Source organism: Vigna unguiculata, chromosome 2 (assembly GCF_037176805.1).
Source record: "Vigna unguiculata cultivar grain cowpea cultivar isolate G323 ecotype 2 chromosome 2, ASM3717680v1, whole genome shotgun sequence".
In the NCBI taxonomy this organism is placed as follows: Eukaryota; Viridiplantae; Streptophyta; class Magnoliopsida; order Fabales; family Fabaceae; genus Vigna; species Vigna unguiculata.
In genome coordinates this window covers 31131486-31268060 of record NC_140793.1, presented here as the reverse complement: position 1 = coordinate 31268060, position 136575 = coordinate 31131486, and the positions used below count along the sequence as shown (strand labels likewise).

The window sequence follows — 136575 nt, the reverse complement described above, 5'->3', positions numbered from 1 at the left end:
GTGTGAAACTATTTAGTGTACTGAAGTAAGTCCTCCAGTTGAGGACAAGGAGAGTTGTCGTCCTCGTATAAATACACCAATGTTCCAGTCATAAGTCCTACAACATTGTTAGGACAAGAGAAGATGTATTAGACCTTTCATAAAAAAATAGGGAAGACATTTTTGAAACAATTTTATCTTTAGTTAAGATATACTGGGACCATCTTGTGGAGATGTGCAAGTCCTGTACATTAAATTATTAGCCTTCAGACTCGCAATAAATGAAATGCATCAAGAGTCTTGTATCTAATTCATAATAAAAATTATTTTAGTTAACAATTTAGAATCCAAACTATATTTTTCTATTCATAATAAAAATAATTTTAATTATCAATAATTTTTAATTTATAAATTAATATGTAAATTAATTATTATAATAACTAATAAATTTTACTCACTAAAATTTTATATTAATTTTTTTATAATGTATGTTCAATTTCATATAATAGTGATATTGAAGAAAAATTTGACAAGGTAAAGAAAAAAAACCCCTCAAAAAGGTAACCTCGAAGTGGCAGATTGGTGGAGAAAGTCACTTATCAGTTCGATGCTGAATCATAGCAAAACACGTACATATAAAACGACTTTGGCTCTGTGGGTCAGCTGAAAACAACTTAAGAGTGGAAACCTAAATAATTCAATTTTTTATTTTTAAAAGTGTTTTTTTCTTTTAGATAACTAATGAAAAAATGTATTGTCAATTTTTACATTTTTTTCTTTTTTACTTTTCACCTAAACTTTAGTTCCTTTGATTTTAGTTATGCCTGTGTTTCTGTTTTATTAGTGTTATTTAAAGTAATTGTATTTTCTTTATTTTTTTATGAATACAATCATGATAATCAAGTTAGACTGTAGATCTTTACGTCAATTATGTTAGTGCTTTCAAATATTTGATCACATATATAATAATAATAATAATAATAATAATATATCATTAAATTATAATAAATGCATTCTAACCAAATTCATGAAATTAAATAAACAACTATAGAGGCTTTAATAAATCAAGTTACTCAAAATTTGACTTTAGTATTGCGTTAGGATGAAAATTTTTAATTTCAATTTTTTATGGTTTAGAATATTTTATGAAAAAAATATGTGGTTTGAATATAAAATTTAAGAATACAGTCAAATTTAGGAAAAATATTTTACTAGAGTGTTTAGAATATTAACAAAATCTGGAATTTCAGATTTAAAAAAAAAACTTTAAAATTCTTTATATTATGTTGTGACTCTTAATCCTTCTTTTTGTTTTCTCACTTTTTTTTCTTCTTTCTCTTTTATTATTTTTAACCTCTTTATATTATTTTAGATTTTTCTGTCTCTTTTTCACTCTTTACCTGTCCTCTAACATTTTTTCCTTCCTTTTTTTTTTCCTCTCTCTTCTTTCTGGTCCATCGGTCTCCTCTATGTTAATACTAATACAAAAATGTCAACACTGTGATGTTAATTATTATAATATTGAATTTAATTATGTAGAAATTGAATTTAATTCAAACGCGTATTTTTTTTTATAAAATTCTGACAGATGATATTAATAATATAATAAATTATAATAAATGAAGGTGTGATTGTGGGCGCGTCTATTTGGACGTAGTTCGTTAAATATTTATAGTCACGAAATGACTGAAGAGCATTAATTTATCAAATCACGTCAGACTAATATTAATTTTTTTAATTTAATTTAGTTATAAAATCACAAATGATAAAAAATAATAATAACGTTACAAGAAACGTTCAACATAATTTTAATTAAGGAAAAATATTAATTATATTCTTTTAAAGTACAGATAAAAGATAAAAGAAGTAGACAAAATGTTGAGTGGTTTTGAGAGGAATTTTAATTAGTTTGTGTGGAAGGGATTTATTGGATGTTTTAATTAGTAAACCTAATTGAGGGTAATTAAAATATTTAATGATGGTGAATGAATGAATATTTAGGCATGAGAGTGTGGTTATTATGGATTAAATTAGGAAGGAGGTGAGGAATAATGTCAGTGGTGTTACTGAGAGACAAAAGCTGATCTGGTGTCATTGCTGGGTTCACTTTTTTTCACTCACTTTGCTTCTAAGTCATGCCATCTCCCCAATCCAAGCCCAAACTCTATCATCACCATCAAGGCTACACTGGGAATTTCAACCACCTCACTTTTACCTAATTTCTCATACACATTAAAATAAATACCTCAAATTTTCAAATACTATCTTCCTTTTATCTCTTATTAAAACCTTTTTCACATATACTAAAAAATTCAATGACTACTAAATTTTTCATAAAAAAAATTCTTGCACTCTTCTCTATATATTCTCTATAATTATTTTAACATTAAGGAATACTCTCTCATCTAGTTGGTTTTCAGTTTCAATTGTGTTTTCTTTCTTCTGGTAATAGGAAAAAGCAATAAGACGGTACTTCCTTCATCTGATTGTATGTGTTTTTTTTTTTTATATAATTTTTAAAAATGTTTCTCATTTGCTTTCTTTCAAATAGTTTGCAATTTTATTTCAACGTTACTTTAAATATATATATATATATATATATATATATATATATATATATATATATATATATATATAAAGTGAGAGAGAAAGAGAAAGAGAAAGAGGAGAGAGAGGGAAGTTATTTAAAAAATATCTTCGGTTAAAAGAAAGGAAAAAAGATGCAAACTAGCGTAAGGCCAAAGGATGTGATTTTAAAATCAATTTTGTTTTTCAAAATTTTATTTATTAAATATTGAATTAAAATAATGTTATCTTTCTAATTAATTTGTAAATATTTCAGAACGGGGAATTAAATAGAATAATACATTCGATTTGGAATAAGTAAAAACAATTTAATTTTCATGATTTATTGTCACATTAATTTGTAAATATTTCAGAACGGGAAATTAAAGAAAATAAAACACATTCAATTTGAAATATGTAAAAGCAATTTAATTTTCATCATTTATTGTGACTATTTTTAATATAAAAGAATGACACGTTATAAAAAATATCAGATATAATAATAATAATAATAATAATAATAATAATAATAATAATAAAAGGAAGATACACTGATAATCCTAATCCTCCTAACCTAGAAATAAGAATTTCATTGTTTTATCCAATACTCATGTGAAGTAAATACAGTCATTGTCGGAACATTTATATGTTTGTTGACACAATTATTCTACCCTCCAATTCAAATTTCAAACCTTAAACTCTTTTATCGCAAGCGGGTTAATTTTAAAGCAAAAAACGGTGTGGTTTAATTGGTGAAAGAATATATACGTATTAGTGTATAGATATTTGACGGGCAACACGAAATTTGTATTAAGAGTATAGGTCCATAACTCTGACATGCTTTCAATTAACCTCAGCCTTGACATAATAGATTTTCATTATTATCGAGAACCCTACGAAAAATTATCCAAAAGCTTAAGGAAAAGTTCACGTGTGTTTTAAAATAAGATTAGGGTGTGAATCTGCTTTGGCCTTTAGCCTTTTATAGAGTTATTTTTGCCAACCGATAATTAGAAAACATAGAGCGGGAAAAGCAACGTTAGATGGAAACACAGCCAAATGCAAAATGAGCGGCGATAAGCAATCGAACCACTTAAGGCAGGTATTTAGGTTAATTTATATTCACGTTTTCTACCACAGAGGAAAAGAAAAAGTTAAAAAGAGAAGGATCATTTTTTTATTTTTTAAGATTGTGGTTTCCTAGGTCTTCACGAATTTTGGCTTCCCGTGGGAAAACACTTGTATTACATGGTATACACCAAACCTGTCTCAGTTCTTTCATTGGTGTTACATAGTGAGTGGTAGTTACTGTGGGAATGGTTCTACCCTAGAAAACGCAAGTGAGTTTTGTGGGTTGGAAAATTATTTCCCTCATTTACGTACGTTATGCGTATACAAAATACAAACGTATTTAAAACGTATAAATACTTTAAAGAAGGAAAAAGTAAATATGAGAGACTGTGGAGAGTGAGAAAGAAACGGGCGCTTTTAGTAATAATCCAGGGACGCTTTTATCCCTCATTCAATGCTTTACCAAACTCCCTATCCTCAACCTTTTCAATTTCATCCTTTGCCTTCTTCTTCCACCTCTCTTCTCCTCCCAACCTCATTTTACATCTCTCCTATCTCTCTTCTTCCTCAGGTATTCATTATTTAATATATCTTTCTTCCATTTCATTTTCTTTCCTCAATTTTTCAAAACAGCTAATGTTCAGGTGTTTGTTAAAGTCTATGTTCTTTTTCTTATATTAGGCTATGCTTTTTGTTTTGCTCTTAAACTTGTTAAACTGAAACAGACATGGAGTGCATGGAGGCAGCTTTGAAAAGCAATTTGAGGAAAGAAATGATGGTACAGCTCAGTCCAGAAACCTTCATGGAGGAGTTAAGTGTGCAGAACGGAACCACTTGCGACGACTTTTTCGTCGACGACCTCCTTGACTTCTCGCACGTGGAGGAAGAACCAGAACAGCAGCAGCAGAAGGAACAAGACTTGGTTTGTGTATCCCTTCAGAAAGAAAACCCATGCCAAGAGCCCTATGCTTTCAAACCCGATTATTCCTCTCTGCCCACCACCGAGCTTAGCGTTCTGGTATTTTTTTTCTTCTCCTCAATTTTATTTCTTACAGGGTCTGCTTGTTTTGTGTTGGTGGTTGACGAAAGTTGGAATTTTTACAGGCGGATGACGTGGCGGACTTCGAGTGGTTGTCTCATTTCGTCGAGGATTCCTTCTCGGAATTCTCTGCGGCGCTCCCCACCGTAACGGAGGGCAACCCGACCGCGACGGGCCATGCTGCGAAAGAGCCGAAGCCAGAACCGGAAAACCCGGTTTTCACCTTCAAAACCCCGGTTCAGACCAAGGCGAGAAGCAAGCGAAGCAGGAACGGTGTTCGTGTCTGGCCACTGGGTTCCCCTTCCTTCACCGAATCCTCCTCGAGCTCCACCACCACCACTTCATCATCTTCCTCCTCCTCCCCCTCCAGCCCCTTGCTAATTTACACCAACTTCTCTCGTAGCCTCGACCACGTTTGCTCCGAGCCCAAACCCAATAAACCGAAGAAAAAACACTCTTCCGACAGTGCGGGCACCCTGGCGCCGCGACGGTGTAGCCACTGCGGCGTGCAGAAAACCCCTCAGTGGCGAACTGGGCCGCTCGGCCCAAAAACACTCTGTAACGCATGCGGGGTGCGGTTCAAGTCGGGAAGGCTCTTACCCGAATATAGGCCCGCTTGCAGCCCAACATTCTCCAGCGAATTGCATTCAAACCACCATCGTAAAGTGCTCGAGATGCGGCAGAAGAAGGAGATGACGACTGGGATTGAAAATGGTTTTACCCCCGCTCCTGTTCCCAAATTTTGATTTAACTTTATTAATTTTAAAAAAGAAAAAAAAAAGAGAGAGAGAGAAAAAAGAACTAGGTAGAGAGAGATTAGAGAAGGTAGGGCAAAGTTTAGTGTAAATTTTTTTTCCTTGTATTGAGTGCTGTAGGTGTTAGGCTTTGTAACTGATTAGGTGACTTTGATATTGAAGTTTTAATTTACTTTTGATTTGATTTTAATTTACATTTGTATTCTGACCCGTACCATAATTAATGTAATGGGTGTGGGTATGGGGTGTTGGGTCAGTGGGTTGTTTGGAATGAAAATGTTTGAGGTTTGTTCGGGAATGGTGGTTGAGAGGCATGAAGATTGTGAAGGAAAAAGAAGGAAAGAACGCAGATAAGTGGTTAAACTGGTTTTAATGTGGTAAGGTGAACGTAGTTTGAAAAGCTAAAGCAGTGCAGAAAGAAAGATAGTGGCGAAATAGAACTATTAGATTTGAAGTTGATTTGGATTTTTATGGGACACTAGATTTTGGAGTGGCCTGTTCGTGGGGCACAACCATCTATTTATCACTCAAACTAGTTTTCTTCCCGTGCAATCACTGTACTTCTGAACTTCATTCATCCTTCAAACACGGACTCTATTCCATTCCTTAGCATTTTTCTGTTGTTAGAAAATGAGTCGTTGGGAATGAACAATGGAAAGCAAAACCAGATTTTGAAGTATCACCCGCCATGTCTGTGGACCTACAGAAACAATGAGAACAAGATGGCAAATTCGAATCTCAATAATGTAAAAATGTTCCACCAAACAATGACATCTGAGTTTTTTTTTTTTTCTTTTCTTTATCGAGTATAATTATGGAGGAGTAAGAAGGGAAAGTTACACACAGAAACACCTCCATCTGCCACTGATGCCACACACACGAACACGTTATCTTTGCTACCCAATATAGCATGCTAATCAACATCCACTCCTCTGTATATATGGAAAACAAACAAACTTTTTTTTGTGTATTAATCAAATTTATTTCCATCCTATAGTAGTCAATAATATCAATTTTTATAATTTGGTAAATGAGAATTGAGTATTTATGTTGCACCATCTCTTTATACCATTTTTTTAATTATTAAAATAATTTTTATTTTTCATTTATTTCATTTCATTTGAAAAATATTTCTTTAAAATGAAATTTTTAATTTTATCAAATTAAATCGTTTATAAGATTGATTATTTCGTTGTCTTTTAAAAAGGCTTAACTTAACTATCACTTATGAGTATTCAATACTGTCCATTATTAGGTTTATTAGGTAACTCTTTTTAAGGTTTGACTTATTTTATGTCTATTAAATTTACTCAAATTCTTGAGATATTTTTATTTTTAATCTTCTGCAAAAATAATTAAATGATACATACCGTGGTTATAACAAAAATTTAATTATATATAATAATTATTTAATATCATTTTTTTCTGTGATGTTTTTTATAAAGAAATCATAATTAATATTTGAGATAAAGAATAAACAATTATGGACTTCATTACATATGCACTGGTTACTTGCTGCAAAGAAGACTACAAATTCTAAATGTTAATATTTTTATGAAATTTAAATATTTTAATTTGTAGTTTAATTAAATTTAAAAAAAAATCAAAATTTTCAATCAAATAACATAGTATATTATAAAAAATATTTTAAATTCTATCTGTAACATACTCTTTCTTTTTCTTTTTAAATAAGTGTATATAGTTGCATTTGTTAGCATTGTAGTGGGTGCAACCTTGTGATAAAACACTATAACTCTACTAACCTATGACTATGATGGATTATGTATGAGGTTATTTCCATTCACTTCAGCTTATGATGTTACAGAAAGTCAATCACACGAGTAATGATAGCACTCCACAATCTGTGTGTAGCATTTCCGTCACAACTTTAACTGAATCATAGCATAAATAAAATGGTGATAATAAAATATTGTTTTCTTTCAATTTAGAGAAATATGTGTGAATAATATTATATCTATTTAAAGTCTGAAGTGAGTGGTAAAGAATTAATGATGAGATTGTGAGGAAAGAAAATAAAAGGTGTGGAAAAAAAGATGGAGGTTTGCACATTGTTTTCGAACTTACTCAAGCTTTCTTAATTAAGTTTAACTTTAGAGTCTCATAAGAGAATTTATTATTTGGAAGGGTATCTGTATTTGGTAGCCTTGGTTTTAGTAGGTAATCTTTCAAATTTTAGTAATCAATGCAACCAATAATCTGGTGCTCATCAAAAAGGTTATAAAAATGGAATAAAGTAAGAAGAGTGTGATTTTTTTTTAATTAATACAGTTAATATTTAACTAGTTAAATAGTAAATAGTATATGAAAAAATTATAGAACAAATTAGGATATAATTTATAATCTGCATTCGAAAAAAATTATAAAATTATTATATATTCTTTCATGATCATTGTTATTAATATCTACAGTATAAGAAAATATTAATACTAAACTAGATTAGAACAATTTGAAATACAATTTAAACTCCTTCTAAAAATTACAGCAAATTTTATTTTTTAAATCCTGAAACATGTCTACATGAACCACGTATCTTGTTGATCATTAAACATAATTAAATAATCAAATAATTACCCGGTAAAGATATATTCAAATAAATCAAATAACCCGATCTGACTTTTAAAATGTAATTAGATTATATTAACTTGTGCAAGTTTATGAATTGATTGTTAGTTATTTATTTACAATAATTATTGAAATTATATTTATTGATTGATTACATATTATTTCACGAGTATTTATTTTCTGCCGTTTTTATTTTATTTTCACACTTAAATTAATTATATGATGTAAACGCTCGTGTAGAAAATAAATACAACACTTCTTTATTTTATTTGATAATTCCATATATTTAATAGTATAAATCTGTTTTTAAAGTTATTTTTACGGTAGGTAATTACTTTATAACAACATTTATAAATTTATGTTATAAGCTATTTAAGTTGCAGACAAAGAAAATTATTTAAAAACCATTGTGCACTGTTATTATGTTTGTAAAATATAAAATAAATATTAAAAGTACTAGTTTTCTTAGTTTATTTTGTAGTATAATCAACGGATTTTTATTTTTTTTAACTTATCATGCTATAGTAACTAATTTGGAATACATGTTTTAGAAAGTTTATTCTGAAAATCTCAATTTGAAAAACTTCTTGGAAAAGTTTTACATGTGCGGTGAAAACTTTACTCAAAAATTTCATTTAACAAAACTTATTCTAAAATATATTTAATGTGTTTCATAAATCTTGTGGTTCTAGAAATCCTATATTTAAAAATCATGTTCTGAAAATTGTGCTCCAAAACTTCTGTTCTTGAAAGATATTCAGAAAAGATAATCCGATATACAAAGGTCAAAATGGTCATTTTAAAATTATGCGAGTGCAGTTAGAAAATATAGAGTTGCTTCATAACAAACTGTTTGTATCCTTATTGTTACTTCTAAAAACAACGGACCATTTCTTCTTGGACCATCATAATTTTTATCTGAATTCTAGTAAATTTTTTATATTTGAATGGTATGGAATGTAAAATAAAAATATATTTCAGATGGTATAATCTAAAATTTAAATATATTTAGATTGTATAATCTAAAATATATTTTTTATATTTTGAATTTTTTATTTTGAAATATAAATAATTATATTTTCAATTGTAAATTTTAAAATATAAAATAAAAGTTATATTTAAATTATATATTTCAAAATATAAATTTTTTATTTTATGTTGTATAATCCAAAATATAAAAAATTGTGAGTGCTGGAAGAAATAAATGTGGGTGTAGGAAGAAACTGCCCTAATGGGTGTATCTTCTATGTGTAGCTTGGCCCAAAGAAATTGAAATAGTTGGCAATGATTTTTTATTATTAAACTCAGATCTCTTTCTTAAAATTGAAAACAAAGATGCAATTTTCAAACTCTTATTGTATGGTGAAGTTAATTAAATTAGTTTCATAATCTAATGAGCATCAATTTAGTTTAGAACATAAACCTTAAGAACATAGAAGAAAACCCTTAAAATCTGAAACATAACTTTTGTTAATAATAGACCTTTGTTTTACTCTATTTTTTTAATATTTATTGTCAAACGAAATAACTTTTTGAATGTTCCTTTCCCCAGTTGGTCATGTGATTCTAATGTGTTATTGGTTTTTTTTTTTTTTTTGTTTTACATGAGTTTGAGCACATACGCGAAATTAAGTATTATATCTAGGAGAATTGATTGACTATAAAGTAATTCAGCTAAAAAATTGAGTTAATTTTTCTTTATAATTGTATCGAACATGACCCAATTAAATATACTTTAATTTCCTAAGGTTAGATGACAACTTTATATATTCAATTAAATAAAATTATTAAATAATAATAATAACATAACTGTAATTCCATTTATTCATTTATCCTATTAATTAAATATGCATTTTTAAATATTACTTATTCAATTATTAAAATAATAACATTTAGTCAATTCTTTTAATAAATATATTTTAAAATTATAAATTTTATTAAAAAAATAATAATAAAAAAAAACGTAAATCAATTGACCTAACTTAATCTAAACGGATAAAAAGTGAGTTGACACGCTATTAAAGAAAATATAAATAAGCCCAATCTAATTTTTTTAGTTAGTTGTCCAAAACTCAACCAGACTTATGTACATTCTTACATTTGTCATAAATTTTTATTAAATAATTTTTTATAGTTTTCTTTGAATATTTTTCTTTATTTTTTTTCAAAAAGTTAAATTTACAAAAATAAAAAATTGATATGATGCAAGAAGAAACAACATATAAAATTAGTTAGTAGGCCTCTCAAGCCATTATCCATTTTATGTTGGACAATTATTTCTTGCACCTTTCTTCCTGCACCCTATCAGTTTTCAAATTTATTTTCGGAAACACAAAAACAATTTTGGAAATCTTCTTCTGAAAAACAAATGTACTCCCCTTTTACGAAAAACACTTTCAGGAATGTTTTTGATGGGGTGAGAGAAAAATTAATGCGGTGCAGGAAGTAATTGACATGATGTTGTTGAATATGAACCCAACCCATAATCAAATAGTGCTATTTGGTGTCAAAATGACAATTTTGTATATCTGTGTCCTTAACACTTTATTTTTTTTTTAATTTGCTTGCGGAAAATGTTAATAGATTTAATTTGATAGATAGTTCATATTTAATTTTTAGATTTTCTAATATACTCTAATAAGAAAATAATAATAACATATTTGAAAGATAATTCAACTTGTCATGACGTCGACAAATACGATTTTAATAGTATTAAAATTGTTGGTTACACGGGTGATCACATAGTTAAAGCAACATATTATAATAATAGTAATAATAATAATAATAAAGACATAGTTTAAATATAATGAAGTAGATTTTATCAGTTGGGATTTAAGGGAAATTATCGTGTATTATATGGAACCGAGAGTATACTTAGTTAAGAGAATAAATACAATAATAACATCTCATTCTGTCTTAAAAGTTATTACATTAATAATTATAAATAATTAAATTAATATCTAAATTTTATCTTAGGACAAGTTCACCATATTTGTGATATTAATTGTTTTTGTGATGAAGTAATCCGTATCTCAGACTAAAAAACCTAGCTAGTTGTATGAATTTTATATAGAAGCATATTTCGCTCTTGATTTCTTAAATTGAGCAATGCTCAATTTATAATTTTCATTTATATGCAAAGTGAAGAGAAGCTTTAAAAGGAAATTTAGGAAGAGGTAGGTACATGGTAGTGATTTAAGTTACGTGACAATATGATTATGGAGTTAGTGTTTCTGTTTTTTCATGTTAATATGTGTTTATTGGTCATCGTACCCGAACACCCAACATCTATGTTCTACCGAACATTACTTCTTCGTTACCATGTGACAAACATAGATTCTTCTAGAAATTTAGTGGACCCAACTTCAGTATCCATCTCTCTTCACTCATAATCCAAATTACCATCCACTTCAATATCCTAACAAGGTTTGATGTGTTAATCAATTAAAAATACATATTTCTAAAAAATGAGTGTTTTAAATATATAAAAGATATTGGATATTTGGTTCCCTTCCTATGTGGAGAAAATACCCAAAACTTGAAATCCAGGTCTCATTTAACTTAGTGGGGGAGGCTGCAAAATAAATAGAGAGACAGAACAATAAAGTTAGAATACACTAAAAATCCTAACACATAGAGGGAGAGGAGATGAAAAATTTTGTTTACGTTTTTCACATAGCTGCCACAGTAAAATCGGCACTGCGAACATTTTACAGTAGGTTTAGAACACATTGTTCTTCATTCTGACCGTCAGATCGTTGATACGAGTTTTGAGTTGGGAGATATTAATTTTGCATTGCAGCAATGATTTTATAGGTTTTTCTTCTCTTGTTCTTGTCTATTTGAAAACTTTGTTGCTTTGCTATTTGGTTGGGTGTTAGCACTAATTTGTGCTGTTGATTGAGACTCTTTTGTATTCTTGTTGATCATAATGAAATTATTTCTTTGGTCCGGACAACTTGTGATTTTTACCCTTGATTTGAGGAGGTTTTCACGTTAAACATCTTGATGTCTTTATTTATGACTGTGGTGATTTATTATTGTTGTTCTTTGATTGTTGTTCCTTATAGATTATTGCAAATTAAAGAAAATTATATCCGTTACATTTTCTAGTATATTGTTTGTGTTGTTGTTTTCCACATCAAAAGATAAGATCAATAAGAAAAATATAATAGATAAAAATAAGTTAATATATATAATTGAGAGATAATATTTTTCTTACAAATGAACTTAGCTTTAAAAGGTTAATGAATTAGGATAATATCCTCGTCATGTGAAGCGTTACACCTAATATTGTTATTGATTACAATTCTGAAAACAAATATGCAGAATTATTTTAATTAGTCCTGGAATTTTTATTCTGCAGATTATGCTTTTAACACGAAATTGTGTGATTGGAGGGTGAAGTTAAGTGTAGTTGGTCTCAATATACAAATGATGGTTACAAAACACACAGGTGGATCCCTACTTTAATATTCCTGAATGAGCATAAAAAGACAATTCAAAAGATACCAATTTATTAATTTGGTGCATTCCAAGTATATACTGCTAATGCCTTTTGTAGCCTACTAGTACGGAAATATAATACTTTTTTCATAACTTAAAAATAATTATTTCATAATTGTACCATAATAATATAAATGAGTAATCGATTATAAATTCGATGTTTTCCACTCAATAATATTTTCTTTAAAAATATTCTTGTATTGTCATATCTTCTTAACACAAACAAAAAAGTGTATTATATATTCAAATGGGCCTAATTGTCTTGAAGGTTTGAGTTCAGAAAGTTGTGTTTTTTAATGAGCAAAGAATGAAATTAAATCAAAGAGAATATTTAAGAAATATTTTAACTCTTATATAAAATAGCCATGAATAAAATGATGTTTTTACTTAGTTTCACGATCCAACAAACAAAATTTTAGGAAGTTGTGTATCGTCGTGTTTTTTCCCATATTGCACTTGTAAAAATGTTTAATTTTAAGGAAGATTTATTAATGAAGGTTATGATAATCGTTAGGGAAACAAAAACATATAAGAGGTTATATAAGACACCAAATATTTATTTTTTTCCTTTTTCTACATTATATTGAAGTATTATCCTAAAAAAACTTATCCTACCAACCTAGTCAATTATAGAGTGTGGACAGAAAGAAAATGGGACCTCCTAATTTTCTGATAAGAGCACTATCGAAGGAGCAAAATGATTGACATTCATGTTAATATGGATGTCTAATTCTAAACTCATAATTCATCACATAACATTATAGCCACAGTATCATCCATTTTATTGTCCCAACTCTGAGGTCACACTGACCAATGCATGAAGTAAGAACCCTTTATATGTTTTTTTGTTTTTTTCAGCCCCACCATAGCCCTCATAGTTAATTAAATCATTTAGCTTAAACCCCTTTTAAGTTTTGGTTAATTTATCTTATCATGCTTATTAACCAAGGTTATTTTTTGTCACCGTTTCAGTAGTAAGAAGATTATGTGATTTTAACTCATCAATAATGTCGCTGGAGATATAGGTTGGTGTTTCATGGGTCGCTCTCATTCCAATTGTTATGATGAATTCGTTGTTCATTTCTACCAAAATTAATGGCGCAGATTAAGACTCTTTTATCAAGTAAGTCAAATTAAAACCAGGGATTAATTTATATAATTGCAGAATTAAAACCAGTTATTTATTTGCTTGAGAGATAGATCTCATCGCAGACGCAAGCTTTGCAGCCAATTTGACCAGCATGCTTGAAGAATTGAAATTTACAGTGAGAAGAGAAGAGTTAATTATCTTAATAAACCACTCCTTAATTAGTTGAAAGAAAAGTATTTTAATTGCGATCGAGATACATACCAAAACATTAACTTTCGTTGAAGTTATTGCATTTTAAACAGAAACGAGTACATGTTATATCGTAAAGGACAATTATACCATAACTTCCATTTTTTAATTCTTATTCTTTATTTTTTGATACAAAATATAATTTAGCGTGAATTATGGATTAACATATCACTATTTTTTTTATTATAAAAGAATCTATAATTCATATCAAGACAAAATACGTAAATGAATAAATAAAAAAGTCAAAACATGAAAGTCAAATTATAATTTTTATATTATCGATAGCTAGAGGCCTATATTATTTTTTTCAAACTCATTGAACTATGCTAAATAGAAAGAGATAAATATCTTCCTCTTGCTTGAGATACAATAAAACAAAAAAAGAAATCCACTTTGATTTCATAGTTATCTTAATTCTTATTGAAGCATGGGGAATTTGGGTTTTGGTAGAAAAGAAAACATGCAACAAAAATTTTGGGTTTTTAGATCATCCAGAAACAGTTTTTGCATAGCAAGTTTTGTTTCTTTATTGTGACAAAATTCATAAACAGATAAAGAAGTATGCGATGATGATAATAATGTGATAAAAAGATAACCTGCAAAGTAAGAAAGGTGGTAAAACGACAGCAAATCTTTTCCGTGAGAGCATGAATTAATAAGAAATAAAACAAAGGTTTGAGGATGGCTTATTTAACTCACCAAACACGACAGCGACATCTTCTTCCTCATCGAATATGATGCTTAGGTAAAAGTTTCTTTGACCTCAATGCATCACATAAACGAAACTGGTATAGCCATTTTAAGTGGAGTTTGATTCTTTGTACATATGTTGATAAATGCAAGATTTTATTTTAGTCATATAAATTCGCGAAAGCAACATCACCCATATTGTCAAAAGCAGGATGAAGTAAGATTTAATTATATATATGTGAACTCTTAGCGACTAACATGGAAAAATGTCTGTTGAAATGATTTCATGCAAGGAAATTATGGTGTAAAAAAGAAAAAGAAAATAATTATTCAGACAGGTTTAGATTAACATGGATGAATCTTATGTCAGAATCTAAACACAGATCAGGATGAACCGATGAAAACAATAAATAAAAGGTACGTAATGCTTATCTCACCTAAAACCTAATCTAATTCATCGCATTAATTTAAACATAGCGACACAAACATGTTACTTGAAATTCTATGCTGGTGGCATATATATATATATATATATATATATTTGAAAAGTTGTGAAATTACTAAAAGGATTTGCACGACAATCACAAAAAAAAAATCTAATATGTCTTGATTACATATAAATTAACCATTATATTACTAATAAAGTTTTAAGTTGCATATATATTATATATTATATATTATTCAATTACTATACTTTTTTTTATTTGAATATTAATGGAGGGCTCTTTTTACAAGTACATATAATTATAAACTGTTTTTTTATCAATAATAAAAAATAGATATAATATAACAGTGATTTCAGACAGTAAAAGAAGGACACATCTTAACAAAGAAAAAAATAACAATTTTGTAGATGTCATCTTAATACTTACTAAAAAATATGTTTTTTTTTACATTTATATATCATCATAAATTACTTTTTCTCTTTTCTTTCTTTTCTCTCCCAGTAAAAAAACATTGTAAAATAATTTCATTTGTTAGAAAATTAAAACATGATCTTAATATTATGTTATTATCACATCTAGGAGATTAATTATGTTAGATTATCCTTTAGTGTTCTTAAAATCTAATAGATGGATGACTCCAATCCTTGTTCTTTAATAGTCTAAGATCCAATCTATATCACTCTTTTTAACTCATTATTCTACAACCTCTCGCACTTGATAAATTTAGAATACAGAAACATAAGTACTTGTCAGAGGACCTTGTTTATGCATTAGTTGTTTATGTAAATATAAATCCTATTATTTTACTATGTCTATCAAATAATTGTCATTATCATAATATTAGTCATTATTAGCCTAATTATTATTTTATCCTTTATTACTAATTTAGATAACTATTGATATTTTTAATTAACAAATCACAAATCACGAGACATAAAACTTTACATTTTCCATATACTAGATACTGACACTTTTTTTTTTCTCTTAAATTGTGCTTGAGTTAAATGAGATAAGATGAACTTGACACAATAATTAAGTAAATCCAATTGTTCCATTTTATTTTATTTCTTATTTCCTAATTTTTATTGAACAAATAATATATGCGTGGATAATTATTCAACGCAATATCTAATAAATTGTTAATTTTTATCATAAATTTATTTTAAAAGCCATATTAAAAAAAAGTCTGATTAGGGTGTGGGAATATTTTTTCAGCTAGCTTCCTGTTATTTATTTTTTCTTGTTAAATGTGGGAGAATGTTGCTTATTTAGAAGTTGTTGAAAATGTTATAAAAATGTATTATAATTAAGAATAGGATAACTCTAAAACCTAATGCAGAAGAAAATGAGTTTGACTGGCGTTAGATAGAAGTTGGATTTACACCAAATGACCAAACTCTCTGAATATCTATACATCTTATAAAAGATTTGGGTTGGAGAAATGTTTTCTCATATAACCCTTGTTTTTTTTATCTGCGTGAATGTTAATTGTTAGTATTTAGTTAATGATAAAATTGAACTCATAATTTCTCTCATTAAACTCATCAAATTTTTTATACTATATTCAAATGGTAGTGAGAGAAGTTAAACTGACAACAATTTCTACTCTTAAGGTTTTGTGTGTAGTTTGATTTGATGTGCTTTCCATAAAGATGTACCTTAAAGCACTTGTGCTCTCCATTCATGGTGGGAATGGAATATATATATATATATATATATATATATATATATATATATATATATATATATATATATATATATATAACCTAAAATAAGTGAAACGATGAGCTGGAAGTGCGATTTCTGCATAATCATGCAGCATTTTGATGGCTACGTAAGCTCACTTTTAGACAAATATGGTCTTAAGTTGGACATCAGTTTGTTAGTGATACAATCTAGTTCCCAGTTATAAAACAGACACGTACAATAACTTGTAAATAAATTCTCTATTTGCACTAACTTTTTATTTAATTATTTCGTAAAAATACAATCATATCATAATATTTGTAAATATTAAAATATTAAAATTACATTTTTATTTTTAAATATTAAAAATATAAGGTTCAAATTTCCACAAACAAAATAGGTTCCAAAATTTTTAAGAAAGCCTTGTCTCTTGTAGAAAAGAATTAATAGAACTTTTCCACGTGTGATGATATGGAGACATATTCCAAACCATAATAAATGTCCTTATGTTGGCTTTTACGTTTTAAAAATACTTTTCAGAACAACAAGAGATTAAAAAAAGTAAGAATATTTCATCCCTAAATATTATCCAATATCTTTCTTTAAATGTAATTAACATTTTAAAAATTGAAACATGAAAAAAGAACCTCTTAAAATTAACTTGTTCAATTTTAAATTACGGATATTTATATATCTATAATTGCAAAACAGCTTTAAGAATATTATCAAACCTTCATGGTGGAGCATTTTTGTGTAATAGATTGTACAGGTAGAGAAATTCCTATAAGGAAACGCACAGCATCATGGTAGATATAGATCCTAATCACAAAAGTGCAAAACAGGCAAAAATTAATGAAAGTTACAAATTTGTTACGTCTGTATATTAAGTTCTAAGTATCAACGTCATATTTCAAAAATGCAAAATACGATTTCTCAAACGAGGAGAGCGAAAAGATGGAAACCATTTTTTTCTTAATTATAAGCTTTCCCCATTGACAAGATATTGAAAAGAGGAGGCTTTTGAAATTTACTTTTATTTTTAACCAATATATTAAAACCTAATTTTTTGAAGCTGTATTCCTCATCAAATTGTAATAAATGTTCAAAGTGACGTATTGAGCAAAATAATTTGGGAGAGGCACGATCATATCTACCATTTCAAAAATCCGGCGGTGTTTGTTCACACTCATCTCTATTTGTTAGCGTAAATGGTTTAAAACAGAATCTTTGATAGTTCATACTAGCCATGTTTTTTTTAACACTATTCAAATTTATCTTTATTTCTATATATCATTGGTTATTTGACTTGTGTTTTTGGAACATATTCAAATTTTCGAGTTTCAGTTTTAGTAATTGTTTTGGTTCAAATTACAAGTAGCCTCAAGCTATAGTATTGTCGTTTCTAGATGTGTGAATATCTTGGATTGTTGATCCAAAAATAATTATAGTTTTAATGGTCATGACTCTCAATGAGACCAATTATTATGCTCGTACCATACTTAGTTGGAGATTTTCATATCATTGACTAATATAATGAATCGCAACCACAATTTTGAACCGTGTGAATCGAACAAGACGAAGCTTAACCAATGTCTTTCGAAATTTTCTTCCGGTACATGAAACTCAAAATTTTCGAATTTGAGTTTTATTGATGAAAAAACATAATTAAAAAGAGATATGATTAAAAGTGACCAACATAGTCCTATATTAGGATTCAAATTAAACCATCCTATCTAATTTAAAAATATAGAGTTAATCCACGTATTTAAGCTCAAACCTGTAAGGTATTAGAAATTAAACAAATGATAAAGTTCATCGATGGATGAAAAGGAACTAAAATGCTTACATGGTTAGAAATTAATATCAAGTCACTCATTAATGTCTAATTTCATGTTTAAAATATATATGTTTTGGTGTGAGGAGGTATGTTGAAAGTTTTACATTGATTAAAGATATATGACCAAGTTACATTATATAAGTGGAACTGATCAACAAAATTATATAAGTAGGTGTCTCACCTTACAAGTTAATTTGTGAGGTTTAATTAAATTTAAAGTTAATTTCTTAACCTAATATAAGAATTACGATTTAGAATTCATCCTAATAAGCTTTGTTATTTATTCGGCCTATTGTGTCACCTATTATCAGAAGATTTGTTATTTGTTAAATTTATCGTGCAATCCGTTATAAATTGTTATCATACTATCTATTAATATCTAATTTCACGTTCAAAATACATATATCTTAATGTGAAAAAGGTGTATATTGAAAATCACACATTATCTAAAGATAAAATTATTTCATAATAATATATATTGCAAAAATAATCTTGAATTAGTTCTCCTTCAATCAAAATAAATTATGCAACTCACAAATACATATTGATTAAAGATCAACAAAGGTTCAACAACGATTCAACTTTAAGTCAAATCAATGCAATAATAAACAAAATCAAATAATTAAGATAAATAAAAGAAGAAGATAAAGCTAGGAGTTGCAGCTGGATCAAAGCAACTTACCACTTACTACCTAAAAGAGATGCAATTATAAAACAAAGGATACATAACTATAAGAGTAATGTTCAAGCACAGTAACTCCTACTCTCTTCTGAAGCAAATTACATATTCAACTAATAATTTGAAACTTAACGTTGTTTTTTTCGTAATTCTTTATCCGTAAGATTACATTCACCAAACTCTCCATAAAAACCCAATAAACAGAGCATAAAAAATTGTAGAAACCTCACCGCATCACCAACCCACGCATCCTACTTTCTGTTCTGTGTTTCGCTGGCAATGCAAATTAAGTTTGCATGATTATATGTATTGAGTGCGACAGTGAAGTTTAAAGGCAACTCGGTTCCTGGTAAGAGGGTGCTCCACAGTTGGTAAGTGGTGCAGCAAAGGTATACAATCTGATTCAAGTGTGACAACGAAGACTTGCAACAGCAATATGCGCAATAGTGGCTAGATATGCGTTCATGGTTGGTTGGTTCGTAGACAGAAACCACCACTGTGGGGTAGATGCTAAAAGAGTGTTGCTTATAAGAAATTTTAACCACGCTTGATTTCTGGATCTTGTTCGATGATGGTTGTTGCTCTACTATGAGAGAAAACACCAAGCTTTTCTTTTCTTCTTTTTTGGAGAGTTGCTAAAAGACATTGTTTTTATTGGTTGTAGTTATGGAGTTTAAGCATTTTGGTTAAGTGGTGAATTCTACAATATTTTCGGTGAAGTTTGGAACTGTTGTTCAAGGACGAAGATGTTTTCTGGATTTGAAGAACTTGGTTTCATGGTATATGCTTGCTAATTTATTCTCTTTAACCGATTTTGCGTGTGTGATTCCTTTTAACTAATGTAATGTTTTTGACATTTAAATAATTCTAAGTAGTTTTTGAAGATAATATAGTTAATAAAAAAATATTTATTTGTAAAATAAAATAACGTAATTCAATGTTAATTGATTGTATAAATTTACGTAATGAGAGAGATATAGTAATGATATGCTACAATTGGACAGTTACGAGTATGGGGCGAAGACAGAGAGAGACCCAGAGAAAGAAAGATAGAAATGATCAAAGGTTGAATAGGTAGCATACGAAAGTGATTGATGCAAAAATTATTTTTAAATCACGATTCAGTAAAAGAGTAAAACTTTAAAGCATGGACGTACTAATTTCCTTCCTACTGGTGTTTAAGACTGAAAGAATTAAAAATAATAAAATAAAACAGATTAAAAATGGATCAAAATTGAATTTTATTTAAAATTTGAATTTATTATTTTTCTTTACTGAAAAGTTTAATTCAAATTTTAAATTAAAAATAGAAAAGCATAACTAGACTATTATATTTGAATATAATTTGTATATTTAATATTAATTAGTATGTCTTTTGGAGATTATTTTATAATTTAATTATAATATACTTACCATAAAATAAAAATAAAAATTGTGCACACAAGAAAACTATCTCTTTATATATATGGAAATTGTTTTAAGTTATTATATAAGAGAAGAAAAATGAGATTAATAAGAAGTATCTAATATTAGAAATTACAAATATAATAAAGAAAGGAAAAAAAATCAGTTCTATACATAATATTTTAAAATAGTGGTTACTTCTATAATTCTACAAGATCAGTTAACAGTTATATTGTTTAAAAAATTAGTTAACTATTATATTTCTTAAAAATTAAGTTAACAAGTATATTATAATGAATATATCAAAATTAATGAAAGAGTATATAAATGAGTTATTTGTCTTAATTTTATGAGTCTTATAATACTGCATACATTTGAAGACTACAAAAATTCATTGCATGGATAATACATATATCGTATATTTAATATATTTTACACAATATGTGGAGAATTGTAGAACAGAAAGTAAACATGAGATTACCGTTTAAATTGTTGAAAAATACAAGTGAGAATTATCAAATAAAATAACTTTGTTTTAATAAGTTTCATCTAAATAAAAAAAATTGAAAAGGTGCATTATAACATATACTAAGTTGTGAGTATTATTCAGCCATCCATCATGCTAAAGTTGGTGCCATATATATGATCATGAAGGAAAAGACGAGGTGATATAATATGGACCAACTTTCTTTTTCATGGATCATATTCCACTGCTAATCCCTTATCTACCCTCATTCCAAACAATATATCTATTATCCAAATTTACCTGCCAACCAGACGCCACCAAAGTTACATTTTTAGTTTAATTTTAAAGTCTATGGTAAATATGTGTATCTTTTATTGAGTTTTTATGAAGATTATTTTGTATTTAAAAGTTTTAAAATTTTTAATTGTGCTCTTATTTAATTGTTCTATTAAATTGTGACATGACTAATATTTTGTTCGAACATATTCTTTATATGTCTTCATTAAAAAAAATTTGTAATTAATAGAAAGATAATATTGTGATAATGTAAAATAATAATGATTTTGTAATTAATAAAAATAATATTGATATATAATTTATCGGAAGTGTGCACCTCTCTAGACATCTCCTATATCAAAACATACATTAATAATACTATAATAAGGAATTTTCCTTGAAACTCTTTAAATATCATAACCTCACATGCTCATACATCATTCCAAACCAATTGTCATTTTATATATCTGTAACAACATTTTCACCTTAAATCATAACAATAAAAGCCATTAAATATGCTTAGTACCAACTATATATCTTTTTAACATAACTAAACATGCAAATAGGAAAAACAAGGCATCTAGCGCTAATTTCCTCCCCTCAGCGCTCTGGAGTTGAAATGCTCCCAAACCTGCAGTGGTCACCAGCACTCAACGCTACATGGCCAACGCTCAGTGTCAATAATCTCATAAAAGTTGACATTCAATGGCACCATTATGGGGTTCAACGCTATATCAACAAACATAAAATTTTGTGATGAGATTAAGGGAATTTTGACCTGTCCAATTGCTCAGATAGAGCTTGTACCAAATTGCTCAGATTTCAGATTATCCCATTCACATACCAAATCAATCACAAATTTGCAATTATCATCCAAACCATACCAAATCGCAACAATCATACAATGAAACCAAATTCATCAAAATCATCCACATTTCATCTCCAAACTCAAGAGAGCAGCAACATGCAAAACTTTAAATTTATAAAAACTCACACAACATAGATCAAGACTAGCTTCCTTTACTAGTTATTCAGCTTAAACAACTCTAAAAAACACAAAAACATTTCAAACTCCACATGATACTCTATCTAAACATAGAAACATTACAAAAATGATTAGGACATTTTGTTTTGATCACTAATTAACAAAGACTCATATAGAAGACTAAAAAGACACATGCAAGCTAAAAAAGCCTCACATGCAACATAAAATAGAAGAAGACCAAGAAAAAGGGTTTGAATCTTAACTTACACAAACGAAAAAAACTTATCGAAAGAAGTCAAAGAACTCTAGAAAAGTGTTTTTTAGAGAGACAGTGTATTTTAAAATAATGAAACTCGTTTATAACAATTATATTTATATTAAAACCTTTTAATATTAAAATAATCGAGTTTCACTATGTTTAAATCACAATCACTTCTAAAATGTCATTTTCTAAGATTTGACAAATACCATGACAAGAGAATGTAATAATCATGTCACACAATCAATCAAAAAATTAAACAGAATAAATTCAATTAAAAATATAAAAGTATATATGACAAAAAAAAATTAATAAAAACTTGATTGAAAATATTCAAACTTTCTATAGACTTAAAATTTAATTAAACCTACATTTATTTTTATTCTTAGTTAAACACTCAATTACACTTAGAATCATGTAGGAACTTGGCTAACAAAAATATAAATAATGGTTGGTTAATAAAGGTAATAAAATTCCTCAAATAAATAATATAAAAGTTTTTTTTTTTATCGTTGAAATGATGGTTTGTTGTTCAATTATATGATGTATATGAAAGCTTGATGGATATTTACAGGAGGGACTTTAGATTGATAAGTAATGCAGTTTGTTTAGTGCGGTCGTGATTGAAGTCTACAATTAGCGTACTTTCCTTGTTTATACTTTGCCGACTATTTATCTGTTTTACCAGGATTGAATGTTGGCTGAGTTGCAGCTTGGAAGCATCACGTGACAGGCACATGATAATATGTTTTGTTGATAGATTCATATTCTATGATGAATTAGGTGCACTACGCGAAAGGATGTTGATTTGTTTTGGACGGGTGAACTGTTTATGATCTTTGTTGGAAAAACACAAATAGATTAAATACTTAATTTATGTTTATAATATAAAAGATTCATATAATATATTAACTTTAATGGTTTGTTTAAAGTATCGGTGGGGTTGATTTGTTTTTGTGGAATTTTGTTGAAAGAAGCAAACCCTAAGTTCTCTTTACAGATAAAGTTTGTTTGTATATAAATAGAATACCATTCATTCAGAAATTTAAAAGCCATTATGCAGTTGGTTTATAACTGATTTTATGTAGTCAAAATCTCATTTTCGTCCTCAATAATTCCTAGATAGACTTCTCAACAGATGATATCCTAATTATCGCACTTCGATTGCTGCTTCTCACAACTCATCAATAATTTGGCTGTCAGTTAACTCATTTTCTCAATCGATCATTTCATCACCTCCATTATTTATGTTTGTCTATGATTCTTTATTCTTTTAAGGTCTTCTAAAACTTTGCAAGAAGTCAAATTTAAGTTAAGTTGAAAATCTTATGTGGACTAAAAATAAGATTGTTTTATATTATATAAATGAGTGTAAATCTTATAAATCGGTTTTATAAAATTAAGTTAAGTTTCAAGTCGACAAAACGGCTGAGATACTACCGGGGTGTCTGCTTTACTTGCACTCGAAAAATGCGATATTTGGGGTCCCGTGGGTGTGGGAGGATTGATACGTCCATGTCCGTGTGTGCAAATCCAAACTACATTTCATAATTTGACGTCGTGAATTTCATGGTGGGTCCATGGAACTATCCTAAGCAGTTTTCAGAATCTGGTAGTGAAAAACACACTCTGATCAATCTCCAATCATTTACTTCAAGCTGTGTGTTCATCAAATTCGTAGTTATTTTGACACATTCGTGACAGGCCACTTTAACAAGTGGTTAATTATCACTCCCCTTAATGCTTTGAGGGACATCACCACACCGAAAGTTTACAAATACTTGTTGCTTTCGTAAAAGAAATGCTAAAACACGCAATATATGTATAGAGTGCAGGAATTCAGGGTGTGCTGATCATAGATTTCAACGTTCAGATTATCAGGGAAGAAATGTGTTAGTGGCTTTAATGCTAAGGGAGAAAAAATCTGCCAACAAAAATAGAAAATAAGATAGCTAAATTTAAAGAAATATTGGACTAAATGGTAAAACGAAACCGTCAATGGTTTTGATGTCTAACAAGTGAGAGCGACGTCATGAGTATAGAATTTTAGCTAAAAATAAGGTCCCATATCAAATCTATCACCTTTCACTGCCGCTGCTTGATCACAAGGTTCAACCTTTCTTTATGCTTCATCAACTACATTTACATTTGCATGTATAAAACACCAAGAATCATAACATATAAGACACTTCAACACCACACCCATTTTATTTTATGTAAATATTTTTTCTTCCAAGGAATTAAATAAAACAAAAATGTCCAGGATAAGAACAAACTCTACTTGGCCAATAATTCACAAAAAATAGTGGAATAATCGGTCCAAGACTTTTTTATAGTCACGGATAAGTAGTTTTCTGGAAAAATTCAACTAGTTATTTTCAGTTCTTTTCCACTTTTTTTTATTTATAAAGTTCAAACTAGATACTTTACTTTGTAAAATCAATTTCAATTCCACTCATATTAAACTTCAATTGACACTGATGTGAGTTTAACAAAAAGTTACCAAGCGGCCTCATTTATTGCGTTTGAACCAATGTTTGCAAGCAAGCAAGTTTGACTCTAAAAATTATGTTAAACAACGCAATAAATGCAGAAATTACTATTTGTAGCTCCCAAAGGAACATATAGGTAAAAAGTGTAGAAAAATATGATTCCAAACCAAAGTCGTGGATATATAATGTGTGTTTATTTGTTACTTGAACAAGATAAAAAAAAAAAAACTCTGAGGCATACCATTTATAAATTTGTTAGAAAACATTCAAAAACAAAAAAGTTTCTTATCAAAGTGTGACACTTGCAGGGACATGGTCAAACGTAAGTTATTTCAGCAGAGAAAATGTTATTTGAGTTGATGTGGCGTATGATTTATGATTTATAGTTGCAGATTGAAAATGGTGAATTTGATTGGAAGTGAAATAATGAAGTAAGTTGCATGAAATACGATACGCACCTAAACCCAATAAGCGTGTATTTCAAATTGAGTGAGTTTGCGGCGTTTAGCCGCTGCTGCTAAATTAATTCATCAACCGTCAGTTGCCGACGCAACTCCCTTCTACCAAGTTAGGTGGCCCAATCATTTTCTTCAGATCTTTTTTTCCTTTTTTTATTCTTCTTCATTACAGGATATATTAGCAATTTAGGAAATAAAATCGTATAAAGTAATTTTTAAGAATTAAACATTTGTCAATGTATTCCACTAATTCTTGGAAACTAATTTAATAGATTTCTTCATGCTTAACAAAATATTTATTACACTTCAATAAAGAATTAAACATAAGTCAATTGATCAAGTTGGCTTAACACGGGATGAGACAAAAGTTTCTGTATCGGGCATATCTCTGCAAGAAAAATTAATGGTAGATAATTATAGATCGTAATTAATTGAGTAATTTGAACAAATAATTTAATTTATTAACGATACTGGAGCAATTATGATGATTTTTGTCCTCAGTTTTCATTATGATGATTGCCTTTTTAGTAAAAGCAGCATGCATGTTAGTCAATTTAGGGTAATTTAGTGAAGAAAAAAATAACGCATCATTCAATTATAAACGGGCCTTGTAATAAATATTAAAGATTTTTTTTTTCATAATAGTGTTAAACATAGGGATGGAGGGAGTATATGTCGTTTATAAATATAAAGACAGAAATTAATTTGAGGATGAAGTGGGAAAAAAATTATTTTATCATTGAAAGGTGAAAACAATAATCAATTTATTTATTTTTAGATGACTAAAATAGCAACCATTATTGGACCAAGAGAGTAAACTAAAAGTAAAAGGTAAACTACTACCGTTATACAATCTTTAAATTAATATATATATCTATATATCTCTATATATATTTCCCTTTTATTTTTATGTTTTTAACTTTCAATGTACTTAAATGTAATCAAAGTCTCTATGCTAATTTTTGTTAAGATCTGAAGAAGAAAGAATAGTTGAAGATATAAAAATGCTCACAAGAAGAAAGATCTACCCAAGAAGTTGATTGGAAAAGCAAAAGTAACTGAATAAATGAAGGTTTTTGCTTGACAAAAGTGTTGAAAAATTAATGATTTCTTTGAAATTAAATTTCTTGTGCAAGAAACTTTTCTTAGAATGTTTGGTAATAAATAACAATTTTTTTATGGAGTATTTCGTTTGAGAAGCTTCGTTTAACGTGAAAACGCTCTTTCTCAACAATCCTTTTCATAAATATCCCGATTTGGTCGAAACGGAAAAAAATAAAAGAATTTATTTGGAAAATATATAAACTGTTTGGATATAAAAGTGATTAAAAAATATCTTTATATTCTTGAATTAAGATAAAATCATGAATAACTTTTATCTTGAGTTGGAAACAAGGTTGTTCAACATCTTAGCTATAATCCTTGAGCTCAATGCAATTCTTTTTGTTAAAATTACAAAAAGATTGATACGAAATATTAGGATTTGAAAAACATCTTAGCATTGGTGAATGTTGAAGAAAAATATTATTTTATGAGTATAAGTGAAAAAGAGAGAGAGGACAGATCTATTCCTAACAAAATGTATTACGTTTCATCAAAACTCATTCACCTTTTTCTTAATTTATTAAAATAAAAAATATTATATTTGTAAGATGGCAGTATATGTTCCTAAAGTAGCATGTTTTTTCTTCCTAACATTCTATAAAAAAAAAAATGAGACACTATTTACTACTGAATTAACAATTTGAAGTAGTTGTGCCGAACCTGATCATAAATCATGCAACTATGAATAAATCAAAGTAGCATATGATAATAACATTTAAAATATGACTTGAAAAAAAAAACTATAAACATCAGAAAGCATTACTTGTACAAATATTACGTGTAAGGGTCAAATGTATACTCTCTAGTCATGATTTTTTTTTTTATGACATGTATATTGACGATGTTATTATTGTTTTTATCAATCATTTACGTAAATGAAAAAGTGTGGTCAAGATAATTATATAATAAGAAAATTTTTAAATAGTAACTAATTTTAGAGATAACCAAATAATTAGTTATTATAGTGATTAATTTATAAATTAAAGATTTTTATTATCTAAAATATCTTCTATTATCAATAAAAAATTATAATTGCCTTTTTTAATTTAAACACTAAATTGAACCCTAAAATTAACTAAAAAAGTTTTAGTTAGTAAATTGAATTCCTTCAAATCAAACCCTTTAAACTTTTTACAAAGTATAACTTATGAAGGTACAATATCAATTAAATTTAAAAAATTAGTCCGACAAAAAGTGCAAAGTGCAAGAGAACCTAATTAGATGAAAACAAGTAAATTAAAGCATCGGAGGTGACACAAAACAAAAGAGAGACACTTATAGTAATAAAATAAACCAAACAAAAAATACAAGTGGATAGAAATTAAAGGAAAAAGTAAGTGTCACATGAAAATTATTTTTAGAACCTCTTCGATATATTCAAATTATGTCATATATTTATAATTTTCTATTTCTTGAAAGAAATTAGTTCCCCTTTTAGGTATGATTTTAGTTATAGTGAGCCAATTGAATCCATTTTGTAGAACCAATGTATGATTTTAGCCTTATAAGTTCTTCTATTAATAATTTATTAACGTGATATTCATTGGAGGGAGGCACATGTAACATTTATATGTTGATTATCATATTAACCTAACAATTTTGGCATGTCATCGTGGTCTTTAGTAAGACATGTGTAATGTTTTTTATAAGTTTCATAATTATGTAATTTTAGTTTTCCAAATTTTATAATTATAGGGTTTCATTCTCCTAAATACGAATTTGGCACGGTGATATGGTAAATTTTCACAAAGTAAGTATTACATATCACAAATATTTTTTAAATTTAAGAACTATTTAAAAAAAATTAAATATATAAATTGAAATAAAGTTATTTCTTATAAATATTAAATATAAGAAACACCAAATATACTTTTTACAAGTATTTCTCATAAACATCTAGTATATAACATTAAATATTTATTATTATTAAATGTACTAATTAAAATTATAAATAACACTAGAAATATCTCATTTAATATCCTCAATATTAATATATGTATGGTATGAACATGTTGGTCAAATGAGTTCATTGAGTTGATCGATAGAGAGATCCATGATATAACATACAAATCTCGATTAGTCAAAGAACTTCTGTGATTATGCATGATTAACTAATTTAAATATGATTTAGTGAAGATAAATCTTGAATCAACCAAATAAAGCATTAAGGTACCAATAGTAAGTAAAAACCCATAATGAGTACTATAAATAAAATATCCAGGTAAGATAATTATTTATATTTGTTACATCATTTTAGATGTCATGTTTCTCTATCTCTCTCAACTAATTGTGTATTTTTTATAAAAAGGTTAGAGCACCTCTTACATGTTCTTTTATAATTTATTTATTCTTTGTTGATATAAAAAACATTGTTACATTATTTAACACACTATATATTTAGATCATTATTGACTTAGATATCAGAGTGACTTTATAGATACTTCGAACATTCTAAACACGTAGAATATTGTGTACACAAAAGAATAAAAGCTAAAGTTGTTGGAAGACTGAAATGCGTCTGACCAGACTTGTAAAAATAATATTATATATAATTAAGGTAATTAAAATAAGAATGAATAAGAAGATACATTTGAAATAGTTAGAAAAAAAATGCAATTAAGTAAAAAGAAAGAAAAGAATCAAAATTTTAATGTAGCTATGAAACATGATTAATGGGGGAGATTTTTGGTTTAAGAAAGAGCTGGTGGGGGAGCAGGATTCCCGTCCTAATCATCTATCTCTTCTTATGCCCATATTTTAAAAAATAATTACACCAAAAACTCCACGTTTTTTGTAAATATCTTGCAAGCCCTATACTTCCAACAAAGTGTATATATAAGTCCCCATAACGCTCCCTCAACTCAGCAACAACAATTGCTGTAACATAAAACTTAGATTTCAGTCACTGAAAACATAAAAAAACCCACATGAATTGGTTCCTAAAATCATCGGAAGCCATGTCCAACCTAAATCCATTCAACGCCATCATACTCATCCTCCCACTAACAACACTTCTCTTTGTTTTGCTACATCGTACTCGTCGAAGAGCACCGTATCCGCCGGGACCAAAGGGGTTACCCATCATAGGAAACATGTTCATGATGGACCAGTTAACCCACCGCGGTCTCGCCACCCTCGCCAAGCAATACGGCGGCGTTTTCCACCTCCGCATGGGCTTCCTCCACATGATCGCCATCTCCGACCCGGAGGCGGCGCGTCAGGTTCTCCAAGTCCATGACAACATCTTCTCCAACCGCCCCGCCACCATCGCAATCAGCTACCTCACCTACGACCGCGCCGACATGGCCTTCGCACACTACGGCCCCTTCTGGCGCCAGATGCGCAAGCTCTGCGTCATGAAACTCTTCAGCCGCAAGCGCGCCGAGTCCTGGCAATCCGTGCGCGACGAGGTCGACGTTGCAGTCCGCTCCGTCGCGGCTTCCGCCGGAAAAGCCATCAACGTCGGCGAACTCGTGTTCAACCTGACGAAAAACATCATCTACCGCGCGGCCTTTGGGTCGAACTCGCAGGAGGGGCAGGACGAGTTCATTGGGATTCTGCAGGAGTTTTCGAAACTCTTTGGCGCTTTCAACATCGCAGATTTTATACCCTACCTCGGGCGCGTGGACCCGCAGGGGCTCAACGCGCGCCTTGCTAGGGCTCGCAGCGCGTTGGATAACTTCATCGATAAGATCATCGATGAGCACGTAGAGAAGAAGAAGAAGAATGAGAACGGTGTCTGTGATGGAGAAACGGACATGGTGGATGAGTTACTCGCGTTCTACACCGAAGAGGCCAAGTTGAACAATGAACCTGAGGATTTGCAGAACTCTATCAGACTCACTAAGGATAACATCAAAGCTATCATTATGGTATCTATGGATCCCTTTTATTTATTTTTTTATATAAGTTTATTATTTTTAACACATCAATATTTACGATATCCTAATCTTTATCAAAGAAATATATTTTTAAGAACCATTTGATATTTTTTTAAGGTGTAGGTATCATTTTCCATTTCATAATCCATGCTATCAAATATTTTCGCATGTCACTATTTTGTCTTTAGTGTAACTTAGACATTATTTATTTATTCTCTTTTTCTTATAAGTATTTTTAGAAAAAGTTTATACGAACAAATTGTCACCCTGTTTGGATTGCTTTCTAGTTTAGTGGAATTTTCTGATTGTGAAATATAAAATTGTTAAAGGTGTTTTTTATGCAAGATTAAGAGCATTGGTTATGATAGAAAAACTGGATGAAGAATTGGACTTTTAAAAGACAGTGTTTGTTGGGTTGGGAAATTAACCCGGAATATATTAAGAATTTTCTTATTATATTCATTCTCATCCTTGTCGATTTACACCGCCTTAAAGAAAGTGCCTCTGCTAGAGTTTATAGCCAATATGTGTAAAAATATCCACTTTCTTAATTATAATATATTATTTTTGGAGTTAAATTTCTAAATTCTTTAAAGGATGTTTCATGTCTTTTTCTAAAAAGTATATTAAAATTGTAATTTTTTTTTTTGCAATAAATGAATAAATTTGTACTTTTTAGACTTTAGTTAAATTTTGAATATGTGTACATATTACATGAAAATACATGCTAACTGTTAAAGTATATGCATCTCTGTCTGTCATGTTGAAAATATATACATAGGTATTTGTTAGGGAGGCTTCGATTTGTCAAAAGTTGGTTTATTAGTATATTTGCTGAATTGTCAAAAGTTGATTTACGTGTCTTAAGTTAGAATTTTTACATACAAGAATTTCTCCATTTATATGAGCACGTAGCCAACACTATAAATTAAAGTATTTTCTGGAACATGCGCGATTCGTTTTTACTTATTAAAGTAGGTTAAGTTTATTTAGAAAAATTGCAAATTGTATAAGAAATAATGTATATTATCACAGAAGAAGATGTCTCCAAATCAATAATGATTATTGTTGCTGAAATTGAAAAAGTAAATGCAAGTTTACTATAGTTATTGTGATAATTATAACTGGAGATGAAGAAATAAAGTAGATAAGATTGAGAAGATACAGAGAAACAGCATCTGGAAACATAAGCCACCACCAAACATAGTGGGTTTAATTTGGGTTGGTAGCATTTCCCCCTCCATCATATAACACCTTTTCCCTTTTCTTATTTATTTTTAATTAAAGTTTGGTTTCGAAAGCAAAATTCAATGGTAAATTTTTATTTTAGCGTATGATGGTGGTAAGTAAATGAAAAATTGATATTCATGAATGGGCTGTGGGTACCAAATCACTTTTGGCATTTATTTATCTAAAGTTATGTTCATCAATAAATAATTGAGATGTGACTTTAAAATAATTATTTATTTTATTATTTTTATTCTCTTTAAAAAATATGAAAATTTGAATTTCTTTGGTGACTGTGTTGTGCTTCTTCAATACAGGATGTGATGTTTGGAGGGACGGAAACCGTGGCATCGGCGATTGAGTGGGCCATGGCGGAGCTAATGAGAAGCCCAGAAGACCAAAAGAGGGTCCAACAGGAGCTGGCGGATGTAGTGGGCCTGGACCGTCGGGTCGAAGAGTCCGATTTTGAGAAACTCACATTCCTAAAATGTGCCCTTAAAGAGACCCTACGCCTCCACCCTCCGATCCCGCTCCTCCTCCACGAGACGGCGGAGGAAGCGACGGTCAGCGGCTACTTCATCCCCAAGAAGGCGCGCGTGATGATCAACGCGTGGGCAATTGGGAGAGACAAAAACTCCTGGGAGGAACCCGAAACATTCAAACCCGCCCGGTTTTTGGAACCGGGCGTGCCCGACTTCAAGGGTAGCAACTTCGAGTTCATTCCTTTCGGGTCGGGTCGAAGGTCCTGCCCCGGGATGCAGTTGGGGCTGTACGCGCTTGAATTGGCGGTGGCTCACCTCCTTCACTGCTTCACGTGGGAATTGCCAGATGGAATGAAACCCAGTGAGTTGGACATGGGTGACATTTTCGGACTCACCGCTCCAAAAGCCACGCGACTCGTCGCTGTGCCAACCAAGCGCGTGGTGTGCCCTCTCTTTTAGAAAATAAAAAATAAAAACAACAATTTGATCCTTTTTTTTTTTTTATATATTTTCTTTTCATCCCAATTATACATAATCATGATAAATAATATGAAGTGAGAGAAACAATAAGAATGTGGTACATGTGATTGTTCTCTCTATTTCTAAAACAAAAAATTGAAAAACTCTTCATGATGCGATATGTATTGTGTTTCTTTTTGTCCCACTTCCCTTTCTATTGTTATCTGTATAATACAGCGAAATATAAGTGAAGCAGGCACTAAAAAGAGTGAGTGGCCATGGTGGCAATGCCAATAATCGGTGCGACTAATTAAACTGCGTAATTGTGATAATTTAGTTTCATTATTGGATGCGTAATGTGAGGATTTGACATGAAATCGCGCATTTAACAGTGGTGGTAGTGTTTTGTAAGCAAGTGGATTCTAGAGGCGAAAAAACAATGATTGTTGAGAATGAGGGAAAGTGCAGATGAAGTTGAAGACTTTGGGTGTGAAATGAAAATGTAGCTATGAAAAATTCAACAAAACATTGTCTTCCAAATCAACATCGCTCAGGTTGACAACTCCTAAAAGCCTCATAGATTGCTTTCCCCAGTTGAGTTTGAATGTGTAAATGGGAATGTTGATCACGATGTTAACAAATTGTCTTTTAAATTTAATTTAATTCTATACAATTAGTTTGTAAGTAAAATTTGTACTTAGTTCTAATCGATATCGATATGAATCTCCAACAATCAATGAAAATGTGTCCTTTTTTTTACTTGCATGTTTTGTATAAGGAAAACCTATGTGTACAAACATTTAAAACTTGCATTGATTTTATTTGGTTAGATTTGGCGGTGCAGAAAAATGGATTGATTTGTTTGTTGGTATACGGAAGTGTAGGATATTATATTATAAGTGAAACCGATGAAAGTTGTATTTCAAAGCCCTAGCGTATATATTAGAAACAGGAAAAAGATGAGTAGAAGATGGAGTGTTTAGGTGAGTGTAGAAAGGAACGTGAAATTCAAAATCACTTGTTCAAACGCGAAAGTGACGTGACACTCCTAGAAACCAAGTCAAAGTGAAGGCTTATTCCGGGTTTGCAAAGTTTTAACACCTTTAACTACTTGTGACCAAACACAGACTAATCTTAATTTCAGTTCGACTATTTTGCTTCTGACAGAAAAATCTATGGTCAGCGTGAACATTAGTGTTGTTTTCACACGTTAGAATCTTTAATGAGTTAAACATTAGATTTTCATTTGCCGGCATGGGTCTTGTTAGGGTGTGAAGTTATTATTATTATTATTATTTTTATTAGACTTTTCATATGGTATGAATATTTTGAATTTGGTAGCATAAACAATCAAATTTGATCACCTCTAACCTAAACCACTAGAATGCCTTTGCGAATGATTTTGTTGTTGTTTAATTTGGAGTAGGTTTAGAGTGAGGGAAAAAGAGAGACAACTGAATCTTTAAGTGAGAGCATGTAAAACAAAACGGCTTTATTTTTTTATTCTTTAAAATTGTAGTACAAGATTTTGCATATAGGGTCGACCCGACAAATTTTAAGGATAAGCATAATTATATATATTTTTAATTGTCACTTAAATTTGACATGGATTTATCGATGAGAATTGAGCTATTAATATAAAATGTAGAATTAAATATTTTTTTAGTCATTGTGAAATTGAATTTTGTTTTTGTTTTAAATATTGCTATATTTATGTTTTTTATCTTTAAAAATAAATAGATATAGTCATTTTAACTTAATATTATTAATTTTTTTGGACTTGTTAAATGAGTTTCCGACTGATATTGAAGTGGAGATATATGTTAAACAGTGTTGATGTAAACAATTCAAATATTAGTTTGGTACATATTTGACACGTAAAAAAAATTATGTAATTAAATTATACATTCACTTTTATTTTTTTAAATTTGGAGATCAAAATATATTAAAATTTGGGACATAAATAAATTTTAATTTTGTGTCAAAATTAATGAACTAAAAACAATTAAAATGTATTTAATTGAAAATAGTGTCTTAGAGACAATTCACTTTCAAGAAGAAAAAATATGCATTCATTGTCTTCGTCCCAGGTTAAATAATAGTGATAAATTTAGAAATACCAATAGTTAATAGATTTTTTTATCTTACCTTTAAAATTTGAGCCATATTATATTTAATATAGACTATCTTCTAATATCATATTAGAGATGTAGAATACTAAGATTATTTTTGGACTTAAGTATAAGCACAAATAATTGATTTTATTAGGAACTTGGTTAATATCATTAAGTTTACTAATCTATATTTAATTGATTTTTATGCATTGAAACTTATGATAAATAAAAAATTAGTAAAAGTAGAATCTCTATTAAGAAAAAAGTGTTTCAGTAACAATATCATCAAATAGGATAAAATTGGTCAGATTTTCTTATGTCTAAACTCAAAAAGTATCCACTAATATAGGTAAAGAAACATTTTATTTCCTAAGTAGATTCAAAACTGTGGTTTAGACCATGTGAAGTTATTTTTGTTCATATGAAGTAAACTAGCATTGATTTCTTTTATTTATTAGCTGCAAGGCTTGCCGTGTAGGTGCACTTATCCAATAGCATATAATTATACCTTTAAAATTTTATATTTTATTTAATTTTTTTCTTGAAATACTTATTAATCTATATCAATATATAAAAGGAATTGATTTTTATAACTACCTAATAACTCACATTTTTATTTTAAATTTTGCTCTTAATTAATATAAATAATTTTATTATTTCACCTTTTAGATTTTTTAATTATTTTTTAACCTAAATAATCTATTTTCAATGAATAACGTTGTCTATACTGAAGTTATAAAAACTGATTATTTTATGATTAAATTTTGTGAATATATTTTTATAAATTTAATAATATAGTTTTATTATTAATAATAATATAAAAATAAACGCACATATCTAGTTTTTTCTTTTAAGTATTTGATGTGTCCCGATAGTTAACTCCTTTTACTAATTTCAACATTATTAACCCAACCCATGTATTACATAAAAGGAAAAGGAGGTGAATATAGTAGTTTGGGAATTCCATATTTTATGGGGTGCAGGAAGAAAAAAGTGAGATGCAAGAAGAAACGCCCTTAGATGAGTAGTTTTTTTCTTTTTTCTAAATCATGCAACATGACAATAAGTTACAAAATATCAGGATACAAATTACAAAGAATAAAAGATATACACACACAAAAAACTAATGACATAACCTAATCCGTTAATCCAACAGAGGGAAATTTTCGACCCTTACCCTTGTAACCTGGATGTTGCCCTTTTACTATTATCTTAACATTAAATAAACTTTTACATTCATTTTACAACTGCTATTTTTCTCTTCAATTTCTCTTCTTCTTTTTTTAAATACAAAAATTAACGTTTTTTAATAACCAAAATACTCCTATATGGTGGTTGTCAATTAGTGTTAAGAAAACATTTTCCTTTTCCATCCAGAAGGTACTATTATTTTGGTACCTGACAAAATTTTACATACATTTTACATTAATTATTTTACATTTCAAAAGTGTACTATTATATAGATGATTTTAAAATGTACAATTTTTTTTTTCATTATGATATAACACGTAGAATGAAAAGTTTTGGTTTATTAATAGATGTTGTTCCTATGGCTAGCTGGCTATATATCCATATACAAGGCAGTGACAGAGACGCTATGAAACAAAGAAGAATCGGAAGAATCACTGCTGAAAATTATGTGAAAACAGGATAATACGAATCTAATTGAAGTTCATCTATAACCTGTTGTGTAGCCCACAAATATGAAGAATGTCCCTCTATGTGATCTGTCACGTTAACCTGCAAATCCGAGTAACCATTTTAGCAAACATCCAAATCAAACCCATTATTAATAGTAGCACTAGTTTAAAAGTTAAAATTTCAACTTCAAATGGTAACCCAAAATGAATAAAAAACAGCAATAGGAAATAACTAACGTTTTGGATCCCAGGAATGTCGACAGGTTGGATTCCAGCTAATCCTTGAGAAAGTAGACTGCACAAAATCAATATCTATGTTAGTTTCTGTTGTCCACTAAAAAGTCTCAGGTAATTGAAACACAGTCAATAAAAATAAGGGATCATATTCTGTGCTATTGCAGGATCAGAATGCTATAACTCATGACTTCCATGGAAAAACTGCATAATAAACATTTGGTCCAAGAACCACGAATACAACAACTTCATGCCATTATTTCTTTTTTCAATTGATTGTGACGTTAATCTTCTGAAGAATTGATCCATTCATATAGGCTATGTACTGTGGATGAACTAAAATACTAACACTACATTTTTGTGTACCTGGCACGGAAAGCAATTCCAAGCATCCAGTCATTGCTTGAGTAAGCATTTATAAATCTTCCAGCTACCATCTACAGAATACCAGGATGTCACAGTAATTAATAAAAGCAATACATAGTAATTAAGAGTAAAATTAATTCCCTTTCCACCTTTCGAACAGTTTCCCAATTTTCATCCCTGATTGCAATGGGTGCTCCAAGAAGAACAACTCTTTCTACCAGTTCAGCTGCCAATAAACAAAAGCAGAACTTCAGAATCAATAAGGGAACAAACATCTTATTAACAAATAAACTTATCATTCGAGAGACGGTCAATAAGAATAAAAAATACCAAAAAGAAAGAGCGATATTGTATCACATCCAATCGAATACAAAAAATGTGGAAATATACACACCACTGTTTTTTGTTTCAGCCAAACACTCCAGACATTTGAAAATAACTCTTGCCCCCAGCGAGTAACCTACAAGTGTAACAGGCCTGAAATTCATAGATTAAACATATTTCATATACCACTATTTTAAAAGAGCTAAATTTTCAAAAGAAACTCAGAAATAAGAAAAATACCTATTTCCCTGCAGTCCTCCCAATAATACTTCGGCAAGCAACTTCCCTGCCTTGTCAGATCTGAAAAGGGGATAATTGCAATCCATTAAAAACAATTGAAACACTACTCCGTAATGAACAGAAATGTTGTATATACAGTATGAACAGATAAAAGTAACCTGTCAATAGCAATTGTCCATGTGCTGTCTATGAACTCAGTTGCTGCAAGTAATGTAACCGGCCAAGCTAATGCAGTTAAAAGACTATGCAAGACCGTCAACATTGCCCCTCGCTTCATCAGTGCCCCCGCAATTCCTAAAGCAAAGCACAGCACAGCACACCAATATTGGCACCAACCATAGACATATCTACTCATATACTACACAAAAGTATGAGCAGCCTGGAACCCAAACCAATTACTTGAAGTAAGCCAATCCCGAATTGCAGTGCTCAGGGCATATAGATTCTTGGACTCCCACTGCAGAGCATACCTAACTTTTGGCCAGGCCATATCAAATGCATTTGTTTAGCAAACCCATTTATGTCCCTTGGAAAATGCTAATACAAAAATAGTCACCAATTTTTCAAAATTATAAAGGAAACTAGTCAAAATCTGGTTATTTTCCTGATTAACCAACCAAACAAATCATTTAGGAAGGGGAAAATGGTAATTATGTGTACCTCTCCAAGTTGTCATTCACTCCCTCCCAAGGCCTTATAAAATCTTCATCCTCAAAGACGAATCCAGAGATCATGATCTCAACCGCAAGCAGCTGCGACCAGAAGCCAAATAAAATCAATAAACTAAGATGAAAAATAGTGCTACATAATTTTAGAAAGTTTAAAGTTTGGATCTGCTCTCCTCTGCACACAAATCATAACTCAAGAAAGAAACAGTCGCCACCACAAAGTAGGAATATGAAATGAGTATAAACTTACACCTTGGTTATGATTTTCTCCAATAACTTTGAATTCAAACTCATCAACACCCCCAACTCTTCTAGCCATTTTGGTTCCAGAGAGTCCAGCTCCAGCAGCTAGTAAAACAAAGTGGTACATAAAATAGTTCATCATCTATAAAAGGAGCATCATCAACAGTAACACACAAAAAAAGAAAATAAAAATGGAGAGAGTTGTTTATTTGTCCTATACGTCATAAATACATCCCAATAACATGTAACCAACATGTACTGCAATTTGAAAAGGAACATTGTAAATTAATGGCCAAAAATAGACTTTATTTGTTTTACATTAGGAATCAACTGCCATTTTCCAACGAAAATTACATATTACCAAGCAATTTGTCTCTAGTTTTTTCAAAATCAATTATTCTTCAACACTATACCAAGTAGTCACATACGGTCTTCAAGATAAATAGCTTATTATTGAAGGATATAATAAACTCCTCCTCCAGACTATTTAAAAATAAATAAAAAGTCCCATATAACCTCTACAACTCCTCTTAGAAAGGCAACAGCTGTAACATATTTCACTGAACGATTACTGTAAACAACCAAGCTTTTTTTCTACAAGGCGTATTGATTACATTATCTAATTGACGCCATAAAGCAATTGTAAACCTTCTAATCAATAAATTGAAGTAACAAAAATACAAGTTGACTAGTAATGTAGCAATAGAAGATATTACACCACTAAGACGCATAAAAGTATGATAGTGACTTGGTAGTGGGTGCTCCGATAGTATCCTTAGACTACACTGGAAATTCACAAAAAGGCTATTTCTATATAAAAAGACATGATAGCAGAGAATGAGAATATTACAGTAAAATCCAATCACATATAAGGAAATATGTACCTCCAAATGACGCAGCAACAGCAACAGAACCAGCAACATGTCCAGCAGCAGTAGCAGCTGCAGCAAATCCACTTGCTCCAATTACAGGGATCAGAGTACCCAAAGTTGGAGCCAAAGCACCAAGTCCAGCAGCAATAGCTGGGGCAGCTAATCCTGTTTAATGAGTAAAAACAAAAACAATCAAACGAACAAGGAAATTTATTCAATTCGTTTTCGTATATTCCAGAACACACAAAAGATGTCAAGGTACTCATACCCCCAGTAATAGCCATCAAAGTTCCACCGGTCAAGGCAGCGGCACCAATGATACAACCCTTCTTCCATCTATCCCCCTTGTTTTCTTTTGATAGAGTTTCTTCTTTACTTGACTCTTGCTCTTTAATGAAAGCCATTGCAGAACTGGCAACTATTGTCTCAATGCCCTCCTGAAAAGTGAAGATTCATCTTTATTACTAGAAAATATGGAAACGATAGTAGTGAATCTTTTTAACAAGGGAAACTTTATAGCTTATAAAGCACATCACCATATAGAGTAGGCTGAATGAGTAACTTAATATCAAGGGCAAATGTATAGGCAATGTTAACCAAAGTGAAGATTAGTTCTTGCAATCACATGTTAATTTCTAATTAAATGATTCATTAACCAACCATTTTTGACCACTTGATATCGAGCCAAGTTGCCAGCAGCCGCAGAGAGACACGATGTCGAGCATCATAGCCCTTTCTCCTCCGGCCATGTTTCTTGTTATTTTCACCTAAATCTGATAGACAAGCACAGAGAAGTTCATAAAGCACTGCCACTTTCCTTGGATAGCTGAGCATCATTACCTCTTCAATTGGACTCTCATCAATATTACTATGAATAGATCCCTGATCTGGTTCTTCACAATCATGGAAAGGAGTACCGGCCTCCTCCTTGGTGTCTAATTGCATATCTATCTTCTCAGAATTTGATTCAGCATCAGAAGTTGAAAACTTTTCACGACATTGATGTTCGTATTCACGTAGCTTCTCCCTTCTAGACGTGAGAGACTCTGAATTGCTTTCCATGCTAAGTACCATGGCATCAACAGCTCCGGACAAAGCAAGTTCTTTATCTGACCTTTCGGAATAATCATCACCAGATTCTTCTGATAATAGTCTCAATAACTGTGAGATTCACACACATTATACTTGAGTGGTGCATTTGGGGAAAAGCGTATTATTAAAAAACTATACTAATACCGAAAAAATGATGACAAAAAGAGTTATGCCACACAGCATCAAACTTTAGAGACAAAAATATAACGTGGCAGTTATTAGAGAAAGCAAAACTAGACATAAAAAGTGAAGTCTGTAACTTGCCACACATAGTTTTGAAAATTATTATCCAATGTTTGTTGCACTGTTTAGCTCCCTACCCCACCCAAAAAAAGGAAAACTACATCTGGAAAGCAACAGAAATTTTTCGTTGAATATGGTAATCCACTTTTGGAATATGGGAACATACCGGAAGCAACAAAACATTGAAAATCAATACCACAGATGCATCATTACTGTTTTTTAAAGTGGCAAATGTTCGTTTGTTAATGTTAGCAGGAAGACTCAACTCACCACCTATGCCTTTTTTTTTCCTTCCACTTTATCGACCAAGTCAACCTTATATCCCAACATATTCATTATTACTGTATAAGGCCATATCTGGTTTTCAGTAAGTAAGTTCCCAACTTGTGTTCAAATAATAAAACTGAAAATATCCCTAATTTATAAAGAAAAAGTAGAACGACGTACGGGTCCGACGTGACGTGAAACTGAAGTAGAGACAGCAGTTTCCTCGAGTCCAGACCATGCAGCGGGATCAATATCTAAGTACCTGCTCAAACTCAACACACATTCATCAATAACACTGAAATATGATGCCACAATAATCGGATGAAACGAAGTATAACATTGGCATGAGTACATGCAGTATAGAAACAAACATGATTAGTTATGCTTTGGAGAGGAGATACTTGAAAACAGGGCGAAGCAATGCGTGATGTTCATGGACCCAAAGGCTGGGATCGTCGGAAACTTCGAGCTTGGAGGGAGTACGTTCAGAGTCAGAAGGGAAGTCGTCGGTTGATAGGCCCAACGGGTGGGTCTGGTGAAAATGGGCCTGGTTCAGCGCCAACCCGAACAATGCTCCCGCCACGTACCTCTGCGTCGGCGTCAGATACGACGTTGCCGCCATTATTCCCAAATGCACACCAGATCCTCGTTTCGATCACGCCAAATTCTGATTTTGATCCTTTTACTCCGTTGACCGGCGCGTGAAGAAGGGACTTTTCCTATTTCTCACGCGCTTCGCTTTGGTTGCTTTTGGATTTCTCTCATTATGTATGCTTCCCTCCGGCATTCATTTCTCTGGTAATTTTTTGGGTTTTTAAATCTTGTAATTTTCATTTATACATCAACTATGTTAATAATTTTGTTTAATTTTAATTATAATATTTTATTCGTATTATAAGTTCTGATATTCAATATATTTAAATACTTTCAACCAGATTTATAAAAAAAAATGACACACACATTGGTTTCACTTTGAAAATCTCTATAATCAATTTTCAAAATCAATTCATGCCTAAATTGTTTGGAGCATCCAAAATAAATTTTTATAATTAATTAAAGATAGCAAATTCACATCAATCAAAATAGAAGTAACCTTTTTCAACTTCTTCATCTATCAAAATCAAATTCTTTTCATAAAGTAGAATCAATTTTTTCAAAATGTTCCTAATCATATCCATAATTTTATTATTTTATTATGATGGTTGGTGCTATAGTTAAAAATCTGAAAATATAATAAAAATAAAAACTACTTAAATTAAAAGGTTAGACACTAAACTTAATAAATATTATAAGAATAAATGACATTATATTAAGTGAAATTTTTATATCCTTACATTTTCAGATAAGGAAAGTATTAGTTATTAAAAAAAGTGTAATTTTTAATATGGATTTTTCTTAACATCTTTAACTTTACATATTTTTATCTATCTTCCACTTACAACCATCCAGGAAGAAGGATTTGTATAAAATTTTATAGTGCTTTAAATAAATTTTAACAATAACTATATACAGTCATAGCAAATAAAAATAAACTATTTCAAGTTGTTTATCCATAAAATATGCATCTACACAATTATAATATATCACCATATATAAAAGGATAAGTATATTAAATTAAATATATGTTAACATAACAAAACCAATCCAAGTAAATTCATCACAACATCCACAGTTTATAATCATGTTATTCCATCACTTACTCAATAAATATACACATATTTAGAATCTACATGTTAATTTATATAATAAAGATATTTATTGAGAAATAGTTATGAATGTCTTTTAGAAGATTCTTCAAATCGTTCATGTCTATATTGTGGTCTTGGTCAATTAAAGTAAGTTTAAGACATGTAATATTCAAAATTGATGGTGTTTTAGATTTTAATAAACTCCATTTAGTTTATCGAGTTATCAAATATTCAATAAAGTCATGATATCTCTACATAGGTTATATTATTTAATACACATATTCAAATAGTTTACATATTATCCAAATTTATGACTTCCACTCCAAACATTTCATACAAGCATATTATTCATAAACATTATCATAGTCATATACATTTTATATTCTTAACAAAATTCAATTATGCATTGAATATATTTGTCAAATATTTCTTTTAATTGAAAACATGTCACTTTACATAAAGAAGTACTCTTGTTTAGTAAAAATATGTTATTTTTTGTCATGAGTGAAACATTTACCACTTGAGTAAGGCAATTATATTTTGTAAGAAAAAATACAATAAATTTCAACCTAAAAAGTCCTTTTAATCTTGCTAATATTACTCCACATTCATGTCATTCCAATCAATATTGACTATACAAATTATAATGAACAATTTAAAGTAGATTTGTATCATCATACATTAATCAACCTCGTCAAACTTTAATTTCTCAACAAGTTAATTCAACACCAACTATTTCCTCCATAAAGTTCATAAGTAATCGTCTTATATAATTTGGTCATACATAATTCAAAATGTCATTTTATGAAATGAAAAATTATTATAAAAAACAATGTCAAACAAGCGACAAATGTAACACATCAACATTCTCATTCAATAAGTTTTAGCTATACTACGCAACTCTCATAAGCCAAAATTTAAAATCTTATAAACTTTTTTAAATCACTAGTCTAACTATTTATATTTTCAAACTAATTTTCAAATCCTATAAATGACTTTTCAAGAAAAAAATAAGAAAGTGTTAAATAGATTAAAAAATATACGATGATATAATCAATATAATATTGATAGATATTAAATCCAGGTAAAAGAAGAATCAAATTATTTTCAGAGTAAAAAAGACACTTGAAAAAAATATTTAATTCTGAAAAGATGAAAAATAAAATAGAATATTAGAAAAAGAGGAAAAAAAAGAGAGGAAAACTTAGAAAGAGAAAACTTCTGCATGTAAAAAAGAGAGTGAATGAATATTGCATTTATATATATACATATAATTGAAAGAGGAAATATAAAGAATAGTAAAAAAGTTATCGACTAATTTTGTCAAACTTTATTGAGAGCACACCTTGAAAAACGTAGGAAAGGATTCTCTTTTAAAACTTTTCACAAAAATAAAAAACATTTTTGAGACAAGTGGTACTTTTTATTTTATTTTTTTAGATTTCTAAAAAAAAATTCAAAAGAAACACAATTCAAATCAATTAAGAGATAAACAAAAATACTTTAGAGTTAAGACCAACATCCTAAAGATTAGATCATGTATAATTAAGTATATGTATAATCAATCTTCGTTACAATGAATTATGATTCAAATTAATTATTTGTTGTGTATAGAGTTGTGATTTATAAAGTAATAGGATGTGTTATTTGATATAAGATAATTTGAGTAAATTGGAATAATTATATAAGTTAACACAAGATGGTGGATTAGGAGTTAAAATTATTCAATAAGGTTTTACTTGGAAAATGGAAGTGGAGAATGGGTACAGATAAAGATGGTCTATGGAAGAAAAGTTTTGAATCAAAGTATGGATCTTGAAAAATCTTAAATCATTTAACTAAAAATAAATGAGTTCTAGTGGTCGAGAGATCTAAGAAAGATATGCACTAAAGGACAAAAAGAGAACTAGTTTGACAGTAATATCTGTTGGAATAGAGAAATGGAAAATAAAATCATGTTTTGAGAAGAGATTTGGATCGGGAAGGCCCCTCTTTTAGAAACATACCCAAGGATGTATGTCAACTCTGTAAAAAAAAAAAAGAGGCTAAAGTAGGAGAGTTAGGAAATTGGAATAATGGGGTTTGGAAATGGGAATTACATTGACAAAGGGAATGGTTTGAAAGTCTCTTGTAAATAAACTATTGTGTGATTTGTCTAACTATGTTTTGGATATGGGTAAGGAAGATGGTTGGGTGTGGAAGGATAGATACAAATATATATATACAGTAAAATCAACCTATACCAAAATTAGAAGAGGAACTGCAAGTGTAAATGAAGACCTATTTGAACAACTTTGGGATATTAAAGTGCCTTACACTTTTCATGGAAAGTAATCATAAATAGGGTTGCAAAATGTGGTAATCTCGTCATAAGAAGGATGAATGTGAATAGCAATGTGTGAATCATGTGTGGGAGATGTGAAGAGTCAGTAAGCAATTTATTTTTTAACTACCTAATGATTGTGAGCATTTGGAAATGGTGTGATAATCGGGTGGGCATTGCTACGGTACACCACAATGTTGCAAAGTATCACTTCCATCAATTTTCTCTACCAAGGCTTAGTAAAAAAAAGTAATACTATTTGGAGATGTATGTGGTTTGCTATTATGTGGACCATTTGGATGCATAAAAATAAGATCATTTTTAGAAGTATGGTGAAGGATGGCGAAGAAGTGTTTAACCTAGCTCAAGTTAAGCCTTCGATTTGGATCGAGAAAGCTCTAAATGCAATATTTTCTTATTCAAATTGGTGACTGTGTCCAACTTTATACATTAAATCATTAGGATGTTAGTTCCTGCTCTCAATTATATATGGGTTGGAGTTAAATTCACATTAAATACACTTAATACTTAGTAGTTGGTTTGTAAAGCGTGATGTCTCAATTATAAGAAGTTTTAATCATTATACTCTCTTGCTCTATCGTGGTATAAGTTGTAGAGTAATAACAAGATTGGCGTATGGTACCCTAAATGTAATACTTTAAATCTAAGCTTTCTAATGTTTTTCAAGACTCAAGCTATATAGCCTATAGATTTTTCTTGGTAGGTATTCAATTTTAGCAATCAATGATAGGTGAGTCTTTTTTATAAGGAAAGGAATCTTCACAAAGAAGATGAAAGGGATGCTTGTTATTATGTATAGATTATGATGGTCACATCCAACATCCAACCTTGCTGCTAGGTTTTTTTTTTCCTTTCTTTATTTGTTGGTTTTTGTTCTTTCTTTCTAGAATCTATATTAGGCTATTGTGCTTTGTATTTTTTTTTTAGGAAGGTCATAGATATTTCCTACCCATTTTCCTTTTTGTTTATATGTCTTGTTTTTTTTATAAAGGTTGGAGTACCTCGAGTGTTCCTCTATTTTATATATTTTTTATTGTTGATGCAAAAAATAAAATAAAAGGGAAAAGATATCTTTGACACCTTTTAGTTAGAAGTTGCAAAATGTAGGTCATGTCTTGCATATATTATGCTTGAAAATATTGGATTAAAGTATTAAGTTAAACAAGTTTAGTTTTGAATTCAATAGTTCCACATTTTGTTCTAGAAAAAAAGAAAATGATGTAGAGAAAAGAGAGAATGAAAACAAGTTAGAAAACAAGAAAGTATAGAAAAAAGAAAGTTCCATAATAAACAAATTGTGGTTCGAAAAATCACATAAAACAAGAAAAAAGACAATAGATAATCATTGATCATCAAACTGATGGTTACCAAATGCTTGTCAAATTTTATTCAATCAAATATGATTATGTATTCATTGCATGCATGTTCCCATACATTTAATGAATTGGCAAAACAAATTGATCAAGAGTTTTGTAATTATTGGAGTCATTGCTGCGTATTAATGAATAACAAAATATATATATATATATATATATATATATATATATATATATATATATATATATATATATATATATATATATATATATATCGATGAAATTTGTACCACTTGGGAAAAAAATAGCCTTAGCAGTTTAGCCTATTCTAACAACTCAAGTGATCCTTTATAAACATTATCTTTATTCTCTCAATTAAACTTATAATAGTTTTTTTGTCAAAATTATTCATGAAAACATTATCATTCGATTAATAAAGCATATTTATATATATATATATATATATATATATATATGAAAATATCGCATATTACAATTTTATTGGATACTTTTGGAGGATTTAACGATGTAGATAATCAAGAAAATAAAGAGTAAGACCTCCAATAATATGTACTAAATATAATTGAAAATAGTCATATGATGGCAAACATGTGTATGTCATAATGAATTCAATGTCGGAAATGTTTTGAAGAAATGTGATATGATTTTGTTATAAGGACATATATGACATAACTTTGTTTTTCAATATAGATATATAGTGAAAAAAACTATTGAATTATGTACATATTTTATATATAGGTAGTAGTGAGAAAACTTTAGTTTTGTTATAATTTTACTGGATATGGAATATGGAATGGATAATAATTTTTAATGATTATTATAGCTATGACAGAGTATGATTTTTTATATGTACTGTCATGTAATTAGAATAATTAATTATGACAGTTTGTGCACGGTTGGATTGATTAATGTTAAATTTTGTTGCACTATAAAAAGACATCATGAAGACAAACACAATCAAATTTTTTTCCTAATACTAATAGTTTTAAAATTAGACTGGTTACTGAACCAATTAAAATTATAATACAAGATTCACTAATTAAATAATAGTGGACTTGGCCTAACAGTAATAACTTATAAATGTATCATATAAAGTCATATCAAATTTCATAATAATGAGCTTATTTAAAAATATCAGTAATTTAAAAACATCAGTGGTCAGTTAAAAACAATTTCTTATTACACTATCCACAAATTTTGATTACATTTGTACTATAAATAAATAATTTTTAAGAATATTGTTATGTATAAGTAAAAATACCTACAGTAGATTTTTTTTTCTTCCTTTTTGTTTCAATTTTTTGTATAACAATGTAATTCGGAAACCTACATTCAGCAATTAAAAAAAAACATATCAATGCAACACATTCACGAACAAATTGACCAAGTCGGAACTTTTTTTCTCAAAACAGCTAAGCTTTTGGGTATACAAGCAAATGTATTTGAAGACTATAACAAGAGTTATTGCAATCACAATGAATGTTAAATTCTTCATAATTTGGAATTGGCAGCCTAATACTAACAATGTTGAACCCAGCTTCTCCACATATGTACAACCTATATTACAAACAACTTGATTCCGAGTTTCCTGATCGAATAGCAGAGTCCAATGTAAGGGTTTTGAAAAACATACCTAAGCTGTTAATTATTAATTTCTTTGAAATTTTGAAGGAAAGTCGAATACCAATCTGTCCGAGAATGAAACCTAAGAAAGTTCTTCACATTTAAAATTCAATGAGATTACATAGCAGAATAGACAACACTAACAAGAACCCTAACGGTCTTTCTTTTCTTCATCAACAAGCAAACAACAGGCGAGAGGTTATGTTTGCAAAGAATGCTGTTATGAACATGATAATATGTATCCAGTTTAAGTTGTTTCTAAGATCTGTGTAGCCTAAAGATAAGAAAAATGGCCTTCAACATAATCTGTCATGTCAACCTGCAAATCCAAATAACCATTTTAGCAAAATGTCAAAATCCAGTCAATAATAAATGGCTAGCAAAGTATTCAATTCATACGAAATATGATAGCAAACTTGTTAAAATAGTTGTGCAAAGCTGAGAAAGTGGAGAAAAAACTTACAATTAGGAGGATCCCAGGAAAATTGAATGGTTGGATTCCAGCTAATTTTAGAGAAAGTAGACTGCATAAAAAATAACAGGTTAAATCTTACTTTTCAGTCGACCAAAGTAACCCTCCTAAACTAATATGTTAAAAAAAATGAGACTAAATAATTTTCTTCGCCTAAAACACACCTCAACTTCTGAACTCTTCGATTTATGCTCCCCAAATATCTTTTGATGTTGATGGCACACATCGGGTTGCTTAGTTGGTTCATCTGGTGTTGTGGTTTGAGATGGAAAGTGTAAATCACCTGAGGAACTCAGTGCATCACCTTTACCTGCTGCATCAAGCATTGGGCTAAGCCCATCTGCAAAACTAAGACAATCAGTTATAGAACCGTCAGTCAACTCCTCACCACATTTCATGATTGAAGTGGGAGATTCCAGGCCACCACCAAGTGACTCCATTGCCTCCACTTCAGCCAACAGATCTGAAACTGACTCATCCAAATCATTTGGTTCGCCAAAGATTGAAAGCCATGTAGATAGGTTACAAACTGGATTAGTTACACTAGGGCAACTCCAGTTCTGACCAGAAGATTGCCCAGAATTATCCTCACTGTCTGATTGTTTCTGATAATTTTGTCCACTATTACTTTGACCATCAAAAATTCTGTTCAAGTCAAAATTTCCATTATCTTCAGACTTCACCTCCATCTTATGAACTTCCTCTAATTTATCAGAAGGATTCTCTTCGTGTTTTTCACAAAATGCAGTTGAAGGTAGTGAAGGGTGTAAGTGAGGACCGTCTTCACATTTGGGTGAATCCTCTGTCCTTTCAAAATTTCCACTTTGCCCCTCATTATTATTCCCATCTGCTTGTATAGTCCAACCCGGAGACTGAGAGTGCCAACCATTGCTCTTAACAGATTCATCTTTACCATTGGATTGTGTACAGGTATCAACCAATTTTTGCTCCCCACACTGCTCAACAATTTGGTGGTTCGCAGAATTTCCATTTGTTGTCACATTGTGCTCACCACCACCATCATGACTACTTTCTTTATTTTCCAATGTACTATTGGTCTCCAAAGACAGCTTCTGGCTGTCGTATGTCAATGACACAAATTTTGAGCACTTCCCACTAAGCACATCAATTAACAATGCAGCGTTATCTTGTGTCTCATCTATCCTCCATATTCTGAGATCTGCAGGAAAGTATCCGCTTACACTCCACTTATAAAGCTGCAATAAAGAGAAAGGTCCTTGAACCTTCCCGGTTGGATCCTGATAATGCCACAGTTTATCATTCGCAACATTGCCAATTGGCAGCTCAATCTTTGGAGAGAGTAGTAATGATGAAACACCTGCCGCAACACCAGATACTTCTAATCTCGCAACCCCTGCATTAGTGATATCATTATCTTCTGTTTTATTGGGTTTAATTTGGTTCTGTATTATACATATATTCACGTTGGCTCACAGGTAGTGAGCAGGTTTGCCGTACTGCATTTATCATTACTGGGGAAACCATTCCAATTATGTCTGGTTATCATCTCTAATACAATTGTTTTTCAATTAATTAAGTGATTATATTTCTATGTCAACCTAAAATGATAAAGTTCGTGGAAAGTTTGAACCTTAAAACTTATGGAACATTCCGGAAGAAGTACCTTTACATGGATTTTTAGCTTCAAGGATCTCATCAATGGTCAAAGATAGCTTCTCCTTCAAATATGTCCAATACACCTTGAAAAGATACTCCCAGCTGCTCTTGTCATCAAAATCCACTTCACACTATAAAAATAACACAAGGAACAAAAAAATTATAACAAGTAGCTTAAACAAACTGCTTCCCCATCCCTGACTCAGAGGAGGGACTGTGCATGCATATATATTATGAAAGATTAACATACCACCAATACCTTATCGCCCTGGGCACAATTCTCTACCAGCATTATAGTCCTCTTGCATATTCCACATAAACCTTTATTTTCTCTGACAGAGACAAAATCTGCCCTTTTTGTACACCCCTTGCACAAAGAATATGTACAAGTATAGCACATATAATGCGACCCCTTCCCACAAATGCTACATATATGCCAACCTAAGTAGTGGAAAAAATTAATGTTTATTATAAGAAAGAATTTAATACATGCTAAAAGGCAATTAATACATGCTAAAATATTAAAACTCAACAAATAAAGAGGATTGACTTCTAAAAATGATAACTGAATGTGCACTAATTGTAAAATGTAATAATTGTGAAACTCTTTTATAAGTGATAATAAGTAGATATCTTTGAATAACATTGAGCTGGTTCTCTATAATCGAGGAAATTTATCCAAATCTTCCAAACAAAAATACAGAGAAAGAAGAGACACAGGAAATATATATATATATGCTACTACATTAAGCCTTCTATGCAGGAGAAGCCAATGTCACTTGTACATGCATTCTCCCCTCCAAAGTAACGTTCCCCTGACACAACTGTGTCTTTAAGAAACCAACCCTATAACTATTATTTAATTGTCAATAGTTCAAATTTAGATTTCATTCATTTACAACAATCAGATCGCATTTAAGCATGAAACGTAAACAAAAGTTAATAAAACTTTCGGTTTCAAAAGTTTGAATTAATTGAAATATCCCTATCTCATACAATAAAAATGCACAAGATTCTGCAACTCTAAATTTTAATTAAAACTCCTCAGCTTACATTAATTACTAAGCATGGAAAACACAACATATACATGTACAACCAACCATGGATATTATGTATCCAGTTTCAGCAGCATACAAGTATCCGCTTGCATGCCAGGTAGGGTACTCAAGCAAAATAACACACACATGCACGAAAAGAATGAATAAAGTCTTTAGAACAAAATACCGCAATTCCATTTGGCCTTTGAGCGAAAAAACGCCTCGTCCCGCTTAATACACGACGGATGATACGCCTTAGGGCATCCCCTGGGGGAGAGAAGGAGAGAGAGAGAGAGAGAGAGAGAGAGAGAGAGAGAGAGAGTGAGTGAGATAGCATGAATCCTCCAATGATTACAACTGAGTAAAAACCCCTAACTCACAGTATTAAACCCAAACTGAAACTGAATTTTCACAGCGAATATCAATTATCGCAAAATCCAGAAATCAATCACAAACAGAAAGAAGCGGTGACGACTCACCGGCGATCGCAGAGAACGAGGCTTCCACCGTCGAAGCATATGAAGCAAACATCCTCCTCATCCTTTTTTTGCTTCGTCGGCGGTGCCGTGGTTTTCGGAACACGGTTTCCCTTGGCCGGACGACCACGCTTTCGCTTCAAAACAGTGACGCAACAACCTTCGTTTGCCTCAGCCATGTCAACGGTGCGAACCTCCGTGACATACGACTTCTCCGAATCCCCACCATCAACCTCCACCGCGGGTAGCGCCTTGGGCTGTAGCTGCAGTTCCATAGACGAATCGAATCAAAGAGAGAATCTCCGAGAAGCGAATCAATCAAGGATATGAAAACATGAATCGGTGCGAGCGAACTTCGAGAGAGAGAAACCCTAAACGGAGAAATTGGGAATTGAGATTTAGGCCTGGTCGGTCTGATATAGTGAGTGGGCACACGGAATTGGAGTTGAAATATGGACTTGGTGCAGATGTAAGGGGACTTGTTTGTTTCCTCCTTCTTTCTTCTTTCCTTTCTTTTTTATTTTTTTTTTCCTATAGAAAAGAAATCAATTTTTTGCCTTTTCGCTTTTACCTTTCATGACTACGCATTAAACTAATATTTTTTTATGGTTTAGTTGATATTATTTATTGTTATTAATTAATTAGTAATAAGTGTTTAAATTTGATTGCTGATAATCCATGAAGATTGTGAATGAATGGACAAAAGCGACTCTTACGTCTGTCCGATTCTGCGTTTCTCGAACAGCACGTGGTTAGTTGTTACCGAGGAAACGCCACTCATTGTGGGTGGGCCCTACTTCGCTATTATGTTCAACGCTAAAAACATGATCCAAATGGACCAACTCCTATTCTTCTTTCGCCATATATCACTAGCTTACACATGGATCAATATATTATTATATTATTCATTAACTTTCTCATTATAATAATATAATAACAGCATTTAGATGCTCAGTCACTGATTACCATTTATAAACAGACTACATTTTATGGTTTTCTATATTTCGTTTTAAGAAATATTTTACTCAAATTCTTCATTCTATTATTCAAAATTTATTGCTGGTTATAAAATTTAAATATATTATTCTATTTAATCGTAACTTCCAATCATATTAATTCTTTTTTATTTTAAGTATAAATTAATTGAGACAATAACTAGATAAATGAATGTGTTAATTGATGCCTTACTTTTTCAGTGTGCAATTTATTTTTGAACTCTTAACTTTGAACAGGAATTTAATTTTTTTAAATTTTACTAGTTTTGGACCCGTGAGCACGGGTCGTTGTTGTTGTTTTGTTTTTTTTTTTTAATATTTGTATTAAAAAGTTAATATAATAATAATTATTTTAAAATAAATGTGTTTGAAAAAAATTGTCATAATCTATTTTTCATCTTATTGACTCAATCTATTTAAAGTAGAATTATTTTAGACAATAACTAGTAATTAAATTTGTTAATGTTATTTAATGGACAATGGCTAATGTAGGATTTATAATTGATCAATTTTATTTACCACATCACAATATTTATTATTTTCATCTATAATTCAATGTATCATTTATACTGAAATTTTTTTCCCTTCCTCTTTAATTAATTATCTCACTAGACCGATTCATTTTGGTAACTCCTTTGAGTCTCGATGCCATTCGAGAATTTCGACGATGACTAGATCGAAGGAGAAATGAGAATGACAATCATTCTCGGTCTAGTTCAGGGATCAAACCGATTTTAATATAAGAATGAGAAATTGAAATGCAACACACCATTCTATTATGTAGATAAGATGAGTGTTACGATATACAAAAGTGATTCATGATTAACCCCTGATATATAACTGGTTCACCCTAATCTACAATCTATCCATCTATATATATAGAGGCAAAGATAGAAAAAGAAAAACCTGGTAATTCTCTTGTATAAATAAATGTGTTAATTGATGCATTATTTTTTCTTTATAGAATATAGTTTATTTGAAACTTATGACTTTCAAAAAATTCATTGTCGTGTGATTTTATAGAGTTATATATATATATATATATATATATATATATATATATATATATATATATATATATATATATATATATATATATATATATATATATATATATATATATATATATATATATATATATATAGAGAGAGAGAGAGAGAGAGAGAGAGAGAGAGAGAGTTAAATAAGTTATCAGATATTGTTTGAATTTGAATTGGAATGGGTGAAAAAAAAAAGAAAAAAAATACAAAAAAAATACAACAGTTAAAGACGTAAGACACTACACAACCGCCTTATATAAGTGACTAACCAACCCTTCATACAAAAACAATAACATTCAAAATTATACTATATACATATATAATTATTAAAAAAATGGAATGATAAGCAAAGGGTGGAAATAGATTTGATTGATGAAAAACAAATGGTGTGTGCTTAATAAAATAAGTTAGTCGTAGTTGAAATTCAAATAAAAAAGTGAATGTTCTTTAACTTTTGTGTAAAATTGAGTTGTTGGTTAACGTCAATCATTATATCTATTTTATGGGTTAAGTATGTTTTTAGTCCTTGAACTTTAGTCTAAAATTGGAATTCATCTCTGGTCGAAACTTTGATAAATTTTGTTCCTTAAACTTTAAAAATGAATGAATATAGTCCTTTTAATCCAATTTTGTTAACTCTTTTTTAAGTTTTGAATACATTTCTCAGTAAATACTGGAGTTGTTTACGCCGTTTGACACATTCTCGACTTAATATTTACTGAGAAATGCGTTCAAAACATAAAAGAAAGTTAACAAAATTGGGTTAAAAGGACTATATTCATTCATTTTTAAAGTTTAGGGATCAAAATTTATCAAAGTTTTGACCGGGGACGAATTCCAATTTTGAGTCAAAATTCAGGGACTAAAAACATACTTAACCCCTATTTTATTGTCTACTTTCAAATTTAATAACTTGGGTTTGTTCCTAAAAAAAATGTTTTATGTATTAAAATAATAAGGTATATATAAAGTTCATTTATGGCATATGAGTTTATGTTAAAGTTATTTTATGTATATTCTCATCTCTTGATTTATATATTTGTTGTTAAAAACAAGTTAAATTAGTATTTTGGTCCCATAAGTATATTTTCATCTCTTAATTTAAATATTTTGGCATTAGTCTCGGCGATACATTTTGATCTTTAAACTTTAAAGATAGTTGTATATAATCCTTTTAACTATAATTTTATTGATAATGTTTCAAACAGTGTAAACAACTCAAATGTTAACATGAAACTTGTTTGACACGTCAACAAAATTTAACATAATTAGATTAAAAATAAGCACTTTAAAATTTCAAAGGTCGTTGCTGAAAGTTTAGATATTACTAGTTTTATGTATTTATAATTAATAATTTCAGATATTAAAATATTGTCAATTTCTTGATATTTGGTTAAGCTAACATAAATGTTACAAAAAGTTATTAAGAAGTCAGAGAAAGAAATTCAATGAAGTCTCAAATTAATTCTTTAATTGTCTTTTTTTTTTTAAACTTTGTAGACGTTTAACACCATTATTTGTTGATTTTTCTATTAATTTAAACTTTTTTATGTTTCATTATATTTTAATTTTTAACAATATTAAAATATAATTATTTTATCATTTAATTATTTTTAACTTTTATTTTTAAACATTAAATAAAATATTAAATACAACTGTAATATTTATGAATATTTTTATCATTTAAATAAATTAAAACTGAATTAATAGTTATCATATCAGATTTTGTTTAATATTATAATTAATATTATAATTAATTAACAATAAATTTTTACATGATTTAATGCATATCAATTATTCCTAACTAATAATCTTAGAATACTAATTGGCAATACTCTTCTCTTTTCTCTTTTTGACAAAAATACTAATAAATAAAGTATTTTGAAAGTCGTTCTAACATTTAAAATTTACCCCTTAAAGTTGTCATGATACTATTGCTCCATTAAATGTCTTATTAATAATTTACCCCTTAAAGTCGTTAATTCATTTAATAATTTATTTTTAGTCTTATTAATTCATTTAATTCTAAATATAAGAAACTGTTATTTCTAATTAGAAAAAAACTCATTAAGCCAATAACTAGTAAATAAAAATTAACAGTTTATTTTATACATAATATATGCATTGACCAAAAAAATGTCTAATTTTCTCTTCAAACAACGTTTACTTATTTTCAAATATAATGACATCATTGTATCATTGTGTTATTAAAAAGGAAACATAAAAACTAATTAGACAAAAATAATTGTTTTATTATTAAAGTTTGCTATTAAAAGTAAATAACTTATTGAATTACGGAAATAAAATTATTAACTAAAAATTAACATAATAACACATTGTGTTATTCATTTTTAAAATGATTTTATCTCTTTTAACAAAACTACATTATGGTTTGGTTGAGTATCCTTTTATGGCGCACCAGGATTGCATGGTCAAAAAGGTTGACTTCCTGGTTTGCTTTCATACAAACTTTTTATTCTCTTTCCGTTATTTTATTTTGTCTCCATTTACGCACATTTTCACATTTTTACTTATATATACTAAAAAATATTTTCACCTACGCATATTCAGTATAGGTATAAAATTATATATATATATATATATATATATATATATATAATAAGAGTTATTTTTTTATTTGATCATTATTTTACTACTAATGTTAGAGCATGTTAAATTAAAGGTTTCCACAAGTACTTTATAATTCACTAGGATTTTCCATAGGTGTTAGAAGTCTCACATCGACTAGAGATAACAATTTTATAGTCTAACAAATTGGTTTTGTGGAATTGAGTTAGACTTAAAGTCCACTTCTAACATAGTATCAGAGTCATTGTTTAAGAGAAATGCTATCCTAGCAAGATTTTTGTTCCACCCGCTATCAAGCCGCTTCTAGTCCTATACACGATATGTATATACCTCGACGTGAGAGAGAGTGTTGAAAGTCTCACATCAACTAGAGATAAAACAATTTCATAATATATATATATATATATATATATATATATATATATATATATATATATATATATATATATATATATATATATATATATATATTCTGTTGTGTGATGTTAAGTCCAAGTAATGTATTTATATAGAATAGGTATTGATGCTCTTCAATAAAAAAATCGTAAAGTTATGAATTGTTTCTTCCGCTATGGATTATTTATTGTGTCTGCTAAATATAATAAAACCACAACTTTTAGCCTTAAGAACCCCACATCTTGCTCATATGGTTTACAAATTCTGTTGCTATTTTTCGAGACAAAACAATTTTTTTGATTAAGTTTGTATATTAAATGATTTGATTATTTTACCTTAAATGGGTTCATCTATGATGAATTAAAAAAGCACATGATACGCGTTAAGAGTTCTCAAACCACACATCATTGTAGAAATACGAAGAATGGTATCTGTTCAAAATGAAGGGCCTGGAAAACATAAAATAAAAGAGAGTGTGTGTTGTCTTCACAAACTTCAACGAACTAAATATTCAAATTTTTCATCTCAAAGTTTTATAGGATAACATATAATTTAGAAATTAGCAAAACAAAATAAAAATACTTGGATATATTTTATCTTTTCTTCATACATGATTTTCAGGAGATCAGAAGATTAATGATATAGATGTAGATTTAAGAAGTAAAAATTGTAACAAATGCATGTAATCATTTATATATATATATATATAACACTAACGTGATATGTTATAAAGATATAGTTAGTTTTAAGTCGTGATTATTTGTTTAGTTGCTCCAAGATAAACTTTTTATTGTGATTTTGTACGGATCAAATGATGTGAATTTTAAAGGATACTATTCGTAAATGTTTAACCATAATAATAATTTGACATTTACTTTTAGTATTTCCGACATAAGACATTAAATACTCATGCAATAAACTTGATTTTTTTTTTCAATTTAAAACATGTGGATTTTATTCATAAATGTTTAACCATAACAATAATTAGACATTTATTTTTAGTATTTCTAACATAAAAAGACATTATAAATACCCATGCAATAAACTTTATTTTTTCCAATTTAAACCATGTGACTATTTTCCCGTGAGTTACCATGAATTAGAATTCTTGTAATATATGAAGTGAATTTTTTAAAAGTTGCATTTAAGATTTACACAGATGCAATAATAATAATAATAATAAATATGTATTCATATCTTATAATGATACACAGTGTAAGCTATATATAATGATAAATCAAGTACACAATCAGGTGTTTTAAATAAATGTTATAGTGACATTATCAACATTTTATTAACATCCAACAATTGTAAACAAATATTAATTTATAAATTTATTCTCATAGTTAAAAAAAAATATAATATGTATTATTAAATCTTATTTAAAATTTGCAATAATATTATATTAGATCTATATATATTGATATGTTTATATGTCATTAAAGGTCCTATTGTAGTGAATGTAAAATGATAGTAAAGTTTAGGAAATAACGAATGAAACGTGCGATGAATTATGTGCACCAACTATAATTCAGAATACAACAGAATATTAAAATTAAAAAAAAAGGAAAAAAAAAGTCCTTGCAAACTGAAAAAGTGATTATGATGAAACGTTAGATAAAAAAGCACGTCGCTTATGTGATGTGTGTTGGCAGTAAGTAAGTTGCAGCATTATTTATGATGTTGGCCATAGTTTACCTAAAAGACATAATGTCGTCCATCATAAATGTTTGGTTTGACTCGTAGTTTCTTCATAGCCTCATCTTCCCAAGCTTTTCTGGTAGATACAAGATGTGATTCACGTGTACGGTCTACTTCCATTTTTTATTATTATTATAAATAATTATATGCAAATGCAACCCAATTTTTAGTTACTTTTTTCCAAATTTATTATAAAATTACTCTTCCATGCGCTCAAATCGAATTATTATTATTATTAAATGGAATTAATTAAATCCAAAAGTAAAAACTCAAAATTGGAATATATGAATTTTTAAATAATTTTTTTTGTTAAGCTCATACAGTCACACCAAAACCATCCAAACGTGTTTACGTAAACAGACATTAAAGATAAAATTTAGGGTTGGTTTCATATACTGCGAAATTGACTACTAAATATCAAAATCACAACAGTGAGAGAGGTATTTATTAAATGATCTTGATGTGGATATTTTGTTCTAAGTTTTCATACTCTAAATGGTAAAATTTGTCTCTTTGTCATTAGAAACTTAAATCGCACACATGTTACTTGTATAGAAGTGATATGGGTATCACTTCACTTGTTTAATTTAATGATCACAAAGTGTTGGATTTTTGGAGAAAGTATTATTAGGAGATAAAATTTCAATGAACATGAGTCTAACCCACACATAAGATATTAACACTACTCTCAACCTAAAATCTTAAGACAATAGGTTTATAAATTTTGAAAATTATATACTGTTAAATTTTTTCATTTTTACTTAATGTGATACTTAGACTAACACTTGAATTTTTAACACAAAGGTGATACTAAAAAAGCATTAGATAATAATTAGAGACTAAAATAATTAGTTATTATTTTAATTAAGGTATTTATCATTTTCTAAATTAAAAATTATTAATATTTAATATAGTCTATTATAAATAATATTTATAATTGATTTGTGAATTAAATTTATTTATTTATAGTTAAAAATAGTGATTGAAAGAAATAAATATTTAAAAAAAAAGTAAAGATATTAATAAACAAACCTATGGTGCAATTCTCACTTTTTACAGTTGTTATTATACATAACCATTGTGAAAAGTAAATGTTGAAGGTAATAGAAAAGCAAAATCATAAATAATGATATAAAGTAATTTTCTCGCTATTGTGCAATATTATTCTTTCTTTGTAGATTTAGAAGATATGTATAAGTTTATTATTTTACAATTTACTATTGATACAAACATTCTTAAATCCGCGTTCGTAATTTCTCTCAAATCTTTTCATACAAACGTGAAATTCACTTTTTTTTTTCTATTTTCGTCAACAATATTTTAGTAGAAACAACCAAAGACTTGGATACTTAATAAGTTTTTAGTGAAATGAAAAACGTGTAATAAAATGAATGTGGAGAATATGATGATTACAAAAATTCTTGTTTTAGTGAAAAGAAAAACATGCCATAAAATAAATCTTGGAAATACGATCACAACAAAACTTGCAAAAGAACAATTTAATTTAATTATGTAGTTTACATACATAACATATAGATAATGTTGTTTTCTTATGTTAGAAAAGATGTATGATTTATATATGTAATTTAACTTTGTATATATACTTTAATGAATTGTTTAAAATATAAGTTACGTCATAAAGTACAATTTTATCTTAATATAACTTAATAACTTAATACTAAGTAAATTGAATTATTTGTTAAATAATGCTAAATGAATATATTAAAACAAATTTTAATATGTAAAGGAGTGAAAAAAAAAAAAGAGGATTGAATATTAGGGGAATGAAAAAAACATATGACTTAATTCATAGATGAAAAAACATGTTTTCTACTACCAATTTTTTTAAGAGATTTTCATTTTCATTTTTTTACACAAAAATTTGACTAGTTTTACTCATTACTTTTTTGTTTGCTACTTTTTTAAGTTCTTGATATTTAAAATGAAGAAAAAGGCAGTTTAACAGTTTAAATATATAAACTGTTCTTACTTAAGAATTTGTTTTTATATATTAAAATAATAAAATTATTAATTAAAGAAATTAAAATATTGTATTGTATTTTTTAAAATAAATATATAATAATATTATAATGTAACAACTAATTAAAAAATAAATTTTAATTATCTATCCTATATTTATAAATGGGATTCCTCATTATTTACATTTTTATTCTCAATTTTACCTTTTAATAAATAACTGTCTTTTTAAATTAAACAATTATTTTACTATTTTTATTTTAATAATAGTTTTATTTGATTTAACTATTTTTTTATTTTAATTTTTGTTTTAAATTAATCATTTTTAAATTATAATAAATATTTTCAATAAAAAATTATCGAAAAAGTTATTTATATTTATTTTTAATATTAAAAAAATTAAAAACATGTGTTTTCACTCGTTTAAATTAAATAGTTTAACAATTTGTTTTGTCTAATTCTAGTTTAACCTTTTTAGAGCAAGACATGTTTTTAATTTTTCAACTTTTAGAAATTTTCATTTTATTTTTAAATAAATATTTGAGTAATTTTACCTTCTAAACTTTCTCCATTTATATTTTTAATTCCTCTCATTATGGATGGCCTTTAAGTAATGACATGAAAAAAAAAATTGTTTTAAAATCTCAATCCGTTCATTAATCTCCTCGACTTTAAATTCTAGCTCTGAGTATAAAGCAATTAGGCATTATCCTAATTGTGATAATTTCTGTTATTGAAAAGACAAATAGTTGATGTTCAATGGCAAAGACCTTGATGATACCCTTTTTCAATTCAAACATTAAGTGCAATTTGTTATCCGTTGGAATCAAGAGTTAGGTAAACATTTACTTAGTATTTAGAATGGTCCCAAGTCATTTCAATTCTTACTGTGAACAAAGTCACAAAGTCCTTCTTTTCTCTCTCCACTTTTCCCTTTTGCTTCCTTCTTTTTCTAAAATTCAACTCTCATATCAGAACACATTTTTTTTATCTCTTTCCAAATTCTGTGATTTTCCCTGCATTATATGTCATCCAATGTTATACAAATTCAACCACTTCCTTATAACTTCAAAACATGTAAAAACAATGTTTTACACTTTACAAGGGATTCTTCTATATGATATTATTCATAGTCACATTTTGATTTTTCTTAAGTGTATAAGGGGTCGATTACGAGGACACACTCGGCCAACTTATCGGTATGGAAAACATAAGTTTAATTCAATCCCATAAAATCAATTTGTAAGTTAATGTTTGTTAGGAATTCAAGTGTGACTCTAAGTCCTATATTGACTAAAAATGAGGAGAAAGTAGAGTACTGTATAAGGATAAAGACCCAAAAACTTGTCTTAAGATTTTGGGTTGAGAGTGGTGTCAATGTCTTATGTGGTTTGACTCAAGTCTCATTAGTGTTGTATCTCCTCAGTGAAACCCTCTCTCTAAACCTAACAAGTCGTATCAGAGCCGATGGTTAAAACCGACTCAAACGAGTACAATATAATCTTTGTATCGAAAATCTTCCTGACAAAAGTTTCAGATAAATACTTATAAGTTGAGATTATACTTACTTATATATTATTATGAAATTATATATTATTATGAAATTGTCTTCTAGTGTGTACGTGAGACTTCCGAAAATTTGTGATTTAAATTTGTGAAAGAAATTGTTAAGAGGGGTTGAGATGTCAGAATTTCGAGAAATGTTGTTGGTTCAGGACAAGTGAATAAAAATCACTATGTGTTAAGGTACGAAAAGTGGTGAAGAATTTGACTGAAAAACACGTTGAAAATTGCACGTGATTCCAGGTAGTGATAGTTATCGAACTCACATGGATAAGTGCAAATGAAAAACATAGTTGTTATATAGTAAATCCTAAACAAAGATTATCACCGAAAAGATAACATGTGACCATTTCTTTAATTAAAAAACACTGGAATATACCTTCTTATGTTTACGGTGCCAAATGTGATGACAACTGATTCTGTAAGTTAAAGCAACTATTTTTCATTCTTGCCATTACTTATTATTCTTTACCTTTATATTATTTCTTTTTCAAGTCTTGATGTTCATTTGCATTATTCTTCTTCTACTCTTTCTTGTTTCCATTTTTTAATTTTTTTTACTTTAAGTTAATTAGCATAAACTTTTCATTTTATTTTTATGCATTTTAATGCTTTTATTTTGAAACCACGATGCTTGCTGCATAATTCCTAAACTATTTTCTTGGTATGTAGGGCATACCTTCTTGTATTATATTTCCCGTTTCAACAAAATTGCGTTTACAAAAAATAAAAATAAAAATCCTGCACTTTTTAATTTTTTTCTATTTAAATTTATTGCACTTTATTTTCAATTGTATTTATTTATTAATTTACATATTTACGCAGCTTTACTTTACTTTTCTTCAAAATTTCTCTTTCAAGCATTTCGAGTCAAGTATAATACTTGATTATTTTTATGTGTTATGAGAGTTTTATTTACTAGTCTCGATAATTGTTCAAATCAACAACGTGAAAATCGTTATTGTAAAACAATGTTAAAATCGTTATCCAAATAAAAAAAAAAAAAAGCAAATCAAACCACGAATTTTGCATGCCGACGCAAATGTTGATCACAATCGAGACTTTAACTTAAATAATAGCACCAAGTTGAAAACCTAAACTGCTAGTTTAAACAAAACATAACAACTGATAATTGATTCCTAGCAAATAGACTCTCATTCTACTAATGAAGGTAAAACTAAAAAACATTTTGAAACATCTTTTTCTTGGAAACATAGGCAATCAATACTAAAATACAATTTTGAGACTTTTTTTTAGGTCAAAAGTAAGAGTTTTATCTACTTAGATTTAGAGTTAACTGTCATTATTATGCAGATATGAATAGGACCTGAATTGAGTAAAAAATATTGTCGGAAGGTGGGAATATGATATGAGTAAAGATTAGCCATTGGTTACCCTTCTTCTTTTTTCCGATAGCTTTAAATTCAAAGCCTTAGTTGAGCTCCAAAAGTTGGTAAGATCCGGAAGAATAAATACAAAAAATAAATCATCACCTACAAAAGAGAAGTTATTAATTGTACACTCTTGAAGACATGGAATATAAGAAGTATTAAAAGGCATGGATTACTCATCCAGATTCTTCTTAAAGGTGAATTAAAGAGTTCCTTTTTGCAGTTTGGCCGGTAGTTATCGACTCATCTTTTTCAAGCAATTCCTGTAAGGATGCACCTTGCTAATTAATAAATTTAGCCAAGACAATCAATCTATAAAAGAAATTTGCACTCATCCAAACTATAAGAGAACTCTTCCAAATTGAAATATTTTTGCAATTTCAGAAAATCAAATTATCAGTTACCAAATACTAACAAATTATAACTAACTATTCATACACAATATCACGGATTAAACAATGTCTTTTAACAAGGTAATTTCACAAAAGTTATTTAACTTCAAGCAAATCTTATCACATATACATAAATAAACACCATATGATGCACAAAATTCCTGCTGCAGCACTACCAATTGTGGCAAATCCACTTCCTCAAATTACAGGGATCAGGGAACCCAAAATTGGAGCCAAAACATCAATTGCTGCATCAATTGGTGTTTCCCGCAGAGGCTTAATTGGCGAGCAATTACACTCAGAATTGAGTGCTTAGTGCCACTAAGATTTCACAATTCAAACACGTTAACAAAAATTGAGAGCTAATATTCAAGAATATAATCATATGATAATTCGGTATCAAACCCTCTCTCTCTACACACACACACAAAAGGATGCATTCATCCTTAATTTTTTTCGTGATGCAGTTTTTTAAGGTAAGTTAAAATTAGAACCATTAGATTTACAAAAAAACGAAAGAGACGAAAAAAAAATTACTCTTGGAAAACTTGATCCTTTGTCTTTATTATTATATATAAAGTAAGAAACTGAATGAACAAGAAAAACATAAGCAAACAAACTTGTAATTAGCAGTCACAAAAAAAAAAAAAAAAAAAAAAAGAGATAGATCAAGCAAGAGTAGTTCCATATAAAAAAATTATGCCACTTGACTAATACTGTCAGGTTAAATTACAACAATTGGAATGAGGCAACTTCAGATATGTTAAGGATTACAAAAAACAACTGTCACCAGTGCTAATGGAATCTAAAATCATGGGTGCCAGTAATCACAGGATGCTCCCTTCTTACAGTACCCACTTTCATAAAATTTACAAACACGCTGCCCTTTGGGCAGAGGCCTATATGAGCCTCCATTCCCAACACCATACGACGGTTGCCTGTTAAATGCAATTCTGCTTCTACCAAAACCTGATTCCCTAGCATGACCTTGAGAACCCCGATCTCTGGGCACAGAAAAACGATCACTGCCATATCTTGTTTGGTTATCCCCAAAACCTGGAGTTACAGAAGTGTATGAATTTGAGCTCCTGGTTTCCTGCACTGCTGTTTGTCCCACTCCCCAACCCACATTTGTATTTCCTTGATCTATTCCACTCCACCCCAAGGGTGTACTATCTAGCCCAAGTCTCCAAGTGGTGTCTATACCCAGGCCCAAGGTTGCAGGAGATGGAACAACGGGTGAATTTTCTGAGCCTGAATCCCATTGATTACCCGAGACACTTGCGGTTTTTGTACCCACCTCAACTTTAGAACTTCTAGAAGAATGCTCAGCAGAAATTCTTTGATGATGGTGATGTACATCTGCTTGCCGTAATGGTTCCTCTGCGGCTGTCGGTTGAGATGGTAAGTTTAAATCTCCAGTGGAGCTCAGTGCATCACCTTTACCTGCATCAAGCATTGGGCCAAGGTCTGCAACAAAGCTGAGACAGTCATTTTTAGAACCTTCAGTCAAATCATCGCCACATTTCATGATTGAAGTGGGAGATTCCAAGCCACCAAGTGACTCCATTGCTTCCACTTCTGCCAACAGATCTGAAACTGATTCATCAAAATCATTGGGCTCGCCAATGATTGCCTGCCATGTAGATGTATTACACGTTGGAGGGGAAGGAGGATTATGCAAATCAAATCCCAGCTTATGCGGTGGTGATGTTTTTACACCAGAAACATGATTTGATGAGGTAACTAAGCAATTGGAAGAAATATTTATATCAAAGTGTCTCCAAGTCTGTCCAGAAGATGTATTACAAGCTGGAGGGGAAGGAGGATTATGCAAATCAAAGCCCAGCTTATGTGGTGATGTTTTTGTACCAGAAACATGAGCTGGTGTGTTAACCAAGCAATCAGAAGAACTATTTACATTAGGGTGACTCCAGGTCTGTCCAGATGATGTATTACATGCTGGAGGGGAGGGAGGATTATGCAAATCAAATCCCAGCTTATGTGGTGATGTTTTTGTACCAGAGGCATGAGCTGACGTGGTAACCATGCAATCTGAAGGGCTATTAACATGAGGGGGTCTCCAGGTCTGTCCAGATGATGTATTACATGCTGGAGGGGAAGGAGAATTGTGCAAATCAAATCCCAGCTTATGTGGTGATGTTTTTGTACCCGAAACATGAGCTGACGTGGTAACCAGGCAATCCGAAGAGCTATTAACATTAGGGTGTCTCCAGGTCTGTGCAGAAGATTGCCCTGAATTCTCTTCACTATCTGATGGCTTCTGATAACTTTGCCCACTATTACTCTGTCCATCCACTGTCCTGTTTGAGCCATTATTTCCATTATCTTGGGAGTTTCGCACAATCCCATAACCTTTCCTTAATTTATCAGAAGAAGCTTCATTCATTTTTTCAGTAATGGCAGTTGTCAATGGTGAAGGGTATAAATGCAGCGGCCCAAGCCATCCATTGCTCCTAACAGGCTCAGCTTTACCATCAGACTGGGTAGAGGTATCATACACTTTTTGTTCCTTGCTCTGTTCAATAATTTGCCCATCTGCAGAAATTCCATTCTTCACTACATTCTTCCCAGCATCCTGACTATTATCTTTATTATCCAATGTAACACTGACCCCTAGAGAGAGCAATGGGTTGTTGAATGGCAATGACACATTTTTGGAACACTTCCCACTTAGTGCATCCGTTAACAGTATAGAGTTATCCTGTTTCTCACCTATCCTCCATATTTTGAGATCTGGAGGGAAACCTCCACTTACATTCCATTTGTACAGCTGCAACATAGAAAAAGGCCCTTGAATCTTCCCAGTTGGATCTTGATAATTCCACGATCTATCATTCAAAAATTCATTAAGTGGCTGCTGTATCTCCACTGGAATAAGTGATGGTGAAATGTCCACTGCAACACTAGACACTTCTGATTTCACAACTGTAGTAGTGCTATCCTCGATAGCTGTGTCACAGTTCTTTACTGTGCATGTATTCCCAACATGTTCTCGGGTAACAGGCAAGTCTTGTGTTTTGCCTCCCGCATCATTGAAGACATTGTTCGAAATTCTTGGAAAAAAAGAGCCCCTCTCTCTTCTATCAAACCCAAGATATTTTGAAAATATATTGCTATCTGCATATACATAATTACCGTTACCATGAGACAAACATTGTTTGGACAACTTCCAAAAGAAACATGAAAACAATGTCTGTGGAGCAAATGAATGCTACCTTGCTTCCTTTCATCCGACTCTCCATCATCTTCATCAGACTCAAACATTGAATCTAAATTGGGGTCAGAGTGTATATCTGGAATTTCTTGCAGCCTGCGTTGCTGCTCCTCTGGGGAGTTCAGTAGCTGCAACTTCTCCTCATATTCTTTAAGCGTGCAGTTTGGTCAAGGAACGTTGATTATGCCTTTGGCACATTAGCATGCAACCGTGAAAAAACACACAAACACACATACACACACAGGCCAATAACAACTACTGAGAACCTATCAACTCATTGCTTAACCCATCTTTGTTAAATTTTCAATCTAGTTTACAAAAAAAAAAATGAATGTAGATACACAAGATAAGCACACATAAATTTGACAATACAGTGCAGCATGTCCCATGACTCCATTTATAAGATAAGCACACATAAATTTGACAATACAGTAAAGTAAAATAAAAATGCAACTCCAGCAATAATATGTAGATGCACAAGACAAAATAAAACATAAAATTTACAAGTAAACTACTTTATAACATGTATGCCTCCATAGACCTCCAACGATTCTAGCATAAACTACTATGAAATAAGCATATATTGTACCAATGGATAAAAAATAGTTGCAGAATCATACTATCTATAGTGTACTGGGAGGAATGGACACCAAAGAGTAATGTAGAAAATCATAAAGGATATTCTTTTCTATGCCCCTTTTCACTTGCTCTATCACGAAGATGATTAAGCCGCAAAATCTCAGCTTCCAGCAACTATACCAATAAAAGAGCATAATGTTTAAAATCAAGGCCAACAATATGGCTGGTCATATTTAAAGGTACGATATTAAAGAATGACAATTATCATATATATTACTCTGACAATAAAAGAGAGAGGAATTTTGTGCCTCTAAAGAAAAAGCATTTTTTATTTTATTTCAACCCAAACATTTCACTAAATTCACATACACTAGGAAATTATTAAGTGGCACATAATCATTCCATTCAAAAAGATTAAGATTAGTAGACGTACCTAAGTGACATACAGTATGGTACCTAATACATATCTGTAGCCTTTTTTTTATGCTTTGAATTTTTCTTATGATAAAAATGAACATTAATCATACATCATATCTCCATTTTGATAGGTAGCAGAAAAATAAAATAAGAAAAGAACTTACATCATTAACTCTAATTGCTTGAAGTGTTAATGCTTTGTTTAGAATCTCTCCCTACAGCCAACAAAGAATCGTCTTAAACATGCAAAATACAACATACTTTATGAAATTGAAATAATATGCACACCGACCACAGTCAATCTCTTTGAGAGCCCATATTTTATACTCTGACGCAACCGCTTGCATTCATCCTGAATGTAAAATAAATATATTAACCATCAGAAAACTTGCATAGAATAAACTTAACTCTTCTACACATTCTAGAGATTTTGTTGAAGGTAATATGATTATAATAATATCTATTTTCACCTCGGAGAACTCCTGATTAGAAATTTCAGCAATGGATATGACCTCCTTCCTGTTTAAGTTTAAAATTTCAAGCTTAATATCAGTTGTTCTTGTCCCAATTTTGTATGGTTCAGCAACCTTGCTTGTACCTGCACAAATAGTTTTTCCAAAACCAATTTCAAGTCATTTGCAATTTACAAAAGGGTAATTTACCGAGTATTGGAAGCTATAAAAGTTTATTTACCTACAACTTGGACAAGTCTATACATATCTTGTTTTTGATCATTGCTCGAGATTCTTATCCGCACAAATGAACCAACAACCTTCTCGTGAATCTTTTCAATATCTTCAGTTAAATTCTCCATCAGACATCGCCGCAAGTAGATCAAGTTAAGATTGTGAACATCTATTGCAGCATATGCATTTGGGTTATTTCGCGGAACTAGAACATCTGCATTTTTATGTGTTTTAGATCTCTTGTCATTAACTAACATCAACTGTTTATTATGAGGGTCAATGGCCTCCCCTTCACCAGCAACAGTATTAATAATTCCTGCTCCAAAAGTATTTTCTGCTGGTCCATTGTGTTTTAAAAGAAAATGAGATTCAAGGAGCTTTAGCATTTCAATTTGGCTGACTCGTGATTTTCCAAACAAATTTAGTAGTCTAGAATCACAAACAATTTCAGATATCTGTTGAGGATCACGAAGGTTATTTTTCTTCACATACTCCAGCAAGAGAGTCTGGACATCAAATTGAGACAGGAGAGATGTATCACCATTTTTCATATGTGAAACAAACTCTAGTAGCTCCTTCGATGCCCATTTTGTGCATTCAGGCAAAGGCATAACTCTGTCGCCACCTGAACCCATCCTGTCCAGGCAATCACCCTTGCCAAGAAGTTTTGGCTGTCTCTTGGGCCTTTTGTTCTTCAAATTATTTGATTCTATGTCTATACAGGAGTTCTCGGAACCAGAGCCTTTGTCATCTCTAAGATGATAAAGTTCATGGGGACTTTGAACCTTATAACTCATAGGAGCAACAGCTTTCCAGGGGTTTTTAGCCCGTAGGAGCTCATCAAATGTTAAAGATAGCTTCCCTTTCAAATACATCCAATAAACCTTGAAAAGATACTCCCAGCTGCTTTTGTCATCGAAATCCACTTCACACTGCAAGAGTAGTACAATGAGAACAAAGATAAAAAAATTAGACCATCGACCATAGACCTATCATAAAACATTAACTTAACACAAGTAATCCTGCACTAATAAAATTACTAGAGCACCGGCTATCCAGCATAGATAAGAAAGTTTAACATACCATTTCCTTATTTCCTTGGACACTGTTCTCAATCAGCATTATAGTCCTCATGCATATCCCGCACAAACCTTTATTCTCTCTGATACAAACAAAATCTGCGTCTTTTGTGCACCCCTTGCACAAAGAGTACGTGCAAGTATAGCACATATAATGCGAAGCCTTTTGACAGGCGCTACATATATGCCAACCTGAATGGCACAAAAAACAAATGGTTAATGGCGGAAAACAGTCCAATTGTAATGCAGACTGAGATACTAAAATCCAAAACGTATAGAGGCAATAGTCTTCTGAAAAACAGAGTATTAAAGTGTGCCTTAATTGTCAAACGCCATAAATACGGCGCACAGTTTAAGGTGATAATAGATGAATAGCATTGGAGGTTATTAAGTTGATTCTGTGTAATCTACAACAGCAGCTCAACTCAAAATCTTTCAAGCAAAACCCAGATAATAAATGTAGCGTTCATAGGAAATCAAACCACATATTGCAAAGAACACACTGGGTGAGTAATCCAATTGCAGGAAATTAATAAACGAAACAACATACCGCAGTTCCACTTGGCCTTTGATCGAAAAAACGCTTCGTCTCGCTTAATACACGTCGGATGATAAGCTTTAGGACAACCCCTAAAAGGGGAAGAAAAGAAAAGATAGACAAATTAATAATAAAAATATACTGAAACTGACACAACAGAAGTGATTATAATTGAAAATCATAACCATAACGCATAAGCTACCTTAATTGCAAACTAAAAAGGCAAGTGGACGTAGAAACTATCCCACAACAGCTAAATCAAAGGCAGTTACAACTCACCTCCGATCACAGAGAACAAGGCTCCCACCGTCGAAGCAAATGAAGCAAACATCCTCCTCGTCCTTCTTTTGTCTCACGACAGGCACCACTTTCGGAGCTCCCTTGGCCGGACGACCACGCTTCCGTTTCAAAACGGCGCCTTCGACGACCGTAACCTCCGAATTCGGCACGCTACTACTAACATCTTTTTCGGCCACATCAGCACAGCCTGCAGCAGGCGCGACAGTGGCTCCCACCGGCCGGGAGTCCTCCAAACCCCGAGCGGTGTTTGCCGCAGCCGCAGCCGCAGCCGCAGCCGCAGCCTCCGGCTGCGGTTGAAGCGGCTGGTCCATAGCTTCCACAAATCGAATCGAATCTAATCGAAGGAAGAAAATCAATAATTCCGAAACATATGGAGAGAAGCGTGGGAGATAGAAAACCCTAACATGGAGAGGGAAGTGGAGTGCAGACGCAGATGTAACCAAGCACTGTTTTGTTTTGTTGGTAAATTCGTGTCAAAAAGTGTAGAGATCCCGATTGCAAGAGAGAGAGTTTGTGGAACTCTGACCTCTCAGTGAGAAGAAGGTAGATGACATGCTCGCCGCGGATTGGTTGAATGTGGAAGCTCCTCTTACTCCTTCTTTCTCTCTCTCTCTCTTTGGTTTTCGCTTTTCTACATGTTTTCAATTTTTCATCTAGTGAGAATTCAAAGTTGTGAATCGTCAAACGCGACTCCTTTTGAGTACGCGATTCTGTGTTTCTCGAGCACCACGTGGTTAGTGGGGTGCCGTGGTGAGGCCAGCCAAAGTGGGAGCCACTTGGTTATTTTCTTCAACGCTCGAAACACGCCTAAAATCATTTTAATTTATTATTTCTTAATTATAATTAATACACTTTCCCATTTTAAAAAAATTTACAATTTTTATCATTTCTGAAAAAAAAATAATTCATTTTCTTTACGAAAACCACTTTTGGCTCCGATTTAAGAAAGGAAAGTTAGGCTTGTTTTTATTCTTGAGGCACAAAGTGGATGTTGGGTGAAAAAGAAGGCAAGCTTACTTGTTCCGCTTTGCCACTAGCTTTCCCATTTATCCACATTCTTTTGTTTAATTCTCCAAATGGTAATTTTCTGAAACGGGAAGGGCAATAATTTTTTCCGTGATGCACCGAAAACATTAACAAACAGATTTCGTTTCACAGTGTGCCAGCTACTGTGTGCGTGTGTTATTCGCTGCAATAGAATATCACGGAACCAAATCGCATGTGAAAGTAAGTGATTATTGGAAACAGTGTTTAGTGAGAAATATTAGGTCGAGTTTAACAGGTAGAAGATTATAACGTCACTGTTGTGATACCTGTCATTAGTCAAGAAGTTTCGGCATTATTTATGTGAAGATGCTAACCCAATAAATGCTTGGTTCGGCTTGTGGGTGACCTTGTTACTGAAAAAATCACTCATTCAATTTGTTTGAAATTAAAAGCCCCTATAGGTGTAGATCAGGGTCATTTCAGTGCCAATAAGAAAAAAAGTATGTCACAATAAAAACAAGTAAATAACGAATTTATTTACTATGAATTAATCTAAAAATGTACAAGACCTAAGTAATAGAAAAAAAAAATTAGCATTTTTCAATATTTAAAAGACGTGATATGTTGTGACTGTACGGTGATTAAACTTTTTCTTCCATTAAAATATAATTTATATGTCTATATATAGTAAAAAGTATATTGTAATAAAAAGACATTTTAAATTTAATTGTACAGTGTGGCCTCAGTGCAAGTTGAAGAGAAGATAAGCATTAAATGAAAACTCATCTACAATGTTAGAAGTGCGTGTAGTCCTTATTATGTTTCAAAAAAATAATAAATTCATGCATACTTTTATTATGAATTAGTTTTCTTGCATGAATGCATGACATACATGTATGTTCATTCACATCTGTGTTGCTTTAGACATTAAATTGTTTTCTCTGCATATTTTAATAATGGAAAAATATTTTACACGTGGAAGTTGACTTCCCTTAAAACGACTTATTCTGTTAAACAAAAATAATGTGTTGTCAAATATCGATTTTACCCATATTCTCGCTTTACTTCTAATATAATAAAAAAATGTTTATAATAATAATAATAATAATAAAAATAACTAACAATTGTGTATAATCATCTATAAGATTCAAATCCATTATCCTTAATGTACACGTTTCATATTATTGTTTTATCGTTAAATATATTTTAAAATAACAAAAATTAAATAAAGTGTCCAATTTGTAACCATATATAAAGGTTGAGAACTATTTCATTTGCTATTCACAATTCATATTATTGTCTTACTTTTGATTATAACTTAAAAAAAATGAAAATAAATTATCAAAATGTTAAAAATAACTGCACATTATTCAATAACACAGCACAATACAACTATTTAAAATATAAGCGTCTCTATAATTTAAGAAAATAAAATTGACAACAGTGGTTAACAAAAGTAGTGGGTGATATATAATGTATTATTGTATACAAAAATGTTGACAAATTGTAGTGTACCGAAATAATAATTATAATTATTTATGATATAAATCATAATAGTAATTATCTTATAAAATTGTTCTCTTAGTTTTGTAAAAATCAATAAATTACTCCCAAAGCAATTTTATGCTCTCTTTGGAGTAACAAATACATGTGTATAACTTAATTTAGCATAATGCTTAATTGGAAATACAAAAACTACACTATAACGACACAATTTGTATGGATTATTGATTGTTATTAGTTTTACAAGAAAACATATACAACTGAAAAATGTAAGTTTAAATATCTTAGTATGTTGATTATTTTCGGAGTTTATAATTTATCATTTTTTCACTTTAACTCCGGTGACAATAAAAAATATTATTCCTTCATTATTATATATTTTCAGAAATAAACAATTATATCTACTAGTTTTTCTACACTTTACAGTTTTTCCTAGGTAGTACTTGATTAAGTCATTATAACAAAATATATATATATATATATATATATATATATATATATATATATATATATATATATATATATATATATATATGCGTGTGTGTGTTTTTGTTTGTTTTTATACGTATGTACGCGTTCTGTGTGAATTAATGATTAAATAAAGTACATAAGAAAATATGTCTTAAAAATTGTTTTACCAAATTTAATTTTAACTATTATATTAACCAAAATTAGTCATTTAACGTAACTTCACTTGCAAGTGATATATGATTGCTTCATCCAACATGAATACAATGTGTAGCAAATAATTTTTAAATTAAACATATTTTATATTTTTAATAAAACGACAACACATATTTTATAGATTTTAGATAGAAATCAGCTTCCTTCATATCTTAAAATACCTACCTTTCTAGGTCCCAAAAATGAAAACTTTTTCCACATGACATTTCTTTATTTTCTTGACGGAAAAGGTGTTAAAAATGTTTTACTTTAGAGAAAACAAATAATAATATACAGTTTAAAGTACTCAAACGTATTAAAGACAACTCATCAACTTTAAAATCTAAAAAAGTTTAATTCAATTTGAGATTGTTCAAAAAGCAGAAGAATAAAAAAAGGTTGGGACTGTTCTTGCACATTAAATTAAATGAGCTAAGAAAACTTAGATGTTGAAGCTGTGTATTTCGACCTAGCACATTAAGAAAAAACAAAAACTTTAATTGCTCCTGGACATTTCATTAAATGAACTATGCAAACTTAGATTTTTTAAGTTGCACACAACACCCATCCAAAGCAGCACAGTACAAATATACCCTTCCCCAAATGCAGCCGTGTTCTACGAAAAAAAAAAAATGGAGATTTTGCTGCATATTTTAGAATTATGAAGATTTGTTGTATACCTGGTCCTATAAAAAAATTATATGCTATATAAAAGTGGATGCATGCCCAAGAGCATATAGGTAGAGATATTTGAATTTCGAAATTTGAATTTTATCATTTGTATATTTAACAAATGTTTTGTTTATAGATTTTATCTTAACCATAGTTCATTCTTACTAGTTATTAGCACTAGTAAAAAAAATATTTTGTATTATACAGGTCAGTCGGCCATCTAAACGTCAATCAACGTCCAAAGTGATTTGTATAATCGGCTGAAATTATAACAAATAAGTCAGCATGAGTCGTCAATCAAAGGTCATCATGACACATCATCGAGCAACAAATAGCGAATGTCTCATCGTGCGAGACCTCAACGATGTCGTGTGAATGTTTCACAAATCTTTTAGGCCAATTGTTGATCATATGAACATATGTGTCAACGAGTGGCCAGCCGCCTTAGCGGTGTCGTGCGAACAATTTATCGGTCATTCAAGTTGTGATGCTGAGCATATGTAGATATGTGCCAAACAACAACGTTCGACATGGAACGTCGAACGATTACAAAAATAAACATGTTCATCGATGATTAAGATTAAATTGGTCAGTAATTAGGTTTTAAAAGCAATTGGGCCTTGATTAGGCCAACCCTAATCAAAGGTTCAAGCATAAAACTATAAATAGAGGTCAAATGTAAGGTTGTTGGAAATTTTGTTCTCTCGTATTTATTACAACATTAATTGCTATTGTAGATAGAACCATTGCTAACTTAACCATCGAAGTCTCTTTAGCATATACATTGATTGGCGTGGACCACCAGACGAGGGACAGGAGAACCAAACAAACAACGCGAGGAGCAGGAGATTGGACAATTTGTTTAAGTAGACACCCTCGCACTTTTAATATCATTAATTAACAATATTTACAAAATAATTGTGTTGTACTATTTAGGACTACCACTATCTACATCATCTTAGCCACCACTTAAACTATCAACATAAACAATGATCATACTAAATCAAGATGACCAAATCATACCAACCTACGACCGAGACCATATTGGTGACCATTGTCTGGATCATCTCAAGTACCACTTGTATTGTGCTACACAAGATTGAAGTGATCTTGACCAAGGTCATATCAACACCAGGGAGGATCAGGCTCATCCCAACCAAAATCGTAATATTTATATGTGAGTAAGGATCATGTCGGCTTCAAGATTACGAATATTATGTCAACCTCGACAAATTGACATAAAACTTAATATATCTCGACCTCACGCCACAACCAACGTGGAGAATCGAGTATATCTCGACATACACACATTTACCAATGCAGGGGATTGAGTATATCTTAACCTATGTGACTACTGTACATTATGTTCATAAGATGGATATGGATATTTGGTCTAATTTTGATGATATGTCGGTAAAGAACATTAGTCTTATTTTCAATTACGATCACAAGGACATAAGACTAAGATTTAACTAATGTAATTCAATGAAGACTAAAATTTTAAAAATATATATTATTTAAAAACTAATGTAATATTGATTTTTGTTCTTTATATATACAAATGTTCGGTACATTTGTTTATAATTTATATATTTGTGTATCTATTAACATGCATAAATAGTCACAAAATAATTAATTATATATATATATATATATATATATATATATTCTCATTAAATTTGTTTTTATTTAAGTAGTCATAAGTTTGTTTAAGGTAAACTTATAATTTATAATAAAGATAAACAAATATTAACTTGTAATTTTTAAAAATGTAGTCACTCCAAAATTAGTTCTAAATCTAAATAATATTAACTAAAAATTTAAGTCTCTTATAATATGTAAATTAGAAATAAAAGAATATTTTTAAAGTTTATTCTTTTTACTTACCAAAATTTAGTTATTAGAATAAATTAATAGTAATTAAAAAAATTACATTTTAATTCGGTAGTAACAAAATTATTTATGAATAAATAAATATTTTGTATGGGCATTAATTACTACAAATATATAAGTGATCACTGAATTTATTTATAATGAACCTATAATTTTATTAGAGATTAAAAAATATATTAACTTGTAATATTATAAAATTTAGTCACTCCAAAATTAGTTTCTAAATTTAAATAATAATAACTACAAATTTAAGTTTCTAATAATATGGTAATTAGAAACCCAAAAATTAGTTTATAAGTTTATTTTAGTAATTAAAAAATTTCCATCTTAATTAGGTAATAACAAAATTATTTCTAAATAAATAAATATTTTGTATGGTCATTGATGTGTGGGTTTCAAACATTGATTTGATACGGTGAGAAACAAACTTAGGTCTAATAATTTTTTAAAATTATCTATAGTATATATTAGAAATTTATGAAAATTAATTTTGATATTTTCTTTTATAAAACATAACATATAACATTTAATTTTAATAAATAAAAAAATACAAAAATTAATATAAAAAAATATTAAGATATATTTTCATTTTTTCTTCTATATCTTTTGTGTTTTTAGCATGTATTTATTTGTTTTATATGATTTTTTTTTTGTTTTTTTAAAAAGAAGTCAAATACAATCTCCTCTAAGTTCCTCATTTATTTCTCTTATTATTAAATTAGACAAGTAATTTTCTTGTTTAATTTGATAGTAAAATATTAGATTAATAGTTCATTGTTTTTATTTCACCAGCTTTGCATATTTATTTTCTGTGAATATAAAACGAAAAGTTACTTTTTATGTGTTTTTTCAGGTGACTTTTAGTTGTGTCGTAATTATCATGAATTTTTTTTTTAGTAGTTAGATCTCCCAAATTTTTATTAGATTATGATAAGTTATTTTTTGATCTCAAACTTTATTTAATTTTTAAATAGTTATATTGACGAAGAATGAACTAATACATTATTGTTTAGAGGTGATCAGGAGTGCCAAAACAATTTGTGCCTGCGCAGGTATTCGCATATAAAACCCTCGACGGGTTAGAAATTAATATTAATAGATAGTCGCAGGTAACAGGTACAATTATTTCTTATACCCGCATGTTAACGGGGGAATATGAGTATCATAGTATCCGTACCCGTGGATACTTGTATCATTATACTCTAACTTAAATTAAAAAAAAAAATGATTAAAATATTAACACTTTGATTTTGAATGAGTTATTTTTTATCAATTGGTGTAAAAAAATATTAATTTTTTTGTAAACTGTCATTAACACTATTTAAATAGGTTATTTGCAATTTGTTTGAAATTTATGAATGTTATGCATTGTATTTTTTATTTAAAATTATGGTTAAAATATGTTGTTCATGTTATGAATTAATGATTGTCCATTGATTTGATATATTTACTCATATGATTCATTACTCTTTATGGTAAATATTTGTATTAACTAAGTTGATTTGTTTCCTTTATGGATTACATATTGTATCTATAAATAGGACTCTTCCTATCAATAATAATAGACAGATGAGTTGCTCCCTATTCTCTCATTCTCTATTCTCTCTTGTTTTTTTTCTCTTCTCTATTATCTGTCGTCATTCTCTATGTTATTCACTTTATTTCATAACACGTTATCAGCACGATGCTCCAACCAATTGAGGACTAGTGAAAGCTTTTTCTCTATAACGACAGTGTTATGCGTGTCTCAATCCAGGCTCTTTCTAATCCTTTCTCAAATTATAATTTTACCTTATATTCTTCCTCTTGTGATAAGAATTATTTAACTTTATCAATTTTCATCTTCGTCTTATTATTTTTATTTTTATTTTGACGGTGATTATTATTATTATTATTAATATAATTATTTTATGTGCTAGTTCTAAACACACGAAATGTTGCAAAATTTGGATTTGTGACCCTTGATAGGAAGAATTCCTTATATTGGATTTTAACTGTTGAAATATATTTAGATGCAATGGATATTGGGATACCATTAAATAAAGAAATAAAGCATCTAAGCAATGACAAAAATATTGTGAAAAGAGATTTCACAAATATTGTGAATTTATTTCATGCCTATGTATGGCTGGCTGGACAAAGCAATAAAGCTTTTGATGAAAAATCATGAGATCCGCCTAATATGCTCCATTCCCAGAAGTGAATGCAGCAATCAATATTATGAATTTCTTTCATGCCTTTGTATGGCTGAACAAAGCAATGAGCTTTTGATAAAAGGAAAAGGAAAATGTGAAAATATTGACAAAAAGATGAAGGTATATATTATCATTACGATGGTAAAGGCCATTTGAATTGTACTTATTGTACACCAGAGCATCTTACAAATAATGAGAAGAACATAGAAACACACTTTGCTTATGAAGATGGTGATTCTGATTATGGCCATATGGATGCTACTCATCTTAATATTGTTATTTTCTTTGCTAAAGCAAATGAAAGCATTGATCACCTAATTGATTATGAGAGTGTTGAAAAAAAAAAATCTCATATTGATATTTACGTTTATATGAAAAACGAATGTTTTGCACTAGTACCAAAAGATATGCGTCTTATTGATAGTGCAACAACTTATACAATTCTCAAGAGTAATAAATTTTTCTCTTGTTTGATAATGTGAGACATCGATGTTAGTATTATTTATAGTACTACAAATATATTTGAAGACTCTAAAAGAGCTACTATACTTCTACCAAGAAGTTGAATAGAAACTTATTAAGTTTCAATGATATTTGTCTGAATGGATATTATATTGAGACAAACAATGAAAAAGATATGAAATATCTTTATATCTCTATGATTGAGTTGAAAAAGAAAGAGTATTGGAGAAATTATCAACATTCTCTTATAGTTTGTACTACAAGTTTATTAGTACAATTTAAATGCATGTCATGGTAAACCAGAAGTTTACAAATCAAAATGATTGCCTTGTTTGACATGATCATTTATTATGATGCGAAAAAAAAAAGGATTGAAAAACTCATATGAACACGTTTGAAGCGTGGTAGACCTATTGGTTCCAAAGATAAAAACTCTTGAATGAGAAAGGGGGCTAATATGCAAAATAACCTAATCGAAAAGGTTGAAATCCCAAAAGATTCATTTGACATAATTAATGGTTCGGTTCCAGAAGAACCTCAGGTACCTGAAATGGTTGAAAATGATGAGATCTCAATAAATTATGTCATGAATCATATAATATGGAACCAAAATGAAGTTAACATTGACGAAACTTTTACTTATAACATAGCGATAAATGCTATGAATGACAATGAGGATCAATAAGCAATGATCATTGAAGATTGTCGGCAAAGAAAAGATTGGCCAAAATGAAAATATGCAAAGAAGCATAATTATATTTGTTTGCTAAACGAAAGGTTTTTGAACATATAGTTCGCACACCTGAAGTTATGAAACCCGTTGGGTACATATGAATTTTTGCGCAAAAATCAAATTAAAAATGATGAAATTGTTAGATACAAAGCATAATTGGTTGCTCAAGGTTATTCACAAAACCTTGTATTGATTAGTGAAAAAACATGTTCACTAGTATTGGATGCAACAACATTGCAATATTCGATTATCCTAGTTGCACAACAAGTTTTGCATTTACATCTAATGGATGATGTTACAACCTATTCGTACGGTTCTTTTGAGAATCATATTTATATGAAAATCCCTGAAGGATTTTATTTGCCCAACAAGACAAATTCTAAAAAGGGTTATTCAATAAAATTGAATATGCTCTTTTATTGATTAAAGCAAGGATGTGTGTGGTATAACCATCTTATTGAGTTCTTATTAAAATAAGGATATGGAAATGATCCTTTTTGTCTTTGTATTTATATGAAAATATTAGAAAATCAATTTTTCATAATTATTGTTTATGTAGATGACATAAACATCGTTGAAACTACTAATGAGCTCACAAGACAATTGAAAGAATTTGAGATGAATGATCTTTGAAGGGCAAAGTCTTGTTTGAAATTAGAAAATTGAGTATTTAAATAAAAGTATTTTTATACATCAAGAGGCTTATATGATTAAGGTGCTTAAAATGTTCTAAATGGACAAGTCATGTCCATTATGCACTCCAATAGTTGTGAGGTCGTTAGATGTTGATAAAGACTCTTCTTAGACCCCAAGAAAATGATGAAGATCTTCTTGGTCTAGAAGCACCATATCTTAGTGTCATAGAAACACTAATGTATCTTGCGAATTATACTCGATCTAATATTGCATTTGCTATAAATTTGTTAAGCAAGATATAGTTCTTCAACTACAAGAAAAAAATGGTTTGGAGTAAAACATATACTTCGTTACTTTAAGGGTACTACGAATATGAGCTTATTCCATCCAAATGATTCAGATTCAGACTAATGGGTTATGGATATGCATGTTATTTTACATATTCTTACAATGTCACAATGGTTGATCACAAACAAGATGTTTGTTCACATGTGGTAGCACAATGGTTTCATGAAGGTATATGAAACAAACCATAGTAGCAACATCGTCTAATCATACAAAATTACGAGAAAAGTTGTGAATATGTTTGGTTAAGGTTTATAATTCAACATGTGCAAGAAACTTGTGACTATCCCCGAGAAAGATGGAATCAACAACCATATATGAAGACAATAGTGTATTGTTCAATTGAAAGGATGATATAGATATCCAAAAATTCGTTCATCTGAAAATATGACAAGTCTATTTGTGAAGTTTTTGCCAAGAAAAATTTTTGAGCAAATGACTGACAAATTCGGACTCTGTCACCTTAATGATGTAAGTTTACATGAGGGGGAGAAATAGAATATGTGATGAACAATATTGTATTAAAGAATACAGAATGTTGTACTCTTTTTCCTTCACTAGGTTTTTTTTTATCCCAAAGGGTTTTTCCTAGTAAGGTTTTAACGAGGCACATTCTTTATCAATGGACACTCAAGGGGGAGTGTTATGAATTAATGATTGTCCATTGATTTGATATATTTACTCATATGATTCATTACTCTTTATGGTAAATATTTGTATTAACTAAGTTGATTTGTTTCCTTTATGGATTACATATTGTATCTATAAATAGGACTCTTCCTATCAATAATAATAGACAGATGAGTTGCTCCCTATTCTCTCATTCTCTATTCTCTCTTGTTTTTTTCTCTTCTCTATTATCTGTCGTCATTCTCTATGTTATTCACTTTATTTCATAACAGTTCAATATTTTTTTTAAATATTTGCAGGTACCCGCACAAATATAGATATGAATACGAGACAAATATTTATCCAACAGGTGTTGACATCCCTAAAAGGGATAAAAGAGAATCTACTAATCACTCCTGAAGATGAAAATAAGAGAGATTCAATTAGAGAAGCCTGTCTTAATGTTCAAATAATTACAAGTGATAAATTTTATATTAATGATTTGAAACATGATATAAAAATGTCATCAACATGAGAATATCTAATGTGTCAAAGAAATGAAGTTATAAAAGTTGAATATCTAAAAAGTCAAAAAGATGAAGTTATGAAAGCTGATTTTACTATTAATAGTTTAATTTGTTTTATTTTAATTCTTATTGTTTTTACAACTACAACATAAAATGAAAAGAGAAATCCCTTAGTAAAAATATAGAATACAGATTAATATATATATATATATATATATATATATATATATATATATATTAGGTTATATATTTTTTCACATATATATGGTTTATGGTCATGGTTATCTTGCTTGAGAGATTGTGGTTCTAATGGTTATATGACATTAGTCTTACACATATAAGGTATTTGACATCAGTTTTACACAAAAACTTTAAGGCAATGGTGTTATGGATATTTATTTTTATATAGTGTTTAACTTTGTCTAATTATATCCAATGTGAGACTTTTGATTCATACTTTAACTATTTTTGACCACATATATATATATATATATATATATATATATAATATTATAAGTTAAAAAAGAAGAAGATGAAGGTGTGTTTGATGAGATGAAAGAATATTAAAGAAAACAATAATCTATTTTAAATTTTTCCTCTTTTCTTTTTACTTCTTTTATCATGTGTATATTTACTATAGTTATATTGTTATGTCTTCCCAGCAAAAGATAAGTGTTTATTTATATAAAACAGTTGAAAAACAAAAGAATTAGGAGTGTTTTTTCAAGAGATTGACATAACATCGTGGGTATCTATCGAAACAACACCTAACCGTTTAAGAAAATAAAAGCAAGGTGAGGTGGGTTTCCGTGGCGTGCGAGAGGAGCATCTGTTGCTTTTGGGGAGTTGGAAAAGGAAAAACAGAAGGTCGTTTTTCCCTCTAATGAAATCGAATCGGATCCTCCACAACCCTACATAAACATTTTACCCCTTCCCTATTGTCGATTATTTTCTTCACACAAAGTAACTGAGGATTTCCTTCATCAGCAATCTCCCAATCCAATACCCCCTGTCATCATGCAGAGACGACGCCGTTGCGAGGGCACAGCCATGGGAGCCATCGTTCTCGATCTCCGACCCGGTCTCGGCATCGGACCCTTCATTTTAGGTAGTTTTCCTCTCGCATTTTTTCAATTCAACAGTAATCCTATCCGTTTCCGATTTTCACTTCTCTTTGTGTAAATTTAGGTCTAAGACATGGTAATTTAATTTTTCCTTTTGTCTTTTCACTCTCGAGGTTATCATACATATTCAAAGTCACGCTATGCGGTTCTATCCAATATTTTAATGCATCTAAATTTATTCGACTATTGAAGAAGGTGTTATTGGCGTTTCGTATTTGGTTTATGTTTTGTTAATGTGTTTACTGACTTTGCTTGTTACCGATTCCTTATGCTGTTTAGGTATGCCCATTTGCGAAGCATTTGCTCAGATAGAGCAGCAGCCAAATATATATGACGTGGTGCATGTGAAGTATTTTGATGAGGTTTGTCACAAATGGTTATGGCTTTAGTTCCTTTCACTTGTCTTCGCTATGATTGTGTGAACTTGTTCGAGTAATTTTACTGTCTGCTTTGGGCAGACTAGTATCGGTGGCATCGCCTTTGTGAGACACTTGTTTTTATTTTGTAAGAGATTAATTTTTAGTTATCTTGAGTTTTTCTAATGCACACGCAGGAACCTCTGAAGTTAGATATTGTGATTAGCTTTCCCGATCACGGCTTCCATCTTCGTTTCGACCCGTGGTCTCAGGTCTATATAACTTTTTTATTCCTTCGTCTTGATCCAGTGGTTGATTTATTTCTCTTTTGTAGAGTCCTTATTTGGAAAGCATGACATGTTGTGTATTATTTAGTGAAGTTTTCGTATATTATGTCTTTAATTGGAAACATGAATGCTTGACTAGCTATTATTGTAAGTTTAGAAATGATATGATGGACCATAACTCATGCTTTGGGAGCTCTATGGTATCACGAACAATGACTAACAGAATAACTAAATTAGTCTGACGCATTTGGAAATGCAAACTCAACAAGGGTGTTAAGAATTCATGTGAAAAGTTATGAGTTCTGAATGTTATTGGATTATCTTAGAAGACTCTGTAGTTTTTAGTTGTATTATCATTGAAGCTCATTCTGCTTGCATATTATAACTTGATAAGAGAATAATGAGAATGAAATTGTATAAGGATGTCTAGGTACTTTGCCTGTGCAAATGGAAACTGTTGAACCAATGTAATAATGCATGTTTAAAATTTAGCTATCTTTATATTTTGTGCAACTTAGTTGGGGTGAATTGTTAAAAGCTTTTGGCTTTTCTACTCTATTTCTGTTTCTTTTGTTACATTAATGTGCTCCTTCACCTCAAGATGATACCATGCTTGAGAATTGACTTTTGTTTTTAACATGAATGCCTGGTATTGCTACTTTGTTCCAAAGTAATGGTGCATGTATAGTATTTTTTCTTTCCTTGTCGAAGATCTCAAGCACTAACACAGTTGTATGCATAATTTCTTACGCGTTCAAACATTCTAAACTGTTTTATAGTGCTTTTATACATTGGTATCTATACATGTCTAGAAGACCCTGTCATGATTAAAGATTTCATTGCTATTTTAGAGACTGCGGCTGATTGAAATATTTGATGTAAAGCGACTTCAGATGCGCTATTCTACTTCATTAATAGGGTGAGTATTTGGACTTGTAATTTTAGTATAGATTTATTTTAAAACTAATGATGATTTTTTCCACTTCTAGGGGACCGGCAACTTTAGCTACTTTTGTTGCTGTATATGCACTGTTTGGACCTACATATCCCGGAATTTTTGACAAGGATAGAGGCATTTACACCCTATTCTATCCGGTACATATTTTGGAAATTGGATATCAAATGCTTGTCTACTATTGCCTTATTTGTTTACGATTTCTTGTTAATAATACTTTCTGCTTTATGTTTCTTCTGGATCGCTCTTTAGGGTCTTTCTTTTGCCTTTCCTATTCCAAGTCAATTTACAGACTGCTGTCATGATGGTGGAGGTATTTACTATATCATCTTGAAATTGAAATGTTGTACCTAGTTTTCTTATTTTGTTACATTGACACTTTCTCTTTTGATTATGACAGTGGAATTGCCGTTGGAGTTTCCTGATGGAACCACACCGGTCACCTGCCGTGTTTCTATATATGACAGCTCCTCTGGTAAGAAGGTCGGTGTGGGGTCTTTAATGGATAAGGCTTCTGCTCCACCATTACCGATTGGAAGCATTTATATGGAAGAGGTCCATGTGAAGGTTTGGGTCCTTTAAACCCTATATCAGTTTGGGTTTTGGATTCTTTATAATGACACATTTAGTTGGCTTCATTTTAGAGAAACCTTTTTTCCTTGATTAAATGTCTTGGTGATTTGACTTCTAATTCAGTTTTTTCTTGGTTAATATAGCTGCGAGAAGAATTATATTTCACAGTTGGCTCTCAACACATTCCGTTTGGTGCATCTCCTCAGGTAAACATTATCTACTACTACATACAATCGAAACCATTTGAAATTCTGCTTTTAGTGGATGAATTTCCTATGCTTTTTGTTACTTTTATCATCCTCCACATGTTTCATATTCTTTATCTTAAGGAAAGTTTATGCAATGCTTAATGTTTTATGCAGGATGTTTGGACGGAGCTTGGGCGTCCTTGTGGAATTCATCAAAAGCAGGTTCTCATACAATAAATTACTAACGTTTTGAATGGGATATGATTAATATGTAGGTTTCAGTGTGGAACTAAACTGATATATGATGCATAGATGTCTACAGAACCTGACTCTTTTTTTGTACTTACATTGGTGTACTGAGGAGATTTTTATTTATGGAGATCTATACAGTTATGTTTTTGAGATTCTGGTGTACACCCTAAGTCAGTCTGCAAGTAGTATACAATTCAATCTTAACTATATCTTCTACTTTGTTTAATGGGTCATATGAGGACCTAGGAAATTGATTGTTTCATGTTCTAGAGTATGCCTTCGTTTGGTAATTTGGTTAAGAGGAAAGAGATGACACATTGGAATTTCTGCTTTGCTATTTTCCTTGCTGCTTTTTCTTTCAAGAATTTTGTATGCATAGCTGCATAGGTACGGTACTTCTTATGCTTGTTGGATAATGTGTGATATATGGAAGCCAGAAGCATGATTAAATGTGAGACACGAGGAGATTTTGTAGTATTGTCTTTAATCTCTACTAAAGGCTTTAGAAGAAGGTTTTGCTGTGGATAAGTTCTAAATTCTAAGTATTGGGGTGTGTCCTAACAGAAGTTATTAAGATCGGGTTAACAGTCAAGAAAATCTGCAGCTGATATATTTTTTCTTCTAATCTTGTTAGTTACTCTCTTCACGGAGAAGTATTGATATTCACTAAATATATATTTATTTAAATAGGTCTGAAGTCTAACTTGAGCACAAAAAACTCCATAATATTTTGAGCTAGTAAACTTCCTGAATGAGTTTTGGTTTGTATGAAGTTTGATTCTTAATTCTAACTCTATACATAGGTGGATCAGATGGGTATTCATTCTGCCTCTGATCTTCGACCTAGGACAACTTTATGTGGAGATTACTTCTATAATTATTTCACTCGTGGTCTGGACATCTTATTTGATGGAAAGGTTTGTATCTGACATCGTGTTTTTGTTTCTTTACATGATGAAACGACCGATAATGGTAACTTCTACATGTCTGTTGTATTTTCAGACCCACAAAATCAAGAAGTTTGTTTTGCATTCCAACTTCCCCGGTCATGCGGATTTCAATTCTTATATTAAGTGCAACTTTGTTATCTATGGAGCAGATTGTAAGCAATCTTTTTTATTTGCAATGGAGTGTTTAGTTTTGGTCGATGTAACGGTTGGTTGTAAAATTTTGTTGTGAATTAAGAGATAAAATCTATTTTTGACCTTTCCAGCAGCTGGGGGATCTTTCGAGGAAGTAAATAACAGCAAACAAAGGGTTATTACACCTAGCACCAAATGGGAGCAAGTGAAGGTGGTCTTCTATCCCTTTTATTGGATTATATCTTATGTAGTTGTGGAAGATTTTTTTCTTGAAGTATATGAACAATTTGTAGAAGAGAATAGTGACTGGCATTTGAAGTTGTTTTCTTATAATGATTAATCAAAGTTTATATCATATAATATTTTGCAATTGATTCTATAGGAAATACTTGGGGATTGTGGACGAGCTGCCATTCAAACCCAAGGCTCTGCAACTAACCCGTTTGGTTCTACATTTGTGTATGGTTATCAAAATATTGCCTTTGAGGTGTGTCCTTTGTATTGATAATGTCCTGCTATTTTATAGTTTAGTCCGCAATAATTCTTTGAAGAGACCACTAATATTCTGGTGATGTTAACAGGTGATGAAGAATGATTATATTGCAACAATAACTCTCTTCCAATCATGATGATGGTACATTTCTTTTATTGTATATAGCCTTGATGTTTTTTTTTTTTTTTTAAATCTCATCTATTAGTTCAATCTTAAAAATCAACTCCAAGTCCAAGCAGCCAGTAATAGATGGTCTTCATTTGTCACGCTACAGTCACGCTAAACGCTGCTGTCTCATTTTTCATTTATTTTATCTCCGTTTATTTCTATTTTCTTCAACTAAACACCGTTAATTTTCATTTTATGCTATGTTTCTGTTTCTATTATTATTATTTTCACTCTGTTTTCTCTACCTCCTATCTTACCATGTAGGAAATTGTCTTTTTTAATCAGTTCTGGTTGTTTGAAAACATTAAAAACAAATACGCTTTAGCCTTTTTCATTACTGCAGGTCGGGCATTTCCTATATATGGTGCAACTTTCCATCAGCATTATCGTTGCACGGTGCTATCTATGGCAATTGTACAGCTATATTACATTTGTACATGTTAAAGTTGTGTCATGTAATTTTCTAACATTGACATCTTCCAAAAAGCTAATGTAAAATATCTCTTTTACTTTGTCTTTCAGTGTAAAGAGATTCAGTTAATTGCTATAAAAATCGATGTTGCGTAATCATTGAAAAGAAAACAGCACAGACGAGGCAACTTTTCTTTCTAAAAAATTGATATGAATTAGACTGGTCGATTTTAAATTTGATTTAATGGATTCTCAATCTATTCACGGTAGAACCAACCCTGCAAATTAATTAGAAAGCTTTTACACTCGGATTTTAATAAGCATATCCAATGCTAATTTGGTAAGTTATATGGTTTGTTCGGGGAAAACAAATTTATCTGACAATGTAATATGGTTTATTTTCCAATTCTAATCATGACCTGCATGATTTAATCTGTAATTATTATTAAGTTTGAGCGTAATGTATTTATCTATTAGTTTATAAACATTGTGTTAAAATAAGCCGATATACAAAGTATAAATAGGCTTTTATAGTGATATGTGAGATAAAATAAATGAGAGTGTTCTTTTTTAATTAGAATTATTATACATTTTGTGCTTTTTTCTAACACTACGTGTTTATTCAAATTATTTTTGTTTTTTTTTTATCACTACATTTTAATTCTAATAACTATTTTGTGAAGTTATATATGTTTTTTTTACTTCATTTTAATTGTAATAATTAGTAATCTTTTTCTTCCTTTTGTTATATAACAAAAAAACTTATTCGCGATTATATCACTTTAACCTCTTCATTCACGAACATTTGAAATTACAACAATTTAATGATCCAATGCAATTCATACAACGATTACGATATATTCTACAAAATGGGTCTGTCCTTCCCTGATTTGTCCATTAACTTCGTAGTTGAGATGAATGGTTGAGCAAGAAGCTTTGTCCCTGCTTGCAAATCTTCAAATTTTACTCACCAATGCTTTCCAAACACCTGATCCACAACGACCAAGCATCCACATTTTTTCTCTTGTCACCATCTCACCATCATCCATCATTATAACTTATCACATGAATGGTAAGTTATATGGTTTTGACACTATATATATATATATATATATATATATATATATATATATATGAATCTTCATGGAAAGCTTATCGAAAATTTGTATAAAACCACCAAACTATTCATCAAAGAGTGTCATTGCCATAACAAACTAGTGAATAGAATATGTCGGATATTCACCGATCCCTCCTCTTTCCCTAAAAATCATTCACTTCCTAGCAATTCAATATTTTTCTCAGTGATTAGAAATCTAAGTGGGTTTAAATAGGTAAAAGTAGAAGATCCATAAAGAGTCTTATCAAAAATTTTTTTTATTAAAAGTATAAGAAATTGAATCGGATCTCATTATTACTATGTTCCCATACTCATCACCTAGTCACATTAATTCAAGTTAATAAAAAAACACAGCAATGGATCACAGGAAATAATGAAGGTTTCCAGCTATGGTTTTGAATAATCAAGCACTTTACTATGCATGAATGATAGACAGAAAAAGACTTTCATGGCTACAAATTCTTTTCGACCATCCCCACGCGCATGCTTACGTACATGTACGGACACCAAACTCTTCGACAATTTATGCTTTGGTTATTGTATATACTATACCTAAACAATATATTATAAATCTAAAATATATTTGTATGTTTTAGAATAGCTATTGATTATGATTTTTTTTTATAATTAATTTAAATTTTAAAATATTTATTTCTTATAAATCTCCGTTATATAAAGTAAGATTATTATACCATCGAACATAAACCTTTTTAACTATGAACTAATGTTTTTTATTTTGTGGAGGGGGAAGATGATCTATTAGTCATACTCCATATCACATCTAACTAGCAGGCAACGCAAGTCACATATCTATTTATTTTAAACTTAAGGATGGTTTCTAATATTATACATGTATTTTATACTATAAGATATAATATATATTTATACATTGATATGTTTATTTTAAAAACAATAAGATACAATATTAGATATTTGAATATTAAAAAATATATAATAATTTTTTTAAAATATTATAAATATATTATTGATATCGTGTGAGTACAAATTAAAATTATGTGTCAAATGTTGTTAACATAAAAATTATAAATTATTATTATTACAAAAGTATTATTGTTTTATAATTAGATATTTTATTGATAAATATATATCTTAATTATTTGACATGAATTTTGATTATCTTTAATTATTTTAAGTTTTAATTAAAAAAAGTGTTTATGTATTCATGAGTAAAGTTTTTTGTTTACTATTAAATTACAAATTATAATGATAGGTTGGATAATTTTACGATGATTTTCCTGAAAATCATATTAATGATTTGTATATTGATTAAAATATAATTAAATATGTTTTTCATTACACAATATTGAAATGTCTATTTCTAGAATTTTTCTAAGAGGTCATAGTTTATGATTATATAAAACAGTAAGTAGTTAAATAAATAAATAATGCCTTACACTAATAACGTAAAATAGTTATAAACGGTTATGTAATTAAAAATTATCATAAGTTTGCTCTTTTTTATAATAATTTCTTAGAAAGCATAACAATGATTTGCATTTAGAAAAGACTACAACATATTCTTGTATAAAACAATTTTATACTATGAATATAATCATTTTGACTATGCCAAATTTAGAAACTACACAAGAGTAAACCTCCTATTTCATATCACCATTAAAGAACTGTCTTTAAAAATAGTTTATTACGTTATTCTCTCTTATAACTCATCTAAATGTAAAACTCAACAGAAAATAAAGCATAACCTAGTTTTTCTGTATTTTCTTAAACGATAAATCCAACTGACTCCGATGAAAATTAAATTTTGGAAACCATATTTTTAACATGTTTATTTTCCGTATTTTTAATATGTCTATCGGAATAACGAGTTCTTATATTAAAACTAAGTACAAGAAATCAATTATATTTAGATTTGGATATTGAGTTTGGAATCCACTTATCATAATATATTTTATAATATGTTTTGGTTATAGTCATCGAGAGATTATGGTCGATATATATATGATATTGATCTTACACATATAAGACATTTGATATCGCTTTTACTTCAAAATCTTAAGATAATAATGTTATGGATCTTTATTTTTATATAGTGTTTAACTTTGTCTTTTCTATCCAATGTAAAATTTTGACTCACACTTGAACTATTTTCAACGATATATATATATATATATATATATATATATATATATATATATATATATATATATATATATATATATATATATATATATATATATATATATATATATATATATATATATATATATATATAAATAAACGTTGACTTATTTTAATCAGTTTAAGTGAATTTTTGAATAAAGTACCACAATCACATGTCATCACAAAATGAATAAAGATATCTAATCTGTAGAGAAAGATTTTAGAAATGTTGGAATCATAGCACGCGCGTAAAATGCTCTCCAACAAAAAGCCACTAAATAAATGGAGTATTGATTTTCTTGACTCGGCTTAAGGACTATGCAATTTTATATATATAAAAAAAAACAGTTTTTAATTTCTCATCTATCACAAATGTCGCTCTTTTTCAGGAATTGAATATTACCCACTATCACTTTATGTTTTATAATTGAAAATAAAATCACCATGTCACAAATTAGAACTAATATATGATATCATTAAAGTGAAATTTGTGAATTCCAACAACTTTTTTTTTTTCTCATTTAAGAAAATTTAATCAACATATATTTGATGACCTGTTTATTATCTCTAACTTTGTAGGTTGATGTAATGATGTTTTCTTTTATCAAGAAAAGTAAAAAATAAACAAAAGGTGAGTGTTGAAGATGTGAATGACATCAACCATGACATAAGACTTTGATGCAAATGATAATCCTCCAATAAAGTTAAGGAGCTCTTTGAACTATCACCTATTTTGGAAAGTTTGTCACACATAATTTACTTTACACAGTAAATTTGTCGAAACTTCACCTAGGGATAAGAAAATAAGTCTCTTATCTTTGATAACAATCAAATGTGGTGTAAAAAGATAATAGGTGGAAAATCCTTGAGTAATTAACTTGATAAAAACATGTTGGAAATAATCTAAATGTAAGTCAAAGTCTTGAATAGAATAGATAAAGTTAAACACTATATAAAAATAAAGGTCTATAACACTGTTGTTTTAAAGTTTTTGGGGTAAAAACAATGTCAAATAACTTATATGTATAAAACTAATGTCATATAATCATATAGAATCACAATATCTCTGTATCGATAACCCATATATAGAAAATATAACCACAAAATTAGATTTAAAATTATTTGTCGATTTTGATGTTAGTATATTTAAAAAAAATAAATATATTTTAAAGTATTAAACTTATTGTCCATCATAATATTTCAGAGACACTTCAAAAGAAAAAAAAAGGCAAACTTGTTTGTATTCCAACAACTTACCCTCATAATAAAATCGAGTTAATGCAAAAACCTATTAACCAAATCTGAATCAAATAATCTCAAAGGAAATAATGGATTATAAAAAAGTTCATGGCCAAAAAAATTATTCACTCTTAATTTCAAGAATCAATCACATGGTCAAACCCTTTTAATAGTATAAAACAAAAAGAATCAAATTACAAACCAAAAAATAATCAAAACTGTTTAAAATTGGATCCAAAGTTGATGATCATATCAATTGGATTATAAGTTTAAAAACAAGATCAAATGAGCTTTTTTTTTTCCTCTTCACGGATTCTATCCAATTTGCTAACACCTCTATGATTTATAATTATATGTCTCATTTTATTTGGAAAAAAAGAAAAAATCTTCCCCGTTGAATTTTGTGGGGGGAACGTAGTAGCATACAAACCGAAACCCAAAACCAAAATTCAGCAACACGCAATTCATTGGAAGCGATCATAGATATACAATCAACAATGCTTTGCAATACAGATATGTTGTGTTGAACTACCAAATTAAGTTCCTACATAGACGAGTAAACTCCTCAAAAGATTTGTGTGCCTCATTTGCCAGAATAGGATGTTAACAGAATATCTTTGTCATCCTTGTGATTAGCATGCATGAGAAGCTTTTGCCAGTGCTAGATTTTTGGTGTAGGATCCTGCAAGAACTGCATTGCCTAGTTGCACCATTTATGGCTGCAAAGAAAGAAAGAAAGAAATCATTCGTGAGAATTATAATCATTGCACAGGATTTGATTAGCAGAAGTTTTACTTCAGATCAACTCTTCAACCACACTTGGTATAAGTCTTGTGACAGTTTATCGAATACCTGCTTCAGAAGGAAGCAATATGTAAAAGTTCAGAATAAATTACATTCTTTTGGTTTGGCATGTGAAGAATTTTCAAACTCATAATTATAAGTACCAAACAATATTGGCCTTGCATTGTTATAATCTATTCAGATTATAGCTGTGAAGAGGGAATTACATGCAGGGAACCATAAAATCGGTTTTGGTGCTGTCTTCAGTTGAACATTAATAATACACTGATGTAAGTACTTTAAAACATCAAAATCAGTGTCAATCAATAATCAGTGTCAATCAATATATTTTGAAGACAAAAGAAAGGAACAACATAGAAAAACCCAACAGAAAATTCAAATTCTAAAATGTTCCTTCAAATAAAGCCAGAAATTGATCACACAAGATAAATTAATTTGAAAATCACATTACATTACACTTCAAATTAGTTCCATATCCCAATCAAAACTGTTTGAACAAGTTTACTACATTTAAAGCACGAGGAATAGATTTAATACCACTAATTACAATTTAAATGAGATGGGTTTGCACTAAAAGGGTTAAAAATTTTAGCTGCAAGTATTTGCACTATCTGATTTATGTGAAACACAGCTTTACTTGAAAAGAAATTTGTAACCAGGAAAACAAAAGCTACTTCCCATGCACTCTAACCTGATTATTTGATGCTTGTTCATGTAATCTATTATTAGGCTTCATGTTCAAATCAATCATTTTAGTTTCCATCTTGGTATGCCCATCAGCATCAGATCCTGGTGTTGGAAGCAGAGGCATCACATGATTCTGCTGCTTCTCTCCCATTCTTAGCTTGGGAAGTGGATTTTGTCCTCTTTTACTCTCACCAGGTTCTAATGCCTGTGAACCTGGATTTTCAGCATGACTAGATTTGTCTCCTGGAAACTGTGCAACAAGGAGACATTATTACACCTTTTAAGGAAAACCAAAAGCATCAAGATAACAAATGAGTAAAACCCACTTTAATCCTTAACTTTTGTAAAACATTGTTCACTTTAGTTTTTCTTCACCAACATTAAGGACTAAAATGAATAGCATTTTGTGTAAAGCTAGAGATCAAAATAGGCAACACTTACAATCTCAACACAAAATTGTGTGGGTTTAGTGAATAAACAAATGAAGGTGAGTTCAGTGACTAACCTCAACTCTCTGCCTGAACAGAAGATATCTTCCATGCGTTCTTTTACCTCCAACATGAACTATCATATCACACTGCAAACAAAGGGAACTTCCATCTGTCTCACAATAGAAGAAAGCTACATCCAGATTGAAAGGGTAAACACATATAAACAATAAGCATCATAGGAACACCATAAGGATAGAAAGAAGAAACTACCTACCAGGTGCATTCTCACATATGTCACACCGTGGCACATCACTTGGACTTGCAAGACCAACTCTCACATGTCTACTCGCTAGCTTATTGCACATGTGAACCTGTCACCTCCAAAACATTAATCTTCTATACCCTTTGCTTCAAAGGTGTTCACCACAAAAACCAACACCAAACAAAAGTAAAACACAAACTCCCATTTTCAATTCACACAACACCGCAACAAGATCAAATCGGATCCAAGCATAAGAGGGTCAACCTTCAAGCCCTTCAATTCGTTACCCCATACATACATGAACTACTTCTCCAAGTTTCTCCCATGATTTCAATATTCTTAAATTACCATATAGTCACCGTGTCATACTTTTCAATTAACACCAGATCATAACATTCAAGTCAGTGATCTAAACGAAACACCAAAACACAACCACAAAACACAGATCAATATCGATAATGAGCATGAGCACAACATATCACAAAGAAGATCCTGAAAATATTGACAGAAAAAAAAAACCCACCTTCTCATCGCAGGCACGACAAAGTGCAGCCTCGTCAGCGGCGCAGAAAACTATAGCCGCCGCACTCTCACAAGCATCACAAAGCGTTCGCATAGCTAGATTCTCCCACTTTCATTGCTTCAGGCAACCAACAAACACAAAGAAAGTTAAAGTGAGACACAAAACACAGCATATGTATCTATGTGTGTATATCTATAATATATATTATAGTATGAGCATAGAAAGAGAAGAAGACAGGTGTTCACCAAATCCATGTGGGTATGATAGTTTTGTTTTCGAGTGAATGTTATGTTGTTTGTGAAAGAGGGTGGAGGTGGTGGTTGATGACGACGATGATGATGATGATGATGATGATGGGGAAGGACTATGATTAGAGTGTGGGATAAAAGAAAGGATTTTGAAGGAGTGGGGGGACCTTGAGGTTTGATTCCAGAACTTTGCTAAGACACAATAAATGAGTGTTTGTCAACTCTGTTGCCCTCAAACATTACTTCGTAGCCACAAGTTGAAAGCCAATGCAGGTTTGACAGCAACTCACGATTCATTCTCACCCACCAATTAATTATCTGACATGGGACCCACATCCTTCCCATGTTTCTTGTTTCTTTCTCCCTTCCTACCCTCTGCCTAACTCCTCCTTCCTTTTCAGCCACAACAACCAAACCCACGAATCTTCCCTCTTCTTCTCTACCTGTCCCTTCCATTTCCATTTCCCTCCTCACTCTTACTTTAACTTCTTCATCTACTCTACACAAATTCTCATACACACTTTTGCTTTTTTAGAGTTTAACTGGATTTAGAAAAAACAACACTTTTTAATCAATCTACTTCCTTATCTCTTATCTCCCAACTTCCCCTTAAAGACACACATAATATTGCCAAGTTTTGTTCTGCGACCAACTTTTTTGCGTTTCAGGGGTGCTGGATTTCAATAGATTCGTCGATTTCTATACTATTAATAAATGGACCATTCATCAAACAGGTTTTAACATCTTTGTATGAGTAGTTGCGCAGAAAAAAAAAGGCACTTTTGACACTGTTTACAGTCCACGATTAGAACCACAAGAGACACTAATCAAAATGGTAATTTTCCTTCCTGGAATAAATTTCCCAAACAGAAATAAAAGGGGCCTCAGGATTTGCTTACAGCTTGTCACCTCTATTATTGCTTTACACCATCACATGTTTCGGAAGCTCTGTCAAATTAGCCTGACATTTTAGCTAATACTGTTTTAAAAGTTGGGAATTTCCCATCTTGTATGTCTTTTTTTTTTTTTTGGTTTTTCATAGAGAATAAAGTGAATTGTTCTGGATTGCTTTTGTTTAGTGTGTGCTACCATGGGATGCGTACAAATGCATGAAACACTAGTGTAGAACAGGGACAATTTTTAAAGCAAATATTGGTTATGGTATAAAAAATGTACATATGAAATGGGATTGATTGAAATCAAAGACTTATTGTGTATTGTATCAAGAGTGATTCATAACAGATTTGTTTTTTGTTTGTGTTATACCATGGCTTTGATTAGGTAGCATGATATAACATGACTGTTTTTAAGTATGTGGCTAGAGATTTAGTTGCTAAATTCTTGCATATGAAAAATATAGGTTGAAAGATACTGAACATTTTAAATAGGAGTCTCCTTCAAGAAATGTAAAGAGTTCAGAACAAATGTATGACCACATTACGAGACAAAAATAGATAAATGTGTGACTTCGGCTTGTAGTGATTATTCTAGCTTTTATTTTTGGTGGGATAGTCATTCTGACAAGACCACAACACATGACCACAATTGCGGGACAAAAAAAATTGTGTTTGTGTTTTCATGAATCTACACATCAACCAACTCTATTTATGATATACATTGGTTTTATTAGGAGAAAACTGTTATTTCATGAATAAGCTCTTTCCACTTTTTTGCATTGAATTTGAACCATCCATTTGTTAACCCCGGGCCATTGCCAGCTCTGTTCTGTGCTCTTTTGTGGAGGCAGCACAACATTGGTAGGCTGAAAATTTCATCACACAACGCCTCCTGTGGAAAAGAATCAAAAGATAAAGACAAATCACTCACAATTTATTCTTCTTCTTCTTATTATTATTATTATTATTTCAAACAAAAACATGATACAATATAGCAGTACAGATTTACTTTGGTCCACCATATTCTCTTACAAATGAAGACTTCTAGACAGGTTTTAGCATAGATTAATGACAGACTTATCTTAATATCTCCCAACCTAGCAAACCCCTTTTTTTTTTATCTTACAAAGAAAAAGAAACAAGATAAGGTTCTTCTTCACTTATTTGTTTTAGAAGGAGAAATTGATCATGTCGGTGCTCAAGCTTTCCATCATCACATTCTCCATGAATCCACACTTGTAAGGGGCTGTCTTCTTGAAGCTGTGGCCACGAGGCTTGAGAGAGCATGAAGAAATGGGAATGATTGGGATATTCTCACAGTTGCAGAGCTCAATCATGTAGCCATCAGGGTCATGGAAGAACACTTGGTCCACCTTGGCTCCTCCTTCCTCCACCACAGCTGTCACATACCTCATCCCCCTCTCTTCTAACCTCTTCTTAACAAGTTCAACATCAGTACACTGCCCAAAATCAAAAAACATTCCATGTCAACATTTCATTACTTCTACTCAAACTATACTTAATTAACTTGTATTACCATGGAAACAACATTGTTTCAACAAATTCTTATCACATAAACTAAAATAAATAGAGTAATAATCTCTCCAGATTATCATATTAATGAAACTTGCGTATATAATAAGTTTATAATAAATTGTTGCATGTCCTAAGATTTTATAGTATATAATAGGATGTAAATTTCACCTTACATTTTCAACTATTGACTTAGGTTTAAAGTTCACTTCTGAAAATGATATCAGAGTCATAAGTTAGAATCTATCCTAATAAAATTTGTTATTTGTTGAACTCATCGTGTCATTCATTATGTAACCACTATCATATCATCCATTAATATTTAGTTTTACGTTCAAGATGTATATACCTCAACTTGAATAAATGTGTTGAAGATCTCGTATCAACAAAAAATAAAAACTTAAATCCACTTCTTAACAAAAAATATATATTACCTATTCTAGATTATATCAATAATGATTTTTTATCACTCTAGAATTTAGTGATTAAACTAAAATATATATCAGAACAAGTTAAAAGTTACTAAAATAGGTGATAAGTCATAGGCTCTTTTCATAATGAAGTAAACTGATCTTCTTATAAACTGCTCAAAGGCTGTCTTATTAGAAGCCTTGTTACCTGGAATGAGATATGGTTGTCCTTGGGATTGATAGGCCTAAATTCATTGACACAGGTATCAAATTCATCAACGTGAGGATTTTCAATCAAGTGTATTCCAATACCATAATTGTAAAACCTACAAAAACAATGATGTAGCACATGAACATCCTTTGTAATTAACAAGATATTGGGTATGGAATGAAGAGATTGTGATGACAATGAATGTTGAAGCTAACCAGGCTCCAGTGAAATTGAAAGAAGAAGGGCGTTTGATGGGAACAAAGCCCAAAACATCCTCATAAAACCTCATAGACTCCCACACCGATCTGCACAAGAGGGACACGTGGTTGAGTGACAGCAGGGGAAGTGGTTGTGCTTCGCAGTTGCCAACTTCCTCGATCTCCATCTTCATCTCTTCTTCTCTCTCAATTCACTCCCCTTAAGAGCTTCTTCTGTTGTGAATTCACGTCTCAACTTTGCAGTGCATGCCATTGGCTACGTTAAGATGCTCTTATATATACAACGTGAATGAACTTTGTAGAGTGACAACTATATCCGAAACTTCCTAACGTTTTACTTGTAGTAGGAACCTTCCTCGAAGGTTCTTTTGATCGAAGGAAAACACAGCTAAATGCTTCATGGTGATTGAAACCTGGTTTTTCATTCTGTACTGTGTTTGTATGTTTGTTTTTGTTGCGAGCAAATGTTTAGAGTTAGCTTTTCAAGTAACCGTTGAAATTGGAAGAAAAGTTAACGACAATGGTAACAGTATGGTATAGTATAGTTACCCTATAGAACAAAGAAATATTGAGAAATTTCTACGATGCTTCACAGCACAAATTTCACGATTTTTAACGTTTTCATTTTCACGTGTCACTGCTACTGTTTATATAGATTTGGATGACCGTTCCTATAATTGATATGGAATGAAATTCATTTCAAAATATTTTAACTATTATAAAACCATTAGTATAAGAAAAAGAGTTATATATATATATATATATATATATATATATATATATATATATATATATATATATATAATTATAATTATAATTATAACCAATTATAAATTTAGACATGGATATAAATTTATCAGATATATTTACAATTAATTTTTTTATATTTTTTTATTCATGTATAAACATTTCAAACTATTTGTTCCGAAATTAAACGAACTCAAGGTTTCTTCCAATGTACATAAAAAATATCCTAATTCAGCACTAGGCGTTCATCTCTTTATTTATTTATTTTAAAATTAGTAAAATATAAAAATAATGTAGGAATTTAAATATACAAAAGTTATTTTTATAAACAAATAGTTTGAGATTCATAATTATATTCTGCAATAAATATATATATATATATATATATATATATATATATATATATATATATATATATATATATATATATATATATATATATATATATATATATAACATATTATATTGTATGTCCTCTCTCGCTTTCTTTATTTTTTCTCCTCTCCTCTTTTCTTTTAGGTTTTTTGTTCGGACCCTCTTTCCTTGCGAACATGATCAGAAAACCCAAATTCAATAAGGCTTCATTTCTTTGTGGCCCAAATACATAAACTTTCAGGGCTTTATTCAATCTCTTGTGGGCTTTTGCTCCTGGCGTCTCCATCATTACTAACTGTACCTCATATTAACAGAAAAATGTTAAAGTATACTGCCTTATTGCATCACACTATTGCTGTCTGGGACGCCTCTGCACCATCACTACAGCAGAAGAAGAACACTGCAAAGGAAAAAGAAGAAAAGTAGAATCTATTGTGAATAAAAAGTTCCAGAAAATTCATTCTGAAACATGTTTCATATATTATAAAAAACTCATTTTGGAAAGCTAGTTCTGGAATGTATTATATGTATTCTGAAAATCTTGTTCTAAAAGTTCTATTTCAGAAATCATGTTCTTAAAATTCCTAAAAGCTAGTTTCTGAAAATTTTAGAAATATGTAATCTGAAAATCACTTTTACAAAGCAAAATGGTTATTTTGAAAATTACACGGGTGCGCCAATAAAATACGGGTTTACAGGAAGAAAATGCCACCATCCCTTCAAATCTTAGACTAAACATTTGTGGGCCCAAAACGGATCAATGACGTGTACAAAATACAATCTTCACCAAGTACCCACCTACTCATTTTCTCTGTTTGTGCTAGGTTTTAATAGTCTCTTTTCATATAGATTTTTTCATAAATACTTTTAAAATAAAATTGATAAAATAATTTTTTATTAAATTTAAATTCATTCGCGCGTGACTTTTTTCTCCAGAAATATATATATATATATATATATATATATATATATATATATATATATATATATATATATTAAAAAGAGCTTATACATAAATTAATTTTGATTTATTAAATAATTATTTATTTTATTTTCCTTAATATATTTGATATGCCACATTTAATTTTATACTGAAATCTTTTTCAAACATGTTATAAGAATAAAGTATCACTAGTATACTCATGCCCAATTTTTGTTAAAGTTGATCATTTTCCGTGAAAATTTCTGATCCTCCCGTGCTCTTTTAATTTATAATATTGAAATCTAACCATTTATTTAGTTTAGAAACTATAAACATGTTTAATTTAATTTTTTATATAATATTCAACTTTTTTTACAAACTTAAACTCACATTTAAATTTCAACAATATATTCAAATTTATTTTATCATTACCAATATATAATAAATTGAATTTGACTTGAGAATATGATTTTTAACATAATTAAGTTACTTAGTAATGTACGGTGTGAAGTTATTAATATTAGAGTGAAGTCTCACACATTGGACGGCCATTAAATGGGGCAGAGGGCAGGTTGGACTCTTGATTGATGGGATGATATCTGTGTCCACTCAACCTCTGGCACATCATATGTTTCACTGTCTTCTTCTATAACTTTTCTTTTTCTTGTTAATATATTTTGAGGCTAAATTCCTTTATTATTTTTTATTTTTGTAAAAAAAAAGTGTCAAATTAATCATTTAATTTTGTTTCTTTCATAAGTAATTCAATTTTATCATTTGTATAATGTTTTTAAATTTTATATAGTTTGTAATAAAAATCAAATTGAACCACTCTGGAAAAATTATGACCAAGACAAAAAAAATAGAAGACCGAACACTTCTTAATAGAACAATGATTGAAAAGTAATTTAACTATTTTATAAATAATTAAACTACGTGTGTGTTCGTACCCACCCATGTCTAATCAGTACCTATTTTCAACATATTAATTATTTTCATGGTCTCAACAGATTAATTAATAATATGTTTTGGTGATTTTTTCCAATTCCCTGGATAATGTTTGTCAACTCATTGGGGCAAGCGTGTCAGCACTTTATTTCAGCTTTTCAACTGTTAATAGTTACCTCTATCTATGTTGTTGGGGGCATTTAAGAACTTATACAAATAATTTCAGTTTCTTAAAATAATATTTATACAACAAAGGACGGAATTGGTCATTTTAGTACTTCTTATCTCATCTTCTTAGGGATAAACAAATTCTCCTAACCTGAGCCAATTCCAAATTAAATTTATATACCAAGTGTTTGTTTGGTCTAATATAGGATAAAATTAAACTAAATATATTACCTACATTTAAAGTAAAATTACTTTTAATAACTTGTATTTTTATAATTTAAGCATCAAATAAAATACACAAAGGTTTGCAAAATAAATCGCTTTCAGTTTGTAAAGTGATTCATGACTTTGATTTACAGAGAAACACAAAAGAAAGGAAAACCACTACTCTATATTTGTATGTATATGTGTTTTAATAAAACGTTTCTAATTTGATAATTTAGCGGTGAGAAGAAGTGCCAGTTGGCGAATATGCAATTAAGTAAAGTCCAAATCTCGCGTTGCATGCATGCGATCGTGATTTGAGGTTGGCAACACCTAATCCACCAAATAAATGCTATTAAGCTATTAATCACTGTTAATAGCCCATTAATTTACGTAAGCCTTTTGGATTTATTTGTCGGTTCAATAAGTTTAATTCACCTAATCCATCCATCATATTATAAGAATATTCAATATAGTATTTTTTTTAAATATTTTTTAGAATGATTGAGATAGTTAATTAAATAAGAGTAAAGGTGTTTTTATTCATTAAAAAAAATAGAGAAATTGAAATAAAATATGGTGTTTGAGCTTGAGAATGGGTAATGTGTGTGGAATATTAGCATCCAAAGAGTTCCCAGTTTCATTTTCATAACATTATATGATGTTTGGTTGTATCCAATTGTTTCAACAATTAATTTGCCGCTTTCCTTCCTCGGACTTGTGGCGTGTAAGAGATCACACCTTTCAAAATTTATAAATTTTTTTTTTTAAATATAGAAAGGTAAGGCCACCATTCACAATTTCATACAATCTATACTTAGATTTCAATTTGTGGACCATCTATACATACATAAATAATATATATATATATATATATATATATATATATATATATATATATATATATATATATATATATATATATATATATATATATATATCAAACACAGTGACGAATTTTCTGCAAAAGGTATTTCTATATTGGTTAATCGATATTTGAACAGAAGGCAAAGTGTAATTAGAGTTTAATATATATAGTTAGCACAAATATTTTTAACTATGCCATCAATTAAATGATATTATTATTATCGTGGCATTAAGGAATTTTTCTGCTCCTTTTTATCCAAATTTGGAGGGATGATTATAATGTTTGACTATCCTTAAAATTCTCTTCCTTTCTTTTCTCTACTTTTTAACGATGAAGGTATGTGATGCAAGCCCTCTTTTTTTTATCTTATTAACTTATTGCTCATAAACTCTATCGGATAAAGTAATTATTATAAAATTTAATAAATTTGAATGAGATAACAATTGATCAGGTAATTTATTTTAATTACTTTTTCCCAAGTTTTTTCTTAATTTTGTGATACTATTCAATATTTCCAAACTTGTTTCAAGCCTTAAAAATATATTTTTAGAAAAATAAAAAAACTAACATTCAGACATGAATGTATTGAAAGTCCCACGTCGACAAATGATAAGACTAGTTTAGAGTATATAATAGGTGCAAATTTCACCTTATAGGCCGAATTTGTGAGGTTGAGTTAAATTTAATGTTCAATTCTTTTAACATGATACGTACTATGAGTTCAACTCGAAACATTTTGTGAGATTAAAGTCCACATTTCCACATTTTTAATGGTTTTTATTCTTTGTTAGTGATATATATTATTTGCCTTATGTTTATAAATTATTTTATATTGTTGGCCTATTATAAATTATCATACATGATAAATTTATTGATTTTTACAATAATGATTTTATAATTATATTATCAATAATTTATGATTAGGTAATTGTGTAAAAGTGTAAACATTACCCTTATAAATTTTGGTACTCTTAATGGAACTTTTATTTATAGAAGCAAACTTTTATGGTAACTACTGGTGAAAACACTTCTAACCAGTGAGAGAGACATGTAACATCTTGGCGCATTGGTTAATTTGTTATTTAGGTAATCGTGATTAAATATTTTTTAATTTATTTTAAATTCTATTAGTTTTATTAAAATAAAATAAACAGAATATATTTATATAAACTAAGAAATGTAAAAAATAGTATAGAGAAAAAGTAAAAACTAACAAGAATAAAAAATAGTAAATTACAAATTCCAACGTTAAATTGGTGATTAAAGAGATAATATAGGGTAAATGGCATTATTTTTTTTCAAAATAAACTAATACGATGATTAAATAATTTATTGATAAGTAAAGTGCCTCACACAACTCCTTTTTAAATTATATAATTCCAGTTCTTTGGAATAATGTAGTGATGAATATTTCAGCATAAAAGACTAGGATATTGTTGACTCAAGATTATGGGTGACAAAATAAATTAGTATTATTTTTTTTAGTTTGGAAAAAAATATCCAACAGAGTAAGATTTACTTGTTAACTAATATTTTTTACTTGTTAGCCATTGTATAAGTATGTCCTTCAAAGAACATTATTTTAATAATGGTACTTATATTTTAATAATTTAATTTTAATATTTTACAATTATAATATAAAAACAAAGGAATTAGTAAGTCAACTTTTCAAGATCTAGATATTTTAAACTCCATATATACTCACCCCATCAAATCGATGATGGAATGATAGGTTTAATTGGATTTGTCATCTCTCGCTCATGTTATAAAACAAAATAAATAAATTTAAAAAATATATATATTTTTATGTGTAGATGAAAAGTAGTTTGAATTCTAAATATATAGAGAATACAATTCCCAAAAAGAATGTCTAAGAAATAAAACGCAGAGACATTGTTTATCACGAGACAAGCTTGTTAACTGAAACCACGTTGGTCTTTAAATGCATATAATAAAATTTCCCTATTCTCGCGAAGCATGTGTTAGTTGCTTAAAAAAACTGTTTTAGTAAGTTTAAAATTGTGTGTCGGCTACTAATGAATCGAACAGGGAAAAAAAAAAGAGTACCTCAAAGAAGGAACATGCACGTGTAGAGCTATTGTGAGAGAACACAAAAGTCCAAATGAATAAATGAGTAGTTTTTTGTATTGTACATTGTATAGTTGTTTATGTAACATTCATTCACAGTTCCACATCAACACCAACTATGGGCCTCTCTAGTCCCCAGTGATGCAGTGAATCAAATTTCTCTCTCCAGTTCTAAACCTGCACATGGCCTGTTCAACTTCCCTCACTTCTTTTGGTCAAAAGCTACCCTATGCCTTTTTCCATTGCCTCACCTTTCGGAATAATTCTCCTCACAACGTAATTCTCAAACAAACTTTGTTCATCTCTACTACATTAAATTAGACCATAACAATCGTATAAGGTTGTTCGTTTTCGTAATTTCCAGTAAATTAATTTGGAACAAAAACATAAATTCTCCTGCCATCATGATTAATCTGGTTGTTAGAGGCAAGAATCTTGAAAAGCATTATGGTTCAGGTCCGAAGTGCTGAAACTAGTGAGGCCTTTGAAACTTGGAAGTAATTATAACACTTGCAAGATGTGGAAAAGTGGGGTGAAGCCACCACGTGCTTTACCCAACTTATTATGGGCTATGCTATGCCACTGCATGATTCAAATGCCACTTTTCTTTTCAGTAATATTTTCACCGCTGCTTCTGGAGACTTTGTTGAAGCAGTATTCACGAAGTAAGAACTTCTGGGTAGATTGGTAATTTCGGGTTTAATGATTATCACGGTCTAATTTCAGGTGTTAATGTGTTATATAATGCGATTCATCACATCACATAAATAAATTCTGAGGGAGACACCATAACCTCTGCTCCGATTTCAGAAGCCTAGTCACAGCAGCACTGAAATATCCACAGATGCACACTCCCTTTAGAAAGAGAGAGAAAATGCTATTTCTGCTTTCTCTCTTTACTTTTAACTTTTAAGCTCTCATTTCTTGTTCCCTGCATTTGCACCTTCCATTTGAGAACTCATTTGCGTGAGGTGAAGGAATATTCACATTCTTTTTATGTCATCTTCTTTACTTCATTTTTTTTTTCTTTTGGGTTGACTTTGAAGATTCAACTTCAACATTGTGTTCTCCACACCAATGCCAAAAGTCATTGAATTATTCCTTTTTAAGGCGGTGTTTGTGATGGTGAAGACCAGAATCAGCTCGAAGTGTCGGCTGAGCTGAAAATGTGAGATTCAGTCGCAGTTGATATGTTCGGTGACATCAAAAAGTTGTTGGTTTCAAGATGATATTTTGCAGATTCTTGTTTTTATTATTCATGTTCTATTTATAGAATTTTCTTTTGGGTTTTGTTTGGATTTTGCATAGACTAAATTTAGAAGAAATGTAAAACAGCCAAAAAAGAAAAATAGAGAGGATTTTTTGTGAGACACTCACATCCTTTCATTTTTCCCCTTCCATTTTCAAACCATCTCTCTCTGAATTCACTGCGCAAAAAGTCGGATGATGAATTTTCCTTGAGAAATCGACTACACATGTCATTGTCACCTTTGGTTAAATTTCCTTTTGCAAAGTTCTTACTTCTAGACTTTTTCCTATGTTCCATGTGACGAAGAATTTGACAGTCTGTTTCTTGGGATGGGGACCATTTCACAAAACTCCAAGCTTTCCACAAGAATACCGAAACCACCGTATAGTTTGTTCTCGTAATAATAGGACCATATGATATTAGTCAATTACTATTTAATATTTATTTCCTCCCACTTCCATCTCTGACTATAATATAAAAATTGTAAACAATATTTATCTTTTTTGTTTCTGTTGAATGGCTCCGTAATCTGTGATTAGTTTCCTGCAGCAGGTAATGATTGGAGGAATGGAGGCTGAAACCTTGAGTGGTCCTATGTCTCAACTCAACAATGCAACACAAGCAGAGATAATTAACTGAACACCAAAAGGGTCTTTGGAATGCTCAGAATTCAATGACATGTGGTATGGTATCATTCTCAACCTTGGAATTGGAGTTTAGGCTAGTTCTACAGAAAGAGTGAGTGAGTGAGAGCAATGGGTTCAGTTGGAGGGGAAGAGGCAATTCACGAGCGTACTGGGCATGACGAGAGGATTCTTGTTTCTGTTCGTCTTCGTCCCCTCAATGAAAAGGAGCTTGCAAGAAATGATCTTTCAGACTGGGAATGCATCAATGATACTACCATCATATACAGAAGCAACCTTTCAGCTTCTGACAGGTCACTCTACCCAACAGCGTATTCCTTTGGTAAGAACTTACTTTCATCATTGTGTATGTATTTTGCGCTCATTCTTTCTGGTGTATGTTACAAATCTGGTGATATCTACATATGAAGTTAGTCCACTGGTTTTGGCTTTAATTGCTTTCCTCTTCTGATCTTCCATTCTTTCCTTTTGGCTATAGACAATGTGTTTCGATCGGATTGTTCCACAAGACAGGTGTATGAAAAAGCAGCTAAGGAAGTTGCTCTTTCAGTTGTCGGTGGCATCAACTGTGAGTTTCTTCCCTTTGTCTGCTTTTCCTCCTTCACCAGCATCATCAGAATCCACGGAATTTCCGTGTTAACATCTTCTTTTGATCTCTCTCCGTCGTGTCTAATTGATCAGCAAGCATTTTTGCATATGGACAAACAAGCAGCGGGAAGACATACACCATGAGTGGCATAACTGAATACACAGTAGCAGACATTTTTAAGTACATAGAGATGGTAGGTCAAATATGAACATGCCAACATTTACCTTGGCTCTCTGAAAAACAATTTTCTGATTTGGTTTTACCTTTTCATAGCACACGGAAAGAGAATTCGTTTTGAAGTTTTCGGCAATTGAGATTTATAATGAATCTGTCAGAGACCTGCTTAGTCCAGATTGCACTCCTCTCAGACTTCTTGATGATCCAGAGGTAAACATCTTCATTTCCTACAGAACTAGTATCTCTGCATTTTACTCACAGTTTTGCAATTTAACAGAGAGGGACAGTTGTTGAGAAACTGACAGAGGAAACTATAAGAGATTGGGAACATTTTACAGAACTTATTTCTTTCAGTGAAGGTAAGGAGGGTTTGAATGATTCTTGCTTCAACAGAGTAACCTAGACTGAAAGAATATATTTCATTTTTTTTTATATTTTCCCTCTTTAAGATTCTTTACTTATCTTTCAATTGATTGCATTTTTTCAGCTCAAAGGCAGATAGGGGAGACAGCACTGAATGAAGCCAGCTCCAGATCTCATCAAATTCTAAGACTGGTATTTATGTTATTAATTTTGTTAAAGGGCTACTAATTTTGTGAAACTTTTATGATATTTCTTCTCTCACATTTCCTATACAATGTGCTTCCTCAGACAATTGAAAGTTCTTCATGTGAGTTCCTTGGAAATGACAAGTCTAGCTCTCTTTCCGCTTCAGTGGTATGATTGAATCCCTCAGTTTGTAGGAAAATATTTTCAAGGATAAGCTTATTGTCTTGAAGAACATCTATAGGAATTCAAATAATTCCTCTTTTCTTTTTCTGGGTGCAGAATTTTGTTGATCTAGCTGGAAGTGAAAGAGCATCCCAAACCAATTCAGCTGGCACGAGATTGAAAGAGGGTTGCCACATAAATCGTAGCTTATTAACTCTAGGAACTGTTATCCGCAAACTCAGGTTAGCTTATGAAGATGGTGGTTTCAAGGCCAGTGTTTTCTTCTTTAGAAGCTTGCTCCATAATTTAGTATAATCAATATTTGGCATATTAGGAATAGTTTATATAGTTTTGTTTTGGTTGCAGCAAGGGAAGGAACGGACATTTTCCTTTCAGAGATTCAAAGCTAACCCGCATATTGCAGTCCTCGTTAGGAGGCAATGCGAGAACTGCTATCATCTGCACCATGAGCCCTGCACGGAGCCATGTTGAACAAACCAGAAACACCCTCTTATTTGCAAGCTGTGCAAAAGAAGTGACAACTAATGCACAAGTCAACGTAGTGGTGTCTGATAAAGCACTAGTCAAGCAATTACAGAAAGAGTTGGCTAGGCTGGAAGATGAATTAAGAAACTCAGGGCCACCCCACGTTACATCTGATGCTGCTGCAATCTTGAGAGAAAAAGACCGTCAAATTGAGATGGTAATAATAAAGATTTTGTACTAATTCAATTCATTCTCTTTTATGGTTATCATAGGTTTCTTTGTAGTATGTATCTAACAACAGATCTGGGAAAAAAAGGCTAAAATTCCAGACATATAAAATAATGAAATATATCGGCCATGAAGTTACATATAATATCCTTGTACTATGAGCAGAGTATGGAGAGATGATTTCACCCGTGTATTATTTCATTGAGCAAGAATAGATAATACAGAAAGGTACTATTGAATAGGATGTTCTCAGAATTAACTAGAAATCTCAGAAACAACATGAATGAAATAAAAATGGAATAGTTGACTGTAATCCTCTCATTAGATACCATGATTCATTCTCCTTAAATTTAGGGATTGGTTTCTGACATGTATTATTTGTAGGATAATATATATTGTCACTTGATTGTTATTTTTTTTTGGAGATCATCGTCACTTGATTGTTGATTCAATTGTTTTCTTTACCGATTCTGCAATGTTTTTCTGTCAACATCTAATAATGACCTTCAGTATTGTTTCTTCTCCTTGGTTATATACTCCAATACTTATCATCATACTGTCCTTTTCTGTTACGAGGCTTTCCACCTATATTGTTTCCTTAAATGTTTTTTCTTATGCTAAAACTTCGCATGATTAAAACCTATATTATTCTTACCTCTTTCCAGTAGCAAATGATAAACCATTTCATGCTTTATAGAAATAAAACACGAAAAAGCATCTCAATACCCTTCCTTGAAACACCTACTTTCCAACCAAGTTTTGTTCTTTTTTTATTTAATCTCAAATTGAGGTGACAACTTCAACAAATATGCATTCGATATATAACCCTAAGTAATGAGGTTGTTGGAAGTTCCTAACACTGAGCATGTTTCTCTTGTTGGTTGTAGTTTGTAACAGAACTGTGTTAATATGAATGTTGTTACTGTCCATGCAGTTAAAGAAAGAGGTTAAAGAGCTGACCCTGCAACGGGACCTTGCAGAATCTCGAATTAACGAGATGATGAGAGTGCATGATGGAGATGATGTGTCAACAATAGATATGCTCCAAGTGGTGAGTATATATGCCCTCCCTAAAGCAGTGAAAGTAGCGACTCATATACCTTTTCTAAATCTAACAATTTTTCCTGTCAAATCCCCAGGAAAGTTTGGATACTCAATACCAAAATTTACATGTGAGAAATTCATGGAACATTGAAAATCACAGAGAGGAGCCAAATGTTCTAAGTCTTGACGGCGAAGAGAGTGTCAGGTCTTTTGATGCATCTCAATATTCAGATGGACATAGTTTTAGTTCTGATGACAACTTATTTCAACTGCCAGACCTTGAAAAGAATCTTCTGGTGAGAAGTTCTTCCCCAGGTCCTCCTGTCACAAGGAACGATTCTGTACCCAATGATTTGGATCAGCATGAAGAGGACAATTGTAAGGAAGTTAGGTGCATTGAGTTAGAAGATCTAAGTGCAAACACGCATAAGCAATCAAACCCTGAAGATTCAAGATCAAATGCATACACTAATTCCAATGCATCGTCTCCTAGAGAAAGCACATCAATCTCAGGATTGATTGTAGCTGATAGTAATAATAATAATAGAGACAGGGAAAAAGTAGCTCTGAGTTCATCTGGGTCAAAGGAAGACAAGAGAGTGAACCATTTGCCCCAAGATTTTGTTCTTTCCTCTCCAAAAGAAATTTCTGTGTGCATGACAGGAAACAGTAGAAGCGGTACTTCTAGAGCCGTGAAGCTGAGCCGCAGTAGAAGTTGTAAAGCAAGTCTCATGAGGAATTTTTCATCAGATTGGTTTGAAGATGAAGACGATGTTCAGAACACACCTCCAATAGGGAACCAAAAACACTTTCCTGGAAGACCCAACGGCTTCCCAAAGAACATTTATGCATTAAATTATAATGCTAGACCAGAGGGGCTTTCATGGAATGGCCATGGGAATTTTGAGCAAAATTCTGCTGCTGATATTGTTCAGAATGTGAAATCGTCCACGAACAAGGAAAGCAAGTATAATTCTCCCTTGCCTCCAGAAGGAAAGGAAACAGAGAATCTGAAGAGGTTGAATTTACTTGCTGACCATGAGGTAGCTTCTATAATACGTTTTATGTTTCATGATGGCCAAATATCAGTTAACAGGTCCAAGCCAATTGATAATTATTTTGACCATTGCTCTGTTATTACTCTTTTTATCCCATTCACAGTATAGAAACATGGTTACATTGAGAATTGAACCAATCAATGATTGCTTTGCATGACAGGTTCCGGAGACAGGATTGGATCCCATGATGTCTGCACAGGATGTCAAAGATGTTGGCTTGGACCCAATGCAAGATAGAGAAAGTGTTTCAGATTGGCCTTCAAAATTCAAGAGGCTCCAAAGAGAGATCATTGAATTCTGGGGTGCTTGTAATGTTTCATTGGTTCACAGGACATACTTTTTCCTTCTATTCAAAGGGGACCAAACAGATTCTTTCTACATGGAGGTAGAGCTCAGAAGACTATCATACCTTAAGCAAGCTTTTTCCCAAGGCAACCAGACAGTGGAAGATGGAAGAATCCTGAAACCTGAGTCAAGGTAACAAACACAATTAAACTGTTGTGTTTTTATTTATGTCCTTTGATTGAAAATTACAATAATAATAGAACTTACCATGGTTTCTTTGACTCTGAAACAGCATGAGATATCTTAGAAAAGAGAGGCAAATGTTGAGCAAGCAAATGCACAAGAGACTGTCTAAAGATGACAGACAGAACCTGTACTTGAAATGGGGGCTCCGTTTGAGTTCAAAGAATAGGAGTTTGCAGTTGGCCCATAGATTGTGGACTGACACAAAAGACATGGACCACATTAGAGACAGTGCATCAATTGTTGCAAAGTTGGTTGGATTAGTGGAGCCAGAACAAGCTTTTAAGGAGATGTTTGGACTTAACTTTACCCCACAACCCACCAATAGAAAATCTTTTAGCTGGACAGCCAGTGTGAGGCATATTTTGTGAGCTTGGGCTACTTTTTAGGTAGTTTGGTATGGCCATGTCAAAATTTCCCCTCTATATATATAAATATATGCATGACGTAGGTAATTTTTTTTCTTCTCTTATCTTAGAAACAGATTGATTTCTGTTGTATGTTTCTAACTCTTGTTGCTATTGATTGTATAGTGGTTTGTAAAGGATGTGCAATTCTAAGGTGGTAGATTTGTTCATCTGTATTTACGTTGAATCCAGTTGGAACATCAGGAATTGTTCAATACTAATTGTTACCTGGATTTTCTTAGAAATGCTATGTGTTGTTTTGCATGTGAGTTATTGTAGCAATTTGTTCTTTAGTTAAAATCTGGAATCATAAAACCTAGAATTTTCCTAACAATTGCTTGAAGAAAATGAGGATTTGCTTAAGCAGAAAATTGTTTCTGACTCTACAGTTTGTTTCAGACGAAGTTCGATGCTGCTCTGTAAGGTAAAAGTTACCCTTAAAACAAAATCCAAACTGGAAGATGATTAGAATTTAGTCTTGTTCTTCCTGCACCCTTGTAATTCCTTGGGACATCTCTAATTTTCATATTGATATTTTATCCTTCGTAAAGGTGACTTTTATATTATTTGTTCTATTAGTTTTTTGAAAAAAAAAATATAAAATTTATGCAACATGACTTTTTGTTGTTAAAAATAATCCAAATGTGAGTTAAAGTTCTACGTTGGATAAAATAGACAAAGTTAAACACTACATAAAACTAAAAATCCATTACATCATTAACTTAAAGTTGTAGGGTTAAAATGATATTAAACTTAAGATTGTAGGGTTAAAGTGGTGTCAAATATCTTATATATAACCCATATGAAAATATATATACATAAATCTAACACTTTAGAATAGACTTTTAGGACCGGAATTTCTGGAACACATGAAGCTGGGATCAATTTTTTGAGGAATAGGAATATATATAATATTTTTCAGAATGATAGGTTATATTATATTTCATATAGGTTATGGTCATTGTTATGGTTATGGTCATTGAGAGATTGTGGTTCTATATGGTTATATAACATTAGTCTTACACATATAAGACCTTAGACACCACTTTTACACCAAAACCTTAAGGCAATGTTGTTATGGGTCTTTATTCTTATATAGTGTTTAACTTTGTCTTTTCTATCCAATGTGGGACTTTTTGACTCACACTTGGACTATTCCCAACATCTCCCCTCAAGGGTGAGTCCCTTGTTGTTTTTTTTTCCTTTTTCATATGGTATATTTTCCCTTCAGGTGTATGAGTGACCCCTTTGGTTATGGTTATGCGGTCAGTCACATCGGTGACCCCTTTTTGTTTATGGTGGTGGTTATGCGGTCAGTCACTCCGAACCATCGGCTCTGATACCACTGATAGGTTATATTATATTTCATATAGGTTATGGTCATTGTTATGGTTATGGTCATTGAGAGATTGTGGTTCTATATGGTTATATAACATTAGTCTTACACATATAAGACCTTAGACACCACTTTTACACCAAAACCTTAAGGCAATGTTGTTATGGGTCTTTATTCTTATATAGTGTTTAACTTTGTCTTTTCTATCCAATGTGGGACTTTTTGACTCACACTTGGACTATTCCCAACACAGAATGAGTTTTTAAAAATGATATTTTCAGAACTTTTTTTATTTAGCAATGCGTTTTTCTCTCTTTTTCTTCTTCTGTAACTTTTTCCTCTTCCTTTCCCACTGCAGTGATGATGGTGCAACGACAACAGGATAAGGTAATGCAATGAGCAATTTCTCTGTCAGTATGGTATGCACGTAGTAATGATTGTGGTTTAGAAAGCAAAAGCCTTAATCTTATCGTGTTACCCTCCGGAGTCCATGATTTTTTTGGGCTATACGTCTAATGGGCTAAAGTCCATTTATACCCTTTTTTTAAGGTTGTCAAAGTGTCAAAAAGAACAAAAAGAACAGTATAGACAAATAAATAAAAGAAGATATGGCAATGGCAGTTCGGGACATGTATTTGGACAACAAAAATAAATAAACAGATTGTTTCATAAACAAAAAATTTATTTATTTAAGAATTAAAATAAATTTCAGTTGACGACTTATACAAATTAACTTATTCATTAATATGTAAAGTTTCTTTAAGTGAGTTTTTTTCTAACATATATCTATTTGGATGAGCTTATTCCCTTAATCTCTTAAAACACGGTAGTTAATTTTTCTTTTTCTTAACATATTGATAAAAAAAGGTTTTCCTTTCAAATAAATTTGTGGAAATGTTTTCTTTTATATATATATATATATATATATATATATATATATATATATATATATATATATATGATATTTGATTTGTTTGAGTTTCTGCAGTAGACTTTAGGTCCATTCAAAATAAGAAATCTTAATTTTGTTTCATTCTTTTTTATAACACCTGCTATACTTGAATAAAAAAAAAAAGACGTATTGTAATGGTGTCTATGTTTAAAAATATACATCTGCATTATCATAATATATCATACGTAGATTGAATAATTTTAATTTAAACTCTCTATATATTTGACAAGTACAAAAACTATTTACAAATCCTTAACTTTTAAAGAGGTAATTTTTTTTCTTAAAACTTATCATAAATATCATTTATAATTATACAATATTGCAAAACTATTTACATGGTAAAGTGCATTATAATTAAATTGGATTTGATTTATGATTAAAATATCTTATTACTATCTTTGACTAAAAACTAAAAATACATATATCTTTTGTTTTTGGCTTTACTTCACTATTTTTATTTGACTTCTCAACTTATATATGAAATATTACACATTTTTTAATTTAGTATGTCTATTATGATTTGGTTATATAAAGCTACGTGGTAGATTAAAAAAAGTATTGTTATAAAATATTTTTAATCTTGATTTATGAGTGTTTTCATCTGGCATTTGGAATGAGTATGTGGACAAGTGATAAAATTTTGATGATCTTGACAATTTCTTATAAATGTACTTAAGGGTGAGAACTTATGAAAATATCAACCAAAAGATTATCTGACATTCAAGTTACTAAAAAAGTTTGAATTTTTTGAGTGAAAAGGAAAACGCGGTATATGAGAATTGTATATATTTTTCTTTATGAAATACTATGTATGTTTATAGGATTTTCGAGCCATCTGATTTTTTTGATAAAAACAAATAATATAAAAGATGATATATAATAATATCAAGAAATAACAGTTTATCCTATACATGATAATTAGTAGAATAATATTAATAATGTGATGTCTTATTTGATTAACCCATATATAATGTAAATATATGACATTAAAAAATATCATAACATAATCATTCTATCTTGATCATTTACATATTATTAATATATAAATATTTACACAAATAAATATATTTTAGAATATTATTTAATTATTATAGGCTGATAAAACTAAATGAATCTTGTTGAACTGCAGAAATTGTTGCGTGTCAAAGTATCAGTATTTTTTTTTTGTCGGTGGAAGAAAATAAATAATACAATTATAAACAAATAAGTATCTGAACTATATTTTGATTTGGAAGTTGGAAAAAAAGGCAACATTTTGAGGGAAAGTTAAAAAAAAAAAAAAAAAAAAAAAAAAAAAAAAAAAAAAACCTTTACTATACAGTGCAGTGGTTGTGGTTAAATGATGAGAAAGTGGGGGAAAAGATGGGATTCTTTCACAGGCTACATAATGCAGACGCGCCAATTTGGTCCATGTGAGCTTCCTCTGTTTACTCTTCCAGAGTATCAACAAACACATAACCAAATTGGTCCAGTGTAATTTATAGTTGATAAATTCAGTCACAAACATAGCCAAAATTGAATGCCCTTGATGGTTGCTAAGATTGTGCCTAACCTCTATTTCTTAATACCACAACAACAACGAAAAGCTTCCATTTCAGGCTTCTCCAAATTCTAATTCTCACCCATTTTACCCTATGCCTGTCATAAATTTCTTGCACTTATTTCAGGGTGGACCACTGTACAATTACTGCATAATTATAAATGGAGGATCATGTTGTTAAAGTGAAACCTTTTTTGGTTGGCATAAGGCCTGTTGTAGCTCAATGGAGCATTCAATAGCACCCTTTTTCTTTCTCTCTTAATTACTAAAATAGTTGTAATCCAATGTCTAAAGACACTGCATTCATTTTAAATTATTGCCACGCCTTGTCTTTACATTGTCAAACTTTTCAACTTCAGACTATGGCATTTTTTTGTGGTCCACCCAATTATTGATTCACCTTAATTCAATTTACTGTCCCGGATTAGCCTTTCCTTGTACTTTCTCACCATAACTTTATGGCTAAGTAGATTCAAAAGCCTAAGTAACAGTGCAAAACTTGACCAACCATCCACACCCTTTTTACACTTTTTAAACAAAACTGAAACTATAAAGTGCGAAACAGAAAAACAAATATGTCCAAGCCGTCCCAACCTGAAAACCCAAAATTCATTTTCATCCGAATGGTCCCAAGAGAAAACAGACAATCTTCACGTACACCACATCGTGATCTAAATCTAAAACTAACGAGGAATAAAATATCCAATAATTTAAAAAAAAAAATTTAAAATCTTTTAACTGTTTCTGGTATTATAATACCTATTAAATGTATTTAATACGAATATTGATTAATAATTTAAAAAGGAGCATAAAGAGGAAAAAGAAGGGTGAATGATTCAAACCATATCACATCACATGAGGTTAAAAAGGTTTGTAGAGGCGAGGGACCCAGCAGAACTCAGACCAGCACACACACAGTGGCGTTTTCAAAAAAGGGTGAGTTCAAATGGTTATGGTTGTTGGAGAGGAGAGAGGGAACATAAATAAATAAATAAAATAAATTATTGAATAAGAAGAAACAGAAACCAAAAAAGACAGAAAGGAGAACTGTTATGGCGTTATGTAATGAAAACTGCGTTTTCATGTATGAGACAGAGAAATAGCAAATAAGAACGGAGAGATGTTTTTGCGGAATCTGGAAAATACACTCTTCTGCTTATTAGTTTCTGTGAGTGCAGTGTGCTAATGTACGCAACAACTGCACACCCTGCTAACCTAAACACCCAATAATAAAACCCTGCTCCAACTCCTGATCCCTATTATTATTATTCATAGCTTCTTCACTCTCGTTGCTTCTGCAACGGTTACCATTAACCACAAATCAACAACCATCCTTACGCATTCTCATGCCTGTTCTTCTTCTACTCCTGGTGTTGTGCGCACCGCTCTTAACGTGCGCCGACCGCAGCGCCGTTACTGTTGTGGAGATCCAAGCCTTGACGTCCTTCAAGCTCAACCTCCACGACCCCGTCGGAGCTCTCGACGGTTGGGATCCCACGTCGCCGGCGGCACCGTGTGACTGGCGCGGAGTCGCATGCATGAACGGCCGAGTCACGGAGTTGCGCCTGCCTCGCCTTCAACTCGGTGGCAGACTCAGTGACCGTCTCTCCGAGTTGCGCATGCTACGCAAGATAAGCCTTCGTTCAAACAACTTAAACGGAACCATTCCTTCGTCGCTCTCCAAATGCACGCTCTTACGGTCCTTGTTCCTGCAGGAGAATTCGTTTACCGGAAACCTTCCGACGGAGATCGCGAACCTCACCGGGCTTCAGATTTTCAATGTCGCGCTAAACCGCCTCTCCGGCAGTATCCCCGGCCTTCTCCCTCTCGGCCTCAAAGCCCTCGACCTCTCGTCGAACGCCTTCTCCGGCGAGATTCCAAGCTCCTTGGCGAACCTCTTTCAGCTTCAGTTGATAAACCTGTCGTATAACCAGTTATCCGGCGAGATTCCGGCGAGCCTCGGGGAGCTTCAGCAGCTGCAGTACCTCTGGCTGGACCACAATCTCCTCGGAGGAACGCTTCCTTCTGCGCTCGCAAATTGCTCCGCGCTTCTGCATCTGAGCGTGGATGGAAACGCGCTTACCGGCGTGATTCCGTCGGCGATTTCGGCGCTTCCGAGACTTCAGGTGATGTCACTGTCTCAGAACAACTTCACCGGCTCCATTCCAGCTTCCGTTTTCTGCAACGGTTCCGTCCACGCGCCGTCGTTGCGGATTGTTCACCTCAGTTTCAACGGTTTCATGGATTTCGTGGGGCCTGAGATGAGCACGTGTATTAGTGTTCTTCAGGTTTTGGATATTCAGCACAATCGGATACGAGGCACGTTTCCGTTGTGGTTGACCAACGTGACCACGTTGACCGTGCTTGATGTGTCCAATAATGCACTTTTTGGGGAGGTTCCGCCTCAAATAGGAAACCTTTTTAAGTTGGAGGTGTTGAAGATGGCTAATAATTCCTTCACCGGGACCATTCCGGTGGAACTGAAGAAATGTGGGTTCCTAAGTGTCGTTGATTTTGAAGGCAACGAGTTTGGCGGAGAAGTTCCTTCGTTTTTGGGTGATGTGACGGGGCTGAAGGTGCTATCTCTCGGTGGGAACCACTTCTCTGGTTCGGTTCCGGTGAGTTTTGGAAACCTTTCATATCTTGAAATGTTGAGTTTGAGGGGTAACAGGTTGACTGGAAGTATGCCTGAGATGATAATGAGTTTGAACAATTTGACGATACTTGACCTTAGTGGAAACAAATTTACGGGTGAACTTTATGCGAGTATTGGGAATTTGAATAAGTTGACGGTTCTCAATCTTAGTGGCAATGGCTTCTCTGGAAAAATTCCTTCCAGTTTGGGGAATCTTTTCAAGCTAACTACGCTTGACTTGAGCAAACAGAATCTTTCTGGAGAGTTACCGCTTGAGCTCTCAGGATTGCCCAGTTTGCAAGTTGTTGCACTGCAGGAAAACAAGTTTTCTGGTGACGTGCCTGAAGGCTTTAGTAGTTTGACGAGTTTGCAGTATGTTAATCTCAGTTCTAATGCCTTTTCCGGGTCCATTCCTGAAAATTATGGATTTCTTCGTTCCTTGCTTGTTCTTTCGTTGTCTGGTAATGACATTACAGGAGCAATCCCTTCGGAAATTGGAAACTGCTCTGGTATCGAAACTCTTGAGCTTGGATCAAACTCTCTGGTAGGTCGCATTCCTTCTGATTTCTCTCGTCTCACCTTTTTGAGAGTGCTTGATTTGAGTGGAAACAATTTAACTGGGGATTTGCCTGAGGAAATCTCCAAATGCTCGGGGCTAACCACTTTGCTGGTGGATCACAACCATCTTTCCGGGGATATACCGGGATCCTTGTGGAATCTAGCAAACCTGACAACGCTAGATCTCTCTGCTAACAACTTGAGTGGGAAAATTCCAAGCAATCTTTCTATGATTCCGGGTTTAGTGTTCTTAAATGTCTCGGGAAATAACTTGGACGGTGAGATACCACCAACATTGGGATCTCGGTTCAGTAACCCCGATGTATTCGTGGATAATCCAGGTTTATGTGGGAAGCCATTGGATACGAAATGCGAAGATATAAATAATGGCAAGGACAGAAAGAGGATGATTGTGCTTGTGGTTGTCGTTGCTTGTGGAGCTTTTGTACTGGTTTTGTTTTGCTGCTTCTACGTGTTCAGTCTATTGAGATGGCGTAAAAGACTGAAACGGGGTGTTTCGGGTGAAAAGAAGAAGAGTCCCGCTAGAGCCAGTTCTGGAACAAGTGGAGGTCGTAGCAGCACTGAGAGTGGGGGACCAAAACTAGTGATGTTTAACACTAAAGTTACACTAGCCGAGACCATCGAAGCAACAAGACAATTCGACGAAGAGAACGTGCTGAGCAGAACAAGGTATGGATTAGTGTTCAAAGCCTGTTACAACGATGGAATGGTCCTCTCCATTCGCAGGCTCCAAGATGGATCATTGGATGAAAACATGTTTAGAAAAGAAGCAGAATCACTAGGCAAAGTGAAGCACCGAAATTTAACAGTTCTCAGAGGTTACTATGCTGGGCCACCTGACATGAGACTCCTAGTCTACGATTACATGCCCAATGGAAACCTCGCAACCCTCCTCCAAGAAGCTTCTCACCAAGATGGCCACGTTCTAAATTGGCCAATGCGACACCTCATTGCACTGGGCATTGCCCGTGGTTTAGGCTTCCTACATCAATCCTCAATGGTCCACGGCAACGTGAAACCACAAAATGTCCTATTCGATGCAGATTTCGAAGCCCATTTATCAGATTTCGGGTTAGAAAAGTTAACAGTGGCCACCACCCCAGGCGAAGCCTCAACTTCAGCATCCGTTGGCACGTTAGGTTACGTTTCTCCAGAAGCAGTCTTAACCGGGGAAGCCACGAAGGAGAGTGATGTTTACAGCTTTGGCATTGTGTTGTTGGAACTGCTGACTGGAAAACGACCCGTCATGTTCACCCAGGACGAAGACATAGTGAAGTGGGTAAAAAAACAATTACAGAGGGGTCAAATAACAGAGCTATTAGAACCGGGTTTGCTTGAGTTGGATCCAGAATCATCAGAGTGGGAAGAGTTTTTACTGGGTGTAAAAGTTGGGTTACTATGCACAGCACCTGACCCTCTTGATCGACCAACCATGTCTGACATTGTTTTCATGCTTGAAGGCTGTCGAGTCGGTCCTGATATCCCATCCTCCGCGGATCCCACCTCCCAACCTTCTCCGGCCTAACCCAAATCCTCAAATTTTCATCATCAACTTTAACATTTAGTTGTTTTGATTATTAAAAAAAAAAAAAACTTCTCTTTCTCCCCTGTTCTTGGTTATTAACTTGTTTTCTTTCTGCCGAATTCTTTTCCCCTTGAAGAAGAAAAAAACAGGAAAAGGTAACATTGTCGCCACTTTTTTCCATTTTTGGTGGCTATTTTCACGGTTTGTTTGAAAGTGGTGCCGGACTCGTAGATGAAGGAGAGGTGGGAACCCCATGATGAGGCGTGTTATCTCTCTCACTTTCTCGAGTTCTAAGTTAGTCAACGTCTATGACAAATACAGAGTGGTTTGCTATACCGAGGAAGAGTGAGGACAAGGAAGTGGGTCCCGCACGGCGTTTCCCGCCAAAATAACGGCACATAATTGGTATTGTTCCCGTCCACGAAACGAACCTGGTTTTTCTGACATCGTCATGTGGTCTTGGCGCAGGTTCCGGCAACGGAGTTGAAAGATGTAGCCGTTAAGATTGTGGGGTCCGAGGTACACGTTGTTCCCAAGAGTAGTAGTGCATTGTTTTTTGGTGTAACCCATCTGCTCATGCAGCTTGAAAGACATGTAGAATTCAGTATTCCCCTTGGTGCGCCACGTGTATTTTTCTGGTGCCCTAAACAATTTTAGTTTATTATTTGTCTTCATTTTAGGACTTGTTTATTTATTTTTTGTTAGTGGAAAGAAGGGAATAGAGAAAAGTCGTGAGGGAAGACTACATTATGATTGGCCATTTGGCCCACGGCTCAACAACTCTTGAACCTTTTTTTGTGGGTCATCATCATCATATCCGCCACTTTTTCTTTGAATTGGATTCTGCCTGGTTACCATTTTTTTGCTTTAAGGACTTTTCAGGGGGCACTTGGCATCTATTTGGAAGATTCAAGAGAAGAGAGGAAAGGAGAGGATATCTTTTGCCATTAAAGAACCTTCCTCTTTCTGATTGGATCTGGTTATGTGGGGAGTAACTTATGTGAGTCCAACTTTCTTCTAAATCTTCTTTATTTATTTTTTTCATCTGTGCTACCTATTTAGCAGTATATATGTGGTAGTGGATCAAGACCCCAATATTCTCCACAGGCGGTACTGTCATAAAAATTGATAAACAAATCGTAGTACAACATTTTTATAAAATATGTAGTGCAATAATCAATAATGCTAAGTACTCATCACAAGGATCTGTAACGAAAAAAATACAATTTGACTGACACTGAAGAGAGAGTGAGGGAACACAGCACAACTCCTAATACTGTCTACTGACAGTTAGGGTCCTTTCAAATTTTATAATCTTTTGAATGATTCGGAAGACCAAAAATTAGAAAAATGTTTTTTAGGATGGAGATTAAAAGATGAGCTGTATATAAATTTCAATTTTGTCTTAACTTACTTGACTATTTTTGTAAACAGCTCATAATGTTGTTGTTATTCTTTTTCTATTAAAAAATCAAGTTGGCACCACTTTAAGTTAAATGGAGATTACATGTATGCATCGATAGATCTCATGAAGTTTTTCAACACACCTTCCTTTTATCTTGTATTATTTGTCTTTTAGGGTAACATAGGCCGCGTGGAACAATTTAATTAACTGAATAACTTATAATGATTATTTTTATAGATATCCTTGTCCTAGTTAATCCTTCAAATATATCCCTTTTACACATTGTTCTTTCATTGATATTTTCTTCTTTTTCTACAATTCATTTTTTCATATATTAAAATATAAATAACAATGTAAATTTAGAAAAAAATTAACATTTAAAAAGCCTGTATTTGTTTTATTCATTCAAAACTTTATGTTTTAATTTTTAAAATGTTTTTTTATAGAAATAATTGAAATGTAAAATAAATAAATCGATGAAATAATGTAACCCTAATTCAAATAGGAAAGTACTTGCTTGCGGCATTTGTAAATCTTAACGATTAATTGAAATGGTATTGAAAATAAGGTGTTTATGTGTAAAAAGAGATAATAAAATTTCGTAAGAAGTCAATATTTAGTTTGGGAGCACGATTCAGTGTGGTCACAAGGAAAAATGCAGTGTGGTCACAAAAGGAAAAATGTGTTTAGCTGAACACAAATGTTAGTAGGAGCTGCTGTATAGAAACCATTAAGTGAAAGGAAGGAAACAAATTGGCATTCAATGCTTCTAAATTGTGAGGGTTTTCGTATGTAACCTTTTATAAATTGAAGCTCTTAAACAAAAAAATCAGGTACTCATACCACAATCAGTCTTCCTTTGTAATTTCTTAAAGCTATTGTGGTTGTTACTTTTACAGAGAGAAGAATGATCAATCTCGGTCGAAGAACTTGATTAATTACTTTTAATGAATTTTTTTTAGTTCACTACTGTTCAAATAACCCATTGTTAACTATTATTTTATTATATTCTGTCAATAATTTTCTTTTAATTTTATCTAATTCTTCATATGTTTATTTAGACGTGCCGAATAGCCTACGAGATAGTATAATGCTATTTTACTAATTCATTTATTATGTGGACCAACTCGACCCATATATTTTCATATATTTTCTTATGTGAATCAAATTAGCCCATATACCCGTACTAGGCATGTGAATCAAATTAGTCCATATACCCGTACCAGGCTTGTGTAAAATGGCTACTGTATTCTCGTTTACTGAACCAGCTGTCAATCCAATTAATCCCTTGTGGGCCAAATGGATCATATTAATGATGACTCCTTCTTTTAGCACCCTTCTTTCTCTATCTTCACATGAGTGAAAAAAGGCTCAAATTATTCATGAGTACAAGTATTTTGGATTGTATAATTAAAAAATATACTTTAAATTATATAATTAGATTATTCAGAAATGTATTAAAGACTATGCAATTAAGAATTTAAAAATATATTTTAAATTACACAATCTAAAGATATATTATAAGTTATATAATATATAATATATTTTTTAATTTATAAGCATATTTCAAAATTATGCATTTCAAAATACATTTTCAAGTTGTGCAATATAAACAATTCTAAGCCACAAACAATTTTCACTTTTCATGAAAGGAAAGGAAAAAAAAAAAATTTTACCCGTCCTACAATCACTTTTAGAGTTTTATCTTGGTAAAAGTCCAAATCTATTTGGAAAACGCCTAACGTACCTACTATACCATATGTAAGGTGTGTTTATAAAAATTGAGATTTTACATTTCAAAATGTGATTCTACTTTTATAATTGTAACCTGGTCCAACCCGATTCTGATTGGATTTCTTCAAGTTAAACTAGCTGAAAATATTGGTATTCTCACTCAAACAATCATTTTCTTTTTCTTCAAATCCGATCCAACCTAATGTAGGATCACCCCTGAACGTATTTTCCTTAGCCAACCACCCTATTATCCAAGGTCACAAACAGCATTACTCATTAGCAGCTTTATCCATTAATTAGTCGAATTATTAGGATAGTCATCATGGTAAGACATGTCCGTAATTTTCAAGATCATTATAAAAGAAATAAGGTTGACATTTAATATCTCATTACAGCCATAAAATGAGGTTTTGGGGCTTGTGGAGAGAGCTGAAGTGTCGAATGGCACACGACACAATACTCACCGTTTTCAAAATAAACTCAAACATGTTTTATTTCAGAGATCTCTAATTTAGTCTGGATAGCATAATTAAATACAATAAATGGCCAAAGAAAATCGTTTGGACGTTTTATTTCTGAATAACCTGAATGAAGAGCATCACAAAGCAACAATCTTACCAATACCTAGATCTTCACGACATTCGCCATCCAAATCCATGGTTCTATACGCTCTAAGCAGCGTGAGATTCCGTCCTAATCAGCCCTGGATTGGCCAGCGCGGGAAGAGAGGATGATGCCAACAATGAGACCATACAACGCCAATGCCTCAGCAAAGATGAGAATCAGAATCATACCAACAAAAAGCTTTGGCTGTTGGGCATTTGCTCTACAAAGAACAGTCCATTTTCAGCATGGCAAATTCAATAAATTGCAATAGAGATCATACGAATTTCTCCGGTAGGAGTGAAACAATCTCAGTGAACAACATGCAGTCAAAAAACATTGAAAGCACTAGCAGCAATGGTGATACTAGCATTAGATAATTTTTGGACTTCAAATTCAATCAACAATAGACAACAAGTACTGATGTATATTCCAAATTGTGCCTTGCATCATGCCATAATAGCTGTTTCTTCATTGTAGACTACACAGAACACATTGAAAATCAATTTCATCTATAAAGAAGTCTGCTGCTGTAGCCCAAATCTAACTACCAGCATGTTCGGATACAAGTCTGAAGGACTCACAACACAACCATGTTTAAGAACAGATACATTACCACACAGTAAAGATCTTTTTCATTTTTAATTGATTAAAATTTATTATGCTCCAAAATGCATGTTACACTACAAGAAAAAAAAAAAATAGAACCAAAAGTAGTTTTTCCATTGGGTTGAGAAATTGATGCCTTTGATAAATAACTTCATTAAGTACTATAAATCAGTGTTTACATATACGTTTAAGTTCTTTCCATTATCAAAAAACATTGGGCTAAACAATTTTGATGCAAGTTGTAAGCTGTTTTCATAAGCTATCTTGCACAGCCGATTAAAATAAGAAAAAAGCAACACACGAACAAAAAAAGATCAAAACCTATTTTCACAAACTCTCAAACACTTAACAAATGCTCGTGTCATCATCAGATAGGCCCAATTAAGCTGCAAACATACAAAAACGAAAAACCTAAGCCTTCTCCAACAAACTTGCTCTTAAGATAAAAAAACAAGTTCCCAGACATTACTTCAAACTCACAATGAACCAAAATCAAATACACAAAGTACCCCGCACAAGCATCCAAATTACATGTCAACACACATACTCTGCCCAATTCCTGAATAAATTATAATTTTGCAATTCAATTCGGCACACAGAAGGTCATCGACCATTGAAATTGACATAACAAATTCAAAACAAGTACAAAACTCACGAAACAACCAAAGTGAACTAAGTGTGGACAACAATAGAAGTGAATACCTAAGAAATTGAACAAGTAACGAAACGAGAGTGGAGAACGAAAATAGCATACCTAACACCGGCGTCGCCAACGATGCCAATGGCCATGCCAGCGGAGAGACCAGCGAGACCGCAAGCGAGACCAGAAGAGAGATGAGCGTAGCCGTCGAAGAGATAGTACGATTTGGCCTTAGGGTTAATTCCCGTGCTGATGATCACCGCGATGATCAAGCCGTAGATGCCCAGCACTCCCGCCATGACAACCGGCACAATCGATTTCATCACCAGCTCCGGCCTCATCACGCCCATCGATGCAACACCGACACCGCTCTTCGCCGTGCCGTACGCCGCCCCCATGCAGGAGAAAACGAGAGCCGCCGCGGCACCCAGGAAGCCGAAGAAGGGAGCCGTTTCATCGCCGCTGAAATCAACCATTCTTTCTTTCTTTCTCTGGATTTTGGCTTCGGCCAAACGACACTTAGATCTGTTGCTATTACTGTTATTATTGTTTTTTCGCCTTCTCTTCTTCTCTCTGCGAAGTTTCTTGAACCCACCCTCTCTTCCACCTCTGTCATTATCACTCACGCCACATGTAATCAAGCTATATTATTTTAGTAACAACCTAAATAATCCCTTTTATATCATTCCACTTACCTTTTACTCTCTTAAGAACGTTTTTTTTTTTATATTTTATTAACATCGAAGTGTAATTAGGAAACCGGGAACTGTAAATAGCAGGTGTGGGAGGCCCATACCCAAAAAAACTCTTCAGGGCCATATAGAAATGTTTGTAGTAATAGTCGCGGCCCATGATGTAACTATAAAAGCCACTACTAAACTATCGTAAGAACAAGGAAACTATAGTTTTAACCTATGTATATTAGGGATGGCAACGGGGCAGGGCGGGACGGGTTTCACTATCCCATACCCATCCCCGTAAAAAAAATTCATCCACATACCCAAACCCAACAGGTATCAAACTTTTGACCCATCCCCATCCCCACCGGGTAACGGGTGTAATCTCGTACCCATACCCATACCCGTTTTCTTACTACTTTAATATTAATTTTAATTAATTTTTATAAAAAATTACGGTAAAGGAAAGATAATATTATTAAATATTCAATATTAGGAGTATGGTTGTTTCTTCAATATCAAATGCTTTGAAATAAATTATAATTGTTTACATTTTAGATTATAATACCAAATAAAATTTGATGAAAACCAAAACATTTATTAAATTTGCAAACATTAATGAAACCTAGTTGATAAATTTTAAAAATATTTTTAAAAAAATATAAAAGGAAAAAAATATTTTTAAAAAAATATAAAAGGAAAAAAATACTTAAATTAAAATATATTTTAAATGTTTGTTTACTTCAATTTTTTAAATTATAATGAATCTATTTTTTATACACTAATAAAAGTTATAATACATCTCTTAATCAAAATGATGCAATGAACAAATAATAAACATAATAATAAAATTTTAACATAGATCTTGTATCTTTTGAACCACAATATATGTTGGTTGGTGGTAAAAAGATATTCATGACAATTACATTAAATTTTTATATTGTAGTAAATAAAAATTATTTGTACAACTATAGTGAAAAAATTAAAGTATGATTGTAATGAGTAAGAAAATAAAAAATAATTAGATAAAATTTATCAAAATAGTATTCTACATGATGAAAATAAACAAAAAATAAAAATATTAAAAAATTAACAAATGTGTGTTTTATAAACAATTTGGAGACTATTGGAATGAATCACACAAAGGAAAATAAATATATAATTAATGGTATGACAAGATGAAAAATATCTTAGAAATCTAAAAAGACTTTTCAAATATCAACATATATACTCAATGGTTGATAAAAAAATGACGCAAAAAATAAATAATACACATAATAAAATTTTATCATAGATCTTATATCTTTTAAACTCCAATATATGTTGGATGGTGATAAAAAAATATTCATGGCAATTACATTAAATTTTTATATTGTAGTAAATAAAAATTATTTATACAATTATAGTGAAAAAAATTAAAGTATGATTGTAATGAGTTAGAAAATAAAAAATAATTAGATAAAATTTATCGAAATAATATTCTACATGATGAAAATAAAAAAAATAAAAAAAATAAAAAATTAACAAATGTGTGTCTTATAAAAAATTTGGAGACTATTGGAAGGAATTGCACAAAGAAAAACAAATGTATAATTAAGGGTATGATAAGACGAAAAATATCTTAGAGATCTAAGGAAACTTTTCAAATATCAACATATATATACTCAATGGTTGAGAAATAACAAAAAATATTTTAGCGAAATAAAAGAGTTCTTCAAATGAAACAAAAATTAATAATAATAAGTAAAGAACTTTTTTTATATTATTTAGTAAATGAAATGTTTATCTTATTAAACACTTAAATTGAGAGTATTAAACATTCTCATGTGAATGTGAAAGGAAAATATACAATAAATAAAAATATTAAAAAATAATAGAAATATTCAAATGTTAGACATAAAATTTTTTTAATTGACATACATCATTTTAACATAATTACATAAAAATTATGATAAGATAAAAAATATATTAGAGATGCGAATGAGTTTCATGACAAACCAAATATTTAGAAGAAATAAAAAATAGAGACAATATATATATATATATATATATATATATATATATATATATATATAGGATTACTTAATTAATTGTGAATATTTTAATAATTTAAATGAGGATGGAGATATGGCGGGGATATATTCATCCCCATCCCCATCCCCATACCCAATCAAAAAAATCGGGGATTACCCATACCCATACCCATACCCAGTCAATGCGGGGATTCCCCGTCAAAACGGGGACGGTTTCGGACAATACCCACGGGGACGGGTTTATTTGCCATCTCTATATGTATTAAATTAACATGTGATCAAAGTTGATTTGCTAAAAAAATTCTCCAATTAAAATTATTTTTAATTAAATTAATACACAATCTAAACTTATAATCAAACTAAAAAAAAACCATAAAATTAGATCTCCCTTAAAACACGATTAAGTATCAATCACTTTTTTCATGTACTTCAAGTGATGAATGGGGGTGCTGAGCTGAGGTTATCTCCATGAATAATGACATGTAATATTATGACTGACATTAGTTCAATAATGAGAATTAATTAGCACTCAAGAACACTTAACAACTAACCAAATGAACTACAGACACCATGCGTTTCAATGTTTAACACGTAATAATGCAGCTTGGTTTAGCTAATGGGATTAACAATGAACATTAAACTCTCGCTTTTTCATGATTAATTTTGTTTTTTCGAGCCATGCTAAGCTAAGCTTTCATCATTGAATTTATCTAAACCTGTTTTGCTATCAATTTAATCCTTTACAACAAGGGCAAAATAGAAAAATAAAATCAAAACTGTTATGATTGGACAAGTTCTAATTATTTCCACTGGAAATGTTACCACATTTTCCGGGCCTTCACAGTGAAGAAGCAGTTTCCGCCACACGTTCATTTCGGATATGGTATGTCCCTATGGGGCCTGAAAGATGTATGATAAAAGTCCAATGAAAACATGACTGAAATTATTATAAGACTTTGATATGGAGGTGTAATTATTCTCTAGGCTTTCGTATCACTTTCTTGAGTTGTCCAATTTCGGTAGCAAATTGTAACATTTACTTCGGATTCATACTAATGCTTCATCATCATTCGCAATTCTTTTAGAGCATGAAAATTTTCTTGCATTCCATCTTATTGTCGAGAAGAAATTTTGAATGTAGACCCATTATGATTTGCACACGGATTGCTTGACTTAAATTTAAATGCGTCATCATTATTATTTTTGTCGTCACCATCCATCTAAATGAACATTACATGGTAAAGTTGCAACTTGCACCTACCAAAACAAAGGTAGAACAAAGTCAATTGTAGTTTGGTAATAAAGATGAAGAGTGTGTTTCGTACGTATGGTAACACTAAGATTATCATTGGACCCGTTAATGAAAGTGGAATTTAATGTATGCTTGTCCAGTAATAAAAGGTACGGAGTAAAATAAAGAGGTCATCATTGGTATTTTTATTTGGGTTAATTATGTTTTTTGTCCCTCAAGTAATACGTAATTTTGTTTTTAGTCTCCCAATTAACGTTTGTTTTAATTTGGTCCCGCGTATTTTGAAACGATCGGAAATGGTCCTCATTTTTTGACGCCGTTAGTTGTGGTTGACACCTGACAAACAAATTGCCACGTCTGGATCCCGTTTTAAGCTGTGTAATAAATTTTATGTTTGGTGCACGTGTTAATTAAAGATGAAGAGAATAAAATAAAAGAGGGGTTGAAAGAAGTTTGAAACCTTAAAATTTAAAATTCAAAATTGGGGCTTCCTGGTGGTGAGGAAGTGTCCCAATTTGAAAGCATATTGTGTTACTCTTCGGACTTCTGAAAGCGGACCTTGGTGTGTTCATTTTTCTCGGAATAATAGCAGTAACCAAATAAATCTTACTACTGGGTGGAAGAGTCTTGTAGAAGATAATAACTTGGAACTACGAGATGTATGTGTTTTTGAGAAAATCAAGAAACCGGGACTTTCATTCAAAGTTATAATTTTTAGAGACACAGAAGAATCAAGTTCTCTTGAGTTTTCAGGTTATTGACATTTCTGAAATAGTGCTTACTAGTTACAACTGTAACATGCTATGTTTCTTCATATTACTTCCCCTTTTGATCTGTTTTTTGTTGTTGTTTTAGATCATTCAATTCCCGAATGCAATGAGAGGGAGTTAGAGAATTACTTCAGTGTCTGCATCAAACCCACGGATTTACATACTGTGGTAGGATTAATTAGAATCAAATTTTAGAAATGCAAACTTTTTCCGTGCATTATGCAAAATCTTCCAAGGATTTTCTTCAACCACCATGATATTCTTCATTCAAATGAAGTGATCCTACAAGTTAGGGAGAGAACATGGAAGGTGAAGATAGATTCTCACCGTAGATTCTCATGTGGTGGGTGTGTTTTTATCAGAGGAGGCGAATTAAAGCTTGGAGATGTTTGTCGCTTCGAGTTGATTGATAAGAAGAAGATTGTGTTTCAACTTACCACCACGAAGCCCCAATTCTAAAATTTAAATTTTAGGGTTTCAAACTTTTCTCAATCCCTCTTTTATTTCATTATCTTCATCTTTAATTAACACGTGCACAAAACATAAAATTTATTACACAACTTAAAATGGGATCCAAACGTGATAGTCCATTTGTCAGGTATCAAACACAACTAACGGCGTCCAAAAATGAGGAACATTTCCGATCGTTTCAAAACATGAGGGACCAAATTGGAGCACACGTTAGTTAGGGGACTAAAAACAAAATCGCACAATACCTGAGGGACAAAAAATATAATTAACCCTTTTTATTTTTATTTTTTTACATTAATTGTTTAATTGAGACGAGAAGTGTTGTGGGAAGTTTAGAAGTTTTGCATAGATCGGAATCGAATAATATGTTATCCATTAGTAAGTTGGTGTTTATATTTAATCATATGATTTATTTTGATTTTTATATTTTTTTAATTAATTAATTTTTATTATATTTTAAATAAAATTAATTTTGTTCATTATATTAAATTAATTCATTTAAGTTGACACGTGACATGTTTCATGACACAATTCCAAAATATTTTACTCGTAACACTTTTTAAACAATTTGATACATGACATATTTGGTACTATAATTTGAAACATCAAATTAATAAAATAAATCAAATTGATTCTATTTAAAAATATTAAAACTAAAAAAATATATAAATCAAAAGTAAATTATAAATCAGTTACTAATGAAATTTTTTATTTAATAAATTTGAAACCCTATATATTTTCAAATTGATTTTTTATAACATATTAACAGATGGTATAAACTTAATTAAGTTAAAGAAAGTAATTTTTCATTTTTCATGAGTGAAAAATGACAAAGGATTTGTTATGCATGAAAATAAATAATATTATACTCATATAAAGCATGTCCCTTGAGTAAACTGTGGTTAGTTCAGTACTACTTGCAGTTTAGGATTACAGTGACGGTTCTCTTTTTGAGACCCAATAGAATACTTTTACTTATACTTAAAATTTCATTATTTCTTTACCAACTTTTGTTCGTACGTCACTCCAGTTTTACTACTTTAGTTAATATTTAGTTCATTAATCATAATTACCATCACAAAGTTGTATTAGTTCATTAACAGAGAATAATTAAATTCTCTCTGAAACAAATTTTCTCATAGAATATAAGTAAATTTCATTTCCGAAAATATTATATTTTAAAATATAAATCATACTTGGAAACGAACTCTCTCAAGTTATAAAGAAACTACATTTTTTTTTTGTTCTATCCTAACATTCCCAAAATATTAAACCAAACATGTTTTCTCTCCGTACGTACACAAATAAAAAAATGTACAAAAATTATGATTTTTTTTTTTGTGGAAAAAAAATGTTCTTAGTAAAAAATATTCGATTTTGTCATTTATTATATAAAAGAGGAAGTTTATAATTTAAATAATACAATGGAAATTATATTTAAATCACTCAAGGAAGAAAAGTGTAATTTGTAAAAGATATTTTAGTCGTAAGATTATTTAAAAATAAAGCAAACCGTGATATATGTATATTTATATGAAGGAAAAAAAGTTTATATTTGAGCATGAGAGAGTGATGTAATGCTTTTTTCTCTTCGATATATGGTACTGCATTTCGGTAAAAAAAATTTAATGAGACTTGTGAAAAAAAATAAAGTATCATATATCGTAAAATAAATGGATGGAATTTAATCTAGAATAATTTTAACTACTTAACTTTTTCTTTTTTTAAATTTGCACCTCCTAAGAGATGATAGTGCGAAAAATACTTAGATAATATTTTGCCTCTTTGGTATGCATTACGCGTTCCGCGCATGATTCACAAAGTAACTTTTCTACAAGTATTTGTGATGCCTTTCCACTAAATATGGTTCTGTTGAGTTCAATAATAAATATCTGTTACTGCTTCTCAAAATAAATATTTTTAAATAATTACTTTTGAAAACAATAGCTTATTCGAGAAATAGATAGAATTTATGTGTAAATTAGGAGTGTTGTAAAAGTAGGAAATATCTTTCATTAAGTCTTAATCAAAGACTGGGTAAGGAAGTTCATTGACTGCAAAATGCTGATAGAGAAAGTAAGAAAAAGGTAATGCAAGGAGAATCATGCCTTTTTGACAAACTAGCGCAAAGCAAAATGAAGAGAATGTCTCTGTAACACAAGCAACGAGAGATGTTACAGGTCAATTCCTAACGCGTTCTTATCGATTTCAATTGCATCCTCCACTCAACACAAGGCGATGCCAAATCTCTTTTTTTGTTGTGTCTTTCGAACGAGGATAATCGGAGAGATACAATACCAATAAAATATGAGTTTAATTCACACATAAAAAATTGACATCATTTTTAATTTAAAATCGTAAGGCGATGAGTTTATGGTCATTTATCTTTATATAATGGTCAACTTTCTTAATTTTACTCGATGTAGAACTTGAACTCACACTTGAATTCCCAATATCTTTCAAATTCATCATAACATTAATCTTCGTTACATATGACTTGGTGTCCCACTTTAGAGTCTGAAACTTCATCACAATTTTATCATTAAAAAATATCTCAAAAAGTAGAAGAAGAGAAAAATATTTAAACTGATTTTGATTTCGACTTGTTAACAATATAGAAATATTATACGATACTTCTGCAAATGCTTGATGGAGGGTGTTCTGAAAACGGGCATGAATGATGGTGTATTGAAATGCTGTAGAAAGTGAAGATAAATATTGTTATTGGTGTTTGAGTGAAATGGAAAAACAAAGAGCTATAAGGGTGCAATCATGGTTGATGTCCCCCTTGGAAGAAGCTTGATATTCACACCTAGATGCAAACAGGGAGTGTAGCTGAAGACTTTTGGCAAACCCCATTTCATTTCATTTATTTATTTATTTATCTTTGTTTCAATTGAGTATGGTGATATTTGTTCACCAACTGCCGCCAACATAACATAAACTAAAACTACATAACATAAAAAAATATGGAAGGGTAAGATGTAACTAATAGAAAGAGGAAGAGGTTTGGAGCAGAGTCCGTGTCAAAAGGGGCTAAGATCCTTATAGGACCCCGCAAGGATCTCCACCTTTAGCTGGTTACGCTAACCCTTGTTTTCTCTCGCATATACTTCTTAATATTATACCAAGAATATTACTATTATTAGGTATAATTATATATTGGTACCTCAACTTTTTCATTAAGTTCAATTTGGTACCTAAATTTTTTGTTTGTTCAATTTGCTATCTTAATTTTTTAAAGAGATTCAATTTGGTCATTTCCATTAAGTTGGAGTTAACACCGTGTCCTGCGGACACGTGTCAAGCCATGAAATTTTAATTTTTAAATTTTTTTTTTTAAATTTTTTTTTCAAAATATTTAAAAACTGCCACGTGTCAGTTTATCATCGTGGCAGCTTACCATCATGATACGTGGCAGTGTAATAGTTGTTTTCAATTTAGTACCCAAATTTAAATTTTTGATTCAATTTAGTACCCAATTTTTTAAAATGATTCAATTTTTTCATTTCTCATTTGAGACAAAATTAGTAAATAAGCTTAATTACAACCTATGTATACATGTTACAATAACTTTTTCTAATATATACATCAAATCATTTCACCTAAATACTTAAATTATTTTATTTTTTACATTTTAACCTTTGTAATTTTTTACACATGAAATTTTTTACACTTGTAAAAAATAAAATAATTTGAATATTTAGGTATAATGATTTGATGTATAAATTCAAAACAATTATTTGAACATGTATATATAAGTTATAATTAAACTTAGTTACTAATTTGGTTTCAAATTGGAAAAGACGAAATTTGATCATTTAAAAAAATTGGGTACTAAATTGAACCAAAAATTTAAATTGGGGTACTAAATTAAAAATAACTTTTACCACTGTCATGTGTCATGATTGTAAGCTGTCACGTGGCACGATGATAAACTGACACGTGGCAGTTTCAAATTTTTTTGAAAAAAAAATATTTTTTTTTATAAAAAAATAAAAAAAAATAAAAATTTCATGGCTTGACACGTGTCCTGTACGAACACGGTGTTAACTCCAATTTAACGGAGATGACCAAATTGAATTTCTTTAAAAAATTTGGATACTAAATTAAACAAACCAAAAGTTTAGATATCAAATTGAACTTAACGAAAAATTTGGGGTACAAAATCAGTAATTATACCTTATTATTATAATATATAATAATAAATAAATATAAATAATGTGAAGACAGTAAAATAGAGATGTTAGAGAGAGGTAAATTGATGTTGGTTGTTGGCATAAGTGAGAGAGAAAGAATGTTGATGGTGGAGGCAAGGATAAGTCTTTATAAGAGTTCAATGATGCATTCTGCCCCATGATTGGAGACCCACCGCCGACCACCATCACCGTCCTACGTGGACTATGCCCGTCCACATCATTGTCTAAGACATCTAACTTACTTTTCTTTACTCCAGCCAAACCACTCTTTTCACTTTCTTTTAACATACTATCAACTTTACAAATTTAAGGCCACAATAACTTGTATAAGTAATATTAAATATATCTATTAATATATTAGAATAATGATCTATAAGTTTTTGAATTAAAAGTGTCATTTTAATATTAACTACACATGACACTCTATTTACAAAAGTATAAGAAAAGTAAAATATTTGTTCAAAGTTCAAAATGTCTTTGACTTGAAAAAATTAAAATTATGAATTTAGAATCCATTATATAATTACTAATGTACTCACTTTTTAAATATACGTGATATTAAATTAGTAAGTGATAATAATATAATGTTATTAAGTTAATATATAAAATTATATTATATTGTATTTGTTAAAAATAAAGTGAAATATATAAGAAAATATGAGAGAATAACTGTTGATAAATAGAGAAGAAAAAAAAACAGAGATAAACAATTTTATAAAAAAGTTCATAAAAATAACAGTCAATTTTCAAAAATTTAATAAATAATTATATTTTAAAAGGTAAAATTGGTATTTTAAAATATAGACACAAAATAGAGAATGATTTGTATATATTATTATAGATAATCACTCACTCTTTTATTTATCCTACCATATGTGAGACTATACAAAATACATATTTTTACCGTACTCATCATAATTTAAAATGTGTTGAAAGACTCAAGTTGGATAAAAATAAATTAAAAATTTGACACGGTGTCTCTCATAAAAAAAAATGCATAAATACTTTATTTTATTTCATTTGTTGGCATCTATCTAATCTTCTAAAATTATTTTTCTATTACATATGTTAGAAATTTTTGTAAAGAACGTGGAATTTAAAATTACCTATGGAATTAATTATTATAAATATAATTTATATTTTTTTATGCAACATTTACATAAAGATAATAATATTTTACTTATACCGATTAGCACAATGGATGGGCGTGTAAAATAGTTTTGGAAGAAGGTTAAGAGATTGACAGTGTTCCATATATTATGATCCCAAAATTACTACTTATGAGTAATGATTTTGCGTAAAAGATATGGTTCTTTTTACCAACATAAATTGGTGAAAAATGCACTTAACATCTATTGCCGGTGACGCCTAATTTGCTTCTCTTTCGTCACCAATTAGGCCACGTATTTTACAGGGAGGACCACCACAAAACACAACATTCTATCCCCACTGTTAACACCATTTCTCATGCATGTGCCTATTAAACAAAATTGGAATACGTAATTTAAGGACACTTACTTTTTCACTAAACTTCTATATGCTTAGATTCCAACACTAAATGATAAGTTATTAACAATTTGTTTTTCTCTATTGAAGAGTAAATGTACCCTAATTCGAATGTTTTCAATTAGATGTCTCAAATGAAATAATAGAAATACTCTTGATATATGATGGATTGAATTGGTTTAAGTATAACATAACTCAGACAATAAAATATATATGACTTAATTTTGGAGGGATAACTTTTCAAAAACACACTTCTATCTTATCACAATCATTCTCACAAAAGTAGTTTGAATACCTAATCTCACAAATATTCATGTTTTGACACTCAAAGTTGACTATTTAATCGTCTTGTTTTCTTGATCAAAT

At 30.9% G+C, this 136575-nt stretch overlaps 11 protein-coding genes across 21 annotated transcripts; 5 read left to right on the top strand and 6 right to left on the bottom strand.

Annotated features, from left to right (window-relative positions):
• The first annotated feature begins 4026 nt into the window (after positions 1-4026).
• LOC114172060 (GATA transcription factor 5-like) lies at positions 4027-5599 on the top strand. The gene is made up of 3 exons (XM_028056791.2): positions 4027-4186; positions 4341-4633; positions 4720-5599. The coding sequence occupies exons 2-3, from the start codon at positions 4343-4345 to the stop codon at positions 5398-5400; spliced, it is 972 nt and encodes a 323-aa protein (XP_027912592.2). The 5' UTR covers positions 4027-4186; positions 4341-4342; the 3' UTR covers positions 5401-5599.
• A 23874-nt stretch (positions 5600-29473) lies between these two features.
• On the top strand, positions 29474-32688 carry FAH1 (ferulic acid 5-hydroxylase 1). Its single transcript, XM_028051192.2, has 2 exons — positions 29474-30491; positions 32045-32688. Exons 1-2 carry the CDS (start codon positions 29547-29549, stop codon positions 32666-32668), a joined length of 1569 nt encoding a protein of 522 aa, XP_027906993.2. The 5' UTR covers positions 29474-29546; the 3' UTR covers positions 32669-32688.
• A 3605-nt stretch (positions 32689-36293) lies between these two features.
• Positions 36294-41742, bottom strand: LOC114174106 (transmembrane and coiled-coil domain-containing protein STS1-like). Of its 2 annotated transcripts, none has more exons than XM_028058862.2 (15): positions 41373-41742; positions 41152-41233; positions 40030-40530; positions 39638-39806; positions 39382-39534; positions 38505-38602; positions 38247-38338; positions 37986-38056; positions 37745-37880; positions 37587-37646; positions 37417-37499; positions 37172-37248; positions 37023-37093; positions 36660-36717; positions 36294-36522 (listed from the first exon to the last, which is right to left on the bottom strand). In XM_028058862.2, exons 1-15 carry the CDS (start codon positions 41591-41593, stop codon positions 36418-36420), a joined length of 1977 nt encoding a protein of 658 aa, XP_027914663.1. In that variant the 5' UTR covers positions 41594-41742; the 3' UTR covers positions 36294-36417. The 2 variants fall into 2 exon arrangements, with proteins under 2 accessions (XP_027914663.1, XP_027914664.1); XM_028058863.2 differs by having other exon boundaries at positions 41343-41480.
• Positions 41743-47958: 6216 nt separating this feature from the next.
• LOC114173298 (uncharacterized) lies at positions 47959-52067 on the bottom strand. Of its 2 annotated transcripts, none has more exons than XM_028057588.2 (7): positions 51590-52067; positions 51298-51377; positions 50324-50514; positions 50081-50204; positions 48600-49810; positions 48427-48487; positions 47959-48282 (listed from the first exon to the last, which is right to left on the bottom strand). In XM_028057588.2, the coding sequence occupies exons 1-7, from the start codon at positions 51859-51861 to the stop codon at positions 48278-48280; spliced, it is 1944 nt and encodes a 647-aa protein (XP_027913389.1). In that variant the 5' UTR covers positions 51862-52067; the 3' UTR covers positions 47959-48277. The 2 variants fall into 2 exon arrangements, with proteins under 2 accessions (XP_027913389.1, XP_027913390.1); XM_028057589.2 differs by having other exon boundaries at positions 50333-50514; positions 51590-52066.
• Positions 52068-64312: 12245 nt separating this feature from the next.
• On the bottom strand, positions 64313-71138 carry LOC114173625 (zinc finger CCCH domain-containing protein 44). The gene is made up of 10 exons (XM_028058113.2): positions 70447-71138; positions 70180-70259; positions 69634-69821; positions 68558-69482; positions 68335-68462; positions 68157-68216; positions 68029-68079; positions 67551-67621; positions 66870-67024; positions 64313-66771 (listed from the first exon to the last, which is right to left on the bottom strand). The coding sequence occupies exons 1-10, from the start codon at positions 70776-70778 to the stop codon at positions 64442-64444; spliced, it is 4320 nt and encodes a 1439-aa protein (XP_027913914.2). The 5' UTR covers positions 70779-71138; the 3' UTR covers positions 64313-64441.
• An 11304-nt stretch (positions 71139-82442) lies between these two features.
• LOC114174178 (PHAF1 protein At3g51130) lies at positions 82443-87737 on the top strand. 3 transcript variants are annotated; one of them, XM_028058964.2, is made up of 15 exons: positions 82443-82800; positions 83096-83178; positions 83370-83444; positions 84311-84378; positions 84449-84554; positions 84667-84727; positions 84815-84981; positions 85131-85193; positions 85350-85397; positions 86231-86344; positions 86430-86529; positions 86644-86720; positions 86892-86996; positions 87091-87143; positions 87514-87737. In XM_028058964.2, exons 1-14 carry the CDS (start codon positions 82710-82712, stop codon positions 87136-87138), a joined length of 1206 nt encoding a protein of 401 aa, XP_027914765.1. In that variant the 5' UTR covers positions 82443-82709; the 3' UTR covers positions 87139-87143; positions 87514-87737. The 3 variants fall into 3 exon arrangements, with proteins under 3 accessions (XP_027914765.1, XP_027914763.1, XP_027914764.1); XM_028058962.2 differs by having other exon boundaries at positions 86641-86720; XM_028058963.2 differs by having other exon boundaries at positions 86641-86720; positions 87496-87691.
• Positions 87738-92527: 4790 nt separating this feature from the next.
• Positions 92528-95261, bottom strand: LOC114167132 (B-box zinc finger protein 18-like). 5 transcript variants are annotated; one of them, XM_028052118.2, is made up of 6 exons: positions 95032-95261; positions 94787-94903; positions 94276-94372; positions 94076-94191; positions 93575-93820; positions 92528-92798 (listed from the first exon to the last, which is right to left on the bottom strand). In XM_028052118.2, exons 2-6 carry the CDS (start codon positions 94877-94879, stop codon positions 92793-92795), a joined length of 558 nt encoding a protein of 185 aa, XP_027907919.1. In that variant the 5' UTR covers positions 94880-94903; positions 95032-95261; the 3' UTR covers positions 92528-92792. The 5 variants fall into 5 exon arrangements, with proteins under 5 accessions (XP_027907919.1, XP_085526281.1, XP_085526282.1 ...); XM_085670155.1 differs by having other exon boundaries at positions 94076-94170; XM_085670156.1 differs by having other exon boundaries at positions 94076-94170; positions 94787-95062.
• Positions 95262-96843: 1582 nt separating this feature from the next.
• Positions 96844-98569, bottom strand: LOC114173110 (glyoxylase I 4-like). Its single transcript, XM_028057334.2, has 3 exons — positions 98300-98569; positions 98082-98199; positions 96844-97390 (listed from the first exon to the last, which is right to left on the bottom strand). Exons 1-3 carry the CDS (start codon positions 98473-98475, stop codon positions 97100-97102), a joined length of 585 nt encoding a protein of 194 aa, XP_027913135.1. The 5' UTR covers positions 98476-98569; the 3' UTR covers positions 96844-97099.
• Positions 98570-105404: 6835 nt separating this feature from the next.
• Positions 105405-112007, top strand: LOC114173875 (kinesin-like protein KIN-7C). Of its 3 annotated transcripts, none has more exons than XM_028058530.2 (14): positions 105405-105593; positions 106424-106837; positions 106994-107083; positions 107197-107297; positions 107378-107491; positions 107559-107640; positions 107769-107836; positions 107933-107998; positions 108110-108234; positions 108359-108695; positions 109641-109757; positions 109846-110793; positions 110969-111285; positions 111386-112007. In XM_028058530.2, exons 2-14 carry the CDS (start codon positions 106627-106629, stop codon positions 111705-111707), a joined length of 2898 nt encoding a protein of 965 aa, XP_027914331.2. In that variant the 5' UTR covers positions 105405-105593; positions 106424-106626; the 3' UTR covers positions 111708-112007. The 3 variants fall into 3 exon arrangements, with proteins under 3 accessions (XP_027914331.2, XP_027914333.2, XP_027914332.2); XM_028058532.2 differs by lacking the exon at positions 105405-105593 and adding an exon at positions 105603-105790; XM_028058531.2 differs by lacking the exon at positions 105405-105593 and adding an exon at positions 105636-105790 and having other exon boundaries at positions 106421-106837.
• Positions 112008-116692: 4685 nt separating this feature from the next.
• On the top strand, positions 116693-120388 carry LOC114173971 (Leucine-rich receptor-like protein kinase family protein). The gene has a single exon (XM_085670152.1). It carries the CDS (start codon positions 116918-116920, stop codon positions 120308-120310), a length of 3393 nt encoding a protein of 1130 aa, XP_085526278.1. The 5' UTR covers positions 116693-116917; the 3' UTR covers positions 120311-120388.
• A 3415-nt stretch (positions 120389-123803) lies between these two features.
• Positions 123804-125914, bottom strand: LOC114174713 (V-type proton ATPase 16 kDa proteolipid subunit-like). The gene is made up of 2 exons (XM_028059551.2): positions 125416-125914; positions 123804-124275 (listed from the first exon to the last, which is right to left on the bottom strand). The coding sequence occupies exons 1-2, from the start codon at positions 125775-125777 to the stop codon at positions 124143-124145; spliced, it is 495 nt and encodes a 164-aa protein (XP_027915352.1). The 5' UTR covers positions 125778-125914; the 3' UTR covers positions 123804-124142.
• Positions 125915-136575: the final 10661 nt, after the last annotated feature.

Coding starts and splice junctions, on each gene's coding strand:
- LOC114172060 (XM_028056791.2), top strand. CDS start 4,343: ATGGAGTGCATGGAGGCAGCTTTGAAAAGCAATTTGAGGAAAGAAATG. Junction 4,634..4,719: donor CCACCGAGCTTAGCGTTCTG/GTATTTTTTTTC, acceptor GAATTTTTACAG/GCGGATGACGTGGCGGACTT.
- FAH1 (XM_028051192.2), top strand. CDS start 29,547: ATGAATTGGTTCCTAAAATCATCGGAAGCCATGTCCAACCTAAATCCA. Junction 30,492..32,044: donor ACATCAAAGCTATCATTATG/GTATCTATGGAT, acceptor TCTTCAATACAG/GATGTGATGTTTGGAGGGAC.
- LOC114174106 (XM_028058862.2), bottom strand. CDS start 41,593: ATGGCGGCAACGTCGTATCTGACGCCGACGCAGAGGTACGTGGCGGGA. Junction 39,807..40,029: donor ATATCAAGTGGTCAAAAATG/GTTGGTTAATGA, acceptor TTCACTTTTCAG/GAGGGCATTGAGACAATAGT. Junction 39,535..39,637: donor TTTGATGGCTATTACTGGGG/GTATGAGTACCT, acceptor CTCATTAAACAG/GATTAGCTGCCCCAGCTATT.
- LOC114173298 (XM_028057588.2), bottom strand. CDS start 51,861: ATGGAACTGCAGCTACAGCCCAAGGCGCTACCCGCGGTGGAGGTTGAT. Junction 50,205..50,323: donor AGGGCGATAAGGTATTGGTG/GTATGTTAATCT, acceptor TTATTTTTATAG/TGTGAAGTGGATTTTGATGA. Junction 49,811..50,080: donor AGCTAAAAATCCATGTAAAG/GTACTTCTTCCG, acceptor TCACTAATGCAG/GGGTTGCGAGATTAGAAGTA.
- LOC114173625 (XM_028058113.2), bottom strand. CDS start 70,778: ATGGACCAGCCGCTTCAACCGCAGCCGGAGGCTGCGGCTGCGGCTGCG. Junction 70,260..70,446: donor CTTGTTCTCTGTGATCGGAG/GTGAGTTGTAAC, acceptor TTCCCCTTTTAG/GGGTTGTCCTAAAGCTTATC. Junction 67,622..68,028: donor AAGCAATTAGAGTTAATGAT/GTAAGTTCTTTT, acceptor TTATTGGTATAG/TTGCTGGAAGCTGAGATTTT.
- LOC114174178 (XM_028058962.2), top strand. CDS start 82,710: ATGCAGAGACGACGCCGTTGCGAGGGCACAGCCATGGGAGCCATCGTT. Junction 82,801..83,095: donor CATCGGACCCTTCATTTTAG/GTAGTTTTCCTC, acceptor TATGCTGTTTAG/GTATGCCCATTTGCGAAGCA. Junction 84,379..84,448: donor TATTCTACTTCATTAATAGG/GTGAGTATTTGG, acceptor TTCCACTTCTAG/GGGACCGGCAACTTTAGCTA.
- LOC114167132 (XM_085670153.1), bottom strand. CDS start 94,879: ATGCGAACGCTTTGTGATGCTTGTGAGAGTGCGGCGGCTATAGTTTTC. Junction 94,373..94,786: donor GTCGTGCCTGCGATGAGAAG/GTGGGTTTTTTT, acceptor TGGAGGTGACAG/GTTCACATGTGCAATAAGCT. Junction 93,821..94,075: donor TGTTCAGGCAGAGAGTTGAG/GTTAGTCACTGA, acceptor CTTGTTGCACAG/TTTCCAGGAGACAAATCTAG.
- LOC114173110 (XM_028057334.2), bottom strand. CDS start 98,475: ATGAAGATGGAGATCGAGGAAGTTGGCAACTGCGAAGCACAACCACTT. Junction 98,200..98,299: donor TTCAATTTCACTGGAGCCTG/GTTAGCTTCAAC, acceptor TTGTTTTTGTAG/GTTTTACAATTATGGTATTG. Junction 97,391..98,081: donor ACAACCATATCTCATTCCAG/GTAACAAGGCTT, acceptor GATTTTGGGCAG/TGTACTGATGTTGAACTTGT.
- LOC114173875 (XM_028058530.2), top strand. CDS start 106,627: ATGGGTTCAGTTGGAGGGGAAGAGGCAATTCACGAGCGTACTGGGCAT. Junction 107,298..107,377: donor TTTTTAAGTACATAGAGATG/GTAGGTCAAATA, acceptor ACCTTTTCATAG/CACACGGAAAGAGAATTCGT. Junction 109,758..109,845: donor CAATAGATATGCTCCAAGTG/GTGAGTATATAT, acceptor TCAAATCCCCAG/GAAAGTTTGGATACTCAATA.
- LOC114173971 (XM_085670152.1), top strand. CDS start 116,918: ATGCCTGTTCTTCTTCTACTCCTGGTGTTGTGCGCACCGCTCTTAACG.
- LOC114174713 (XM_028059551.2), bottom strand. CDS start 125,777: ATGGTTGATTTCAGCGGCGATGAAACGGCTCCCTTCTTCGGCTTCCTG. Junction 124,276..125,415: donor GTTGGCGACGCCGGTGTTAG/GTATGCTATTTT, acceptor TGTTCTTTGTAG/AGCAAATGCCCAACAGCCAA.